Below are 137,078 nucleotides of genomic sequence, written 5' to 3'. Positions count from 1 at the left end.
ACAGCAGCTGGCCAGGCCTTATAGTAAGACAAGTCCAATTTTTTCTTCTCCCTTCAGCTAAACTGAATGTTCTGGAAGCACTGGCAAAGCTTTTCAGCTGCCACCTAAGGCTTCACAGAAGTTAGAGGCCCTTTCAGCATCACATTGTGTTCCTGACGCAGTTAGGCACTTGTTTTACTTACTTCCTTTAAATAAATGTAATCCCATCCCATCTCGGGTTGGAGTCTCACTTTATCCTCCTTTTCTCTATCCCCTGCCTGCCTCACCTTGCCGTCACCATCAATTTTCACTCTTCTACTGCCTCTCTACATTCTTAGGAGGACAGCGACTCACGCTGCGCAGTAACACGTGCCGGGCACTGCTGTTATGTGCGCTCATTTGGGGAGGGAGGCATTTGAGGCACGCTCTCACTATATAGCTCAGCCTTCCCAGGTGCTGGCATTAAAGTAGTGGGCCACCACGCTTGCCTTGTAAGTGTACTTATGCCACTAAATCCAATGCCTGTGTTGCCCCAGTTTTCACATAAACTCACTGCAAGAGGCAATCTTCATTCCAAAGCCCTCGCTTCCCCAGTAGCTGCCACTCATTTCCGCCACAGCATCTTGCCTTGCTCCGAAATTGACTCCAGTTTCCTGGGACCCTGACACAACTTATTTCTAATCTCACCAGCTGAGTCTGTTCCCGGAATTCTCTTTTCTCAAAACTTCTTACGAGTCCCTTTCCCTAGTCAACCACCATCATGATTCTCTACAGTCACTCGTCTTTCCTGCCGATTTCCTCTCTAGATCCCTACCTCGCACCAGGAGTGCCTTCTGGTTCCCGCCGCCGGCGCGTCCGTTGGAGGTCGTGAACGGGAGCGCGCCTGCGCACTGGGACCCTTACCCTAACTGCAGCCGCGAGCCCTAAGTGGTTGCTGGTGCGAGGGTTCTCGAGCTCAGACCCACGCACACTCAGCCAGGGTTCCCGAGAATGGTAGCCGAGGGGGGAAAGTGGGGGAAAGGAGGAGATAGAGGTAACAGAGCACGGCTGGGATGAGCCAAGACTGTACCCCAGTTCCGCGGACACTTCCTATTGTTAGTAGGAATCAGGAAGTGTCCTAGGTGCTAAAGCTTCCCCCCCGAAACTTCCGCCGAGGAACACTTCCTGTCTCTCCTCCGAGCAGTATTTCTACACGGACACGCTTCCGGCGCCAGGTTCCGGGTGGGCCCGACTCTTGATGTTTGGTTTTTTGTTGGTTTTGAGACTGGGTCTAACGATGCAGCCCAGGCTGGCCTCGAACTCGCAGCAATCCCCCTGTCTCCACCTCTGGGGCGCTGGAATTAGAGGCCGCGCGAGCTATCACGCTGGACTGCGGGCGCAACTCTGGCTCCGCCCACGCAGGTCGGCGCGGCGCTCGGACGGGGCTTAAGCCACTCTTCCGTCCAAAGCTGCAAAAACCCGCTCCGGTGCTTATGCAGCAAGCACGGTAGTAACTAAAGCACTGACTACAGTACTTTCGCGACACTTTTCACGGGGCTCCATAAGATTCTTCCCAATGCAGGCGTGGCGGGGGGGGGTCCTCACTAAGTTCACTCCTCGCAGTTCTAAGAGAAAACGTGGACTACAAACGGATGCCGGCACCACAACCAAACCCGAGTGCCCGGTCCGTATCTTCCCACCTCCTAGCTCTTGGAGACACTTCCGGCGCCTTGGCGGCTGTGCACCGTCAATCGACCCGGCGGCCCATCCCCTTAGCGCCCAGGGACCCTTCGCGAGATACTTCTCTGCTACTGTAGGCGCGGGGTCGCTTCCGCAAGTTTCCCCTTCCTCCTGGGCAAGGAAGGCGCCCCTTCCACTTCCGCTGTCGGGGCCGCCGGCCCCGCCCCTAACCTCCCTCCCGTTGGGGTCCTAGCGCCGGCCCCACTCCGAGTGTCCCGGGCTCTGCCGGTGCTGGGCGCCGCCGCCGGAGCTGCGGGGCCCGCGGGAGTCGAACCAGGTAGGACACGTCTGCGGGAGGTCGCCAGGGCTTCCGGCAGCGGGCACCGGCGCGGTCGGAGCTGCCTCCCGTTTTCCCCGCTGATGCCGAGCGGGCCGAGTGGACCAGGCGCGAGCATCGCGGGCGGGGCGGGCGGTGAGCGGCCTCGGGCGGGCTGCGGGCCCAGCGGGTCCTAGAACCCGCCCGGTGCCCGCCGGTCAGCGCTCTGGCTGCCTGGGCTCAGCGGACGCGACGGCCGGGCTTTGCTCCGCGCGGGCCCGGGGGTCCTAGAGCCCGCCACGCTCCGGGCTTTTGTCTGTGTGGCCCGGGCCTGCGAGCCGAGTCCTCCGCGGCTGCGCGTCCCCCCTCCCAGGCCGAGGCAGGGCCGCCCCTCCCGCGGTCCTAAAGAACGCCATCTTGCAGGCCTTTGTCCTGCTCGGGATCCTCTTGTCCATTCATTTGTTCATTCCTTCCTTCTTCATTCATTCTGTCTTGCTACGCTCGCCGAAGCCACGTTATCCTAGGGTTTAGTCCCAAATGAGTCAGCATACAGCCCCGCTCTGCGGGGGCTGCCTGTCTGGCGAGGACACCCGCACAAACACGGTTGCAGAGAGCGAGGAGCGCTGGGTTTCTGCAGCTCTTGTCCCTCCTCAGAGCGTCTGGTAGGCCCTACTGCCCTGCAAACCCCCATTTGCTTCAGGGGCCCCATTCGACTGAAGAAATTGAGGCCCAGAAAGCTATGCATCCGTCATCTTCACTGCTCGTTAAATATTCTCGAGGGCACGGAGTACTGGGGAATGGAGTATTGGAAGCATGCAAGAATCTTCCCGTGGGAGAAGGAAGGGCAAAGGGGATTGCTTATGGACGTGGTAAAGTTTGTGGATTCTGGATGGAGCTTAGGTTGCTGACCAGAGGGGACACCGCCGCAGAAACCGGTCAGAAAAAAATGGGATCATTTTTGAGCTAATTGGTTGTTTAGGCCTAGGATATAATTAAACAGTCACCCCAACACAGTTCCATCAACTCACCAAAAGGCTCCAAGTCTGTTAGGCTTATTTGTTGTCTTGGAGAGACGGGGGATGTAGGTGCCTGTTTTATTGTTTTATTTTTTTAACCACACCTGCGGCCGGAGTGGTTAAAAAGAACCACTTTGGGGGGACTGAGTCTGTATTGAGAGACAGCAGAAATGTCATTCCCCTCATAGGTGAGTAGTGACAGTGTGTTCCATCACAGCAGTGAACAATTGGGAGTGCTGGGGTGATACTTGGACCGTATGACATTGTAAAGATGGGGGACCTCGGTTAATAAGTAGTTGGTAACTGAATCTCACCAACTCCTATGATGGAAGAGGCAGAGGCTGTATGTAGACCTGGATTTGAATTCCACCTGAAGTTTGCTTTCAGCCACCAAACAGTTTTGGACATAAAGAGTACATAGAACAAGTTCACTGGACCCTAGTGCTGGAGGCAGAAAATTAGCAACCACATAATAAAACGTGTTAGTGCTAATAAAGCAGTAGTCAGGGCAGATGGCAGAGATTTGAATATCTGGCCACCTGGCTTCAAATACCAGCGCCATCAATGACTAATTAGCATTCTGTGTTGTCTCTTACTTTAAGAACTTGTTTAGTTAATTTCTTATTGATCTTGTGTGTGCATATATGTGGTTTTTTGCAGCACATGTGTGGAGGTCAGAGGACAACTTATCGGAGTCTGTTCTTTCTTTCCACCATGTGGGTCCTGAGGATACACCTGGGTGGTCAGGCTTGGTGAAACGTCTTTTTACCTACCCAGCCGTCTTGCCAGCCCCAAGGACACTAATCTTACAGGACTAAAGCTCTACCCTGATGGCTTTATTTAACCTTAATTACTTCTAAAAAGACCTTGTTTCCAAACACAGAATTTTAGAAGAACGCAAATGGTCAGCCTATAACAGACTTCTAGGAATTGGGAGATGAGCTTGAGTAGTTGGGCCGGTGTGTATAAAATGCTGATGATACCTAGTCCATGACAGTAAGCCTGCAAACAGTATTTGATCCAGACAGCACCATAAAGATTTCTTTTGAAAGAAGTTAAATAGCAGTTAGCCAGGATAAAGATATCATTATTTAAAAGAAGTCTTTGAAAGCCGGGCGGTGGTGGCGCACGCCTTTAATCCCAGCACTCGGGAGGCAGAGCCAGGTGGATCTCTGTGAGTTCGAGGCCAGCCTGGGCTACCAAGTGAGCTCCAGGAAAGGCGCAAAGCTACGCAGAGAAACCCTGTCTCGAAAAAAACCAAAAAAAAAAAAAAAAAAAAAAAAAAGAAGTCTTTGAGGTGTGGTGGCATACACCCTTAAATCCCAGCACTCAGGAGATAGGCAGGCAGATCTCTGTGAGCTCCAGGCCAGCCTGGACTATATATTGGAACCGTGTCTCAGTGGTACAGCGGTAGAGTGCTTACCAAGAATGCATGGAACCCTAAGTTCAATTCTAAGCACTGCCAAAAAGAAAGGAAGGTAGGTCATCAAAGCCAGAGTACATGATCCACATCTGTAATCCCAACACCAAGGAGGCTAGGGTAAAAAGAATCAGGACCAGCCTGGGCTACATAGTAAGACCCTGAACCCCCCCCCCCCCCCCAAGAAAAGATAGTCAAGCAAACCTTTATTTTTTTTATGTGTATGAATGTTATGCTTACATGTATGTGTGTGCACCAAGTGTATGCCTGATGCCTATAGCTGGAGTTACACGTGATTATGAGCTACCATGTGTGTGATGGGAAACAAACCTGGGTCCTTTGGAAGAACAGTAATTGTTCTTAATGCTGTACCATTTCTCCAGTCTCCAGGGAAGCCTGCTTAGGTGGAAAGAGATGACCAAGCTTGAGACCTGACTTCAGCCTCCTAGACCTGTATGGTAAAAGAGTCTTGACCCCTGCAAGTTGTCCTCTGGCCACCACACATACACCCATGTGAGTGTACATACATAGAGTAAATACAATTTTTAAAGAAAAAGAGAAGAAAGAACGCCCTAACAAAGGAAGTGTCTGGGAGCTAAGACCCAATGGTAACCCAAGAGATAATACACGAAGATGCTCAGGAGGCTGAGAAAGAGTGGTTCTGACCCAGAGAACTGCTAGTGGAGACACTCTGAGGTGGGAAGACAGACAGGAGGCGTGGGCGGGGGGGGGGGGGGGGGGGCGCCTAGTGCTGGAAGCCAGGAGTGAGATGGATTAGGGATTTGCTGGTCTTTGTCCTGGGAAGTGTCAGGATTTTGCTAAAGAATTTCAAGTGGATAAAGAGTGATTGAAAGAGTCTAACTCGAGGGTGTGAGGATTTGAGTTTTGACTCTGGGCATCTTAATGAGCTATGTGCACTTTTTGCCTTGTGAGGATTTAAAATGGAGTTGTAAAAGCACATTTTAAAACAGTTGTAGTAAAAATGTTTCCCCCCTAGAAGCATTTGAAGACCTAGGAAACCTGTGTATCTATCTACCTATCTATATATCTGTCTGTCTATCTGTCTTTCTCTTATTTGTTTGTGATACTGAGGATGGAACCCAATGCCTCACATGTGTCGGGCAAGTACTTTTCCTGGCTCACGTATCTGGTCCTTAAGGATGCACAGAGTTTGTTTAAAGTACAGACTGCAGTGCTGGAGAAATGGCTTGGTGGTTAAAACACTAGCTGTACAAGCCTGACAACGTGAGTTCAGCCCCCCAAAACCCATGCAAAAAGCTGGATTTTGTGGCACACATCTGTAATCTAGCACTGCTATAGGGAGATGGAATGCAGACAGGAGAATGGTCAGGAAGCTAGTCTGGAGTACACAGTCTAGTAACAAAAACAATATGAAAGATATACTCCCCATCCCTCCACACTCCCACCCCGTCAACAAAGTGGAAGACAGGAACTGACTCCTAGTTCTCCTCTGTGCACGCGCGCACACGCGCGCACACACACACACACACACACACACACACACACACACACACACACGGAGCTGAGCGTGGTGACACACACCTTTACTTCCAGCACTCAGGAGGCTAAGGCAGGTAGATCTCTGAATTCAAGGACAGTCACAGCTACAGAGAAACCCTGTCTTGAAGAAAAAAGAAAAAGATTCTGAATGCATGTACGTTTGTATGTACAGACAGAGGACAGGAAAATGTCAGATCCACTGGGACCTGGAGTGGTAGGCTTTGTGAGCTGTCTAAAATTGGTGTTGGGAACCGAATTCATATCCTCTAGAGCTTTAGTTCTCGGCCTTCCCGATGCTGTGACCCTTTAGTACAGTTCCTCATGCTGTGGTGACCTCCAGTCATTGCTACTTCATAGCTGGAATTGTTATGAATTGTAATGTGAATATCTGTGTTTTCCAATGGGCCTAGGCGACCACTGTTATTCCACCCCAAAAGAGGTGAGGCCCATGGGCCAAGAACCACTACTCTAGGTCAGTGAGCTCTCTTAATCACTTAGCAATCTCTCCGGCCTGTGACCTTTTTTTTTTTTTTTAAATTTCAAAGAATAAAAGTACAGATTGTAGTGGCTTACATGAACTTCCTTATATGATGATTCTTTTTGTTTGCTTTTTTCCCCCCTATTTTTTGAAAGGGTTTCTCTGTGTAGGCCCGGCTGTCCTGGAACTCACTCTGTAAACCAGGTTGGCCTCGAACTCAGAGATCCGCCTGCCTCTGCCCCCTAAGTGCTGGGATTAAAGCCTGAGCCACCACTGCCTGGATTTTGTTTGCCTTTTTAAAAGGATTTGTGTGTGTGTGTGTGTGTGTGTGCGCGCATGCGTGTGCACTCTAGTTTTCAGACATGTCTGCAGATGTTCAAGGAGGCCAGAAGAGGGTATCAGATCCCTCGGAGCTTAAATTATGGGTGGTTGTGAGCTGCACAATGCAGTACTAGGAACTGGACTCGGGTCCTGGAAGAGCAGCAAGGCTCTTAAACACAGAGCCATCTCTCCAGCCCATTGTCTTTGTTAAGACAGGATCTTACTATATAGCTTAGGCTGGCCTTGAACTAATGATCCTCCTGTCTCAGCCTCCCACGTATTAGGAGGTGTGCTTCCTAGATGAGGATTTTGATGCAGGGGTTTGTCAGAGCTCACTTGGAAAAGCATCGCTCTGGAAATGGTGGCTGCCATGCAGCCGAACCTGCCTGGCTCTCCATTCTTCATGGAGCTGGGTGCCTGCTGGGACCCATTAGGACATTTCCCTACCACTTCCCCTCCTAAGTGCCTTCGGAGGGATCTGCCCCTCCAGCAGAGCGAGACTGAAGCACAGACCTGGCAAGGGCCAGGCTGGGGCCGGAGCTCAAGAGTAGCGAGTCTGGCCGGGTGTTGGTGGCGCACGCCTTTAATCCCAGCACTCGGGAGGCAGAGCCAGGCGGATCTCTGTGAGTTCGAGGCCAGCCTGGGCTACCAAGTGAGCTCCAGGAAAGGCGCAAAGCTACACAGAGAAACCCTGTCTCGAAAAACCCAAAAAAAAAAAAAAAAAAAAAAAGAGTAGCGAGTCTGAGTGAGAAGACAGTGCTGGCTCCTGGCCCTGGTCTCGGCCAGTGTTAGCAAGACGAAGGAAGGTGTGGGTGCATCATGAGCTCAAGACGAAGGAAGGTGTGGGTGCATCATGAGCTCAAGCTCCTGGACAGACACCGGGCCAGGCCCAGACACTAGGTCTGCTCCCAGCCGTCTGAGCTAGGGCTCCAGCACTTCAAACAGAGTCACGTCTCAGCAGTGTTAAGGCTTGAACTGTTTGACTTGACAAGTCTCTTTTACTCTTAGAACTCAACTCACTCGCATCTCTACAGTGGGGTCAGTGATTCCTGTTTCAGCAGTGTGAGAACTATGACAGGTGCTACACCCAGCTGACTGGCTCTGAGGAGACTCCATAACTGAGGGAAGCCATCTGGTTCCTTTCAGTTCTCTTCAGTCCCATGAGTTAGTACCATTCTTACCTCCATTTTTCAGGTGAGAAAACAGATTCTAAGATGCACAGTAAATTATACAGACAATCCTATCAGCTTGCACATGGTGGCTGATTTGAAGCTAGGTCTTCTGTCTTCAGAATGTACTTAGTGACTCTGAAGCGCTGTTTCTCTGGATCTTGCTTTCTTATGGTGTTGATATAAGGATGAGTTGATCTATGCAAAAAGGTTAGGATGCTGTGTACTTAGTAGATGGGAGCGGTCTTTTTTTTTTTTAAAGCAGTTTTAGGGATCAAGACCAGCAAAGCCTCATGTGTCCTCACCCTGTTTTTTGTTTTTTCCCCTCTAGGAGAAATTTATGAGGCTAAGGATGTGACTCAGTGGTTAGAGCACTTGTCCTGCCTGCACCAAGCCCTAGGTTCAAGTCTCAAACCCCCCCCCCCAAAAAAAAATGCTTACTGGTATGGGGCTGACCCTAAGGAGCTTCTCACTTTGGACTCCCTCAGTCAGCCACATAAACTGCTTCTGTGTACTGTTTCTGGAATAGGCCCTGAACCCATCTCCCCCTCCACAGGCTTAGTTCAGCTCTGCCCTCCTTCTCCACCCCAGCTCCTGCCTGGGATGTACAGATGAGGACACAGGTCTATAAACATCCTAATAAATGATCCACAAGTCTGGACATGGAACCCTGGCCCGCCACCCTCTGGGGGGGCACACCTGACTTCTGCCCACTCACCCCTCCCCAGCACAACACCTAATCTCCCCTAAGAGGATCTGCCCTAATCCTTTTCCCTTCACCCCTTGGGGAGGATGAGCGGGCGGTAAGACCAGTGCAGCTGTTAATCCTATTTTTTCCCAACTATGATCCTAGGAGCAGCTGTGTGGATGTTGTCTGGGCTCTTGGCCAGACAGTAGGGACTCAGCAAGAGCTAGTATCCCAGGAGGCCTCGCTAGCTCAGACAATCAGTTGTGACTGAGAAAGGCTGACTGCCAGCGGTAGGTCAGGCCGCCTTGAGAGGGAGTGAGCTCCCCGTTTCCAGAGTTTTGGAGCAGAGACTAAAAGGGATTCCAGCTCAGAAAATGGACCAAAATTCCTGTTTGGGGTGGAGTCCCTCATAGCCAGGCATGGTCAGAATTCTTGGAACGCTTGCTTCTCCAAGAGCTGACCAAGCAGGGGGAGGGCAACGCACACATCAGAGACCCATTACCTCCAACATTGCCAGCCCAGCCTGTCTAAACATCGACTCCTCTCTCTGGACCCAAGTCTGCCTTCCCTGCGTTGCTTGGAGACCTTCAGGCCTTGGTTGAAACTGAGAAAGAAAGACTGTGAGAATAACGGAACCTAGGCATTCTGGGAATGCCGGGGGTCAGAAAACAGGTTATGGGGCAGGATATAGCTGGTTCTCCTGTGATTCTGGCCTCTTACTTAATGGTTTCTACCCCTAATAAGCAGATCACAGGGGAGACTTGAACACAATATCAAACCTGGGGACCGTTAGCATAAAGGATATAGAGGTCCTGTGGTCTGGGCTGAGGAGCCCCAGGTTTGGAAGTCTTGGTATGATTCAGTTGCCTTTGAGACTGGAGAGATGGTTCAGTGGTTAGGAGCACTTGATGTTCTTGCAGACCATTTAGGTTTGATTCCTAGCACACACAGGGTAGCTCACAGACATCTGTAACTCCAGTTCCAGGGATGGAACAGCCTTCCTGGGCACCAGGCATGGGCATGGTGCCAGTAAACTCTCATACATGTAAAGTAAAAGTAATTTTTTTCTTTTTCTTTTCTTTTTTTTTTTTTTTTTTTCTGGTTTTTTTTCGAGACAGGGTTTCTCTGTGTAGCTTTGCACCTTTCCTGGAACTCACTCTGTAGCCCAGGCTGGCCTCGAACTCACAGAGACCCACCTGGCTCTGCCTCCCGAGTGCTGGGATTAAAGGCGTGCGCCACCACTGCCTGGCCGTAATTTTTTTTCTTAAAGATAGTATTGCCTCCGATCTTGAGAGAGCTTTAGTGAAGAGGGAAGCTTTGAAGAATACAGAGGGATGGCTTTGATCTAATTTTGCTTCTCTTGCAGAGGAGGCCCACCCACCAAGGCCATGGAAGAGGAGGCTACTGAGGCCAAGTCCCCAGGCCCCTGCTACAAGCGCTCTGGACGCCGTTTCAAGTGCCTCTTGTGTACCAAGACGTTTCCAAATGCTCCCAGGGCGGCGCGCCATGCTGCTACACATGCGCCTTCCGACTGCCCCGAGGAGGTGAATGAGGTCCAGCCAAAGGCGGACGCAGAGCCCAAGGCCGAGGAGGCCAGTGGAGACAAGGTGTCTGGCTCAGCAGCCAAGCCCAGGCCCTATGCCTGCCCACTGTGCCCCAAGGCCTACAAGACGGCCCCTGAGCTCCGCAGCCATGGGCGCAGTCACACTGGCGAGAAGCCCTTCCCGTGCCCCGAGTGCGGCCGCCGTTTCATGCAGCCAGTGTGCCTGCGAGTGCACCTGGCCTCGCATGCTGGGGAGCTGCCCTTCCGATGTACGCACTGCCCCAAGGCTTATGGTACGCTCTCCAAACTCAAGATCCACCAGCGGGGGCACACCGGCGAGCGGCCCTACGCCTGCTCCGACTGCGGCAAGAGCTTCGCTGACCCCTCGGTGTTCCGTAAGCATCGGCGCACCCATGCCGGCCTGCGGCCCTACAGCTGCGAGCGCTGCGGCAAGGCCTATGCTGAGCTCAAGGACTTGCGAAACCACGAGCGGTGAGACCCCTGGACCCGGCTGGGAAACCTAAGTGGGCACTGGCGTCTTGATAGAATATGCCAACAGGAAAGGGGGCAGCTGGATGCTTACCTAAAGATGGGAGCATCGGGTTGGGTAGGCCAGGCTCGCTGACAGAGCGAAGTACCTGGAGATGGAGCCCTGGGAGCGGGCGGGCGGGGAGGCGGGCGGGGTCTTATTGGCCTAGATTCCAGGACAGTTGGAAAGGGGATGGTGTTCGGAATCTGTCACTCACAGGGGGAGGGGCATATGTGGGTAGGTCCCAGGGAAGATGGCTCTTTAGTTTTTTTTTTTTTTTAGTTTGGTTTGGTTTTGGTTTTCAATACAGGATTCTTTAGTTGCCTTGGCTGTTCAGGAACTCGCTCTGTAGACCAGGCTAGCCTCAAACTCGCAGAGATCTGCCCGCCTCTGTCTCCCTAGTGCTGGGATTGAAGGCGTGGGCCACCACCGCCCGGAGGGATTTCCTGCTCTAGGTCCAGCCCTGTGGCTCTTAGGGAGTTGCAGCCCACGCAGGCTCTGGGGCCGCCCCACGGGAGTTGGTTGCCGTCTAACCAGGCCCTGCGTTACTCCACAGGTCCCACACGGGTGAGCGCCCCTTCCTCTGCTCTGAGTGTGGCAAGAGCTTCTCCCGATCCTCTTCCCTCACGTGCCACCAGCGCATCCACGCGGCCCAGAAACCCTATCGCTGTCCGGCTTGTGGTAAAGGCTTCACGCAGCTCAGCTCCTACCAAAGCCATGAGCGCACGCACTCGGGCGAGAAGCCCTTCCTGTGCCCTCGCTGTGGCCGCATGTTCTCTGATCCCTCGAGCTTCCGCCGCCACCAGCGGGCACACGAGGGCGTGAAGCCTTACCGCTGCGAGAAGTGCGGCAAGGACTTCCGGCAGCCGGCCGACCTGGCCATGCACCGGCGGGTGCACACGGGCGACCGGCCCTTCAAGTGCCTGCAGTGCGACAAGACTTTCGTGGCTTCCTGGGACCTTAAGCGGCATGCGTTGGTGCACTCAGGACAGCGGCCGTTCCGCTGCGAGGAGTGTGGGCGAGCCTTTGCCGAGCGAGCCAGCCTCACCAAGCACAGCCGCATGCACTCCGGCGAGCGCCCTTTCCACTGCAACGCCTGTGGGAAGTCCTTCGTGGTGTTATCCAGCCTCAGGAAGCACGAGCGTACCCACAGAAGCAATGAGACTGCAGGAGCTGCCCCCCAGCAGGAGCTGGTACTAGGGCTGGCGCTGCCCGTGGGCGTCGTGGGTGAGGGCTCGGCTGCCCCCGTGGCCGGTGCAGGGCTAGGGGACCCTCCAGCGGGGCTGCTAGGGTTACCCTCGGAGTCCGGTGGTGTAGTGGCCACACAGTGGCAAGTGGTGGGCATGACTGTAGAGCATGTGGAGTGCCAAGATGCTGGCGTTGGGGAAGCTCCTGGTGCCCTGGGAGATGCAGGAGGGGAGGTGGGGGGAGAGGAGGCCGATGAGAAGCCCCCCCAGTTTGTGTGCCGGGAGTGTAAAGAAACTTTCTCCACACTGACCTTGCTGCGCAGGCACGAGCGCTCGCACCCGGAGCTCCGGCCCTTCCCCTGCACGCAGTGTGGGAAGAGCTTCTCCGACAGGGCCGGGCTCCGTAAGCACAGCCGCACCCACAGTTCTGTACGCCCCTACTCGTGTCCCCAGTGCCCTAAAGCTTTCCTGAGTGCCAGCGACCTGCGCAAACATGAACGCACTCACCCCGTGCCCATTGGCACCCCCATACCCCTGGAGCCTCTCGTGGCTTTGCTAGGAATGCCAGAGGAAGGGTCAGCCTGAAGCTCATGGCTCTCTCCACCACACTCCCAGGTGCCCATTTCCAGTCCACTAAGAGCTGGGGACAGTAGGCTGGCAGCCCTTGTGAGCGACACTCATTAAAGCGTTGGCTTTGACATCAAGCCGTCTTCTGGACTCTGGTTGAGCTAAACTTGAGCGGTGATCCTGGATTAACACAAATCATGAGGGTCTTGGTGGTGGTTTGTTTTGTAGCAGGATCTCAGAGCTTAGCCTGATCCAGAGCTCACTATATAGCCCAGACTCACTTTGACCTCAATCAGTCCCCCTGTCTCAGCCTCTCAAGTACTAGGATCACGGGTGTTTACCACCGCAAGTTGCTCCTAGAAGGGTCTTGAAATTCATTGTTTGCCAAAGTCTATTTTGGGTTTCTTGTGAGAGAACTTTCAGTGGCTGAGTCAGGACAGAAGGTATCTGTGCCTCTGAGAACTCTTGGTGATTAAAAGGTGTATTGAAGCATTAGTCCTGCAGTGAACACACCTGGGTAGCTTTGTTTAGCCCACACTCATGATCGTGAAACCTTCACTGAGAATTCTATCTTTTTATGGAAAGTAAGCTGGGCTTAAACAATGGTCTTTTCTCCGGGCTGGAGAAATGGCTCCATTTTTAAAGGCTACGGCTTACAATAAAAAATACCCAGCTTGTCTCTCCAACTACCTTTAAAAAAATTTCCCCCCTCAGGTGTGAGATAACTAAAAAAAGATTATCGCCGGGCGGTGGTGGCGCACGCCTTTAATCCCAGCACTCGGGAGGCAGAGGCAGGCGGATCTTTGTGAGTTCGAGGCCAGCCTGGGCTACCAAGTGAGTTCCAGGAAAGGCGCAAAGCTACACAGAGAAACCCTGTCTCGAAAAACCAAAAAAAAAAAAAAAAAAAAAAGATTATCTTTTCTGTTTATCACAGTAACAAATTAGGAGACTTGCTTGGAGGAAAAGAGATCCCTCTTCGCATTAAAACCCATGAACTACAAAGGAATTAACCTCACTTAAAAAGTGCTGCCTGGGCAGTGGTACACATCTTTACTCACAGCACTCAGGAGGCAGAAGCAGGCAGGCCTCCGAGGCCAGCCTGGTCTGCAGAGTGTTTTTCAGGACAGGACTACATGGAGAGACCCTGTCTCAAAAAAAAGCTAAGACAAGCTAAGACTATATGAAAAAAAAAAATATATGACCTGAGCAGGGGGACATATTATGTACCTGGATGGACAGGGTTGTTATTAAAAGATGTGGATAGGCTCCGCCATTCAGAGGCAAGGGCAAGGGGATCTCTGTGAGTTCAAGGCAGGCTTGGTCTCCCTCAGGAGTTCCAGGCAGCCAGGGCCACACAGTGACACACACACAGAAAGTTGACAACAGGAATTTTTATCTTGGAGGTGGAGCACTTACCTGCTCGGTGAGGCCCTAGGTTCTGTCTGCACCATTAGGAGGAGAAAGTTGACTTTCCCTGTTGAATCTTTAAATTCATTGCCTGTGCAGTTTGGCTAGCATTAAATTGACAGTGCAGCCCGAGCTGCCCTCAGACTGGCACTTCGCGGTGGCTCCCCGAGCGTGTGCCATCACCCCGTCTGCCTTCGTGTGTGGGAGAGACAGCAGAGCGGCTTCCCCTCGCCCGGTCTTTGCTGCCATTTCTGTGACTCTGCTGCCCGCTGGTTGTCAGCGCAGTGAAACCAACTCGGGGGCAGATTATTTTGTCGTTTCCCCAGTTACGGAATTTGTATCTAAGCCGGGGCTGGTCACTGTGCACAGTCTGTAACCGGCCTGTGTAGTTCACAGCAATCTCCCAGCGCTGTGATCATCAGGGTTTTCAATATGACTGTCATAACTAGAACATGGAAGATGGCTTTGGCACATGGCTTGCTACTGGCCTGATAGTTGCCTGTATTTGGCATTACTGACGGTTTTGAAAGCATCCAGCAGCACATTAGTTATGCCGTTATCGTGTATAGAAAGAGCCTGAAGGATTTTTTTTTTTTTTTTTTTTTTGAGACAGGGTTTCTCTGTGTAGTTTTGGTTCTTGTCCTGGATCTCGCTCTGTAGACCAGGCTGGCCTCAAACTCACAGAGATCCACCTGGCTCTGCCTCCTGAGTGCTAGGATTAAAGGCGTGCACCACCACCACCGCCCAGCCACAAAGGATTTTTAAATCAATCTGAAAATCCAAAGCTCATATGGAACATGAGTACTTGCTCTACCACTGAGCTACACCTCCAGCCCATGATACTTAAAAAAAAGAGAGAGAGAGGTATGATGTGTTTGATACTAAAAACCAAAGCATTAGAATAAAAAATACATGATTGGTACAAAATTAAAAGTCAACCAGAAGAGTAAGAGAGAATCCAGAGACAGCCCTGAGTGCATCTGTGAACTTACTAGTATTTATCTGAAGTTTTGCAGGACTGATGATTGAACCAGAGCCGCCAGCAGGCAGGGCAAACACCATCACTGGGCAGCCATCTCCAGCCCTTGATTGTTGGTATTTTGAGACAGACTCACTAAGTTAACCAGACTTCAGCCTGCTGAGCAACTGCGACAGACTTGTACCACCAAGCCCGACACATTTCACTTATCATTCATTCCTTTATTGTAGTTGTTTTGCTTTGCTTTTTTGAGACAGTCTTGCTGTATAGCCCAGACTGGCCCTTGATCTTAGGATGTTTTCATTCAGCATCTAAAGTGCTGGGGTTGCTACCAATTTTGGTGAATTTTTTTTTTTAAATGACAAATGTGATTGTTCCCATTACTAGGGGAAGATAGACTAGTATATAGCATTCCTTGACAGAAGTCTAGATGAGGCCATAAATTTTATCTTCATCAGTACATGGGCATACATGCATGCATAAACACACACAGGGAAGGTACCCAGAAAATGAGTTATCCAGGGGTAGCCCATATGCCTATAAACCTAGCTCTTGGAAGGTAGAAGCAGAAGATCAAGATTTAAAGGCCAGCCTTGGCTACATGGCAGATTTGAAAGGGTTCTAAAGTGAAATGAGACTGTTTCAAAAACAAAACGATAACAAAACAAACAAAACCGCCTGTTACACAGAGAAACCCTGTCTAAAAAAAAAGAAGGGAAAAAAGAAAAAGAACAAGGTGAGGATAAGACTTGCAGACAGAATTGTGGAGTGTGGCAGGGCGGAAGCCATTAGTATGCTCCCCTTTAGGGTCAAGTTACATAAGTCTTCACATTTTCACAGAAAACTTCTTTTTAAAAAATTTACATTTAGCTGGGCAGTGGTGGCACTCGACTTTAATCCCAGCACTCAGGAGGCAGAGGCAGGCGGATCTCTGTGAGTTTGAGGCCAGCCTGGTCTACAGAGGGAGTTCCAGGACATCCAGGGCTACACAGAGAAACCCTGTCACCAAAAGAAAAAAGAAAAAAATTGCATTTATACTTGTTTTGTGTGTGTGCATATGTATGTGTGTGGCTACATGTGTGCCATGGTGCATGTATGCAGTCAGGACAGCTGGGGGGTCAGTTCTCTTCTTTCTCCATTTGGGGCCTAGGGATGGGACTCAGGTTGTCAGCATTGACAGCAAGCGCCCTGGCCTGCCCAGCAGGCTGCTGAAGAAGATTCTTAGGCCATGTGTTATAGCCACTAGGGCCTCCACTTCCATCGGTAGCTGTAGCAAAGCCAAAGGCCAAAGTGAGCTAAAACTCCCTAAGCTCTATTTTCTTCTCCTCCTTTTCTGAGAAAGAGTCTTACTATAGGAAATCTTTTTTTTTTTAAGACAGTGTCTCCCTGTGTTAGCCCAGACGAACTTTGAACTTGAGGTGATTCTCCTGCCTCAGCCTCCTGAGTGCTGAGATTACAACCATGCACCACCGCACTGGCATTCTGTGCTCTTGTAAGAGTTGAGGACCACCACGTTGGCGATGTGGGAAGAAACCAGGATACAGTTCATGTGTTCGTCATCGGGGACATTGCAGCAAGCAGGTGTAGTTCAGGAATGTTAACCAGGGAGTGAGCCCCAGGAGAAACAGCAGCATCTCAGTGGCAGAGAGAGAGAGGCATGCCCAGGTTCTCAGTATTTATAGGGAAATCTTTTGGGTTTGTGAGATGGTTCAGCCAGTAAAACGTATTTGCCACCAAGCTTGACAACCCAAGTTCAATAGTCACGACCTGCATGATGGAAGAGAGAACTGATCTTAGACGTTCTGACCTCTAACAAGCGATGTGGTACACACACACACACACACACACACACACACACACACACACACACCCCTAAACTTCTAAAATGGAGGGGGTTCTATAGAGTTGAGAGTGTCTGTAGTTCAGTGGTAGAGCATTTGCTTAGCTCTTAATGAGGACTTTGGTATCATAAAAATAAGTTAGGTGGCTGTGAGGGGAGGGGGCGGGGGGTCATGGGTCTTTAATGCCAGTACTTGGGAGGCAGAAGTAGCTGGACAGTGAGGTGGCTCATAGAGTAAAGGCACTTGCCACCAAGGCTGAAGACCTGAGCTCAGTCACTGGAACCTACATTGTCAAAGCAGAGAATTCACTACCGAAAGTCACCCTCTTGACCTTCCATGTGCCCTGGCACAAATGCACAGGCACACACATGAACGCATACACACATGAACACACACAAAACAGCCATAAAGTTTATAGTTTATTACAAACTTTCTGTTTTTAATTTTTATTTTTGATTGTATGTTTGGATGCGGGTTATATGCATGTCAGAGCAGGTGTTCACAGAGGATCCCCTGGAGCTGGAATTATAAGCAGTTGTGAGCCACTTGATATGGCAGCAAGTTCTTAAGAGGGGAGCCATTTTTCCCGCCACCACAAATGTGTTTTCACAAGCTTTGTGTGCTGTTATAGCTAGAAACCCTCAGACTTAAGATACCTGGCCCATTTTGAGTTAATTTCTGTAACTCAGGTGATTCAACTTCATTCTTTTGCCTATGAATTCTCAGTTGTTTCAGAAGCATCTGTTGAAAAGCCCATTCTTTGTCTACTGAATTGTCTTGGCCTTCTTTAAAAAAAAATTAAAAAAACAACAACAATAAACTAACTGTAAATATGAGGGGTTTTGTTTGGTTTTTAGCTGGGGATCAAACCTAAGGCCTGGCATGTGCTGGGCAAATGCTCCACATCTTCAGCTCCATGTCTGCCATTATGCCAGAACCACACTATTTTGACTATTGTAGGGTTGTTTTTTTTTTTTAAGAGATTTCTTTATTTCTAAGTATTTTGACTGCATGGATGTCTGTGCACCAGGAGAAGGTGTTGGATATCCTAGAACGGGCGATGTGGATGGTTGTGAATGTGGGTGCTGGGAACTGAACCCTAGATCTCTGCAATAGCCATAAGTGCTCTTAACTGTTCTCCAGCCCCCTGATTAGTACAGTTTTGGAGGAATTTCAAATCAGGGCTTACAAGACTTCCAACTTGTTTACTTTATTATTATTATTATTATTATTATTATTATTATTCTCCCAACTTGTTTTATTTCAAGATTTTTTTTTCTGGTCTTACATTTCCATTTTAATTATTTTACTTTGTGGTTTTTGAGATTGGGGTTGAGAGCTGCATGTTGACCCCAAATTCACTATGTAGCCCCTGCTGGCTTTAACCCTTCCTTCTCCTCATGCCTCAGCCTCCTGAGCGCTGCAATTACAGATGTGTGTCATCACCCTCAACTCCATTTGGATTTTGGGATCAGATTGTCAGATTTTCCTGCCAAGAAATTTAAAAAGCTAGTTTAGGTTTTGGTAGTTGTATTGAATCAGTTGATCCATTTGTGGCATATTAACTATATTAAATTTTCTGACCTGTGAGCATGAGATTTAAATTTAATTAGATATTTACTTTAATTTCTAAAGTTTTTGTTTGTTTAGTGGAGTTGGTTTTCTGATACAGGGTCTCTCTGTAGCCCTGGCTGTCCTGAAACTCACTCTGTAGACCAGGCTGGCCTTAAACCCAGAGATCCGCCTGCCTCTACCTCCCAAGTGCTGGGATTAAAGGTGTGTGCCACTACCACCTGGCCTTAAAGATTTATTTTATTATGTGCACAGGTATTTGGCTGGGATGTATACTTGTGCACCATGTGCATGCAATGCCTGAAAAGGTGTCGGATTCCCTGAACTGGAGTTACAGACAGGTGTGAGTTGTTATGCTGTTGTGTTACCCAGGAAACAAGTTCAGGTCCCATGGAAGAGCAGCCAGTGTGTTCTTACCCTCTGGGCCACCTCTCCAGTCCCACCTTAGATCTTTAATTTCTTCCAACAGTATTTTTTCACTTTATCTCTAAATCTTACACCTCTGTTATTAAACTTATATCAAATTATTCTTTTTGTTGCTATTACAAATGAATTGTTTTCCCTTTATTACATTTAGTTTCGTTTTGAGACTGGGTCTCCTATAGTCTCGCCTGGCCACAGACTCACTGTGTAGCCATGGCTAACCTTGGACCTCCTTATCCTTCTGCTTCTCAGGTGCTAGAACTATAGGCCAGCCACTGCAGCAGGCGTAAGTGGGTCGTTTTATCTCTTCACTTTTGGATTATTCCTTGTTAGTGATACAGTGTTTTGATATAAAGAGGAAGTTTCCCCTTTTACTCCTATTGTGCTGGGCTTTTTTTTTTTTAAAGAGGTTTCATGGGGTCTAGGTTGGCTTAGAATTCAGTACACAACCAAGAATGACCTTGAACTTCTGATCCTCCTGCCTCCACTTCCTGAGTGTTGGAATTACTGATTTAATTGGTGCTTGGGATCAAACACAGGCCTTTGGGCTAACAAGCACTCTACCAACTAAGTTACATCTCACGTCTCTAATATGTTAAGATTTTTTTATATGAAAGCAAGTTTTATTTTATCAAATGTATTTTCTGTGTATATTGAGATTATTCTATGGCTTTTGTTCTTTATTAATAATCTGTATTATTTGACTTCTGGATAGTAAACCAAGCTTGTATTCCTGGGATAAATCCCACTTGGTCATGTCATATAATCCTTTTTCACATGATGTTGGATTAGAATGGCTTTGCAAATATTTTATTGGAGACTTCTGTGTCTATATTCCTTAAGGTTTTTTTGTTTGTTTGTTGTGTTGTTTTTTTTAAGGTTTATTGATTTTAGTTCAAGGCCAGCCTGATCTACAAAATAAGTTCCAGGATAGCCAGGGCTATAATAGAGAAACCCTCAACAACAACAAAAAAGCCAGGCAGTGGTGGTTCACGCCTTTAATCCCAGCACTTGGGAGGTAGAGGCAGGCAGATCTCTGCAAGTTCAAGGCCAGCCTGGTCTACAGAGTGAGTTCCAGGACAGTCTGGACTGTTACACAGAGAAACTCTGTCTCAAAAAACAAACAAACAAAGACTTATTCATTTTATGTTCAAATGTTTGGCCTGTCTCTGTGTGTGTGTGTGTGTGTGTGTGTGTGTGTGTGTGTGTGTGTGTGTGTGTGTGTGTACCAGGTGTGAGCTTGGTGCCTGCAGAGGTCAGAAGAGGGCACTGCATACCCAGGAACTGGAGTTACAGATGTTTGTGAGCCACCATGTGGGCGCTGGGAAATGAGCCCAGGTTCTCTACAAGAGCAATAAATGCTGTTAACTGCTGAACCATCTCTCTAGCCCAAGATTGTTTTCCCCTTGAGACAGGATCCCGTGTGTCCCAGGCAGGCCTCAAACTAGCTAAGCAGCCAAGGATGACTGATCTTCCTCTTTGTACTTCCTGAGTGCTATGCTTAGAGCTGTGCCTTACTATAGCCACTTTATGTGGTGCTGAATCAAACCCAGAGCTTTGTGCTGGCTACACAAGTCCTCCACCCGCTGAGCTACACTTCCAGCCCCTTCCTAAGAACATTGACCTGCCATTTCCCTGGATGTCTTTGCCCAGTTTTATTTTCAGAGTAATGTCTATAAATCTTTTTTTTTTGTTTGTTTGTTTTTGTTTTTAATTTTTGATACAGGGTCTGTCTACATAGCCCCAGCTGTCCTGGAACTCACTGTATAGACCAGGCTGGCCTCAAATGCCTCTGCTCCTGAGGGCTGTGATCGAAGGCATGGGCCATCACACCTACAGTAATATCTAGAAGTCTTGATCTCTGTCCCGCACTAGTCCTCCAATTTCTCTTAACTCCCAGTTTCCTGCCAGGTCTTGTATAGCTGGTGAATGCAGATTCATAGGCTCTGGCGCTAAGACAAAAACTGGCTTCAGCTTTCCATCTGTGGACTGTGGTCATCATCCCCTCTGAAAAAACAGGCTCACTGTGGGCTCAGTTCCCAGGAAAGTAAGGGGTGGTGGGAGAGGGAAGAAAGGGAAAGAGGGAGGAAAGGGAAAGAGGAAGGAAGTATAGTGTAAATTCTAATTAGTCTTAATAATAAAAACTTGGAGTGAGATATCCGGATGAAAGTTGAAAGATCAGAAAAGCAGAGCAGCCAGCCACTAGAGAGACTTTTACCTCTAGGAATCCCCAGACTGAAAGGGTGGAGCTCCTGTTTCCACCCTGCCTTATCACTTCCTTTCTCCGCCCAGCCATATCACTTCCTGTTTCCTCCTCCCAAATGTTGGGTTTAAAAGCATGAGATCCCAAGTGCTGAGATTAAAGGTGTATTCCACCACTGCCTGGCATCTAGTGACTAGCTCTGCACTCTGATCTCCAGGCAAGCTTTATTCGTCACAGCACAAACAAAATGTCACCTCATTTCCCCTTTTTTGTCTAAAATAAAAGAGAATGTTATAACTAATATGAGAAAAATGATATACTATAAGTACAATAACTATATACAATATATACAGGCAATAAATAGATCAACAATGTCTAGTCCATTAACAGTTGACAAATTCAGAGAAAATACTCCATATCTATCCTATATTGGTGAATCTAAAATGTTGTACCTAATTCACTTTCTATTCTAACTTGCATTACCAAAATTATCTTTTAATGTCTCTCAACCTTATACACTTTATACCTCTTTAGTGAATTTCTTTTCTGAATCTGATAACAAAGAAAACTATAACTACAAAATCTTCAACTCTGTCAGAGACCCAAGAAGGAAATAATATTACCTGAGTAAGCAGGAAGTGCAAGCAAGTGACTTCCAAAAAATATGAGAAATGACAGAAACAGCTGGCTGCCTGGACACCTTTCCTCTGTAATGTTGGGGCATCCATCTTTGACCTACAGGTCTAGCATATCTGACAGATTTATGTGTGAAGCAGGATTCTCTGAAGGGCTGTCCTACCTTGTCTTGGCTAGGTGTGGCAGGCCTTTCTTTTGTGTCCTGCTGGTTCCATTTGGACAGCATTCTGTCAGCAGTAGAGACAAGGACATTTTCTTGCCCAGTGGCTAACTTTTGCTATGAAGAAAGTAAATTCCATATGGCATTTCTTTAATGCCCATCATCTTCTCCAAAGTAGGTTGTTGCTGCCAAGAGCAGACATGTCTCATTGCCATAAAAAAAAGAACCTATGTTATTAAAACATCTTACATATTATATTCTATAGATTTCTGAAGTGTTTGAAGACCACCTGTCTACCTAAAATATATCTGTTTGACCTTGAAAACATACCTAACATGACTAAATGTTTAATTGCAATAGGTGATTAACTAGTAACCTGCATTTCTTTATTATCCTAAACAGTTTGTAATAATAACTTTCAAGGACTAGCAATTTGCACTACATTGTTATAGGTACAATACCTTGAACAAAATTAGCAATATATGTACAGCATGTTCTAACAAAAATAATCTCAACTTTGTATCAATATACAAAGATCCATAACAATGTAAAATATTTAAAACAAGTAGTTGCTTTTTAAAAGTAGATTCAATATCTACCCTTTTTTCCTACCGTATCTATATCCCCCTTTTTTCTTTTCAGAGTAGATTCAATATTCTATCCTTTATCCTATCATTTCTATATCCCCCTGAATCTAATCTCCTTTGTTCAGCATTTTCCCCTGACCATTACCAATAACAACTTGTAACCAATCCCCCTAAACAATGACAAATATCCATAACCCATTGAATGACCAAAAGCCACCCACCCCACTTCTTGGGAATGTGGGCATCATGTTTTTAAGTTTACTTCCTGCTGTCTGGGGGTGATGACATCTTTAGGGGATCCTGAAAAGAAAAGTTTGGGTTAATTGTCAAGTCCTGGGAGAGGTAGCTGTAACATTTGTTGTCCAGTCTCTGGAAAGTGAAGGGCTTGTCTCAAGTCCTGGCTAGAGTAGTCTGTGAGGTGGATCATCTCAGCTAGCTACCTCAAAATTGTCCTGAGTAGTTTGTAGTCCAAAGCTGATCTTCAGGTGGTTATCATAATCCTGGTGGAATCATCGTTGTGGGGCCCCATCCTCATTTTGGAGACTTCAAAGGTTAGGTGTGGTTATGGTTCACTGCAGAAAACTTAAACATTTTAAATGTCATATTCAGCAGATCTCAAAGAAGTAAAAGGATCAATATTTGTTATGTACATCCAGAGTACAAAAACTTAATTCCTAATTTCCTGATAGAGACTCAAACCTGAAATCATGTACAAGAAGCTAGATGAAGCCTTTTTCTAGAATTAGTTAGTACTCTATATGACCATTAATATGATGACAGAAAGTTAAATATGCATATTAACTTTATAAATTTTGATATAATATTTATACCTTAAGAAAAGCTTTAGCTGGGCTGTGATGGCTCACACCTTTAATCCCAGCACTCAGGAGGCAGAGCCAGATGGATCTCTGTGAGTTTGAGGCCAGCCTGGGCTACAGAGCAAGTTCTAGGACAGGCACCAAAACTACATGGAGAAACCCTGTCTCAAAAAAATAAAAATAAAAACAAAACAAAAACAGAAAAGTAAAGCTTTAAAGAGTCAAAATAAAACCAAAGGATCATGATATTAGAAGCAATAAAATAGTCCCTAAATTTTTGTTTTTCTTCTGTCCCATATCAGGTGGCTCTTCTGTCATGCTACAGAGATTCTGAATTTTACTTTAACAAACATGCTTGGGTTTAGAGAAGGAGAGAGCCACACTCCAACTCCAAAGCCAACTTTACTGTTCAATTGAACTGGGACTACAAAAAGACCATTTGTGTTATGTGTCTGTAGAGAACAGCAGAAACAAACATTTGGGAGGATTTATGAAATTTTATCCTGTTGGATATGTGTTATATCAGTAGGCCAATTTATTCTTTTTCTTGAGACATTTTTTTCTGGGTGATTTGTCCTTTTCTTCAGATGTCTCATTTGTCTAGTGGTCTTCAGATTCCTTAGCTAGATGCCTTCATTCTCCTGGAAAACCAAAACCAAAACCCTTCCCCAACCATAATTTTGGGGAGGTTCCTTTATAGCAAGTTATATCTGATCAAATGAAAAGCATTTGTTAGTATTATAAGTTAGTTTCAATTGGATGGTCATGCTGGTTGATGAACTGTCTATCACCTCTTCTAATTAAAGGTTCAAATCGAACCTTTATCAATTTTGATGGTATCCACAGCTTTTCTTCTCCTGAGGAAACAAAAGGGAGCGAGGGGGAAGGAAAGGAGGGGGGAGGAAAGGCCAGTGTGTGCACACTGTGACCTCAGCATTGGAAGATGGAGGCAGGAGTCTCAGGGCCAGCCCAGAAAGAAGATGGCTTCCTCAGGGGAGGGGAGTTCTTCAGACTTGGGCTAAGGCTGAAGCAGAGCGCAGCGACATTCTGGACCCAGCTGTGGAGACCAGTCGGTTCTGGACTGCTGACAGCGCATTTGCAGCAGAAGCCTCTGTCCTGGGTCAGCCTTCTTTGTGGTCTCTCTGCTGTCTCATCTCCCACCTGTCCCATCAAGCCGACTCCAGCCACAACAGCATTATCAGGTGCATGTGCGTATGTGTGCACATGTATGTGGAAGCCAGGAGTCAACAGGAGGGCCTTTCCTCAATTGCTTCTCTGTCTTACTAGTTTATTGTCTTTTTTTTTTTTTAAAGATTTATTTATTTATTATGTATACAGCGTTCTGTTTGCATATACACCTGCAGCTCAGAAGAGGGCACCAGATCTCATTATGGATGGTCGTGAGCCACCATGTGGTTGCTGGGAATTGAACTCAGGACCTCTGGAAGAACAGCCAGTGCTCTTAACCTCTGAGCCATCTCTCCAGCCCTTGTTTTGTTTTTTTGGAGACAGGGTCTCACTACATAGCCCTGGCTGGCCGGGAGCTCACTATGTAGACCAGGATAGCCCCAAACTCACAGAGATCTGCCTGCTTCTGCCTCCCACGTGCTGGGATTAAAGGTGTGTACCCCCATCCTCAGCAGAACCTTATTTTTGAAGACATGCTCTTACTGAGCATGGGGCTCATGAATTTGGCCAGACTGGCTGCCAGCAATCCCTAGAGATGCCCCCGGCCTTCCCAGGCTGCTGTGCCCGGCTCTCACACGGGTGCTAGCTATTCAAGTTCAGGTTTGCTTCTGCAGCAAACACTCCCAACAGAACCATCTTCCTAGCCCATATTGGGGTTTGTTTTTGTTTTTTGAGACAGGGTCCTGCTACATCGTAACCCAGGCTGATTTCAAACTTGAGATTCTTCTGCTCCAGCCTGCTGAGTGCTAGGATTACAGCCCTGAGTGACCAACCCCAGGTGCTGACTCTTCATTCTGCCTTAGTCTTCCGTTGCTAGATGGAGAGATTTCCCTGTTATTTGTGTGATTACACTGGGCTCATGCGCATAACCCAATTTTAACCTTCATCTTAATTAGTGACTCTGGTTACCCCTGCAGTCCCTTTTGCCAGCCGTATGTGATGACAGACACCTGTAGTCATCCCAGCTCCTTAGCAGGTAGAGGCAGGGGACCGCAAGTCAAGCACCAGCCTGGGATACCCAGTGAGACCTAGTCATTGGCCAGTCACTGGGTGTGTAGCTCAGCGGTGGAGTGTCATTTCCTGGCATTTACAAGGTCCTGAGTTCAATCCCCCAAACTGAAACAAAACAAACCAAACCCAAAAGCACCTTTCGCCACGTTAAGGAATATATTCATAGATATCGGGCATGGAATATTCAGGGGGCTGGTATTTTCCTAGCACATCTCTCCTTCTGGCCTTCAGAGATCTATGTCTGTCTCACATGCAAAAAGACATTTCCCCAAATTCTAACCCTGTCAAACTCCAAAAAAGTCTCATATTCTGAAGTCTCAAATTTTATCAATCATCAAAATCAGATAGATGCAGGTTCCAGTGTGGGTATAGTCTGCTCTACAACACAATTGCTCAGCTGTGGACCCGTGAGACTAAAGAGGGGCTGAGATGTGGCTCATGTGGCTGAGCAGTACAGTGCTTACCCGGCATGTGAGACGACCTCGGTTATTCCCAGCACTGCTTCCCGCCTAATGGGGAGCTGCAGCTGCAGACACCTGGGCAGACGGAAGGGGAAAGGGAGCCACCCACCTGAAGCAATGTACAAATCCACTTGGAAGACGGCAGAGATGACTCAGAATTTAAGAGTACCACTGCTCTGGCAGAGGATCTGGGTTTGGTTCCCAGAACCTGTATCAGAGAGTTCACAACTGCCGGTAACTCCAGACCCAGAGGATCCAGTGCCTCTGGCATCCTTGGGTTCAATACACATATACATAAATTAAAATGAACAAACATTTAAAACATTTTTAAAATCTACCTAGTGTGGTGGCACTCGACTTTAATCTCAGCATGTGGGAGGCAGAGACAAACAGATCTCTCTGAGTTCAAGGCCAGCCTGGTCTATATAGTGAGTTCCAGGTCAGCTGGGGCTACAAAGAAAGACCCTGTCTCCAAACACAAATAAACCAACAAAACTCCACCTTGAGAAATCCTCTTAGGTTTTCAGACTAGAAATGAGCCTTCGTGGCTTTGTTCTGCCCTCTGGGTGTCAGTACCAACCTGGGTATTAGTCATCTTTCTTAAAATGGCTCCTGTGAGAACCTACGAGAACAGCTATCTCCAGCATCCTGCCAATTTTACTGTATTGTGTTGTTTACTTTTTTTTAAAGACAGGGTATAACTATGTAGCCCTGGCTAACCTGGAACTTGCAATGTAGACCAGAAAGATCAGCCTGCCCCTGCCTCCCACGTCTTGATGTGTGGCCCAGGCTGGAATCAAACACCCCATCTTTTTTGCCTTGGCCTCCCTCTCCTCCACAAGGTAAGAGCTTTCTGCCATTCTCTTTTTCATAACACCTATCTTAACAATTTATTCACCTGACGTCTCCACTAACAGACACTGTGTATAAAGCAGAGACTTCACCTTTATTTCTTTCTCTTTCCCAGGCACCTAAAACAATGTCTGGAACATAAATCTTGCTCAATAAATATTTTGTGAATAAATTGAGTTAAACGTAAAATAGGAAGTATGGCGCGCGCGCGCGCGCGCGCGCGCGCGCACACACACACACACACACACACACACACACTCATATGTTCATACCCTAATCACTGGAATCTGCTAACGTTAATTTATATGGTGGAAGTCTTGGAAGCTGTGAAAATTTATAGACTCAGCTGAGAGAGTCTGCTCTACAGTTATCATCTGTGGACCCGTGCAACCGAAGAGGGCTGGTGATGGAGCTTGATTGTCTGGGTGGGTTCTATGCAATCACAAAGGCATTTATTTTTGTTTGCTTTTTGAGATGGGATTTCCCTGTGTAGCCCTGGCTGTCCTGGAACTTGCTCTGTAGGCTGGCCTCAGAGATTCGCTGCCTCTGCCTCCCGAGTGCTGGGGTTAAAGGTGAGCGCCACCACACCAGGCCCTACAAAGGTATTTCTAAGAGAGACAAAGAAGTCACTGCTCGAAAGTGGCAGTGACAGACCGATGTGCTTGCAAGTGGAAGATGGTCCAGCAGCCGAGGGATACAAGCGACAGTAGGACCTGAGAAGGGAACAGAGCCACCAGCAGAAGGCAGAGCTGCACCCCCGCCTTGCTGAGTGACACTGGCTTCGGACTTCTCACCTCCAGAACTGTAAAACAGTAAATGTGGGCTGTAAGCCTCCAAGTGATAATTTGATGAGTAATAGAAAGCGCATGCTTGCAATCCCGGCACCAAGGGGGCTGAGCTAAGAGAACTGGCATAAGTTTGAGATCAACCTGGGCTACACGTTCCATGCGACAGCAGTGACACCTAGAATTCTTTATGAAAATGTTCCCTCTCTAGTTGTGACTCTAGGCAGCCTAAGTCTACCAAGTCTTGGGAGAACTGATTCATCTGTTAATCTCTTTTTTCCCCCCTTTTTTTTCTTTTTCTTTCTTTTTTTGAGATAGAGTTTCTTTGTGTAGCTTTGGGGCCTGTCCTGGAGCTCACTTTAAAGCCTAGGCTGGACTTGAACTCACAGAGACCCGCCTGGCTCTGCCTTCCGAGTGCTGGGATTAAAGGTGAGCGCCACGACCACCACCGCCACACACACACACACACACACACACACACACACACACACACACACACCCCACTGGCCTGTTAATCTTTCTTTTTTCCATATCACCTTGATGAACTGAACAGCTTTGTTGAGAATCACTATGAAGGCTTTTTACAAAAGGCATGAACTGGCTGGGTGGTGGTGCCGCCCGCCTTTGATCCCAGCACTCAGAAGGCAGAGGCCAGGATCTCTGAGTTTGAGGCCAGCTTGTTCTACAGAGAGAGTTCCAGAACAGCCAGGGCTACACAGGGAAACCCTGTTTTGAAAAACAAACAAACAAACAAATACAAAACAACAAACAAAAGGTATGAATTATACACTCGATATGGCTTTGTCACAAGGATGAATTTTAGTAGTTGATGTGTTATGGTATGTGTTTATGTGTATGCATGTTCATATATGTGTGAATGAATATAGAGGTCAGAGGACAACCACCTTCCACCTTGTTTGAGACAAGGTCTCTTGTTTACCAGGCTAGCTGGCTCTGAGGCTCTTGCGGCCTCTCCTGTCTCCAGCTCCCATCTCACCAGAGCTCTGCTGGGATGGCCTATGTGCATATACACTTGATGTGAGTTCTGAGGATTTGATCTCCAGTCTTCAGGCTTACATGGCAAGTGATCTGGGCCCAGGCTGGCCTCAAACTGAGGATGACCTTCAGATGACCTCCAGGGCTGCATAGCCAGACCTCACTACCTTTCTCTTTCCTTTTTTGTTTATTGATAGACAGGCTTGAAGCTGAGCCCTGGCTAGCCCGCTGGGACTTGTTATGTAACCCACACTGGCCTGAAACTCATAGTGATCCTCCTGTCTTAGCCTTCTGAGTTCTGGGATTACAGGCACACACCACCATACCTGACTGTTAATGAAGGCTCCGTGGATAAAGGTACTTGTCTAAGTCTGAAGACCTAATGTTTAACAGGACCCCACGCTGTGGAAGGAGAGGACTGTATGTAGTCTTTTGAGCTGTGCTTTGACCTCCACACGTGTATGCACACACAAAAAATAATAATAAAAATTTAAAGACAGACATCCAGCCGCATACATGTGGAAGTCCAGATCTCAGTTGGTGTCTAGATCTGTTTGCTTTGAAGACAGCATAAGAAATCGGACAAAGGCAGCCAACAGGCCAGAAGTGAGGTGGAGATGGAGGCCTCTGGGACAAAGATGTAAAACGGGGAAGCCTAGAGTCCCCAGAGACAAATACATGTGGTGCTCAGGCAAGATCCCCCGGCTTCCCCATCCAGCAGTCATCCGGTTAGCATCTGCTGCCGGAACAGCGAGGGCTCTTCCCTGTGGAGTCCCGATCACTCCCCTGCCATTCCTCCCCAAGCCCAAGACCTCTGTGGAGATTTACCTTGTCCCTTACACTCGGCGACTCTCCTACTTCTGGGTGTGTCGGGGGACTCATGTGATGCCCCGCACATATAAGCTTCCTAAAATGACCACTCTGTGCTGAGGGGAGAGGCCGCTCCCGGGACACCGGACAACCCTGGTGCTCCCCAGGGAAACCCAGGCTGCCTAACCATTGCTTCCCAGTTGAGATCAAAGCACATCCCATATACAGAGAGCAAGAAGCCTGCAGCCTAAGGCCAACACTCCAGCTGCTGGCTGGCCGCTGTCCAGTGACCACCGGCAGGGGTCCACTTGGCCAACCCCAGTTTCTATCCCTCCCCAGATAGTCAGGAAGTGTACTAGTCTGTCTCTTCTAGCCCTTTCAGGACTCAGCGGGGCCTGAGCTGTGGTGTCTCGTGGGACTGAAAGCAGGATGGGCTGGGGTGGCTAGAAAGTCAAGAACCACTGAATCTAACCAAGCCTGAGTCAGGGAGCGGCTTACCCCTGAACCATGTGTCTTCACAAAAAGCTACATTCTTCTCTGGAAATTAGGCACCTGGAGGGCAAGCTCTTGAAAATTCAGAATCAGGGGCCAGCGAGATGGTTCAGCAGGTAAGAGCACTTGCCACACAAATCTGACCACCTGAGTTTGACCCTGGAACCTACAATGGAGGAAGAGAACCTATCCCTCCAAGTTTAACCTCTGACCTCTGCATGCATGCCTGTGGACAGGACTTGTCTATGCAGTCTTGGAGCTTGTTATGTAGACCAGGCTGGGCCCGGATCATACAGATCCACTCATCTCTGCCTCCTGAATGCTGGGATTAAAGATGGCCTACCATACCAGGCTACACATTCATTTCTTTTTTTTCCCCTGAGACAGAGTCCTTCTAAGTAGCTCTGAATAGCTTGGAATGTGCTATGTAGACCAGGCTGGCCTTGAAACAGAATCAGGGTCTTCAACTCATGTGCCTTATGAAAAATAAAACAAAACAAAACAAACAAACAAACAAACAAACAAAAAAACAGGCTCCAGGATCCTCTGCCTACTTCCACTGGATAATCCCCATAAACCAGGCAGCTGCTGTGGGGTTATGGGTCTCAAACACTCCTCTTATAAAAGGCAGTGCCCATCTCTGGTCACAGAACCTGGCCTGCTGGTTCCTCTGCCTGGCAACTTTTTTTTTTTTTTTTTTTTTTGAGACAGGGTTTCTCTGTGTAGCTTTGCGCCTTTCCTGGATCTCGCTCTGTAGACCAGGCTGGCTTCGAACTCACAAAGATTTGCCTGCCTCTGCCTCCCAAGTGCTGGGATTAAAGGTGTGCGCCGCCGCCCGGCTGCCTGGCAACTTCTTACGCTGCCCGTCTCTATGATGTTGAACATTCCACATAAATGTCCCCACTGAGAACTACTCTTCCTGTCCGGTCATGAGTTTCTCAAGATGTCTTTTCCTCCTGGCCTCAGGCATGGTACCTCTCACACATACACCTCCCCCATGTCCCGGCATTGGACGAGGCAGCTGATTGTTTCAGGGATATGTATCCCAGCTGTGAGTGCTGGCTCCCCCTGGCTCACCTCACCCACCCTGTGGGCAGAGCCAGCTGTGGTCGCTTCTACAGAAGTCTGGTTTGTGCCGGGCGGTGGTGGCGCACGCCTTTAATCCCAGCACTCAGGAGGCAGAGGCAGGTGGATCTCTGTAAGTTCCAGGCAAACCTGGTCTACAGAGTGAGTTCCAGGAAAGGTGCAAAGCTACACAGAGAAACTCTGTCTCGAAACCACCCCCCGCCAAAAAAAACCCCAGAAGTCTGGTCTGAGCCTGTCTAGACTGGGTCCAGTACCAGCAATGGCCAGAGAGAAGGGAGAACGGATACTTGGAGGCCTGGGCCAGTCTTTCCAGGAACACACAGGCACAGGTGGTGTCAAGCTTTTTGTTTTGTTTTTGTTTTTTTAATTTTTTACAAAACCATGTGTCCCAGACAAACAGGACATTGCAAACTCTCTCCCGGCATTGTGGTGTGAAGGGGAGGACTCCGTGACCGAGCAGCTGCCAACCCCAGAAGAACCATATGCCCCTCTGCACAAGGGCCAGTGTGAGGGTGGGGTCAGCTGGAGGCCTGCCCTGCTCCACAAATGCTGCCTCTCCGGCTCTCCCAGTGCCTGCAAGGGGAGGAGACAGAAAAGGTTCTGACAGGAGGCAGGAAGCCTGGTGCCAGGGACGGGGCATGCCCACCACATCTCACCAAGAACATGTGGCGCTATCCAATGGTTATGGTGATGCCAATGATGACAGCCAGGATGAGGACAGTGACAGAGACACAGATGGCAATCATGACTTTTTTCTGTGGGAGAGGAAGGGTCATGGAGAGTCCCTCTGGAGAGCCCAAGGCTGGGGCAGGAGACGAGGCCTACCTTCCTCGCCTTCTTCTGGTTCTCTAGGGCTATCTTGACATGCTCCTGCCCACGTTCCACATAGTCTGCTGAGCTCAGGATGTTCTTCTCAATACGGTTGATCATCTCCCCCTGCTCAGAGAAAGGGACAGACATGGAGGCAGGGAATAGTTACTGAAATAATCGACATTCTCTGTTGTTGTTGTTTTGTTTTTTGAGACAGAGTTTCTCTGTATAGCTCTGCCTGTCCTGGAACTCGATCTGTAGACCAGGCTGGCCTCGAACTCACAGAGATACATCTGCCTCTGCCTCCCGAGTACTAGGATTAAAGGTGTGAGCCACCATCGCCTGGCTAGTCAAGACACTCTTGGCAGAAAAAACCTGCGCTAACAAAGGTAAGGCAGGACAAGAGCTGACCAGTGTTCAGGTGAGCATGGTCTCCAGGCCCCACCACCGCCATGCTGTCCCTTCTCCCTGCTCCTTTGTCCCACACACCCTCCATTTGCAGTGGAGGCCCAAGGCCAATGCTTCACACGGCTGGCACCTTCTTCATAGATAGTGAACTTTCGTCTGCATTTACCCATTCTTCTAGGCCTGTCTCCACCCCTCTCCCTGCCTCCTCCTGGCACTACCAGCTTTGGTTCTGGAATTCCCACTGGATGAAAGCCCTTTCCCATGACGACCAGCTGCAGCAGAGAACAGCTGCAGTGCTGTGGAGTGCAGCTCAGGAGGTCAGGACAAGGCTGGAAGCTCACCTTGACCCCTATCGCCAGACCTAAGAGTGCCGTTCCAACCTCCGAGAGACTAAGAGGCTGGCCCTCTAGGGACAGCTTTCCACAGCTCTAACAGCATGGGGGGGGGGCGTGGGCTTCTGTCACAGGAAGTCATGATCAAGGCCATGCCTAGGTGATGTGCAGGCTGGAGGCACAGGTGGGATGCTATGTGACCATCAAGGTGGGTGGTGGGTAGAATTTAGCTAAGCATGAAGTAAGGGCCACCTGGGGGCATGACTGAGCTTGGAAGAGCATAAAAGCCCAGGTGAGTGTTTTAAGGGTGGAGCTGAACCCCAGGTCACAGCTAGGGCTTCAGGTTGCACAAGGCTTCCTTGGGCACCCACCTGCATCTCCACCTCGGTTGCTAGAAAAGTGAAGATCTCGTGGAGTTCACGGATACTGCGCTCTAGCTGCTGGATCTCACTGTGTCGTGCCGAGATCTCATTCAGGGCCTGGCGTGTCACCTGCGTGTCCTTCAGTATCTGGAGGGCAGACAGGAATTGGAGAAGGTGTCACAGGGAGACCAGCGGCTGGTCCCAAGTTTCTGATGAGCTTCTGCAACAGCCCTCTAACCTATGACCCCAGCATTCTAATTCACTCCCCATCTGGGCCCTGGTCTGCCCGCCATACAAAGAATCCAGGACTCAAAGATGGAAGGCCACAGAGGGATGCTGGCCGGGGCCACTTACGTTGGATACAAACACTTCGCTCTGCCCGCTGTCTAGCATCTGCTCCAGCTCCTCGTCAGACACCATTCCGGCATTGGCTGTAACAGGAAAGGCAAGTTCAGAGCTGATCTGCACTCCCAAGCCCGGAGGGCGGGCCGGGTACCCCAACTCACTGATCTTCAGCTGCCTCCGAATGCGCTCCACGTTCTTCTCTCGGTATTCCGACTGCATGGAGTTGCACTTGTTGATGAGCTCGACAAATTGCTGGGACAGGACTCCGTGCTAAGAACAGAAAGTCCAGCGAGGCATCAGCAGGAACCCCATGAGGCTCTAACCACCTTGGGACCTCAGCAGACTCCCTCACTCCTTGGCACGAAAACCAAAGGCCTTACCAGGGCCCCCATGACGCCCATGACTCTGCCTCCTCCCACCCACTCCTCACTATCTCCTTCTCTCTCCTTCCTCCCCAGCGGTTTCTTCAACAAAACATGCTCACATCAGCCTTTGCACACGGCTCCTTCTGCCTGCCTAAAATGCCCATCCCAAGCACCTTTAAGTCTTCGATCATTTACTTTTAAATTTTTTATCATTATTTATGTGGATGGGCATTCTGCCTGCATGTTCATCAGTGCCCACGTGCCTGGTGCCTGTGGAAGCCAGAAGGCGTCAGACCCCTGAAACTGGAGTAAGAGAAGGCGGTGAACCGCCACCACCACGCGGATGCTGAGACTTGAACCAGGTCCTCTGGAAGGACAGCTGGTTCTTTTAACTGCTGAGCCAACTCTCTGGCCCCATCTTACTTATTTTTGTTGGTTAGGTGGTTGTGAGGCATGGTCTCACATAGCTCAGGCTGGTCTTAAGCTCATTAAGGGTGACCTTGAACTCCTTGACCATCTGTCTTCCAAGTCCAGTGATCACAGGTGTGCACCATGTCTGGCTTCACCTCTTTTTGAGTTTTGATCTTATTTATTGGTTATTATTACTATTATTTGGCTTGAGACAGGGCCCCATGTGGCCCAGGCTGGCCTGCTATCATCCCAGGGTGCACCAACAGGGAGCTGCATTACGTGGGGGTGGAAATCTAACCTAGGGCCCTGGGCATGCTCGGCAAACAGTCTAATAACTGTTTGACCCCCAGCCCTCACTTGTTTTTTTGATTTATTTGGGGGTGGGACGGGACTAGGGAGCCGGCTGAGCCCGTGGAAATGCCAGTTGTGCGAGCGTGACAGCCCACACTTACGACCCCAGGACCCATGTGAAAAGCCAGTTGTGGTGGTGTGCCACTGTGATCCCAGCGTGTCTAAAGTGAGATGGGAGGCGGAGGCAAGAGACGCCCAGTGCATCGGCACACGCAGCCAGACCCCAGCTCGGCAAGGGGAAAAGGCGAGAGTCCATTCCTTTGACCTCAACACGAGTACCGTGGTGTGCATGTGTGAATGCACACGCACACAAATACACCCTTTTTGTATACTGGTGACTGAAACCAGGGCCTCATGCAGGCCACGCACAAACTGCCACTCAGTTCTGCTCTTCCCCCTCATTTAAATTATACTCCTTCGCTTCCAGTACTTTCTCCCTTTTTATGCTGTTTTGTCCCCTAACACTTGTTAGATTATAAAATAATTTAAGCCTGGCAGAGTGGCCTACACCTTTAATTCCAGCACTGGGTAGGCAGAATCGAGGAGACCCCCAAGTCTGAGGGCAGCCTTACCAGCATAGTGAGTTCCAGGCCAGTGAGATCTATTTAGTGAGACCCTGACTCGAATAAATAAAAGTTAAAAGACTTACTTGGTGACTGTCTTGCCCCCCTAGAATGTAAACATCTCAAGGGTAGAACTTTTAGTTTAAAGGTCTGGCACACAGGCACTTGGTGCTGAAGACTTGCTGAACGCCAGCGCTGCTGTTTAGATGGCAGATACACTCATGCGCCTCAGTGGCACCATGCTACCTACGACCAGGAGCAACAGGACCCTCTACCAATAACCACCACGGGTGCCCTCTTGTAAGGAAGGTGCCTCACCCCCTTGTTCTTCTCCTGATTCCTCACACAAGTGTACTCTCCTGAACTCCGGCTCCTGCACCCTTTCAAGATGCTCAGACCTCCTTACCTACTCCAATCCTGACCTCCACAAATCCCAACCACTTTTCACTGTGCACCCAGAGGGGCCCAGTCAAATCACATCAAATCTCCTAAGAAACTGCCTGATGTGACTCCCACTTCACCGCTGCCCCGGAATTCCTCTTTTTCCTTTTAAAAATGTTTTTTAAAAATATGTATTTTAGTGCATTTATCTGTGAGTAGAGATGGTGTTCGAGGAGGTCGGAGGCCTGCCCCTAGAGCAGGCGTTACACATGGTTGTGAGTCACCTGATGTGGGTGGTGGGATCAGCTGAACTCAGTTCCTCTTCGGAAGTGGTACATGCTGAGCCATCTCTCCAGTCCCTGGATTATATGTTAATATATTTCTCTAGTGTGTGTGCATGGGGGAGGACATGTGTACCACGGCAAATACATAGAAGTCAGAGGAAAACTTGCAGGAGTCAGTTCTCTTTCGACCACATAGATCTGGGACTGAATCGGGTTGTAAGGCTCAGAAGCTGACATTGTTACCCACTGACCCACCTGCCAGCCCCTCTTCTCTTGAATTCTTGAAGGCCAAGGATGTCCTTGCTTGCCATTTTTTCTTTTTATTTATTTGTTTTCTTGGTTTTTCAAGACAGGGTTTCTCTGTGCAACAGCTCTGGCTGTTCTGGAACTGACTTTGTAGACCAGGCTGGCCTAAAATTCACAGAGATCCACCTGCCTCTGCCACCACATCTGGCTCTTTTTATTATTATTATTATTTTTTTTTAATTTATGTGCATTGGTGTTTTGCCTACATGTATGTCTGTGTGAGGGTGTCAGACCCTCTGGAACTTGAATTACAGACAGTTGTGAGCTGTCATGTGGGTGCTGGGAATTGAACCTGGGTCCTCTGGAAGAGCAGCCAGTGCTCTTAACTGCTGAGCCACCTCTCCAGACCCACTCGCCATTTCTTACTTCTGTCTCTTCTTCCAAGTCTTACATGAGGAATATCTTTGTTCCCTATTCAGTTCAAATTCCCCATTTCCGTTTTGGGAACCCATGGCTCTCACAGCCAGGCCTAAGTCATGCCTGCCACAGCAAATCGCTTTGAGTGGAGGAGGCTCGGTGCTATGACAGATTGAGCATTTCGAGACTGGATCCTCGATCTACACCCAATTCTTTCTCTGTTAAGCATAAGCTTCTTCCCATGGAAAATCCTCAGGACAGAGATCCCAGAATCAAGGTCTCTAAGGGCTGCACAGTCACCATTTAGTAACCTAAGAAACACTTGATAAAGTGGCCTAGCTCTAGCAAAACAAAACCCACCTGGGTTTTTTTCATTCTTGTGTTGACTGAGTTATAATTCTCATCAGCTTCTTCCTTCTGGGGCTCTATGGCTGTGGGAGAAATACAAGGGTTGATGGAAAAGGGGGTCTGCCTTGAGACTTGTAAAAATCAGAAGGCCAGCTTATCTCTGTATGGGCTAGCCTGATCTACATATTGAGTCTCAAAAAAGATAATACAAAGTTTAAAATATATAATAAAAAATTTTAAATGAATTAAAAAATTGTTTGGGGACCAGAACACAGGGCCACATCTACATTCCAGCTCTGTAAGGAGGTTCTTATCGTCACAGAATTTTTATTACAACGTGACTTATGAGCAGGGATGTATTTTAGCAGTAACACATAAGGATGAAGGAGGAAGAGGGAGGAGGAGGGAAAAAAGGAACCAGGAGGAGAAAGAAAGAAGAAGGGGGTGAGATCAGCCAGCTGGGCACAGTTGGGGCAGGCCTTTAATTTAATCTGAGCTCTCAAGAGGCAGAGACAGATGGATCTCTGGGAATTCGAGGGCAGCCTGGTCTACATGGGAGGAAGAAGTGGGGGAGGAGGAGGCTAATTCTGAACTTCTAAGATAAGGTTTTCTTTGTATTATATCAGTGGGTTCCCACAAGTGTGAATAAGCCGCCTAAGAAACTCATCTGTCTGCTCAAAAAACACACACTGGGCTGTAAGAACAGTAAGTAGTTTTGAATTTAAATTTAAAGTAATAATAAAGGAATCTGAGAGGCCAGCATGTGCTATGAAAAGTACCGTGGCTTGGATGCCACAGGGCAGAGATCCTAGACCCAGGCATGCTGTGTGACCTGGATTGTGTAGGTAACAACTCCCCCGGTGTACCGACAAGGCTGAATCACCGGGGATGATCTGGCCGGGGCCCTTGAAGTTCATTCACCTTTGAGCTGTGCCCGGACCTCTCTCCCCAGCTGTTTGATCTCCTCGCGCAGGTTCTGCAGGCCCTGCTTCATGCCTAAACGAGAGAAGGCCAACACTTCCAAACCACAGCCTCTACCACAAACCAAAACCAAACCCACCCTGGCCATCACCTATATAAAACTACATCCCCCATAATCCACCGGGCTGGCGTGCATGAGCCCGGATTTCGCTTACTCTCCTCGGGAAGGGGCGTGGCCAGAATGGTGACCTGCTGTTTCTCCAACTCCCGGACTTTACTCTCCAGTCTGGCCATAGTTTGCCGAATTGTCTGGACCTACGGAGGATCGTCAGGGGAACTGAAGACATCAGTGGTACTCTGGTCATCCCCACTCCTCGGTCCTCCGGACCTTACCTTCTGGAAGAACTCATCATCCGGGCTGCCCAGCCGGGCGGTACCGGGGTGCACCACCAGCGCGACTCGAACCTCATCTTCCTCGTCCGAGCTGTTCTCCCCCTGCCAGGGCCGGAGTCATTGGCACCACCGGCTCGCTGCGGTTGTCGCCCCGCAGGAACCACGGGCTTCCGGGATTTTCCTTCCTGGCCATCAGCCACCCATCCCGGACCCCAAACCAGGCGTCCTCAATCCACGCGCGCCTGCCCGGCCCCGGCTTCTCCTTCCAGCGCGCCCTCCCGACCCCAGTTTCTCACCTGCCGCAGCTCACGGGTCCTGTCGCGCATGGCGGCCGGAGCGCCCCGTCCCTGGACCTGAGCCCCAAGGGCCTCAAGGTTCTAAGTTTGGAAGCCCTGCACCTCTCTCACACTTGACACCCCCTTCCTCACCCTGCGCGCCCCAGCACCCCCACGAGCCTCCAAAGGCCCCGCCCCTCTCACCACCCACAGTCGCCGGGAAGAACCCGACCATAGGAGCCCCCCAAAGTTCTACAGGTTGGAATTCCCTTCTCTTTCCCCCATCCTGCTCCCGCAGCGGCAGCCCCGCCCCTCGGTGGATGGTCCCGAGCATGCGCACGAGGTCCTGTCTCTTCCTCGCTGGAGGGAGAGGCGGAGGTCGGAAGCAGTTGCAGCCGAACGGAAGCGAGGCCGCCTGGATCGGGAGCCCGTCCTCCGCCCCCCCCCCCCTTTACCGGAACATCGCATATTGGAACTGAAATCTAGTTGCCCCAAGGATTTGGAATGCGTCATTTGCACGCAATCTGAGAGCCTCGTATCTCACATCACCCCATGGCGCCCCCTCATCACGTGACAGACCAGACCCAGCTCCGCGGGCTGCACGCCCGACATCCAGTCACGTGTTCCGGCGCTGTCAGCGATGTCTCGGGCTTCAGTCTCGCGACGTCCCCGATACCCCTGTGTCTGAGCGGCGCCCCTGCAGCTTCTAGGAGGTGGGGAGGGGTACACGTCCCACTCTCAGCCACCTACTGAGGACACCCTTGTAGAACTCACTTTTTTGTTTTAATTTTGGGTCGTAGGGCGTGGGCAAACTCAAGGCTTACATCTGGGGGGGCTGTCAGGATCATGAGACCTTGGGAGTCAGAAAATAATGAGATCCGCGTCTACAGCGTCAGAAGATTGCAGGGATTTGTAGGCAGAGAATCTGGGGGTGGGAAGTGACCTCAGCCAAGGTGGCGCTCCCCCCCCCAACACCCTGCGTCCTCCTGGCACAGCCTCTGACAGGTGGGCGGCCTACGCCCTGCATGAGCGCCGCAGTCCCGCTGAGCTCGCCACCTTCAGAGCAGCAAGATGATTTCAGAGCAGCTCAGACCGAGAAAAATGTATCACCTCCGCAGCCCTGCCTTACGACTGAAGACCGAGGATGACTTGCTTTTCTGTAACGGAATCCCCAGCACCAGATTCAGTGCTTGGCACATAAGAGGCCCTCACAGAAGACTTGAGCCCTTCGTGTATCTGGAAGTAAAGCCCGTGGCGTCCTGATCTTTAGGCTTCTCTCACTGTACCATTTTCCCAGTTTAGTCTCTCTGGACATACGTTCGCTTGCCGTATTTATTTGGGCACATACTATGGAACAGGCAGTGTTTTAGGGGCTGGTAACACATCAGGGACCAACAGACCAGAACCCCATGCACTTGCGGGGCTTCCATTGTATAGAAGCGCCCCAATGTCCTCCAGCAGGTGCAGCCCAGCTAGAAATGGATATTAGATTTCCTGAGAGGAGGTTCAGCAAAGGAAGCAACAGTGTTTCCCCCCCAGTGTGTTCCGGTCCAGAAGCCTGGATTTCTGAGCCTGCGTTGCTGGAGACTTTTGGAGAGTGGTGTTTTGTATCTGGACCTTGGTCTCCCACCTCTGTACTGTACGTGACTGCACAGGAATGGGGAGACCATCAGGACTGGAAACTGCTAAGTGCTGTGCTGTGTGACTCCCTGTGTGGATCCAGTGCTTTGATCCTTTTCCCTTTAGAAGGCAGCTTGCCTGGAGTTGGGAATGAGGGAGTGAGGATAATCTGGGCTGACCACACCACAGACGGAACACAGTGTTGGTGGGTTTCTCAGGAAGCCCAGCTCTGCCTGGTGTGGTCCCCTGGAGATAATGTGAAGGAAACTGCCTCCTGTGGGGTATGACTTTCAAGGTCTCATGAAGCTGACAGCCCTCAAATGTGAAGTCTTCAGTCTGCCTATGTCCCTAGGAACCCCCAACCCCCTCAAAAAAAAAACCCAAAAAACAAAAAATGAATTCTGCAAGGTTATCCTTGCATATTAGCTGCTGCCTCTCTAACTGCTGCTTGCCTCCGACTCATTCCCTCCCTCTGGTTCTCTGGTTAGTATTACAAAGCGTGGAGGCGGGGGATGACTCTTGGATACCTGTCCCCTAGCCCTGTATGTGATCTTGAATGTTTCATTGTTTTCCTCAGAGATTCAATTTCCCCTTTTCACATCTTGGTCCGACAGTTTCTTCCTTGCTAAGGGTAAGAACTGGGTGGCATCAGGAAAGGTTAAGTTAGAAAAGGTGTGGTGGAGTCTTGCAGACTGCTAAGGCTTCTCTTTTCTGGGCATTGCGGCAGCGAGTTTGTGAGTTCCATCTCTCTCTGGGCCTTTCAGCCATGTCTGCCCGTTCCCCAGTCTCTTGGCCTCCAGCTGCAGTGTGGAGTTTTTGGTAAAGCATCTCAGGGTTATAATATACACTCTGATTTCATTTGTGGTCTCTGGGTGCCATCACAGGTATTAAGATGATAACTTAAGGTCCCAGGAGGCTAGGACCTCATTATTTTCTGACTGCCAGGGTGTCGTGATGCTGACAGCCCCCAAGTGGAGCAAAGAGGCAATTGGGTGGAGCTCCCGCGCCTCCCCCCCCCCCCCCCCCCCCCCGCTGCATGCTGTGTTCCTTCTAGGCCCTTCACAGCCTTGAATCGTGGGTTTATGTAGCCGGTGTTGGGTGTGTAGGTATTAGTGGGGTACACATTCCTTCCGTTCTGTCTGAAGCCCAAGCTCTGCATGGTCCTGAGACTTCGCAACCTGTCCTGGCCTCGCTGCTTACAGGTCTGATCCTCCCAACCCCAGAGAGCCAGATGACCTGGGCTGGGGTCCCTGCTCATTCAGCTCTATGAGGCAGGCCATTTAACATTTCTGCTCTAGTTCCCATCTGAAAACAAACAAACAAACAATCAGAGAGAACAATAGCATTAAACTCCTAGTAACTGATAAGGATTAAATAAGAAGCAAGACTAGAATGGTGCCTGCTCTGGGCTGCCATTGTGTGTTTGCTGTTGCTAGATGATGATGATGGAGACCGTTCTCTGAGGACTTCAGTAGCCCAGTGTCTCTGCCAGAGATTCCACTCTGCCACTCATCCAGATCCTCCTTCCTTGCCATCTCCTGAGCCCCACTGTGCACCAGGTGCTCGGGTAGCAGTCCTGCCAATGCTGTACTCTTCTGCTCTCTCCACCTGCACCTCTCAGGCCCTGTGTTACCACTAGAATATAAACTCTATGAAGACAGGAATTTTCACCAACCTTATTCACTGCTGGGTCCCCAGTACCCCAATGGTGCCTGGCACATACTATCTGGTCATGAATGAATGAAAGTCTTCCTTTTGCATTTAATATTTGCATAACACATTTAATATTTGCACAAGGCACCAATATAAACATTTTATCATTTTAATTCATTGAGCTGGGCACGGTAACACATGCCCCATAACCCCAGCACTTGAGAGGTAGAAACAGGAGGATGAGGAGTTTAAGGCCAGCCTCAGTTACTTAACAACTTTGAGGCTAATGGAGGTTACATGAAACCAAGTCTGAAGAAACAAAACAAGGGCTATGTATGGTAGCTCAGCTGTTAGAGCCCATGAAACAAGCATGAAGCCCTGGGTTTCACCCCTAGCACGGCATAAACCAGGACAGTGGTACCCACTTGTAATCCCAGCACTCAGGAGGGGGAGTCAGGTGAATCAGAGGTTCAAGATCATCCTAAGCTACATAATGAGTTTGATGTCTGCCGGGGCTGCAAGAAAATCTAGGAAAAAGAAAAGCATTGGAAGGCACATGGCAATTTTATGAGATAGGGGTGCTGTCTTTCTTTGCCAGAACAGGAAACTAGAATTGATGTACCCAAGTGTACGGCCCTTGTTAGGATTCGAAGACAGAAGGGCTCTAAGGTCTGTCCTATGCGGGTTGGTTTTGTTGTTGGAGTCTCTTGCTGGGTACCTGTACAGCAGACTTGGCTAGAGGGGGGTGTGGGAAATGGACCGTTAGGCAGGACTTTCTCCCGTCCTCCTTCAGGTGGGTCTTGAGGTAGGGTCTTATGTATGCAGGCCTGGAGCTCACTGCAGAGGAGCATGATTAGAGTAGTGTGCTGGGGTTACAGAAATGTGCCGCCGGGCCCGGGGTTACGCATTGCTAGGGACTGGACCCAGGACTTCGTGCATGCGAGGCAAGCACTCTGCCTAGTCCCAGGGTCTGTGCTTATAACTAAGATCACCAGCTAGGGACTGGGACTCAGTGTTAAAGTACTTGCCCCACATGCACAAGGTCCTGAGTTCAAGTCCCAGCAGTGCCAGCAGTTAGAACGGAAGAGGAAGGACTGTTCCACCGTCCCCAGGGACGCCACCTGGTCCTGCCCTACCGCGTGCTGGTCGGAACTGAGGCAGGCCTTAGTCTACTGCCCTCTCTCTGCCCGCGTTGTCCCCAGGAGCCAAGGATAGCCTCATCTCACTCATGGCCTCTGTTCTCCCTGCAGGCAGGGCTCAGGCTGTGGCTTTCACAAGCCCTTGGGCCACAGAGACGAGACACCAGTGATTCACTCCTCAGGAGTGTCCCCCCAACCCCAGGACAGGGGTTCTCTGTGTAGATTCGAAACCTGTCCTGGAACTCACTCTGTAGACCAGGCTAGCTTTGAACTCACAGAGATCCACCTGCCTCTGCCTCCCCAGTGCTGGGATTAAAGGTGTGTGCCACCACCACCTGTCAGGAGCTTGTAAAGAGTTATCACTTAGCCACCCTCTGGAGTTCCACCTGAGACCTCCCATTCCTCAAACTACCCTCACTCTGTGGCTTGACCTGAAGTACATGTCGAGGCCTCCTAGTCCAAAGCACTAGCAGGAATGTCTCCTGAGTGAGCTCCAGGAATCAATAGGCCTCCTAGGGGTCTCGGCCTCGCTGTCCCTTCCTGAACATGGACCCGAACAGCAAACACTGGCTGCTCTGATAACCTCCTCAACTCAGTCCTCTTCATCACATGCATGCCGTTCTTATGGTGACACTGTGTCATCAGGCCACTGTTTAGTCCTTGGACTTTAGTCTGAAAATGATAGAGGGGACTACAGGTATGCAGTTTAGGGGTAGACCCCTTGTGCATACACAGGAAGTGCTGGATTTTACCCGACACTGAAAAAACAAACAAGCCACCATACTGACAGGTTGTGTAACTTGTTAGAATAAGGTCAGTTAAAATGTTACAAGAAAAGTAACCCTGAGGCCAGGCCGTGGCGGCAGAGGCAGTGCACACCTTTAATCCCAGCACTTGGGAGGCAGAGGCAGGCGGACCTCAGGGAGTTTGAGGGCAGCCTGGTGTATAAAGTGAGTTTCAGAACAGCGAGAGCCATATGGAGAGAGAGCCTGTCTGAAAAACAAGACAAGACAAAAGGAGAGAAAGAAAAACAACCACTGTAGGTAAGGGTGGGTTTGTGTGCTTGGAAGCTGAGCACCAAAGAGGCCGAAGAAAAATGGTCAATGCAAGCTTGAGGCCAGCCTGTGTTATAGACCAAGAGTCTGGAGGAAGAGGAGAAACCCCTTCGTAGCTGTGTCAAAAATAAACCACTGGCATAACAGAAACCAGCAAAGGCAAAAGACAAGTCAGGGTTGGGGACTTAGCTCAGTGGTAGAGCGCTTGCCTAGCAAGTGCAAGGCCCTGGGTTCAGTCCTCAGCTCCGACCAAAAAAAAAAAGACAAGCTGGAGAGTGTTATTTGTATTCTCACCATACGCAAGTGGCTATCACTCTACTACTTAAAGAGCTCCCACACACTGATAAAAAGCCCAGTTTAATTTTTACTTTATTATTTATTTATTTGGTTTTTTTCCAAGACTGGGCTGGCCTAAAATACACAGAGATCCGCCTGCCTCTGCCTCCTAAGTACTGGGATTAAAGATCTGTGCCACTACACCCAGCTCAGTTTAATTTTTAAAAATAGACAGAGAACAGGACAATTCCTCAAAACACATCTTTTTTTTCCTAGAAATCCATTTATTATATTTTGAATTTGTTGCCATTCTACTGGGGTTTGGCGCACAAAATACATACATCTGTGTAAGCAACATCCATATCAACATGCAGAATATTCCAGAAGTCCCCACAGTGGAAGAGAAACTCCCAGTCCAACTTCTAATGCCTTAGCTCTCTGTCCACTTTCAGAGGGGATGGCAGGAGAATTCTGCAATCCCTGTTTGTGTGGGCAGACTTCCTTTGAGCTACATTTCATCTCTTAGATGCATCCATGCTGTCTGTGCTTGAAAACATGTAAGTCTTAAACACACATGTACATGTCCAATATCTCACTAATAATAAAAAAAATAAAATCATGCTGGAAACAGTGGCGTAGGCCTGTAATCCTAACACTCTGGAGGCTGAGACAGGAGAATGGTGAGTTTCAGTCCAGCCTAGAGACCCTACCTATATAAACTAAACACTGGGAATGTAGTCCAGTGGGAGGTGCTTGTCTAGTATGCACAAGGCCCTGAAGTCAATGTTACAGCACCAAAAATTTAAACAATGTTGAAACACCATTATAAGTTAGACGAGGTAAGTAACTTAGATGGGCAAACAAGTTCTTCACCGTCATGTTAGGAAGGCAAAAGATACTTAATCACAACGATAAATGAATACCTACTCTTTACATATTATTTATTTATTATTCTATTCATTCATTCATTTGTTTGTTTGTTTGTTTGTTTTTTGAGACAGAGTTTCTCTGTGATAGCCCTGGCTGTCCTGGAACTCACTCAGGCTGGTCTCGAACTCACAGAGGCCTGCCTCTGCCTCCCAAGTGTTGGGACTAAAGGAGTGCACCATAAACGACCAGATTTATTACATTTTATGTGTATGGGTGTTTTGCCTACATACATACATATATAAATTGTGTGTGTGCACGTTTAGTCCACGTGTGCCAATTTTGTCATGAGTGTTCCTCAGCTAGACAAGCACCTGCCAGAGGCTCTGTCACAGGAGGACCAGGGCTTCAACATAGAAATGGATGCAGGGAGGTATAAACATTAACATGATGCCATGATCAGATTTCCATGGGGCACAGATCCCATGGTGGCCACCACAGCTGGCTGTGCCAGAGCATAACAAGTAAAACACTACAGAGAAGTGCCATTCACATTCCGAGTGTCATGTGTTTGAATATTCTTACAATCGCCTGGCACACCAGGGGGAATCGAGTGCTGTGAAAAGATCTCTGGCTTTGGGGGCTGAGAGAGAAGTTAGGAATCAGAGAGACACACTGAGCCTCCGCCTGAAGGATGGAGCTCGTCAGACATGGTCCCAGATAGAAGGGCAGGAGGCTTCGGGGTCGTGCCCAGGTCTCTCATTCTGCCTGTATGTCAAGTAAGTTTGCTAGCGTAAGAGAAAGACTTTAAAACAGTCATGACTGTAAGTCATAGCAGTAAACTATGATGGAAATGTAGGGAATACTGTTTATAGAAATAAGAGCAAACCTTTCAGGGCTAGGAAAAGGAGTAGTTGATATTTGCCTAATGTACAAAAGCCGAGGTTCAATCCTAGGTTTTTGTTTTGTTTTGCTTGTTTGTTTGTTTTGTTTTGTTCTTCAAAACAGGGTTTCTCTGTGTAACAGTCCTGGCTATTCTGGAACTCACTCTGTAGACCAGACTGGCCTTGAACTCACAGAGATCCGCCTGGCTCTGCCTCCCGAGTGCTGGGATTAAAGGTGTGCACTACTATGCTCGGCAAATTATTATTTTCAATGTAATATTTCCTTTTAATATTTCATGTGTAGTGTGTTTTGCCTGCATGCATGTCTGTACCAGGTACATATCTGGTGCCCATGGAGACCAGAAAAGAATGTTAGATCCGCTGGATCTGGAGTTTCAGCCAACTATGAGCCACTCTGTGGGTTCTGGGAACTGAACTCATGTCCTCTGAAAGAGCAGCCAGTGTTCTTAATTGCTGAGTCATCTTTTCAGTCCCTTCTCCCCCAGAAAGAATTATTTTAAGAGCCCTTGCTGCTATTCCAGAGAACAGAGAGTTGGCACAAGCCTTTAGCCCAACACTCAGGAGGTAAAGGCGGATCTCTTTGAGTTTGAGACCAGCCTGAACTACATGGTGGGGTCAGCAGGGAGGTGATCTTGCTAGTAGTCAGCTAGCCTTGAACTCTTGAACTCTTGGGCACAAGAGAACCTCCTTCTCAGCCCCTCACGTAGCTGGGACTGCAGGTGTATGCTGCCGAGAATGACTATAAATTGTTTGATTTGCGACAAGGTCTAACCATGTAACCCAGGTTACCTCTTAATTTATGGCAATCCTCCTGCCTCAGTGTCTTCCATGTTGAGATTACAGACATAAACTACCACGCTTGGCTAAGTATTTCAATTTAATGAAAGACTATAAAGAAGTCCTAAATTAGAATTGCAGCATTGGCTCAGAAGTTAGCAGAGTGTATTACTCTTGCAAAGACCAGAGTCCAGTTCCCAACACCAACACTGAGTGGCTCACAACCACCTGTAGCTCGAGACTCCGTGGGCACTGCACTCACACGCACATACATATCCACATGCAAACACAGATTGTCTTACTTGGGGTTTCTATTGCCGCAATGAAACACCATGACCAAATGCAAGTTGGGGGGGAAAGGGTTTCTTTGGCTTACACTTCCATATCACTGTTCATCACTGAAGGAAGTCAGGACAGGAACTCAAACAGGGCCGGAACCTGGAAGTAGGAGCTGATGCAGAGGCCATGGAGGGGTGCTGCTTATTGACTTGCTCTCCATGGTTTACTCAGCCTGCTTTCTTATAGAACCCGGGACCACTAGTGCAGGGATGGCCCCACCCACCATGGGCCTGCTGGGTCTCCCCCATCAATCATTAATTAAGAAAATGCCTTACAGCCGGAGCTTATGGAGGCATTTTCTCAGCTGAGTTTCCTTCCTTTCAGATAACTCTAGTTTGGGTGTCAAGCTGACAGAAGACGAGCCAGCACCCAGATATACACGTAATTAAGAACAAAATAACTTTAAAAAGAAGTCCTAAATTAATGGTCTCTGCACCACGTAAGTGGACAGGGAAAGTGGATGTTGGAAGTTATCAGTTCTCCAGAACACATCTAGAAAAGCAGGGCCGCAATTTAGTCTTTGCCGTGTAACTGGGCTTTGCGGCACAGGCATGCTGAAGGGGCTCCTTTGGGAGCAGAGACCGGGTGACTAAGGGGATGTTTGGCTTTATCTGGATGGAATGTCAGCTCCTGCTGGAGCAAGCTGCCTCAGCCCTTGTACTTTCATTTCCTAATCTATAAATGGAGATAATAGAAGTAACCTCAGACAGTCATTGGAAGAGTAAATATGCCGACAACATATTTAAAACAGAGCTTGGGGGCTGGAGAGATGGTTCATTGGTTAGAAGCACTAGCTGCTCTTCCAGAAGACCCAGGATCAGTTCCCAGCAACCACATGGCAGTTCATAACTGTCTATAATTCCAGTTCCAGGGAACCCGACAAAAGACTAATGCACATAAAATAAAAATAAGTAAATTAAAAAAAAACACAATTAAAAAAAACAACAAACAAACAAACAAAGCTCAGTACCTGATAAGCACTATGTAAGAATGATATAATGATATGTCACCAGCATCATTACTATTTTAATTAGTAAATATTCTTTATTAATGTTTAAGTTGGCATCACCATCACTATTATTAATAATATTATAATCACATTCAGGTTCATAACAGTTTGATGAGGCAATAAACGTGATGAGGAGAGGGACATAAAACCAAATTCCAAGGTCTGATGGGATAAACCTGGAAACAGACTGAAATGACGGAGGAACAGGAAGGGGACACACCAGAGTCCCAGGCTCTTTCATGGCTGCTTGAACTGAGATCCCTTGTTGCAAGTGACTTTCATGATCATTTTCTCAATGAGTCCTGTCTCCAGGCCCAAACGAGAAGGTATCAGAGTTGTTTTAGAGTCTTAGACACTGGGGTTCAGAAAAGGCAGGCACTCATTCCCCAGGGCAGACCTGATGTCCGCTTCACTCACTGCTGAAGCATAACGAACACGGAGCAGAGATTCCTTAGACACCAGCAGATGGATGCTCTGACCCCATGGCTGGTCACATGTGCCCAGACAGGCAAGCTGTGGCAGGTGCTGTGCTGGATGGGACAGAGATTGAACCAGAAAGTTCACAGGTGGATCAGCTGTGCATATGTACTCCACCTGAACTACTGAGGCTTCTTAAGAACACAATCTCAGCCAGGTGGTGGTGGCACATGCCTTTAATGCCAGCACTGGGGAGACAGAGGCAAGTGGATCCCTGTGAGTTCGAGGCCAGCGTGGTCCACAAAGAGAGTTCCAGGACAGCCAAGGCTACACAGAGAAACCCTGTCTTGAAACCCACCCCCACAGAAAAAAAAAGAAAAGAGAGAGAAGAGAATCTCTAGAAAGTAACCAAATCTCACAGTCTGTTTGTCTCCAAGATGGGTTTCTCTGTGTGGCCTTGACTGTCCTTGGAACTCTGTAGACCAGGCTAGCGCCAAACTCAGAGTGCTGGAATTAAAGGCATGCTCCACCACACCCAACCTACATCTCTATAGTCTTACATCACTCAAGGTTAGAGGGCTCTTTGTTTGTTTTGGTTTTTTGTAACATAACCTGGCTAACCCAATATCCAACAATTCTCAAACTCAATTGCAAAGAAGTCCTCAGAGGTAACTGCTAAGAACTCAGGTTCCTTAGTCCCAGGCCACATCTGTGGAATCAGAAGTTCTAGAAAAGAGACTAGACAATCTAATAGGCTTTCCCTCGAACTCCATAGGAGTTAAGAAAAACTGGAGAAGCTAAGCTGTGAAGGCTATGATAGAGAAGGGACCACCAGGAGGCAGGAGCTTGATGAAAGGCATGTGGGAATGAATGGCTTGAGACAGGAGTCAGCGTGTTTAAGAAACGGCACCATGTGAGCACCGGGGGTCAGGGACATTTCTGAGCAGGGGCTGTCTGGTACGGTCACCCAGGTAGAGAGACTGCAAAAGAAACTGATGCATGATGCAGACTCACCTCATAGTTATTCGGTAGATTTCAAGTGATCCTGGATGTGTTGAATGGAAGTCATAAAGATCTAGCGAGACGATACAGCGTTTGCCTCGCCTATTCAGGGGCATGGATCAATCTTGAGCACCACAAGCAAATGACACAAAAAGCAACAGAAGGTCAAGGAACAATCCACGCATGGGGCAGACACCTCTAAGGGATTCACTGTTGTACGTATGAGTGTGTGTGTACCATAGGACGAGTGGAGGACAGAGGACCACCTGCAATAGTGGACTCTCTCCCTCCACCATGGGTTCCAGGGAGATCTGAGATGGCAGCGACTGTCTCTACCTGGGCCCCCTTGCTGGCTCTGGCACACACCTTTAAATACAGCAACTTGGGAGGCTACAGCAGAAGGATAGAAAGTTCAGAGTCAGCCTCAGCAAATTAGCAGTTCTCTATCTCCAAATAAAAAAATTAAAAGGAGGGGTTGGAGAGATGCTCAGCAGGTAAGAGCACTGGCTGCTCTTGCAGAGGACCCAGGTTCAGTTTCCAGCACCCACATGGTGGCTACAACCATCTGTATGTAACTCCAGTTGCAAGGGATCTGATGCTGTCTGCTGACCTCCGTGGGCACCAGCCACACACATGGTGCACACACATACATGTGACTGAAACATATGTAAAATAGATACTATTTTAAAAATTTAAAAAGAGGGACTAGAGAGACAGTTTAGCAGTTAGGAGAGCATGCTACACTTGCAGAGGCTCTGAGTTTGGTTCCCAGCACCCACGTCGGGCAGCTTACAACTGCCTGTAACTGCAGGATCCAATTCCTCTGGTCTCTATAGGCAACTGCATTCACGTGCATGAACAGACAGATACACACGCATATACACACATATTAAAAATAATAATAGCGCCTTTAATCCCAGCACTCGGGAGGCGGAGGCAGAGGCAGGCGGATCTATGTGAGTTCGAGGCCAGCCTGGGCTACAGAGTGAGTTCTAGGAAAGGTGCAAAGCTACACAGAGAAACCCTGTCTGGAAAAACCTAAATAAATAAATAAATAAATAAATAAATAAATAAATAAATCTTGGCCAGGTATGATGGCGCATGCTTTTGGACAAGTAGATATTTGTAAGATTGAGGCTAGTCTACATAACAAGTTCCAGGCCAGTCAAGGCTACATAATGAGAGCCCGACTCAAATAATAAATAATAAATAATAATAATAATAATAATAATCTTTTAAAATAAGGACTTCAGGGCTGGAGAGATGGCTTACCGGTTAAGAGCACTGGCTGTTCTTCCAGAGGTCCTGAGTTCAAGTCCTAGCAACCACATGGTGGCTCTCAACCATCTGTAATGAAATCTGGTACCCTCTTCTAGTATACAGACAGACAGTATATATAATAAATAAATCTTTAAAAAAAATAAGGACTTCAAATGTAGCCCAATGCTGAAGTACTTGTTCATCACACCCAAGGTTCCAGGTTAAATAAATAAATTCCTGGATAATGACAGAAGTTACTCCTGTCCTCATATCCCGTGTGTGTGCCAGTGTCCATTCACTCATTCATCGCCTTAACAAACACTGTGTACTCACTATGTTCAAGGATCCACAAAACCACGGGGAAATTAGCAATGAACACAATAGACAAAATGTACCAACTTCGTTGGGCTTATTTTCTTTGTCTTTCTGCCTGGGCAAAGATGTGAGTCAGCATGCCTCTTATTCAGACTTCCGGTGAGCATCTACTCTGTACTTGGCCTGTGTCAGTTCCTGGGAAAATGGAGACAGCAGTTGGGCCTGTGCTATGCTGGTGGCCGGCTGGAATCTGGCCTCACAGGATGTGGTGGTTTGAACAGGAGTGGCCCCCACAGCCGCATTTGTTGAATACCTGGTCCATAGGGAGTGGCACTATTTGGAGGTGTGGCCTTGTTAGAGTAGGTGTGACCTTGTTGGAGGAAGTGTGTCACTGGTGGGGCCGTCTGCTGCCTGTTGATCAAGATATAGAACTCTCAGCTCCTTCTCCAGCACCACGTCTGCCTGCCTGCATGCTATCATGTTTCCCGCCATGATGCTAATGAACTAAACCTCTGAACTGTAAGCCAGCCTCAGTTAAGCATTTTCCTTTATAAGAATTGCTATGGTCGGGCTGGAGTGATGGCTCAGTGGCTAAGAGCACCAACTGCTCTACCAGAGGATCCGGGTTCAATTCCCAGCACCCACATGGCAGCTAACAACTGTCTGTAACTCTAAGATCTGACACCCTCACACAGACATACATACATACACCAATGCACATAAAATAAAGATAAATAAATTGTTTTTAAAAAAAGAATTGCTATGGTCATGGTGTCTCTTCACAGCAACAAAACCCTAGTTAAGACATAGGATGAGCTGGGCGGTGGTGGCGCATGCCTTTAATCCCAGGACTCAGAAGGCAGAGGCAGGAGGATCTCTGTGAATTCTAGGTTAGCCTGGTCTACAAAGTGAGTTCCAGAACAGGCTCCAAAGCTACACAGAGGGAAAAAAAACAAAAACCAAAAAACAAAACAAAACAAACAAACAAAAAAGACATAGGATGAAAGTGTGACTGTCAGAAAAAGGACTCAGTACCATGGCACACACAACAAGAGACTCAAGGATGTGTGGAGGCTATGATTTCTTGGCAGGAAGGGAGGTGATGGGAAAAGGAGGTGATGTTGAGGTAACCAAATGGTTTGTTTTAGAGACTTATTTTTATTTTTTATCTATGCATGTATGTACATGTACCACATGTGTACTTGGTGTCTAAGGAGGCCAGAAGAGGGCATCAACCCGTCTGGGACTAGAGTCACAGATGGTTGTGAGTGCCACATGCATGCTGGGCACTGAAACTGGGTCCTCAGCAAGAGCAGCAAGTGCTTTTAACTGTTGATCCATCTTTCCAGCTCTTAAAGATTTGTATTTAAGGGTGAGTGTTTTGCCTGTGTGTGTGTGTAAATGCCCACCTGGGTGCAGTGCCCATGGAGGCCAGAAGAGGGCATCGTATCCACTGGGACAGGAGATACAGGCAGCTGTCAGTGGGGGTGCTGAAGCGTGGAGCTCTGAAGCTTGTCCTGTGTAGGAACACCCAGCGCTCTGAACTGCTAAACTGTCTTGACAGCCCATTTGTCCTTTTGAATCAAAGTCCCACTATATAACCAGGCTGGCTTTCAACCTGGCATCTTCCTGTCTCTGCTTCCTGAGTGCTAGTGTGGGAGGCGGTGGTACAATCATCAGCACACCCAGACAGCTTGGAGACAATCATCCCAGAACCCAGGGAGGAAGAGGCATATAAAGAAAGGGCCTTCAAGAGGGAGGGTCGTCGAGGAAGCGTCCCTGGTGGTCCAGGTGGGAGGAAGGTACTTCGAGCCCAGGCTGAGCTGAGGTAGTGAGGATGGGAGGAAGTTGAGGATGTGGCCAACCAGGGCTGAGTGTAGAGCATGTGACAAGCCAGCTCCCATCTCCAGCATTCGGAGGGAGGGAGAAGCTGCCAAGGAGGGCTCTACCTGTAACACCGGACACACTGCTTAATCCTTTGGAGCCCGGGTTTGCTGACCTGTACACTTGGGAGAGCAGGCGTGGTTAGGAGGTTGATGAGTTGCCATGTAGCACGTGGGACATGATGGATACCCATGGCAGCAGCGCTGTGGTGGGGAGTCAGGGACGGAGTCTGCCTCCGTTGAGTAGCTGGGTGGACAGAGATGCCACCTTTGATGGAAACGGGAAGAAGCACGTCTCGCAGCCAAGGCTGACCCTGTGGGGTCCCCTCACCACAGTGCTGCCCTGCTCTCCACAGGTGAGCCTGCCATCTCCGACTCCATGGCTCTGTGCTTCTGGCCTCAGGCTACAGAAGGGCCTTCCTCTGAGAAGGATCTAGTTCTCAGGTACAGGTGGATGCTACAGACATGAAGGTACTGAAAGGTGTGGGAGAGCAAGATGAGAACCTGGACTCGGCACATGATGTGTCCCTGGGTTCAGATACCCAGCATCCACATAAAAGCTGTGCACAGCAGCACACATCTGTACCCCGGGGCCACAGAAACACCGAGGCTCCAGGGACTCTTGGTCAATCATTATAGCTAAAATGGTAAGCTGCGGGACCAGTGCATGATCTTGTCTCAAAAGCGAAAAGTAAGGCGGAGAGTCAGGAGCCACCCACCACTGACCTCTGACCTGCATGTGTGCACATGTACAGGTGAGCACACCTGCATACACATGTGTAGATGAAGTCAAAGGATTCAAAAGGAAGATGAGACCCTAGGCTAGCACCCAGGAACCTTGACCAAGGGTCACAGGACAGAGGAGGAGCCTGGAAGGAGGTGGGAGACAGACCCGGGAGGTTGAGGTGATGGGACAGGAGGCAGGCAAGGACACAAGGAGGGGAGAGTTTTCACAGGAAGGCCACTGGGTTTAGGAGGTGTTGAAGGTCATGGATGTTAGGTCCGGCTAGGACACAGACAAATGGTGTCTCAGGGTAGTTACTGGGTATTTGGCAAAAACAAGGTCAAAGCCCACCCCACTGGGAGTCCAAAGCCCACACCGCAGAGCAAAGGAAGAATTGATGTGTTCTTAAGTGATGAGATGGAGAGAGGAAGAGAGAAGGGTGGACCTTCTGAGGCACCAGATTCAAGATTTCAAGACTCAGCAGAGATCTTCCTTCCTTCTCCACCCCCGCCCCCCACCACCTGGTGTTGGGGGGTGGAACCCAGGGCCTTGGCGGCATGCTAGGCAAGCACATACCACCGAGAGATTCATCCTAGGCCAGGATAAGGGCCATTTTTATCAGAGCTACCTAAAATGCCAGCCCAGAAGGTTTCAGCAGGTAGTGACCACCCTGTTCTTGTGGGTGGGCAAGCTGAAACCCACCAGCGCCAGGGCACTCCCAGGTAGGGTGACGAAGGATGTACAGAACAAGCCCCATGTCCTTCTCAGTAAGCAACAGCCACACTCAGGGTCAGGTTTGTTATTTCTAGTCCAAAGAGCCTCCTGCAGAGTCGAAGGGACAGGATAAAAGTGGTCCTGTGTAGGCTCACAGAGACACCCGTGCATACACTCTCCCGGTACCTCCCAGGTTATTCCCTTAATTCACTGCCTTAGACCTCCTTTCTGCTGGTCCACCCCAACCGCCGTTCACCCAGCATCCCTGTCCCTGCCTCTGCATCTCTCCCTGCTTCTTGGGCTCTGCCCCCGCCCCCCACACTTCTGGGCCTCCCCTGTGCCCCTCCCGTGGGTGCCCCTCCCTGGACTACAACCCCCAGGCGCCCCCAGCCCGGGGCGCTGCGCATGCCCCCTGCTCCCCGCCCCCTCCTGTTCCCCCTCCCTCCCTTCCTCCTCACCTCCCTCCGCCCCCCTCCCCCGCGCCTCGGCTCCCGCATCCCTCCATCCAACCCTGTGCCGCAGCCGCATCGCCACCGCAGCCCAGGCAGAGCCCAGGCCCCTGTCTCTGCCTGGCCTCAGCTCCCCGCCCCCCCCCGCCCCCCGCCGCCGCGCACCTTACCCCCACATCCCTCGGAGGTCCAGTCCGGTGCCCCCAGACCCCGGCCTCCAGCACAGAGGCAGGAGGCAGAGAGAAGCAGCGGAGGCGGGAGGACGAAGAAGGGGAGGAGGAGCCCGTCGCAGGATGAAGGATCGGACTCAGGAGCTGCGGAGTGTGAGCCAGGGGGTGGGAGAGGTGGGGAGGCGGGACCCTGTATTTGGGGAGCGCGTGGGGATGGAGTGGGGGAGATTCTGGGACATGGGGGGCAAATGATAAGACTAGAGGTTGGAAGCCGGGAACCCTAACATCTCCGGGCACCTGATATCTCCAGTGAACCTGCAATTGGAGGACAGTGGCTGGATGGAGTTGAAGGCCATTAAGACACAAGGGGGCAGGAGAGGTCTCAGGGGCCTGGGCAGCCCGTATGCCCAGGGGGGGCCCTGGGATCTAACCTGGGGATGGGAGAGAGTGAATGTCAAGAGAGGAATGGGGGGCACCATCATCCCTGGAGCAGGTTTGTCAAATCGGACGGATGGAGGTGGTTACTGGTCAGGCCGGGCCCGGTAGGACCCAGATTTGGGATGCTATGGAGGACACAGGTTGGGACTAGATGCTAGCACCTAGCAGTGAATGAAGTGTGTGTGTGTGTGTGTGTGTGTGTGTGTGTGTGTGTGTGTGTGTGTGTGCACGCAAGCGCACTGGTGTGTTGCTCCGTGGGGAGAGGGCACTGCTTACAGGGGGGAGTGTGGGGGAGAACTGAGTTCCCCTGGGCCAGAGCCTCAGCTGAGGTGACCCCAAGGGTGGGAGAGGAGAGGAAGATCCACCCACCAGGTCACCGAACTGGGTTGTATGACATAGACCACACAGTGCTTGGGGGAACTGGGGCATGAGAGCAGCCAGGGGCAGGCTGCTGGCGGCCGGGGCCCAGGCTCCAGGAGGCTGGCCCGCAGGGCTGGGGGAGGACGGGTCAGGAGGCTGCAGGGGAGGCTGTTCTTTGGAGGGACCGCCATGGCCTGATGAGACTGTTTCGGGGCAGGGAGGGCGCTGAGACCGTTCGGAGAATGACACGGGTCCAAGGAGGTTGAGGGAGCAGTCTGCCGTGTGGTGGTGGCCACGGGGCCCTCGGTCCCGATAGAGTGGGTTATGCCGGAATTCCGAGAGGCTGTTATTCCATCTGACAGATGAGGAGACTGAGGTGCAGGAGCGGGAAGGGACTGCCCCAAGGTCATCACGCCAGTGTCTGTGTCGGGCAGGTCAAATGGCTCAGGGGCCTCCAGGCTGCCCGGCTGACCTGGGGCTGCACCTTTGAAACACAGGCTGAGAGCAGAGACAAAGAGCTGTGTTGTTCGAAAGGCTGGACTTGGAGTTGGGGACCCCGGGTCACAGGAGCTACAGGGGAGGGACACAGAAGCAAGGGACTGCCTGTGGAGGCAGGTGGAAGTGTGGGGGCAGATAGGAAGGATTATTTACTGCGTGAGGAGAAGGATAGTAGCAATGGCAACTCAACCCTGCGTGCTCTATGGGAAATCACCTCTGGTTACTGACAGTCCTGTGAGGCCGGTGTTAGCATGATCTCATCTCACAGGAAAGGCCACAGAGGAACTTGGCCAAAGTTACATAGCTCGAAAAAGGCAGGATTCAAACCCAGACCAGCAGCCCCGGCATCCCAGCTCCCCTCCAGGTGCCGTTGGCAGAGCGGGGTTGTCATGGCAATCCCATTAAATCCCAACCAACTTCCCGGTAAGGTAGACAGTCTGCCTTGTCTAATATTTGGGAAAACGAAAGCCCAGAGGGTTTAAAGGGCTTCCCCAGGCCCCACAGCTAAGCAAGGGAGAAAACAGAATTCGAACTCAGATCCCCAGCAGCCAAGAACATTCCATGATTCCCAAACCTAGAGAAATGTGATAAAGTGGGGGTGGAACTGTGGTAGAATCTCAGGGAGAGGGAGACAAGAGTGAGGAGTACTCCTGTGAGTCAGGGCTCCCTGCCCGGAGGTGAGGAAACCTGTGGCCAGAGCTGTTGGGAGCTGGGGGGTGGGGGTGGGGCTGGGGGGGGAGCCAGGTGGCTGGGGCAGGAGGCAAATGATGTGGAGGGCTGAGGCTGAGGGGGCTGGGTGAACACTGAGGGCTTTGCTGTTAGTCACAGCTTAGGGAGGTTTGGGTGGGTGCGGGCGGGGTGGGGTAGGTAGGAGCTCCAGATGTCTGGAGTGTGAGAGTCTGTGCCAGAGTTGAAAGCCAAGCCGTGGGGAAGCAGGAGAGACTCAGCAGGCCGGAGGACATGGTGAAGGGGCCTCAGGAATGCGAGCTGCCCGGCCTGGTTGCCTTGCCAGGGCTCTGTAGTCTTCCCGAGGAGTTTTCAGATATGTTTATCCTCCAGAGGTTGAGGGCCCAGACACAGGAGTCAGGTTGTCTGTCTGGGCTTATGTCCTAACTCAGTTACTTCATGGGTGACCTTGGGCAAATTACTTAACCTGGCGTGTGTGTGTGTGTGTGTGTGTGTGTGTGTGTGTGTGTGTGTGTCTGTGCATCTGTGTGTGTATGTGTCTGTATATGTATCTGTGTATATGTCTCTCTCTGTGTGTGTATATGTGTCTATGTGTGTATCTGGGTGTCTATGTGTGTGTGTGCACATCTGTGTCTAAGTGTATGTGTCTGTGTGTCTGTGTGCATCGGCGTCTATGTATATGTGTCCGTGTATATCTGTGTGTGTGACTGTGTGTGTGTATATCTGTGTGTGTGTGTGCATCTCTATCTGTATGAATGTCTGTGTGTGTATCTGTGTGTATGACTCTGTGTGTGGGTGTATCTGTGTGTGTGCATCTCTGTATGTATGTATGTATGTATCTGTGTGTGTGTGTATATGTCTCTGTGTGTGTATGTCTCTGTGTGTGGTGCTGGCATGAACTGAGGGTTTTGAATACACCAGGCGGGTACTCTGTTACAGAGTTACATTCCAGCCTCAGTTTCCTCACGTGTAATTTGAGTGTAATGGTACTAGCTGGTTGCACAGGATTACTTGGAGAATTCAAAGTTGGTTCATACAGGGTGCCTGAGACAGGGTGCTGTGTGGTTGCTAGCTAGTCCCCGGTGACTTCTGACTCTCTCTGGAGCATCACGGAAGCCCACTTGGATGACACCTAATTGATTTTGGAATTACTCAAGGGCTACAGGAAAAAAGACAGACTTGCCAGAGGTGCCACAGCTGGCAGAGCTGGTGTTGAACCAGGGCTTTCTGTCTCAGGTTGCCCAGACTTTTGGTTGGGAGCTAGGCGCTATTGGGCTGGACTTGGAACCTCGCCGTGGGGACGCCTCAGTTGAGTAGGTGTCTCGGGTCCAAGAAGAAAGGCAACCAAGACACAGAGCGAGCGATCAGAGGGTTGAGGGAGGGAAACAGGACATGTGCCAGTTGGGGTGGGAGGTCGGGGAGGAAGGGGGGAGGGGAGGCCAGGAAGCCTGCAGGATGGCCTCCTGGCTGGCAGGAGCAGGCAGAGACTAGAGTGAGCAAGCGGATCATCCCCTCCAGGGCACTGGGCTTTTCTCTGCCTTGAGTTCTTTGTTTCTTCTGCCCAAGGATATTGTTCCCGTTGCCTAACTTCCCCCACATTGCAGCGTGATCGGACTCCACTCAAAAGTCACCTCCTCAGAAAGACCCTCCCTGGCCACCTGAATAAAGTGCCAACATGCTGCATGTTTCTAACACGCGCGCGCGCGCGCGCGCGCACACACACACACACACACACACACACGCACGCACGCACCGTTTATCTCCCTCTGCGACTCTCAGGCTCAGGCACTCTCTTACCCATGTTTCACTGTTTAACCCCCCCCCACACACACACAGCTTCAGCTCCCGGAGCCAAGCCCTTCCTACCCAGGCTTGGTCACCCCTAGTGCCAATCATACATATTTGTCAGATGAATGAGTGACTTGGGGAGGCGGGAAGAAGATCAGGAAGGGAGCAGGTGGTCTGTGTGGACTAACAGAGGGCAAGGAGTGAGGAGCCAGGCTGGACCATGGGAGATGGGGAGGGGAGACCCAAGCTAAGGAGGCAGATGGGCAGAACCGTCAGGGGTCAGGAGCCTGGTGGGCAGTGTATGGTAGTGTGTGTGAGAATGTGTGTATCTGACACCCTCAGGTCAGTCTCCAACATCACATCCATGCGAACACACGCACCAGAACCCTCTTGTTGCTGATGTGGACAACTTGGCTTTAAGGAGCCAGATGGAAGCTAGGGGGTTGAACTGAATGCCCCACACAGCCAGGGAAGCTTCTGAGATGACAGGAGCTCTTATTAACCCCCCGATCCTCCCAGGTGGTCAGCAGTTGGTGGACAGTGACGGACAGTGCCCTGCCACCCACCCACACCTCATTGGCTGACCACCCTCGGGCAGGTTATGTAATCTGTCTGTGCCTCAGTTTCTTTACCTGTCAGATAGGAATAAGGACATCTACTTCGTGGAGTGGCTGAGATTAAATGTGAGGAACCGCATGCTGGTCATGGGCTCACACCTGGGATCCCAACACTTGAGAGGATGAAGCAGGAGGGTCGCTGCAAGTTGAAGGCTACTCTGGGCCACATAGTGAGACCCTGGAAAGAAGTGGGTGAAGGGACAGAGAAATAGAGGGGAAGAGAGAGAGCACCATAGCTCTCTCTGTGGCCAGGTAGGACTAGCGGGATGGATGGGAAAAGCCTTGAGACTTGGCGGGTCCCCGTTTCAAGCTTCACCTCTGGCCTCGTCTGCTGCGAAGTCTCAGGCAAGAGAGCATCCTGTCTGAGCTGTCTCCTCATCTGCCACACGGGAGGCACAGAGGCTCCCAGTTCACCCTCACCAGACACTCCCTGCATGCGGCATTAGGCCTTTCCCTGCCTTTCCCTGCTTCCTGCGGCCGCTGTGGGAGGAGACTGCCATTTGAAGGTATGAGGCCGGGGAGGCAGAAGCCCGCGCGCCAGTTCAGCAGGAGATTCATTGGCCTCTCTCTGCCTGAAGTTTTCCCACTTATGAAAGGGGTGTGTGATAATATCTGTCTCAGGAGGCTCTTGTAAGAATTAAATGAATAAGTCTGGTGGCCATGCGGTTTATAATCCCAGCACTCAGGAAGTAGAGGCAGGAGGATTCCAAGTTAAAGGCTACCCTGAGTATAGTAAGACTCTCTCAGAAAACCAAGAGCTGGCATGGTCACTCAGTAACAGAGTGTTGCCTAGCTTGCATGAGGCCCTGGGGTTCCATCCCCACCCAACCCTCTACACACACACACACACACACACACACACACACACGAGAGAGAGAGAGAGAGAGAGAGAGAGACAGAGACAGAGACAGAGACAAGAGAGATCTATAATGAATTAAATGGATGAGCATGTGCAGAATATACAGACAAGCACCCAGAACTTTGGAAAACTGTTTCAATGTTTGTCTCAGTGGTCATTACAGAGTTTGTTTATATGTTTGTGTGTTTTAGACAGTCTTACTGTGTAGTCCTGTCTGGCTTGGAACTGACTGTAGACCAGCCTGGCCTCGAACCCACAGAGATTCACCTCGCTCTGCCTCTACTGTCATTAAAGTATGAGCATGCTAGGTATATGTCTGTTCTCTAGGATCTCATTCTGTAGCTCAGGCTGAGCTGGAACTCAGTTGCTTCAAACTCATGGCAGTCCTCCTGCCTCGGCTTTCCATGCTGGGATTATAAGTATTTACCGCCATACCTGGCTCCTCACAGAGTTACTTATTTATTCACCATGTATGAGGGTTTTGTCTGCATCTTCACTGCAGGCATGCCTGGTGCCCCCAGAGGCCAGAAAAGGATGTCTGGACACCCTGGGGTTGGTGCTCCAGAGGGTTGTGAGCTGCCGAGTGGGTACTGGGATGGAGGCCGGATCCCGTGGAGGGGCAGCCTGTGCTCCTCACCACTAGGCCATCTCTCCAGAGCCTGTTTTTTTTTTTTTTAAGATTTACTTGTTTATTATGTATACAATGTTCTGTCTGCATATATTCCTACGCCCCAGAAGAGGGCACCCAGATCTCATTATAGATGGTTGTGAGCCACCATGTGGGTGCTGGGAATTGAACTCAGGACCTCTGGAAGAGCAGCCAGTGCTCCTAACCTCTGAGCCATCTCTCCAGCCCCAGACCCTGTTTTTATTTTGTTTTTAAAATTTTAAAATAGATTTTATTTTATTTTTGTTGTTGTTTTTGAGACAGGGTTGCTCTGTGTGGCTTTGGAACCTTTCCTGGAACTCACTCTGTAGCCCAGGCTGGCCTCGAACTCACAGAGATCCACCTGCCTCTGCCTCCCAAGTACTAAGGTGTGCATCGCCACACCTGGCTCTAAAAAAGATTTTATTTTTAACTCTGTGTGTGTGTGTGTGTGTGTGTGTGTGTGTGGTGTGCAGGAGCCTGCAGAGACCAGAAGAGGGCATCAGATCCCCTGGAGTGGAGTTACATACAGGTGGTTGTGAGCTACCCAACATGGGTGCTAAGGACCGAACTTGTGTCCTCCGCAAGATCAATACACACTTTTTTTTTTTTGGTTTTTCGAGACAGGGTTTCTCTGTGTAGCTTTGCGCCTTTCCTGGAACTCACTTGGTAGACCAGGCTGGCCTCGAACTCACAGAGGTCCACCTGCCTCTGCCTCTGCCTCCCGAGTGCTGGGACCGCCCGGCTCAAGACACACTTTTAACAGCTGAGCCATGGCTCCAGCCCCTCCTTACAGAGTTTTGAAGAAGATCAGAAGAGATAAGGAGAATCATGTAAGATGCCTTCGGGAGGCACTGGCAGACGGCACTGTGGCTGGGCTGTCCGGTCGAAGAGGCTTGAGCTGGCCTGGGAGGGGAAAGAACCCATGGCAAAGAGTGCTTAGGGCGCCAATTGCAACCAGAGCCTTGTGGGAAGCAGACCTAGGCCCTGGTCCTACTCTGCCTTGGGCAGATCACTGTCCTTTGCCCACCCTGGCTCTGCGATCCTTCATCTGTGAAATGGGAACAGCATTAGCTTTTCCCACTAGGCTGTGGTGGTGAGGATCAAAAGAGTTTATGAATGTGAACGTGTTTGTACACACTGAGGAATTTTAGCTCTCTTTATGTTAGCCAAACCAAATCGTACTTATGCCCTTCTACCTTTTTTCCCTTCTCAAGGGCAAGCAAATAGGTAGCTTGGATACTCTAAGGAAAGAGGCTTTGAAAACAGCAGGAGAAAGTGAAATCAGACTTTAGGAAGAACTTCCTCAAGTTGGCATGGGAAGGGAAAGAGCCAGAGAAGAGGGAAGTTCCTAGGTACCTAGACCAGCAAAGGTTCTCCGGACCTGCATGAAGCTGGTCCAGGGTGGGCGGGAGAAGGATGGGAGGGTCTGCAGGAAGCCGTGGCCCTGGAGACTGAGAACCTGGAAGGCACCGTGAGAAACGAGTGCATCCTAAAGATGAGCCCTACTCCTCAGGCTTGCAGGGCCAGCATCTGCCGGGGGCAGTCCTGGGGCAGGTTGAGGCTGGAGAAGCCGGGAGTCCTAGCAGGGTCTTTGAGACTGTCAAGTTTGGTTTGAGCAAGACCTGGGCAGAATCAGGTGACTTTCTGGCCTGCAGCAGGAGGTCTCCTCTGGCGTGTGCCCGTCCCAAAGCTGCCTGGGCTCCACGGATCCCAAGTGATCTCGGCGTCTTGGTTGTAACTTCGGCCCATCTGGCTGTGTGCAGGTTCAGCCTGCACAGATACTTCTGAGCCAAGTGTGGTTCCTTAGCCTGTCGTCTGTGCTCTGCTAGAGACCGGGCAGCTCTCGGCTTCAGGTCCCAGTGGCTCCACTTCCAGGCAGCTGCTGTTTGGCTTCTGTCTGGATCTCATGCAGGCTCTCTTGGCTACCTTCTGTCTGAACTCTGGCTCAACCTGCCTGGGATTCAGGCTGACCCCTTTAACTTTCCACTGGGGCTGATTAGAGCTCCAGACTTAATGTCTGGCGGTGGCTGTGTTCAACTTTGCCCCGAGAGTTCTGCCCCGAGCAGAGATGAGTGGGGATCCCAGGGGAGCCCTTCTGTGCCCAAGTGAGTGAAAATGCAGTCCTGGGGCTGTTGAGGTTGCCTTGAGTCAGCAGCACCCTCCTCCATGTCCTGGGGACGTGGCTGCAGGTCTGTGTGTCTGTGTGTCGGCAATGCAGCTCTCTCTGCCTGGGTCTGTGTGCAGTGAATGTCAACACGGCAGTGTGGCTCCATGTGGGTGTCGGGGGCCTATTTCTGTGTGCCTGGGTGTCAGCGCTTCTGTCTGTGTCACTGGTCTGCCTGGAGATGGCAGTGTGGGTGGGTAAATCCCTTTGTGTCTCTGAGCCCCGAGGGTGGAGGGCTGAGCAGCTGCGGGTTGCAACTGGGAAATCCGAGTCAGAGAGAGTTGGTGGGTGTAGGGTTGGAAGGGACTGGAAGAAAGTGAGTGAAGAGCGTGGGGGGTGGGGGTGGGGTGGGGGAAGAAGGGTCTCCAATAGCAGAGAGCAATGGGAGGAGGAGGAGGAAGGTGTGGGAGGAAGCAGGTCAGAGTGTGCGGCCGACATGGCTCGGCCGGCCCTTATTGGGCCTGGCTGTGCTTGCTCAACTTGGCATCAGCCACGGGCAGCTTGGCAGTGGCGTGACCTTCTGTAAGGGAATGAATGGTCAGGTCGGGGCAGGGAAAAGGGAGACCCGGGCAGGCACTGCCAGGGGGTGGCAGGAAGGTTCGCAGCCTGGGAAACCGTTCTGGACTCCTCCTTGGAGACCAGAGACAACCATCGCAAGGATGGCACTTAGTTGGTTGTTGAAATATTGAAGTTTGTCCATCTCCAACAGTCAGTAGCAACAGGTTTCTTTCCGGGGAGACTCTGCATGCACGAGGCTGTTCCTACCTCAGAGGGGGCCTTTAGCTGACTCCCTTTAAGGTACCTGGGCATCTAAGGCATTGTTCTTCAAGACACCCAGCCCTGGCTCTGATGTTTGTGTCCTTGCCGTCCCTCCGGACTAGGACCCTTCCCCAGTGTCTGAGCCTAGAACTGCGACCATCCATGTTTGTGGGGCAGGTGGAGGACCAGGGAGCAGGAGAGTCAACCTCGAGGACAGGATAGGGATTGCTCACGGACCTGGCCTTGTTTTGTTCCCCAGGCAAAAGACAGTGATGATGAAGAGGAGGTGGTCCATGTGGATCGGGACCACTTTATGGATGAGTTCTTTGAACAGGTAAAGCCTCCAATAGCCCTGGCCCAGAATGCCCCTTCCCAACAACTTCCTTTGCCCTGTGCACCCCCTCTTTCCTGCACACTCCCTGGCCTTCTGGGTTTGGCCCATTTCGTGGAGCACTGGCTAGTTGTCCTGATTCCCTCACCTGGCCCACCACCCGGGGTGAGGGGTCACTGATGTCCTGTCCCAGGTGGAAGAGATCCGAGGCTGCATCGAGAAACTGTCCGAGGATGTGGAACAGGTGAAGAAACAGCACAGTGCCATCCTGGCTGCCCCCAACCCGGATGAGAGTGAGTACCGCTTCAGGGGGGGGGGGCTTGGGTTGGGGCCCCCTCCAGCTCCTCACCTCCCTCTCTGCCCTCCCCCCCAGAGACTAAACAGGAGCTGGAGGACCTCACGGCAGACATCAAAAAGACGGCAAACAAGGTCCGGTCCAAGTTGAAAGGTGAGGAATGCAATTCTGCAGCTGCCGGGAAAGATCTGTGCCCTGCGCTGGACCAAGCAGGCCTCTGGGAGCGGTGCTCACAGGCTTCTGGGCCCAGATTCCTGGTCAGTGAGAAATGCACAAGCCCACTTTTGCCCACATTCTTTGGAGACTCGGGACAGGGAAGTGAGCTGGGTCGGGTTTCCGCCTGAACTGCACCTGAGAGCTATCAGAGAAATACAGACTTCCAGTCAGTCACGGTGGTGACGACCTAGAATCCCGGCACTCAGGACGCCGCACAGGAAAGGGGACATTCCTGGTAAATGTGGGCTAGATAGCAAGACCCTGTTTCAAAAAATCCAGGAAGGAAGGGAGGAGGAAATGAAAGAAACATACTCCTCCGAGAGCTTTAAATCTTGTTCAGTCCTCATTTGTCCTGAACAGGCTCTGAACACGACACTGAGCACCCAGTAGGGTGGCTCAGCAAATGCTTCTGTATCCTCGGCTCAGGACAGATTGGACTGTGTGGCTGACATCAGGGGCTGGCAGGCTTGCAGGCGGGCCTTGCCAAATGCTCATGGATTCACTCTAATTTAAGGACTTGGGTGCTGGTAATAATCACCTTCCCTCACAGCCCTGTGGGCTGGGAACCTCCTTGTCTGCTGGTGCCAGGGGAGTCGCAGTATTAAGGAGCGGCCACTTGCGTGCCATGGTAATTCAGCAGCATCGGACAGTTCCCGAGGCTCTGCAGCATGGAGGCCGTTGCTAGGCTTTAGACAGCCTGTCCCCCAAACCTCTGACCTTACCTGGGGGGATGAGGGAACAAGCTTCATGTCCTTTTGGACTCAAGAGGAAGCCATGCGTGAGCCTTTGATGCTGACCTGTAAGGACAAGGTCTTTGTACTCAGGGAGTGCGCTCTGGGGTCATGGTCACACAATCTACATGAGGAGTCCAGCCTCCAGTGTTGACTCACTGTGGACAGTTCCTGTCCTCGGTTTGTTCATCACTATAGTAGGGGAAACTGAAGCAATTAGAAAAAATTTTTTTCTTTATAAAAAATTTTTTTCTTCTATTTTTGACAGCAAAATATTTTTTTTTCCAGATGAAGTCTTAACAAGAATCTCAAATATAAAACATCAAAGCTGCCAGACATGGTGGCCCACACCTTTTGGCTCAGCACTAGGGAGGCAGAGGCAGGTAGATCTCTACGAGTTTGAGGCCAGCCTGGTCTACATAGCCAGAGTTATAAGGTGACATTTTCAAAACAAACACCATAAAAGTCGGGTTGCAGGAGGCATAATGGTGTGCCCCTATAATTTTAGCACTTGGTAGGCTGAGATGAGCCGGAGGGTCACAGGTCCAGGACTCAGTGGTTTCTTCAGACCCATTGTGTCCTGATCTAGAACACTTTCTAGAAGACCATGAGGAAAATCTTGTGGTCAGGGGTTCAGGAATAGGTCCAGACAGAAGACAGGAAAAGTGAAGGTCATTAAGAAACTGACCAGGAAACAAACAAACAAACAAAACATCTTTCCCATCTTTTTCCAATTGGTGGCATCAGGGTGACCTTGACGAGTAGTCTCAGGAACTTGAACCCCAGTTTCTAGGGTGAAATATCAACCCATACCACTGAGTTCCCGGAGTTGTAAAAGACCCCTCTGTCCAGCCCTGGCCCTAGCCCCAGGTCTCATGATGCGGCCCAGAAGGCCCAGCAGGTCCAGCAGGTCCCTGGATCCCTAATCGCGTGTGTCTGGTGTCTTCTGTGAACTGGTGCAGCCAGGGATAGCGCTCAGACTCTGTGCCCACCTTTGCTTGCAGGAAGCCTGGAGGGGCCGCCTAGCTGCCTTCCTCCCCCACTACCGTCAGAGAGGTGGCACTCTGAGGACTGGCCCCGAGGCCCCAAGTCTAAGCAGCCTCGGTGATTCATCCCTGCTGCATTTTCTGATCTCACTTGAAGAAGCTGTCACTGCTAGTTCTTAGAAATCTGAGTGACAGAGTCAGGAATACATGGTCCAAAAGCAGTATCATCCTTTAGAAGTGGGAACTCAGCCAGGCATGGTGGCGAACGCCTTTAATCCCAGCACTCGGGAGGCAGAGCCAGGCGGGTCTCTGTGAGTTCGAGGCCAGCCTGGGCTACAGAGCGAGATCCAGGCAGCCAGAGCTGTACAGAGAAACCCTGTCTCGAAAAACCAAAAAATAAAATTAAAAAGAAGTGGGAACTCCCAGAACAAGCAGGGCAGCTAAGTTTTCTGTTAGAACACCCATCTGTGAGCTATAGAATTCTCATGGAAAGAATGGCCGCTGAAAAGTCAGAAGGTAGCGGGGTTCGGTTGGTGGGTTTTGCTTCTTGTTCAGAGATGAGAGGAACTGGAGGCTGCTTTGGGGGCGGGGTGTCCCCTCTAGTGGACTGGCTATATTCATTCCCTCCTGGGCTTGGGCTCTTCCCAAGGCAAAATCTTTCCATCAGAACACACTTGTCTGGTGACCTTTTGGCTCCGTCTCCCGCCCTACCTGCCTTAGGAAACCCCCTCAGATCCCTGCCCGAGTACTTGGCAGCCTGCGAAACTAGACCTCACCACAGTCCCTTTCGTGGTGCATGGTGTCTCTTCCCCCAAGCCTGGAACCCACCTCTTCCCACCCCCAGATCCCGGTCCCCCGCCACGTCCCCTGGTCTCCAGCCTGTCACTGTGCCTTCTTTTTCCGCAGCGATTGAGCAGAGCATTGAGCAGGAAGAAGGGCTGAATCGTTCCTCCGCAGACTTGCGCATCCGCAAGACCCAGGTAGGCTCAGGGTGCGGAGGACCAGCCCCGGCAGGAGTGGTCTCTGTCGGGGGCTTTGGGCGGGGTTGTGGCAGAGCGCAGAGCTCCGCCGCGGTACCTGTTTGTTGCCTGCGGGCTAAGGATGGGGGATCCGGTTTTGAATTCGTGGGAAGCTGGTGCTGCAGCCTTCTCAGCCTTGTGGCCCTGACCCCCTGCTGTGCCTTTTCCCAATTCTCTAGCACTCCACACTCTCGCGGAAGTTCGTGGAGGTAATGACCGAGTATAATGCAACCCAGTCCAAGTACCGGGACCGCTGCAAGGACCGCATCCAGCGGCAGCTGGAGATCAGTGCGTGTGCCCCTCCCCTTCCCAAACTCCCAGCACTGGACAGGCCCCCTCCAGGGGCTTCCTCCCTGGAGCCAGCACCTGGCCTGAGCCCGGTGGAAGGGTGGGTCCTGGGTTCCTGCTCCCTTCATCCCACCACCCCAGGCCCGCTTCCTGAGCAGGAAGTCCTGTCTCTCCACAGCTGGCAGGACTACCACCAACGAAGAGCTGGAAGACATGTTGGAAAGCGGGAAGCTGGCCATCTTCACTGACGATGTGAGCCCCTGGGTCGGGTCAGGTTCTGTCGGGAAAACGTTTGCCTCTCCACCACGTCCACCCTGGAATCCCAGACAATGGACAACTTGGAACAAGAGCTGGGAGATTCCATGGGTGCAGGGCAGGAAGGCACCTCCTTAAAAACGGTCAATAGTGCTGTGCCAGGCATTTCTACACTTGCAGGGTTTTCTGTTTGTTTTTTGAGACGGGATCATGCTGTGTGGCCCAGGCTTGTTTCAAACTCCCAATCCTCCAGCCTCAGCTGGAATTACATGGGCGAACCACTATGTCTGGCTTCATTTCATCTTCCCCATGATCTCAGAAGTAGCCCATTTCACAGATGAGGGAAATTGAGCCAGAAGTGAAATACTTTGGGAAGAACTTGACTCCACAGTCTAATTTCTGAGTCAGAGCTCTGCAGTGTGATGACTGACGGCATACTTCTGTCCCCAGACCCACAGGAATCTACAGCCTACTCCCCTCCTGAAGCATGCATTCTCTGTGATTCATGTTTGAAGGCTTTTCTTTTGGTTTGGCTTACGTTTTCCACACGACCCTGTTCTGTTTATATGTGAGTGGATGGGATTTCCCCAAACCCAGGTTCTCTTTCTCCTGTGGACCTGTGCTTTGGCCTGCCCAGTCCTGTTTCCATTTCTGCCTCTGTGGCCAGATGACTTTGGGAAATGGGTGTAGACCAGGTATAAAGTATTCACCGTAACTGTCTGGCAGTTTGCAGTCAAGTGGTATTTGAACAGTTGGGTTTTGTTGCGTTAATCCTGGGCGGACAGGTTGTGGGCCAGTTAGACAGTCCTCCTCCTCCTCCCCCGATACAGTTCTCTTTCTGTGTGAGACTGGAGAGGTGCCTGGTGGGTGACTCCAAGAGGTCTTACTTTAGAGGGCAAGAGTTGACCTCTGGCCAGGCATAGTGGCACATGGGAGGCAGCGCTTGGCAGTCAGAAACAGGAGGATCTCTGTGAGTTCAAGGCCAGTCTGGTCTTCATAGCTTGCAAGACAGCCAGGACTATATGGAGAGAGACCTGCCTCAAAAAAAGAAAAAAAAAAGTTGACCTCTGCCCCCTGGCATTCCACTGTGTCATGGAAACCACCTTTATAGAACTCACTCAGTTTACAACAGCCTTTTGAGATAGGCACTATTATGATTCATACCTCTCTTCCTTTCTTTTCTTCCTTTCTTCTTTTCTCTTTCTTATTTCTTTCCTTCCTTCCTTCCTTTCTTTCCTTTCTTTTTTTTTCCAGACAGGGTTTCTCTGTGTTACAGTCCTGGCTGTCCTGGAACTCTCTGTAGACCAGGCTGGCCTCGAACTCACAGAGATCCGCCTGCCCCTGCCTCCCAAGTGCTGGGATCAAAGGTGTGCGCCACCACACCCAGCTTATGATCCATATTTTCTAGGTGGTGCTAACAAGGTCCAGGAGAGGATAAATAATTTGCCCAGGAATTTGAACCCAGCCCCTTAACTGTGAGGTTGAAACCGTGACCTGGGCAAATGGTGGTCACAGCCCTCTCTTCCTCCTGCCCCCCAGATCAAGATGGACTCACAGATGACAAAGCAGGCACTAAATGAGATTGAGACAAGGCACAACGAGATCATCAAACTGGAGACCAGCATCCGAGAGCTGCACGACATGTTTGTGGACATGGCCATGCTGGTGGAGAGCCAGGTACAGGCTGCACCAGTCCGGGACACCCCCCACCCCCCGCCCCCACCCCCAGCCCCGAGGTTGCCTTTTCCAACCCGACCCTCCCTCTCCCCTCTTCACATTCCCTCTGTCTGCAGGGCGAGATGATTGACCGCATCGAATACAACGTGGAACATTCCGTGGACTATGTGGAACGAGCCGTGTCCGACACCAAGAAAGCTGTGAAATATCAGAGCAAGGCGAGGAGGGTAAGCCAGTGGAGGGCCTGCTGGCGGGGTAGATCAGTGGGTGGGGTGTGGCAGTTATGAAATGGGTGAGAGGCCTTATCTCTGGCTCTGACCTCTTCCTGTTTCTCTTTCTCTCCCCTCTCTTTCCTCATGTCCCACATCCCAACTCTTCCTTCATCTGTCTGTCTGTCTGTCTGTCTCTCTCTCTCTCCCTCTCTCCCTCTTCCCGCACTCATCTTTCCACCTGCAGAAGAAAATCATGATCATCATTTGCTGTGTGGTGCTGGGGGTGGTCTTGGCGTCGTCCATTGGGGGGACACTGGGCTTGTAGGCCCCCCCTACCCTCCTCTTCCCTTGGTCCCTCCCCACACATCGGGAGCAATACCCCCCACCACCCTGTCACTCTCCCCTGCTCCAAGCTCACTCCCAAAACAGACCCAGGCAGTTCCAGCTCCTCTCGCCCTCCTGCCGACCCTGGAGTCCCTGGCTCTCACCTTGCCATGGGTCCCCACCTCCACCTTGCCGCACATAGATAGCAGCAGGCGTGATCACACATGCACACCAACATGCATGCCGCGGGCACATGCTCAAGACGTGTGGACACCCCAGCGTGTGTGTGTACTTGTGTAGATGTATGTAGATCCCTTGACCCCCTTCTTGCTGCCACCTCTGTCCTGTGTGTGGTCTGACCTTTCCTCTCTATCCGGTTGCTGTGCAGACTGCGGCAGAGCATAACACAGCAGCCCACCACGCCCTGAACTGTCTTCTGTGAATAGACATATGTGTAGTACAAAGGGGTGTGTGTGTGTCTGTGTGTGTGTGTGTGTGTGTGCTTACGCGCGCTCGAGTGCGTGCATAGATCTGTGGCCATATAATGTGTGTACATGGAGTTTTGTAAGTGTGAAAACCCAATGCAAAAGCAATTCCTCTACTGACCTTCTCTCCTGTCTGCTCCCTTTGGAGTGGGAGGTGTGTGTGTGGATAATCCACATCCTCAAAGGATCCAGGGAGGCCCAGAGACCATGGCACACGTCTCATGGAATGGAGAACAAACTCACAGAATCTCCTGGCTCTGTTACTGCCAGGGGTTGTATCATGTCCTGGGGACTCACTGCCCCTGCCTGTGTGTGTGTGTGTGTGTGTGTGTGTGTGTGTGTGCGCCTTGGAGTTCAGGGGAGGCAAGTGGAAGCCTGTGTGTAAATGATAAACAACTTGGTTTAGTTTGTATGAATGTGTATTTTCCCTAACAGATGATGTAAAGGGCTTGCCCACAAGACTCCCTCCCTCCCTCCCTCCCTCCCTCCCTCCCTCCCTCCCTCCCTCCCTCCCTCTCCCCCCCCCCCCCCCCCCGTGTGTGTGTGTGTGTGTGTGTGTGTGTGTGTGTGTGTGTGTGTGTGTGTGTAGTGTTGGTAGTTTTCTGTTCAGACAGAGCCATTTGGGCTGTGAATCAGACACTAGTTTTGGGTGGGTATAGATACCTGTTTCTAAGCTACCTGGAATACCTGTGTGTGCCCACACGTGCATCCTTAGGGACTTTCTGCCTGTTTCTGCTTCTTCTTCTTCTCACATGCACACACTGTCTTTAAGGACATGCTCCCCAGGTCTGTTTCCTCACACTTAGTTGCCCACTCCCTCTCCTCAGAACAGCAGCCACACACACTGCTCCATCAGGAGTGTGCAAGTGATACTTCTCCCCTCACACCTTTCTGGTTCTGCCTGATAGCAGTACTGAGCCTTGGACAACTAGCACATCCCAGTGTGTTCACAAATGCCGAGGCCGAGGAAGTTCCAGAAAGGTGGCCACACACAGGTGCTGGGGCCTCACACATGGACAGCATGGTGCCCATCCTGGGCCACACCCATTTGCACATAAACTGCCCCTGGGAGGAGTGTGGCGGGCCTAAGGAGGGAAGATGTCAAGGGCTGCTCCAGGCAGGCGGGAAACCGTGGCATTTCCCCTTCCTGCCTCTCAAACTCGCCCCAGAAGCTATTGTCTGTCCTCACTGCCGTAGCTGATGCTCTGGACTCTTCCTCAAGAGACTTGGGCAGCTCGGGCAACTGGATCTCACACATATCTGAGTGGCTACTTAGGGCCATCCTTGAATCTGTCCCTTGGACACAGGTACTGCTGAAACATCAGCTGTGGCCACTACCACAGCTGGCTGACAGGGAGGGCAAGGCGAAGCGACTGTTCTCTGGTGGTGAGGAATGGAGGAACCCCTTCTGTTGTGTGGACGTTCTGTGGGTTCTCTGGGAGCAGGCAGGTGGTACATGGGACAAGGATAGTGCTAGAAGTCCTGTGAACATTACGTGGCACACAGAGGTGCGTGTGCCCTGCCCTGGAGCAGGGTAGCCATGTGAAGTGTGTGTGTACACAAGTGCACAGGCCTGGGAGACCCGGGAAAGGAAGAGACCCTGCAGATATGCCTTCCCGGATGAAATCTTCTCCACAAGCCCTGACAGCTCCGCCCACCTGACGTGTGTGTGTGTGTGTGTGTGTGTGTGTGTGTGTGTGTGTGTGTGTGTGTCCACATGTATGTAACCCCCAGGTTAGCTGTGCTGAGGAGGGAGCCTGCCTCTCCATTTCCAGAATACTCTTTGGTAGGACAGGAGTCCGCCCAGAGCCTCCTGCCCCCATCCTTGGCTTCTTTGGAGACGTCAGAGGAGGCCCCAGCATCCTCCCCTTTTCCTTCAGACCAGCCAGGACTCCTTTTAACCCAGGTGTTTCTAGAGCCTCCCTGACACCCCCGTCGTGGTGTTCACAAGGACAGGACTGTGGCTGGCATGCTGCTTCTGCCTCTTTGACTGGCACTGGGCCTCAAGTGGATCAGCAGCCCCTGAGAGTCTGCTGTAACCCAGCTTTCTACAAGACCCACACATCCCACGATGGACGTGCTTACTGACCGCTGTCCATGTGCGTCCTGGATGACTGTCTGGGGGCTGGGGTCTCTTGCATGTTCTCAGATAAGTGTGCGCCGCCTGCCCTCCACACACCTACAGCCGACACGCCCGAGTGTGCCCCTTGGTGGTCCAAGGCCCACGCCAGGACTCAGTGCTTCCACCGTCCCTTCCTCGCCTCTCACAAAGCACACCGTGTGTCCGTCTCATGTGCCCATGGGTCATCACGCTCTTGTCATGCCTTGGGCGTGTACACATGATGTGTTCTATGCACTCACCCTGCCCTACCCACCTCACGGAGAACGAGATGGTTGGTCCCCTCGCCCCTCCCCCGCCTCTCCCGATGCCCCGCTGTGCAGCTGTGTGCGTTGGTGTGTTTCTGTGTTGCTGGCGTGTCATGTGATGTAGTCATGTTTGCTGACATGAGCCCTTGCCCCCTCCTCTTTTTCTCCATTGGTTTCTAGAACTCTCTCCCTCCCCTCCCCTGAGGGGACAGGACTCCTGGGGCCTGGCCACCCTCCTGTCAGCCTTCAGTCTTATTTCTCTCTATTGGTGACCAAGTTGCAAATGGATAAAATACAGGAAACTCTGACCCCTGCCCCAGACCTGCATGTCCTGTCCTCAGAGTCCCCGAACCCCATCCTGGGCCAGGTTGGGCCTGCTGGGACGGGAGAAATAGTAACTAATCCGACAGCGGGCTTGCCGTGTGCTCACTTCCTTCCGTCCCCACGCGGGGCGGGCGCCGTGATGAGGGGACACATGGGGCGGGGGTGGGGCAACAGGTAGACACAGACTTGGAAAGGCTTTTTAATCCAGGCTTGGCCAGACACAGCACGGGTGGCCTCCTTGGCAGAAGGCTAACAATATCACAGGAGCTGAATTTGGGTGGAGAGGCAAGACATGGAGAATCATTGATTTCTTCAGTTTTCTCTAAAGCAAATTACAAGGTAAATGTCTAAAAGAAATACACTGAGGAAAATGATGGACCCATAACCTCTTAAGGAGAGCCAGATGTGGCAGAAGGCAGGTCTGAAGACACCCGGAGAAAGCAGACCAGCAGGTCTCTGGGATCTTGGCCCCTTCCAGCTTGAGAAACCGGAAGTGGGAAGGGGTAGTGGACCATTAGGATTCAGTTTCGCCAACCAGCTGGCAGGCCTCAGTTGGGACCAAAGACAGGTCCTCGAACTTGGAGGCTGGGAGACCACCCTGGCTCAAGATCCGTATAGTTAAAATGTGGCAGGGTCCATATCATCTGTCCAGTCAGGCACCACAGCCCCCAGCTTCAGAAAGCAGCCGCGCTTCTCTCCATCCAGTTCTGAAGGCTCAGGATCTTGAGTATGGACCACAGCGGCCTCCAGGCCCTGGCCACATCACCTGGCCGAAGCCTCCAAGGCCTGCACCCAGTGAATGGTGCGAGCCTTGCTCTCTTCCCATGAGAAGAGAGGCTTGTAGCCGAAATGGCGCTGGGCCTTGTTGGTGCTGACGGTGAAGGTGGTGTTGGCCATGGCCAGAGTATAGGGGTTCAGCAGGGGTGTGTACAGCACCAGTGGGCGGAGCAGCCACTGCAGGAGGGCGTTGAGGGTAGCCAGAAGCACCAGCAGCCAGTAGGGCAGAAGTGGGTGGGTGCCTATCAGCCGAAGTCCACAGGGGCCCAGAAACTCCATGTTGAAGTCCTCGTAGCTCTTATAGGGTGACTTATCGTAGCAGAAGTAGACCTGGCCACCCATGAGCGCCGCCCGCTGCTCCAGTTCTCGGGCCACCAGCACGTGCATCCAAGCCACGTTGCCTGCCAGTAGGGAGGGAGGGAGATGGGCCTCTGAGGGCCCTTGGTCCAGCCCCCTATTGGGCATCCTCACTACTGGCTGGCCAGGGTTGCCTCCCCCCAGCCCCTGTAGCCCCCAGCCCTCCAGGCCGTCCTGTAGAGACGCCGCCCTTCTCTTTCTCTGGAGAACCGTCACTCACACCGCTTCAGAGCTCAGCAACACCCAGGACACAGGTTTCCATCAACCCTCCCAACTGGCATGGGTCTGTTCTCTTTTGCAACCCATGCAGGAAGTGCCCACATGGCCACTGTCTGCCTGAGCCGGCAGGGCCGGGGGGACACTCGTGGCTCGGCCACCTTCAAAGCCAGCCAGTTCTCTTGCCCTGCCCTCGGCCTCCCTTTGCCTTGCTCTGTCCTTACCAACATAGACCCGACCATGCTCCACAGAAGCCGGGATGGCCCGAAACAGCCGACCCCCAAAGCGCAGGCCCTGGTTGTAGAAGTCTCTCATGACCTGGTGACCTTCACCGTAGATGCCCGTGGGTCGGAGGGCACATGTCACCAGGGGTAACCCTCCACTGACCTGGTGGCAAAGGGAGACTGCTGGAGCACAGGCCTCAGCCCTGGCCACCACGGGGTGGCGAGGAAGCCTAGGGTTCAGGCTCTGCCTCTGCCTTCCCCCCAAGCCCCATCCTGGCAGCATACCTTCCTCCCATTGGCCTCCAGGACCAGTCGCTCAGCGAGGGCTTTGCTACAAGGGTAGGGGTGCCTGTGGACCGCCTCGTATGGGGTGTCTTCATCGCCCCTGGAGGGGGAGAAGAAAGACTCAATGCTGGAGGGAAATGGACTCGGGAGCCAAGTGGGGCCAAGCTTACCTGTAGAAGGGGTGGCCCTTGACATTAGGTCCCACAACCTCCATGCTGCTTGTGTAGACCAGGAACTGAGTTCCAGTCCGCATACAAGCCTCAATCACATTCTGTGTGCCTGTGAAGGAAGGGGCAGACGCAAGCTGTGTCTTCCTGTCTCAGCATCTCTCTGCTCTACCCAGCGTCCAAGGAGAACCACCATAGGTCAGGAAAGGGTAGGGCAGCCTTGACCGGATGCTAAGGTCAGGCCACACACTAAGGACGGACCGGTGTCCCGCGGAAGAACAGGTAGGTAGCACCTCACCCAGCACGTTCACTTTGTGGATGGTCTCTGGACTGGCTTTCCCAAACACATCCACCAGCCCAGCCGTGTGGATGACCACATGAGATCCAGCCACGGCAGCTGCCACCTCGTGGGCCTGAGTCACATCCCCCTGGATGGCGGTCACCTGCACAGGCCCTGGGGAAGAGGCCCGAGGCGGTGTCAGGGCTGCGGCCTCAGCCAGCTGCTGAGTTCAGCCTGCGCGCCCCCAGGGGCCCACGTGTTCCCAGTGACTCACCCACCCCATCTGTGGGAGCTGGAGAACAGCCCCAGGAATCATCTTTTCCACAAGTGGCGGTACCCCAGTTTGGGGAGGGATGGGGCACCGCACCCTCCCACGCTACCACCCACCCACTGCAGCGGCAGTCACCTGTTTTCAGCTCCTCCAGCCAGGAACTCAGGTGCAGGTCAAAGACACGCAGCTCCCGGAGCCTGGGCTCCCGCTCCAACAGCATCCGAACGATGTGCTCCCCCAGGAAGCCGCAGCCACCTGTGACCAGGTACACCAGTGTCGGCACCTGTGCGGACCCTGCCATGCCCAGCTGTGGGGAGAGAAGTTAGCTCTAGAGTGGCCCGATACCACCTGCTCCAACTCGGTGTTATTCCTAGAGGGGATCTAGCAGGTGGGGCAGTGACAGGGTGGAGGTGGCCGGGTAGCAGCTGTTGGTGGCAGTTGTGTGCTTTTAGCAACCAGGCTGCCTGCCCTCTTGACCCTGACTGCTGAGTCACTAGGACTGGATGTGGAAAAGGGTTAGGGATTGAGACGGTTGGAAAAACTGACAGGGGGGCGGATACTAAAGGACGGGGAAAGGCAGAGTTGGATAGAAAAGGTGTAGATAGGGACGTGGTAAGGGCTGGCACTGTAAGAGAAGGGCCACCTGGGGCTCAGTATCCTCTCTGCCTACCTGTAGCTAGTTCCAGGGAGTCCGAACTGGCCACTGGGAGGGCTTGTGTCCTGGGCTGATGGGCCAGCTAGCTGCACACAGGCTTCCTTCCTTCCGCTTGCTCCTCCCTCCTGGCCCATTCCAGGAAGGAGACCAGCCTAGCCTCCACCCCTAGGGGCGGGCAAGGGGGTTTGGAGGGAATTCTCTTGCCAGAGTGCCCCCTGGTGGCCAGTCCACTCCAGCGGAGGACAGAACCTGCCCACTGGTGATGACGTGTCTGGGGATGATAGGGTCATCACTGCTCCATGACCTTGGCTCTTCCCTCCTGCTGGGTTTCCCAGTAGGCTGGAGGCCGGGCACCAGCTGTGGGTCTGGGGTCTGGGGAGAGGAGGGAAGCCTGGCCTTGGTACGGCTCTGGCTAGCATCCGTGGGGAGATTATCGGCATGGTTGTTGCAGTCCGTTAGGTGGTTGGTCCATGGCAGTGTCTGCAGGCCTGTCCCCCCAAACTTCAGGCCACCCATTTCCCCCCTCTTGCTTCAGCCACTGTGTCAAGTCACACCCCCGCCCGCTCTTCCCAAAGATACTGACCAAGCGTTTTTGTACAATAAAGTTTAATCACAATTATAAAAATGTGGCGTTGGGTTTTCACTATTAACATTATGTACAATCCAGCCCAACAAGAAGGGCCTGCCCCCCACCATCCTGGCCCAGGAGCCAGAGCCCTGGGACACCAGGGTGGGAGGGTGACCCACAGGGTCTGGCAGGAACAGATGAGGCAGGGTTCCAGGCACAGAGTTCCCAGGACTAGGGGCCAAAGGCCCCCCCAGGGGGAGAACATGGCCACTGCCCCAGAGACCCCTAAACTGGGGAGGGTGCACAGAGGGCAGAAGGGGAAGTCCCCACTAACATGAAGCAGAGGGCTCTTCAGCCCCCAAGAAGAGCATCTATACAGGCTGGTACCCCAGGTTTCCACAGGAAACAGCTGCTGGCAGCTACCAAACATTTACAGCTTCTTCTCCGCAAAGAAAAAAAAAATTAAGAGGGTGGTTGGGCATGGGGTACAGGGGAGTCAGAAGTTACCTCAAAGGACTGAGGCTCCCTTGCTGGGCTCAGGGCCCCTATCCCACATACGGAGATGGGGCATGTGGGCCGTGCTGAGCCCACTAAGGCTGGGGGTGCTGGGAGCGTAGGGCACCAGAGGGGAATAAATAGGGTGAGGGCACCAGTCCTGCCCCACCTCAGTTGAGGGAGCCGCGGCAGCTCTCAGTGCCGCACAGACACGGGATCTTGTTGTCCTCCAGTGGGAACTTGTAATCGTAGGTGATCTCCTCATCCACGCCAATGGGCTGCTTGGAGTAGATCACAATCTTCTTCTGAGACTCGATGGTGATCACCTTAGCGTAGCAGTTGGGCTGCAGGAGGGGCAGTGTAAGCCGCAGCCCCACCTCACCCCTGCCCAGCCCAGCCCTGGCCCAGCCCTAAGCGCACCGTGCAGCAGTGGTTGATGAACCTGGCCAGGTTGCCACACTTGGTAGCATCGATGATGGTATCGTGATCCACCCGGAAAAGGTAGCTGCTGCCAATGCCCTCCTGAACGTAGCGCTTCTCCCGCATGTCGGCCACCATCTGGGAAGATGAGATGCACACGTCATGGACATCAGCCGCTGTATGGGCTAGACCTGCTCCCAGCAGCCCCTCTGGCCAAGCCAACAGCTCTCGGGGCCATGCTGATTGGATATGCATCTGGGTCTACCTGCTCCCACCCATTCTGACCCAGAGTCAGCCACAGGACTGGGGAAACTAGCACCGAAACTAGTTCTCCCGAGAACCTGTGACCACAGTGGAGCCCAGTATGCTGTGGGCCTGGGACAGCTTCTGAAACCACAGTGGCCATGCCTCCAATTGAGTCCGTTCCTAGGACTACCCTTCCCAGACACCTACTAGGCAGCTGGTGAGAGCAGATGGCAGATGGTCTGTGCCAGGACAAGGGCCTTTCAGCAAGGGGCAGCTATTCCCAGGAAATAGGCAATGCGTTTGCCACTCTCACTGGGGGACCTCACCCCTTTGCAGAGTTCTAACCACCAACTCTGTAGTGAGGACTCCTCCCAGGCTTCAATCTCCAGCCAAGTCCACCTCAGTGGGACAGTGAGATGTCATTCCTACAACCCTAGGACCCTGAGCCTCACATCTGCACTGGGAAAAATCTTGACCACATTTCTGTTCCTTCTGCTGCTCCCAACCACTTTCCTAGAAGCTCATGGAGAGGCCTGGAGAAAGACCTCAACGCTTTGTTTCCACCCTCTACAGCCAACTACCTGGTCCTGTCAACCATTCTGGACCCACAGACTAGACTCCTGTCACCCCGTTGTCAGTGTCTCATCCATACCTTGGCTTTGATCTCCATTAAACCCCACTGAGGCCAGCCCACACAAGCTCTTCTCTACACAGCCAGAGGGCTCTTACTAGTTTCTCAAGTCCTTGCCTGCACAGCTTCCAGGACATTCCCCATCCACAGGCCACACTTGACTGACAGGGTTCCAGCTCTGAGGAGTTGGCTCCACTTGCATTCCCAGACTCACATCCCTGCCACTGGCCCTGAACAGATGCAGAGGCCTCGTCCTCCTCAGAGGACCAGCTTCTGGGCTGTGCGCACACTGTCCCCCAAACTGGAGCATATATATGCAGCTGCCAGGAGTTCATTACCCTTTAGCTTGCGGGTCTCTGGAAGGTTCTGGGTCCCCACAACACCTTCAACCAGGCTGGACCACTAACGTCTAGTTTACTGGGTAAGTCTCAAAGCTGGGCAGTGGCAGTAATGAGCGAAGCTTTGTACAAGAGATCAGATGGTGGCGTGAAATCCCATGCAGTCCGGTCAGCAACGGCTGGTGCTGGCGTGGAGCCTTACCTGGCGGATGTTCTGGCCAACATACTCTATCACCATCTCATCAGCTGCGATGGGTTCCATGGCAAACAGACCCCACTCATGGATTCGGCTCCGGCCAAATCGGAGTTTCTTCTTCCGGAACTAGGGGACAGAAGGTAGCTTCAGCTGTTGGATGCTCCCACAAACTTGGACCTTCCCGCCCCTTCAGCCCCCCCCCAGGATCCCGGCAGGGGCAATCTCCTTGCTGTGGTTTGTTTCACGGGGTCTCCTCCCTCCTCCAGTTCCCCCTCCTGACCTTGAGCTGGTTTAGCTTTAGCAGATCACTATCCATGATGGCTGAGGTGCCAATGGCGCTCAGTAACCGCCGCTGCTCTGACCGTCGCTCAGAAAGCACCCGGTTAGTCCCCTGTGAGCAAGACAAGGAGGTGGTGAGTACTTGAAGGACAGGAAGGAGGCAGCAAGCTAGGGCTGGGGTAGGGCTCTACCTGAGTGTCCACGCCTTCCAGCTGTCGGGCTGAGACAGGGCACACATCTAGGTACTTGTCCTTCTCTTTCTTGCTAATGGGGTAGTAACCTTCGCTGCGTGCTGAGCCTGTCTGATGCTCCCGGGGCCCGTCTTGGGGCCGTCGCTTGCGCTTTGGAGTGCTTAGGTTGGTGAGTGCAGGGTGTTAAGGAAGAGAACAGGTTCCCTACTGGCCAGTCCCTTGGGGCCCATACCTCCTGTCCACCCAGACCCAGCCTACAGGGTAGCAGGTCCGATGGTGAGAATACTCAGGAGACAGACTGGAGAAGGTGAGTCTAGACCTTGCCTGTTCTGCCAGAAGAGACACAGGGCCGAGGGAAAAGACAGCTGGCAGCTAGAGAACAAAGCTAACCGAGGAGGCACAGTGAGTTAGACAGACAGAAGACCAGCGCAGTCCTAGGAGTGCCCTGAGGATGCCATTTGTGGCCACATGACCCCGGGGAAAACTGTCCTCATCCCAGCCCTATGTCCCGCTCTAGGGTGCAAGCAGGCTCTGCGGTTCAGGATATTGGTGTGATGGACCCAGTGGGTGTCATTAAGCCAGTCAGCCCCGCTGGTCTGCTGCAGCAGTCGCTCATACGTCAGCCGCAAGTAGCTCATGTCTTCCAAGTCCAGGCCTGAGTTCCAAATGTCATACAGGATGGTCATCTGCTCAAATTCACTCCTGGGCTCAAAGGAGGGAGGCGGTGGTGGTGGGGGTGGGAGTGGTGGCCGTCTTCGTCGAGTGTGGGAGCGGAGGCTGCGTCTCCGGACAGCCCCTTCCTCGTCACTGCTGCTGCTGCTGCTGCTGCTTTCTGAAGACTCGGACTCCTCTTCCTCCTCCTCCTCCTCCTCCCCTTCCTGCTCTGGATGCTGCTGCTGCTGCTGCAGCTGGTGCTTTGGCTCTTCTGCCTCAGCCACCACCACCTCAGGGGCCTCCAAGACTTCATCCGCTGGGGAACTGAAGAGAGCGGCAGGGGCAGGAGCCGGCTCTAGGGGCCGAGGCGCTGGTGTGGCAGGCGGGGGCTTGATGGCCAGGGCATAGTTGTGTTCCAAGAGGATGTGGCTGAGTAGAGGGCTTGGACGCTCAGCCTCGTCTGAGGTCTCTGTGGCCTCTGAGTCGTCACCAGTGGGGAGGGTAGCCAACCCACGTCGGGCTGGGGTCAGGGCTAGGTCAGCCAGCACTGCCAGGTCCACTTCTGTCCCTGACTCAGTGGCCTCCTCTTCTTCAGTAGAGCGGACACGACCTCCAGACCGATTCCGACCTCCTCGGGCCACCTCCTCAGGCCAACTCTTAACCAGAGATGCATGGTCCAGGGGCAGGTTACGAATGGTCCGCTCCACAACCCGAGGGACTTTTCGAGAGACTGGGCCAGGAGACTTGGCCTGCAGGGGGGCAGCTGGGGGCGGCTCTGGGGCTGGTGCCTCCTCTGTGGCAGAGAAGGAGACAGTTTTCCGGCGTTTCTTGGGTGGGGGTAAGAGGGGGATAGGAGAAGAGGGGCGCTCATCCAGGCGGGGGGCAGGGTCTGGAGGTCCAGCTGGTGGCTCTGGAGGAGGCTGTGGTATATTAGGTGGTTCCTCAGCAGTACCTGGGGATGGAAGCACATGGGCAAAGGCCAACCTCATCAGACAAAACTGTCAGGGCTGTAGACCTGGGCTCAGCTATACTGGAATGAGGCAGCCTTATTTCATTTCTACCCCATTCTGCCTCAGCTTCCATCTAGTCCACTCCTGCTGATCTATACACATACCTGCTTACTCTGCCTTTCTCCTGCCCATATCATTCTCAGAACTGTGTGCTCCCTGAGCAGGATAGGGCTCTGTACCTGTTCATTATTCCAGCTGACAAGCATATACTGAGTCTGGTCATGTCAGGTATGGAGAAAACTCAGAGCAGACAGATAAGAGCAGGAAGCCTCCATTCAAATGGGATAACCAACCAAACCAAATGTCTAGCCAAACTAGGAAACTGGGGAGGGCAAGACTCCCATGAAATACTGGGCTTCTAGACTTTTAGACTAAAGAGAACACATTCCATGACTAGATAGTTGTGGGCTCAGAGCTTTTACATCTGGCTCTACCATTTTCAGAACTAAGCGGAAGCAGTACCACGTCTGGCTGGGCAGGCAGTGATCAGCTGCACACACTGCCTTAAACTGAGTGTTCCTCACTTGGGAGCACTGAGTAAGGTCCTAAATGTGCTGTGTTCTTAGGCGTGGATATCATGTAGGTCTCAGACACTGGCAAAGTCCACAACTTAAGCATCCAACTCAGCTTCTTCACACAGATCTGTGTGTGCTCCCTCACATCCCCAGGCTTTCATTTAGGACACAATTTTTGGGTTACCTGTTCAGTCAGTACAACTACATTTTTTCTGGGAATTGCTCTAGTATGTCCTCAAATTCTTAAAAACAAGGCCCTAGAAGTCGGTTCCCCAGCTTTCTCCCTCAGAGCCATCACTGACACCACAAAGACTGTCACCTGATCCAAGCTGGCCCAATCAGAAACTTTCCTAAGAAGTTCTAAGATAGGTTGGTTGGCCCGTTGCTAGCCTGGTGGTTTGGTGGGTATTAACACTGCACGGGAATGAAGAAATAGAGGAAACCTATTTCCTGGGCAAAGCAAAAATAAACCAAACTAGAGGAGAAAAGAAAGGCAAGACCAAGGTTTGAACTCCCACCTTTTTAAAGCTCTGTTTTGCCTGATGTACAAAATTTATCACTCTTTGACTTTGACCTGTCCACACTCTCTCACTCCATGCTCTCCAGGGTGGACAACTGAGTTCACATCAATGCTCTCATTGCTCTTGGGCAGACTGTTCTTCCCAAGCCTCAGCTCTATAATCTAATTGCCAATGTTTTTAACTCAAAGTACAGAGGCCATAACTCAAATACAAGTCATCAGTGTCTGTAATCCTAGGTCACTTTACTGAACATCTTTTCGTGGCATGTAGTATCACCAAGTTATTTATCCTGTCTTCATCCCTATTTCCACTTACTGTCTCTGAGCCTCAAGTGTAGTTCCTCAAATGCCCACCCTGTTTTGTGAGATATGGTCCTTCACTAGGACAGTCCCAGGATCTGTCTCTGCTTCTCCAAACCTGGGGTCATAAGTGCAAGCCACCACACCTTTATGTGGGTGCTCAGATCAAACCCAAAGGTTCTCAGGCTTATGTGACAAGCACTTTACCTCCTGGGCTCTATCCCCATCCCTGACTGTATTTTACCTGTATCCCCTCAACACTATCCTTCTATCTCCTTCCCCCTTTCCCAAATCTCTCTTTTTGAAATGCAGATGAGGGGCCCAGAAAATGGAAGGAAAACAAAGCCTTCTAAGTGGCCTTTTGCTGCCAAGAGATTCAGAAGAGGCTGTGAGTGTATGAGGTGTCAGAAGAGGTCATCAGAGGTCATCATCCTATGGATGCTGAAATCTTTTAAAATTTCATTTTAGAGGGACCCCTAAGTCCCAGCTTCCCATCCTCCATCCTTCGCTATCTTTCTAGCCTCTGAACAGTCTCCCTGTGACACTCTGGCTCCTCTGCAACTCCTCTCTGCAAGGCATCCTTTCAAATACTATTACCTAGTGACATGCTTCCTATGGCAAAGATAAACTTCTTTACATGGGCTCTGCATTTTGCATGGGCTGGTCCTCACCCACTTCTATAGTTCTGGCCACCCTCCACCCTAAATTTTCAACCTATCATAGGGTAACCTTTCTTCCAAGTCTTCCAACTTGCATTCTGTGCCTTATGCAGAGCTTATATATCTGCTAATTACTCCTCATTGTGTGTTTTGCCCAGACTTTAGCCCAACTGTGCTTCAGCAGGAGGATGTTTGCAGACCCATAGATGCCTTCAGGAGTTATGAGTTCCTTGCATTTTTCCTTCATAGTACTTATCGGTTTGAAATCATAGTTATTTTTAATGCATTTACTGCTTAACTGGCCTGTATCTTCCTGTAGACTGAAAGCTTTAAGAGGATGAGAACAGTTCCTGTCGGCAGACGCCCCATCACAGCTGCATACAGCTACTGGTGTAGTAGTGCTCCATAAGCTTCTCCTGTTATGAATGAACAGTCCCTACAGTAGGACCATCATATGCACGGCTACAGACTGACAAGGACCATACACATACAAAGGAAAGCAAAGGCAGAACGCAGTTATGAGTTAATGTTGCTAGGTTCCCACTTACCTGCCTCCACACATACATAACACCTCACGTACCGAGTGTAGGTAGACACCATCCTCTAAGACACTGACCACCATACATCTTAGTCATGTCACCTACCTGTAGGCCGTGTGGGAGATGTCTCCTTTTCAGGGAGAGGCATGACAGGGGAGCCTACAACTCTGTCTGTCTCAGGCTTCTCATCAGGTGCTGGAAGGGGTTCTGGGACTTCTCTGGAGGTTGGTGACACTGGGGGAATGACTGCTGACTGCTCCTCTTCTTCAGAGGAGGACTCTGATGAGGAAGATGAGGAGGAGGAGGAGGAAGAGGAAGAGGAGGAAGAAGAGGAGGAAGAGGAAGAGGAGCTGCTACTCTCAGAGTCCGACGTGCTACCATTCTCTCCATCTGAGTCAGCATACAGAGAACACTGGGAGGATGAGTCGCTGTCCTCATCCTCACCTGGAAATCCAAAAAAGACAATCAGTGGTCAAGCTGTGGGATCATTCCCTAAGTACTCTGGATGTGAGGCTCTAGGCCAGGTGCTACGAGTCCAAGAAGTCAAGAGGTTAAATAAGCAAATACCTGCTCACAGTGACAGACATTAGCATAAGGGACTGAAGAACACAGGAAAAAAAGCCCTGGGTTCTGCCTAAAAGAACAAGTCTGGGAAGGCCTCCCTAAGAAGATGCTAACATCAAGGAGGAGGAGGAGACATCCCACCACAATGAAATGGAGATGGAGCAGGAGCGTCAGTAACAACAGCAACAAAACAGAGAGACCTGGAGACTGGCAAGCAGTCAGCTTGGACCACCAGAGTGGGTTTGCAGAAGCTGGACAAAAAGAATTCTGGAATAAACAGCACATGCTTTGAAAGCAGAAAGAACACTGAGTGTGGCGAGAGGTCTGAAGGGGGTGGGGCACAAACATGTGGCATAAAAGCCAAAGGAGGGACAATTCAGGGGAGAGTGTATCAGCAAGGAGTGGGGAAGGTATGACTGACTAGTGCAGTCACAGAAATGTTGAGTGTCACAATGAGATCCTACACTGTATCCTAAAGAGATTCATTAAAATAAAGCCAGTCAACGGGGCGGCGGTGGCACATGTCTTTAATCCTAGCACTTGGGAGGCAGAGCCAGGTGGATCTCTGGGAGTTTGAAGCCAGACTGATCTACATAGAGAGATCCAGGACAGCCAGGGAGGGACAATCTACACAGAGAAACCCTGTCTTGAAATTAAAAATAAAAAGCCAAATAAATTAATGGGAGGTGAGTTGTGGGGGAGGCTAGGGGTGGGAAGAGGGAGGACTGGGGAATCTGTGGTTGATTATGTAAAATGAATAGAAAATCTCTCAATTAAAAAAAAAAAAAACAGGGCTGTTACCTGCAGGATATAGGACCCTGCACCACATCTGCCTGCACGCTGCCATGTTCCCGGCTATGATGATAATGGACTGAACCTCTGAAACTGTAAGCCAGCAACCCCAATTAAATGTTTTCTTTATAAGAAAAAAAAAAAAAAAAAAAACAGGGCTGGAGAGATGGCTCATGGGTTAGAAGCACTGGCTATTCTTCCAGAGGACCCAGGTTCAATTCCCAGCACCCACATGGTGGCTCACAACTGTCTGTAACTCCAGTTTCAGGAGATCTGACACCTTCACACCAACACACACAAAATAAAGTTAAGCCAGATGGTGGTGCACACCTTTAATCCCAGCACTCAGGAGGTAGAGGCAGGTGGATCTCTGTGAGTTTGAGGCCAGCCTGGTCTACAGAGTGAGTTCCAGGAAAGGCACCAAAACTACACGGAGAAATCCTGTCTCAAAACAAAACAAAAACAAAAACACAAAATAAAGTTAAATAAATCTAAAAAGTGAGTAAATAAACAAATACATAAATGAGCCAGTCATTGGCAGTAGGTACATTAATCTAGAGGTAGAGGCAGGATGATCCAAGTTTAAGTTCATGTTTATCTACGTGGCAAATCAGAAGCCTGCCGGGGCTATGTGAAACTCTTCCTCAGCAAAACAAAGGGTCAGCAAAATGGCTTCAGCAGGCACCTGTTGCCAAACTGATGACCTGAGTCTGAACACTGAAACTGACACGATGGAAGGAGAGAGCTGATGCACATACACACTCATATCATGGCATAGCCCTTACATATACCATACTTATGGAAGATCAGTACTGGATGAAAGGGTACTAAAATCCTGAAGACGTATGATGGAAAATGCCTGTAATCCCAGCACTTGAAAGACTAAGTAAGGCAGTGAGGCCAGGAGAGAGGGAGAGAGAAAGAGGGAGAGAGAGAGAGAGAACAGAAGCATCTCTGAATTCCATAATGGAGTCAATTAGAAGGTGGCAATGGTGGTGGGGACCTGGAACACGAAGACAAAGTGCAGACGAGCACATGAGCAGGGCCGGACTGACTATACAAATGGCCTATAGTGTCCCTCTGGCCGAAACAGGGAGTTAGGCAAAGACTGCCGAGAAGAGAGGACATTTCCTAAAATGATGGCATGTTGTAATTCTAGCACTCCCCTTAGGTAGAGGCAGAACCAGGAAAGGATTACAAAAGGCTAAAGATCCTGTCCCTAAGAACTTAAAGGAGAAAAGCAGAGAAGACAATTCAAGCTGCAAGTCACAGGGACAGCTGATGGAAGGGCCAAGGACCTACAGGAGGAAGCTGCCTTCCTTCTGAGCAGGGAGCCCAGCCCTCTGCTTCTTTTCTTCACTGAGACCTCAGATCATCATTGCTACCAACCCTGGACGCTGCTGGAACAGGATTTCAGAGAATTCCTGATCGCAGTGCAGACAACAGGCCCAGCACATTATCAGACATAATTACCCTATTTCATCATTCTTAAAAGTGATGCAGTGATTGGACCTGTCACCTGTCAAGTCTGTTCCCTCCAACAAGCTCTTTTCCCCCCCTTTGGTTTTCAAGATAGGGTTTTTTTTTGTGTACTGCTCTGGCTGTCCTGAACTCACTCTGTCGACCAAACTGGCCTCAAATTCACAAAGGTCCTCCTGCCTCTGTCTCCTGAGTGCTGAGACCAACAAGCTCTTAAAAGCAGGAACCACATCTGTCTGGATCAAGGCTTTGTCTGAAATTTGAAACAATAAGTACACATAGGAGGTTTTTGGGTTGTTGCTGTTTTTTTTTTTTTTTCCAAGACAGGGTTTCTCTGTAGCTTTGGAGCCTGGCCTGGAACTCACAGAGATCTGCCTGCCACTGCCTCCCGAGTGCTGGGATTAAAGGTGTGTGCCACTACTGCCCGGCGGTTGCTTTTTTTTTTTTTTTTAATGCACGTTTCTTAAAAACAAAAACAAAAAGGTCTGTGGAGTTGGACCCTCTGGAACCGAAGTCACATGGGTGCTGAGACCCACACCGGGGTCCTCTGTAAGAGCACTAAGTGCTACCAACCACTGTGCTGCCTCTGTCACCCCTCAACCCACTCCTAAGGAATGGAGGTCACTAAACCATGTACGAGCCATGAAGACGTGTGGGTGGACGGAAGAGTGTCTGGTAACGGCAGAGGCAGGAACAGAAAGGAAGCCTGATGGCTAGGCCTCACAGGAAGAGCAGTGCTCTAAGATAAGGAGGTCTAGACTGGTACCATCAAGGTGTAAGAGGATAGTGCATACCCTTTACCTCTAGGACCTGAGAAAAGAAACAGACTTTGCTGGACTGTCCACAGGGAACGTATTTCAGAAGAGGGAGTACTCTGAATTAATGGGGTTAATGTTCCAAAGGGTCCCAGGATTCCAAAAAATGCCATTAAACAACTGTCTTTGCAAAGGGCAAGACTGACCAGAAGTCCAGCAGGAAAGATCTATGAATTCAGGAAAAGACAAACCAGATAGTATAATCCCTTCTTCCTCAGACCTGAACTCTGTTCACCTGTCTGAACTTACCATCTGATGCCTCTGTCTCCTTCTTGGTGGCATCCACAGCTTCCTCCCGCTCTTCATCTTCCTCATCTTCTTCATCATCATCCTCATCCTTAAAGAAAAGGACAAACTGAGACTAACAGGAAAAAGACAAGTCTTCACTCACGAAGCCCTGCTGGCTGTCTGGATTCCAGCTCAGTGAGAAGCTGGCTGTGCAAACAGGTGTTCAGGAAAGGCTTCTGGCAGACACTGGGTGCCAGCATCTTACCTTCTCTGAGGAAGACTCCTGGGATGCCTCTTCCCCTTCACTGTCCAGAGCAAAGGATTTCCGGTGCTTGCCTTGGGTCTTCCCTCGTTCTTCATCTCGCTTCGAAGGCTTGGTCCCTGGACGTCCTGGCTCCCCAGCTTCCTTCTCTCGCTCAGGATCTGCAAGAGGAAGTCAGAGCAGTTGTAACTGATCAGTAATTACTGCTCTCCTATCCCAGACGCAAGGAACTTCACACACACTATTGCCCACTTTACTGACAGGCTGAACTTACAGACAGAAAAAGTTGAAACTCAGCACAGAGACCAACATCCTAACATGTTATACAACTTAAACTACATCCCGCACGTTTTCTTTCATCATTTTGTACGCTGGGTGAAAGAGGATGCCAACTTGTTTTATCAGGCCCAAGAAAAGAATACAAGGCAGAGAGTTCTCCAGGGAAGCAAATCAGACTCAATAAAGAAGCCTCAAGTCACACAGCTACCAACAGCCCAAACTTAGAGAGACTAGGACGGCTCTACCACAAAAGCATTAGATGGTGAACTCCAGATGTGAAATTTCTTCTTTGTAAGTGGAAAAACCAAAACACAGAACCGTTTAAATCAGCACAGCAGAGATAAGAACCATAACTAAAACCGTAACTCAGGGACAAGCCTATCTGATGCCTTCTGGAATTCCTTTCATTCACCTGAAATCTGGACCAAGGTCTCCATTTGGTGCCTCCCCCAGATACCCTGACCCCGCCATCTCTCCTCTTGCTTGCTATCATACTCTAAGTAGACCACCCCTCCTCCTCTGCCCCATCTCTTACTTACCATCTTCATCTTCCTCGGCTGGAGTAGAAGGCCTGGGTCTCTTTTCCTCACTGGCCTCTGAAATTTCTGATGGCTCTTTCCTCTTTACCTGGCAGATGCAGAAAAACAGGGCCCACTTAGAATCCAATCAGGGAGGAGAATGAGGAGGAGGGAGGGAAAATTAAAAACAACCCCTCAACTACCATCACCCACAGCCTCACCCAACTCCCAACCACCATTTCCCCAAGAAAGGGATGCCCACCCGCTTTCCCGACCACCACAATCCTGGATACCTTAAATGAAGGCAACCGCAGGGCCCCTCGTAGCCCTGACCCAAAGGCAAAGGCCTCAATGCCTGTGATACCGCCACTCTTGGCCCAGTCTACGAGGGACAGCATGCCTGGCTCTTTGAGCTTCATCTTTTCTTTATCCTCTTCCTTGGCTTGCTGCTTGGCTGCATTCTGGAATGGCTGCAGATAGTAGGGAGACTGAGCTGCAGAACCCAGAGCACAGGTATTCCCGCCTGCCCAAGAACCAACAATGCGCCTCAGGAACACAGACATCCATCAACTGACACTATTTCTGGTCAATTAAAGCAGATTCTCAAGTCTGATCATTTAGGGCATCCACCCTTAGGAAACAGTTACTAATTTTTACCATGTGACAAATGGTAGAACTGAAGACAAGCCCAGAAACACTCAAGAGTTCTGTCCACTGCAGGCAGCACATGAACCAGGACAGAGCTCGTCTGACCCAGGCCTGTGCTCACCTTTTGCTGGGTCTGACCCCCCTGCCCATAATGCCCACATCCACTTCATTTTCTCTTACCCCTACCCTGACCTGGGCAACCTGGGAAACGTCAAGGCCTACCTCCTTCAGCAAACACCCGTGTCCACTGTCCCCAGACCTCCTCACCTTGGCCTTTTCTTCCTTGCTCTCCCACCACTGGTCAAAGGCTCCAAAGGCCACATTCTCCACCATCTTGCGGTTGAGGTCTCGCTGCATAATGCTCTTCATCTCTTGGACAAGGGTGGCCAGCACACGACCCACAGTGCCTGCTGACGGCAGGGCCTTGCTTTCTGCCACCTCTGCTTCTTCCCTGTGCGGCAGCCGGGCCTCTTCTCCCGAGACTGAAGAAGGCAGGGGCTCGGCTGCCATGGGCAAAGGCAGGTGGTAGGCTTCCCGGGAGTATGCCCCTCGACCTTCTTGCCCTTGTGTGTACAGCGCGTAGGGCAAGCCGTAGGCCGCCTCTTGTGGGGGTGGGAAAGGGAGGAAGGCCTCGCCAAAGGCCCCACCAGGAGGACCAGCTGAGGCAGCAGTCAACCCCTTGCCCTGCCGCAGCTGGTGGAGCCGAGTTAACATCTGGGTCTGCATCTGGAAGGACATGGGCATCCCTCCCCACTGTGCCCCAAGTCGATCCATAAGTTCCAGGGAGTTCACAAAGTCATAGATGTGGGGTGGTGGTGGTGGAGGAGGCGGAGGGTACTCAGGGGGGGGTGGTCCATCTGGGTGGGGTGGGAGGAGGTAGGCAGGTTGATGGGGAGGATAACCCAAGGGAAGGGAAGAAAGGTAGGGAGGAGGAGGGGGAGGTGGTGGTGGCGGTGGCGGCGGCGGTGGCTGCTGGGGGGGCGTTGGGGCTGGAGGAGGTGAACCGCCCCTGTCATCATCAGAGATCTCCATATCTTCTCCGGAAGAACACGGAGAAGCCTGTAGGGTACGGAGCAGAGTCACAGACAGCTCTAATAGGAGCTTTGCCCTCAAACCTGTTCTCTTGTCTGAGCGCCTTCCCTCTCCCCGAAGACATACACTTCCTCCCCAGATGCTACGGCTGGCTCCAGGCTCACCTGATTCTGTCCATTGGCCTTTGGTGACTCCCGGGCAGCCCCCGGCTCTCCACTCCCTGTAGGTGCTACATCTTCAAAATTAGCTGGGGCAGGAGGGGGTGTGCAGGGCCCATGAGCTGCCCCAGAAGGCACCTCACCCCCTGCATCTCTAGCCCCAGGGCCTGCACTGTTGTTCTCTTCTTCTTCCTCTGTATCAGAGGCCAGGAAAGAAAACTTGGAGCGCTGTTCCTTCAGCAGCATTTCAATGCGGGAATCCAAGCTGCTGTGCTGGGCAAAGGGGACACTCTCATTGGTGGTCTCTGGGGCTGGGGAGCCAGAACGGGCAGGTGAAGGTGGGCGTGGGGAAGTCCGGGCTTCTTCTCTCTCAGGGCTGGGTGCCCCACCACCACCACCACTACCACCACCACTACCACCACCACCACCTCCACCACCAGGTTCTGGAGGCTCTGGAGGTGGGGCCTCTGAGGCAGGGGGCCGGTAGTCTTGGTCAGTGGATCGGTTGGGCTCAGGGGCCAAATAGGAGGTATAGGAAGGTGGGAAGCGCTCAGCCGTATTTTCAGCAAATGGGGCCCCAGGAGGGTCCTCTCTAGTTGCCCGGCGAGGTGGGTAGGAACTGTGACGCTGGTAGCGATTCCAGCTTTCATAATATGCTGGGTAGCTAGAGTCAGAACCACGAAACTGAGAAGATGAGGAAGAAGCTGAGGAGGAGGAGGATGACGACGAAGAGGATGAAGATGTGGAAGAGGCGGCTGCAGTGGCTGCAGCAGTTGCTGAGGTGGCAGCAGAAGTGGTTGCAGGGGCTGAAGATGCAGAGAAATGGCGGCGAGAAAAGGCATCTTGATAGCTGTTCTCTGACCGCCGGGGTTTGAAGGAGGAGGAAGTGCTGCTGAGGAACAAGTCGGGAGTTAGCCAGGCTCCTCCCTCCGTGACCAAGCGGACTGCTTCCGGTGTCATGTCAGAGCCCCTCCTGGATGCAGATTTGATCCCAGCATCCACATGGTGGCTCAACCTGTTCCAGGTGATGCACTGCACAGGCACTAAGAACACTGTGTGCACAGACATACATACAGGCAAAACCCTGGGACACATGAAAACCTTTAAGATGAGCTGGAGGGGTGCTGCTCACAGGTTAAGAGCACAGACTGCTCTTGCAGAAGATCCAGGTTCAATTCTCAACACCCCCATGATGGTGGATAACCATCTATAACTTCAGTTCCAATATACCTGTCTCCCTCTAGCCTGCTTGGGTACTGCGTGCATGTGATATACATATACACATCTAAATACACACAGACCAAAATTCTTCAACATCTGCTTCTATGTTGCTGATCAGGGACCACATTAGTATCCCTGAACAGCAATTTGTCAGTTGAAATTAGAGAGTAAAACAAATCGTTTCCAATTCCTTCTCACAGAGACTTGGGGCTCGCTCTTCACAGCTGCAGCCCCCAGAATCAAACGGCCCAGGCCAAGATGGGTGTTGTCCATACCTGCTGGAGTAGGCAGAGTCCTGAGAGTAGGGGGTGCTACCCCGAGGTGTGTAGGGGGTTCCTTGGGAGGACTGAGGGGTGAACTGGCCAAAGGAAGACGGGGTATCTTGGGAGCAGGGAGTGCCATTGCCAGGGGTGCCCCCCACAGCAGTGCCTGCTGGGTAGGCAGCTGTGTCCGAGGAAGATCGACGGCGGGCTTCAGTCTGGAGAAAAAGTGAGGCAAGGAGAGAGGAAAAGAAGATGAGAAATAATTTAAAACTGTGTCCTACCCCAACCCCAGAGCCCTGTTCTTTTGTTTCTGAGAGCACCTAGGCGTCATTCCTTAGCTCTTCCTATCCTTAACAGTCAAGTTTAGGACCTTCCCAGATGGCTCCTGCTCCTGGTGACCAAGTAATGAGTCCATGTGCCTAACACCACGGCAGCCACAGGCTTCTCACCGTCTCAGTGGCTGCTCCAGAGCTCTGGAACTTCTCACTCAGGGCCTTGCCTCCAGTGGGCACAGTCTGAGGTGTGTAGGAGCCATTGACAATCAATTCATAGTACTTCATTCGTTGTTGTCCTAGACAGAGAGAAATGGGAATTAATGGTCAGAAGGAAAAACAACCTCCCCAATTGGTAGTCGTTTCTTCCTCAGGCTCAAGTCTCCTACAGTTCCTTGAGTTGTATGTTTTAGAACATCAGTCTCATACTTAACTCAATCCTTGGAAACATCAACCTCATTTCTACCCGCTTGTTGTTTTAACTAGATCTATCCTTTCTTTTTATTTTTTTGAGACAAGGTCTCATATAGCCAAGCTGGTCAAACTTGCTGTATAGAAAACTATGACCTTCAATTCTTGACACTGTTGTCTCTACTTTTCGGGTTCAGGGTTACAGGTATGTAGCGCCATGTACTGCTCTTCTGCAGATTTATGAAACAAAGGGTGGCTCATCTCTACTCTGAACTATCAAACAAACAAACAAACAAACAAACAAACAAAACCATTTATGTGGGTAGGCAACAGTGCTTGGCTTTTCATGAGAGAGGCCTTGGGTTCAATCCAACCACCCTATTTTGTATACTCAGTTTACACACATACCTCAACTAGAGTGTTTTGTAAACTTTGAGTACTCTGCACAAAATAGAGACGGTCTATCTGCTGCTAAGCCCCTTACCCCTTAGGTTATAAACTAAGACTGCAAAACTGCAGCTGCACGAGTCCGTCTAACCCACGGGCATTTTCTTTGCCTTGCACAACGACCTCAAAGCTCTTCTTAGACGGGGCTAGGTGGTGAGTGGTGTGCTGGGTAAAGTGCCTGCCACCCAGCCTGACAAACTAATGTGGATCCCTGGGACCCACGTGGTGGAAGGAGAAAATAAATTCCCACTTGTTGCCCTCTGACCCTCACAAGGCCATACATGCACAATGGACATGCAAACACACAACAAATAAATATAGGAAAATTTCAGAAGGATCCTGGGTGGCAGTGTACGCCTTTAATCCCAGCACTGGAGAGGCAGAGGCAGGCGGATCTCTGTGAGTTCAAGGCCAACCTGGACTACACAAAGAAATCCTAAACCCTGTCTTGAAAACTGGAAAAATAATTTTTTTTTTTCAGAAGGGTGTAATCCTTAAAAACAAACAGGCGGCAGTATAGTGGTACACACCTATAATCTTCATACTTGGGAGACTGAGGCAAGGCCAAGGATCCCTCCAGCTCACTATGAACTAGCTACACAGTGAATACAAGTTAACCAGAGACAGACAGCAAGACTGACTCAAAAACATAAACAGGGAACTGGAGTGTAGCTAAGTTGCAAGGGTATCTTCCTAGTATGTACAAAACTCTGGATTTCATCCCCAGCATCACATAAACAAAGCATGGTGGCACAAGTCTATGATCCAAGATGAAGGAGGATTGAAGCCAAGGTCATCCTGGGCTACAAATGAAGTTCAAGTCCAGGCTTGGCAACATGAGATCCTGTCTCAAAACACAAGAACAAGGGCTAGGAGAGACTCAGTGGTTAAGAGCACTGCATGCTCTTGCAAAAGACCTGGGTTTGGTTCCTACTACACACATCATGGCTCATAACTATCCTTGACTCCAATTCCAGAGGATCCAACATCCTCTTCTGGCATCTGTGGGTGAGCACGCTCTCTTAAATGCCGCGCGCGCGCGCGTGCGCGCGCGCGCGCACACACACACACACACAAGCAAAAATAAATCTTTAGAAGCAAAACAAAACAAAACAAAACACACCAAAAATAAAACCCATGAGGTAAAGTTTAGGATTCAAAGGCAGCTATAGAGTGAGACCTATAAAACAAACAAAAAAGTCAATTAAACTATTAAAGGCTCTTTAATCTTAGCACTCAGGCAGCAGAGGCAGGCAGATCTCTGTGAGTCCAAGGCCAGCCAAAGCTCTATGAGAGTCTATTTCAAAAACAAAAACAAAACCCAAACCTAAAAACCATGAGATCGCATATACAAGTGCAAGTCAAAGTTGAGAACGCGAGTCTTGACTCCCACTTGCAAACACCAATGAGCAGCTGCTTCCCTTAGAAGGCACTGTAACCTCGTTTGCCGGGAGTCTCATTTCTCCCCTGGAATTCCTTGAAAGCAGTGGAAACCAGCTCCATTTTTACTCTGTCTCTGTGTGTGATGGACTTGTGGCTGTCCAAGTGCACATACGTGGAGGCCACAGAGGACACTGGGTATCTCCTGTTATTGCACTCTATCTCGCTCCTTCAAAACGGAAGCTTGCCATTTCTTAGGCTGGCTGATCAGGGAGTTTCTGGGATCTGCTTGTCTCTACACATCAACACTGAAGTTACAGGCACACATAACTATACCAGGATTTTATGAGTGATGGAGATTCAAATTCACGTCTTTATACATACATAGTAAGTATTCTTACCCACTGAGTTATCTCCCAGTTCTTTTGGTTTTTTGAGACAGGATCTCATTATGTAGCCCCAGTTGGCCTGGAATCATCTGTGCAGACAGGCTAGCCTCAAACAGTCCTCCCATCTCTGTCTCCCAAAACTAGGGTTATAGACACACGCTACCATGAAGCTCTGCTTTATTTATTTTTATCCTCATAGATTTGGTTTTATTGGGAGGCCATGAGCATGCTAGCCATGTTCTCTACTACTGACCCAAAACTCCAGTTCCTCAACTACCTAAAATTTCAATCTTAGTGTATGTGCTACTGAAGCAAGCACAAAACATCTATAATTCCACAACAACCAAAAAAGAAAAACCCTCACTGAGCCAAAGAGATGACTCAGCAGTTAAGTGCACTGGCTGTTCTTCCAGGGGACTGGGGTTCAGTTCTCAGCACCCATGTGGTGGCTCACAACCATCAAAACTCTAGTTCCACGGGAATCTGATGCCTTCTTCTGACTTCCATGGGCAGCAGGCATACATGCTGTACACAGATATATATGCAGGCAAAACAGTCATATACATAAAAATAAATTAAAATCTCAGTACTTTGGAGAACCCAGTATTAGATTTACTACAGTTCAAATCTTACCCTAAGTACAATTTCTTAGAAGCAAAAGAGTGTGATTGACAATGGGGTACTCTCATTATCATGTAATCAATAACATTTAAAACAAAACAAAACAAAAACCCTGGCATGTACCTTAATGTTTCTCTAAAACTTGAAACATTTTAAGTTGAGAAACACACTGGCCTCAAGAATTTGGGCAAAGAATCTTTTCCCCAATTACTGGCTGAGCCCGACAGGTGTTTGCCGATTATTTGCAGGCCTTATCCCTGCTACAGACCAACCCTACGCACAGGCAGGGAACCCTCACCTTTGATATCAAGCTGAGCATGGATGATATTGCCCATGACAGAGGTAAGGTGAAGGTTTTTGACCGTCTCCTTGGCACCCCGAGTACTGGTGAAGAGCACACGGGCCAGGCCCAGGTGCTTGCGAGTGCGTGGATGAAGAAGGATCTCCACTTCTTCCACCTCACCATATTTCCGGCACATATCCTTCAGGAAGGTTTCCCGCACATTGTCATTGAGCCTTGCAAAAGTTACTTCCTTTAGTGGGATCTGTCCAATATAGAATTCATCCAGCTGTGGAAAGACAAGAGTTAGTCTGGGGTTTCCATAATGAGCATAGTTCCCTCACCATCTGGGAAACTTCAGGGATCAAGACATCAAGACAGGTCTGAAAGACTGATGTGACAGGCAAGTGAAGTGAGGAACACAAGCCCTACATTAGTACTGACCTCTCTCCCTCTGAATTCCTCTTACCTCAAAACGAAAAATCGGGACACACACACACACACACACACACACACACACACACACACACACACAAAATGTAAGAATCAACACATACAAGAGAAAGTAGAAGAAAGAAATAATCTATTAGTTCAAGTATACTGACTACCATAGATTAGATACTAGAAACACAAAGGTAGGAAAACAATTTCCCATTCAGAAAAGAGACAAGAGAGTGCTGAGTGTAGTGTGCACTCCTATAATACTAGCACCTAGGCTGATGCACAAGAATCATCAGCTCTATCAGTTCAAGGCCAGCCTAGGTTACCTAGCAAGACAATGCCTCAAAAAGAAAGAATGGAAAAAAAAAAAAAAGATGAGACATATATATAATCTAAACATGACATAGTGGTAGCAGAGATGTAGTAGACAAGGTGTCTGGGAGCCAAGAAAAGGATCCTTCATACAGAGAAAAACTGGGAAAAGAGTCACAAAGATGCTACCGTTCTTACTGGGCTTTGTATATAACTCAAAGTTTACCAAAACAACAGATTTCCAAGACATGGAATTATCCATCTTGATGATATCCATTGAAGAGGGTCTGGTTTAGATATAACAGGGGTATGGTATCAAGGAAGTGATAAAGCCTGTCCAGATCAATAACCACACATGCCAATGCCTCAAAATAGACTTAGCTTAGCATGCCAGCAAGATGGCTCAGTAGATATAGGCACTTGTTACCAAGTCTGACAACCTTGAATTTGATCCTTGGATCCCATGGTGAAAACCAATTTCCACAAATTGTGCTCTAATTTCTACACAATGGCATGAAAGCTTGTGTGTGAACACACACGTGAAAAAAAAAAAATGAACAGACTTGTCCTGCAGTGGTGGCCAATGCCTTTGATCCTAGCACTCAGGAAGCAGAGGCAGGCAGATCTCTTGAGTTGAAGGCTAGCCTAGTCTACAGTGTGAGCTCCAGGACAGCCAAAGCTACACAGAGAAATCCTGTCTTGAAAAACGAGAGGGGAAAAAATAGAAAAGAAAAAAACACACTTGGAAAATAAAAGCAAAATAACAAGAGAAGCAGAAGACAAAAGACAGCAAGACAGAGTCTAAACCTGAGGAAGGGGGAGTCACAGGCACCTTGTGAAGTGAGTGTGAGCCTCTGCATGAAGAAAACGGCAGCGGTTGAAAGAGAAAGACTGGATGGAAAAGAAAGAACTGCCAGGAGACTGCTAAGTTTCTAGCCTGGGCACCTGAGTATCTATCTGCTGTTGCTATTCAGTGGTAGAGAAAAATGAAAAGGATTGCGAGAATAAGGACAGTGTGTTTAAGTCTCTAGTTCTGGGTGGATGCTAGCTGAAGTACGTATGGGAAGTAAACATTCAGGCAATAGAACTTAAGTGAGATTGCTCAGGGAAAGGGAAAGAGGGGTGAAGGCACCCCATAGAGTAAGAATAAGTGAAAACAAACAAACAAACAAAAAAATGGAAGGAAATGAAGAATCACCAATTCTGTAAGCTCAGTCCGAAGCTTGCACATCCCACTAAAGCGGGACGTGGAGCCGCTCTTACAAACCAGTTGGAGGAGCACATGCCCAATGACAGTGGGGACCAGAGGACTCCAAGTGGGCCGTGGCCTTCGTACCCTTCACTGCTGAGTAACTAGGACAGCCACCACCATGCTGTTTCTTCCCACACCACCCACACTCATCCCTCAGACATCCACACCCTTGTCACCCGCGATACACTAGACACCTCGGCCTCACAGGTCAACAGCAATGAGATCTGGTTGTCAGCGTTCCACTGAACAGCCACTTTTGGTGTGCTATGTGGAGACCAGGGTGCTAGGATCCTTGACATTCTCCAAGAACCCACATGCGGGAGATCAGCGACACTTACTTTAAACTTAGGAACTGGGAGGGAAAAGTCTCTGTTTTTGGACCTGACATGGCAGCGGGGGTCTTGGAGGTCTTCCACTGGCGTATACTTCGAGTCCTAGTAAAGAACACAGAAGGAGGTGAAATCAGGATGAAAGCTGACCAGGCTATTGACTCCATGAAGCCCATGCAGACACAGACACACAGACACACACAGACACCACACACACAGACAGACACACACACAGACACATGCACACAGACACACACAGACACATGCACACAGACACACACAGACACCACATGCACACACACACACACACTGAAGAGCTGACAGAACTTGCTCGTTCTCAAAAAACCCAAGCTGCAAGCCCAGGTCTGGGCGCTGACAGCGGGGAGCGCCGGGCACTCACGCTGACGCTGAAGTGGACCCCGTCGTAGCGGTACACCTTCTGCGACGGCCTGCGCAAGGCAGGGTCCAGAGCAGGGTCCACGATGAGCTTGTAGTTCCGCCACTGGAAGCTCGCGGCTTTCTGCCCGTCTCCCCCACCTTCCTGGTCCATCCTTGCTCATTTACCCTGCCAGGAGAAGAGCGCTAGGCCATGGGGGTCCCCTCTCCCCGGCTAGCCCGGGGGGCCAGGTCGCCTCCCCCTCCAGCAGCCCCGGCTCCACACCTCGGCCGGACCCGGGGCTCCCCGGGGGTCCCTGTCACCCTCCATCCCTCTCTCCGCCCCCAACTCCACCCTCGGGGCCCAGGCCCACCTCGCGCGCCCCCCTTTCCTCCCCTTCCCGCTCTCCCCAGCGCGCCCCCTCCCCCGCCCCCTGGCAGGCCCCGCCCCCTCCCGCCCCCTCACCGGCCAGCGGCCCGGGCCGGGCCCCGCTGCTCCTCCCGCTCCCGCTCCCGCACGGCCGCTCGCGTCCCCGCGCCCCGATGCCCCGATGCCCCGGCCCCGGAGGGGGGCACCTTCTTCGGGGCGTTGGAAACACCGCGAGACCGAGCCTGAGACCCGGCCTCGGCCCCTGGAGCCGGGCGCGGGGTGTGGGGAGGGGGGGCCCCGCGGGTAACGCGCGCCCGCTGCCCTCTCCTCCCGCCCGGGCGCGTTCGGGGCTCCCCCCCCCCCGCCCCGACACACACTCTCTCCCCGTCTCCGCGCACGCGCGCCGGGGCCCTACTCACCCGCTCGTGGCGAGCGGCTCCCCCTCCCCCCACCGCGCGCAGCACCTCAGCGGCGTGAGGCGGCGGCGGCGGCGGCGGCGGCGGCGGCGGCGGCAGCAGCGGCAGCGGCAGCGCGAGACCCGGCCCCGCAGCGGTGGCGGCGGCGGCGGCCCCCCCACCACCTCCTCCTCCTCCTCCTCCCCGGCGCGCGCACCAAACACCACCGCCACCTGCACGAGGCCCAGCGGGCGCGGCGTCCGCATCCGCACTTTCGCTGCGAGGGCGGCCGAGGCGTCCCCGGGGCCGAGCGTAGCGGCCTGGCCCCGGCCGGCGCCCCGTCAGGCTCGGGAGTTGCAGCCCAGGGAGCCTGAAGAGGGGCCGCATCCCCCGGAGAGCGGACTGCGCCACCCTGATCCGGCGGCCCGGGCTTTGGGGTTCGTGACGAATCGGCGGCGGCGAAAGCTGCGGCGAGCCCCCGAGGGGAGGGGGGGCGGAGCCAGGGGGAGGCGGCCAGCCGGAGCTCGGGAGATGTGAGTGGCGCGTCGAGCGACGCAGATTCGCGAGGCGGGCGGGGCAGACAAGTGGACAGGATGCGCGCTCCTTGGCTCCTCTTCCCTGCCCCTTCCTTGCGCAGCTCACACGCCTGGGAGGCTGCGGTGCAGATTCGCCACCGTTCCGGGCTGTGGCCGTCACCTCCTCTCACCTGCGGTGGAGTCGAGGAAACGACGCCCGCTCAGCCGAGCCCTGTTGGCAGTGTCGGCCGCTCCTCCCGGGTCTCTGCGTCTGGCACGGCTCAAGTAGCCGCGCGCTCCCGACTTAGGGCGAGATGGCTCCAGGGGGAAAGTCTTCCCAGAGTGTCTTGAGACATTTCGGGCAAGGGAAGGCGCCCAAATAATCTTTTTAAGGAGTCGGGTAGCGAATCTGCGGATCCGGTTGTGGGCGGGGCTGGCGCGCCGCGCAGAGGGGCGTGGCCAGGCGTGCGGAGCCCGGCGTAACGGGCCGCTCGCTTCCCGTAGGAGCCGCCGAACCCTGGGCGGGACGGGAGGTGGAAAAATACAAGCAGCGGCGGTGACTCAGGCCCTTCGCCGGCCCGCGCACCGAACGCGGTGGTCGCTTTCTCGCCGCTCTTCTCCTCGGGCCCCTGCTGTTGTCTTTCGGGCAGAATAACGTCGAGCTTGCTGCGCCCCGGAAGATGGCCTCGAACTCCTGATCTTTCTGCCCCTCTCTCCCGAGGGCTGGGATTGCAGGTGTGCGCCACCCCAACCGGAGTATCGGGTGCTGGGGAGCCAACCTAGGGCTTCGTGCATGCTAGGCCAGCACCCTAGTCACATCTCCTTTGGGCCTGTCTTAAAATGTCCATTTGACCAACGGGGAGCCGGAGCTATGTCGAACAGGCCCACGGGAGGTGTAACTAGATTTTAAGCTGTCTCGGGGTTCACCGGGTAAGTTTAAGAGAGGCCTAAAGACCCCTCAGTGGGTCCTATGAAAGGAAAGGTCTGCTGGTAACCCAGTTATCCGTAGGCATTTCCTAGGCTAGGGCTTCACTCGGGAGCCGCTGCTGAGATTGCCCCAAGGTTGAACACCCTTCTCATCCGGTGAACACGGGTGTTCCCACCAGGTCTACTCGCTGAGCTGAGGATGCGCTAAGGGGCCCCTCTACCAGTCCCTCAGTATATTGACCTCCCTCCAAGAACGGATGGCCATTGGTCACCAAAGACTTGCCACAACCCTCACAACAGTGTAGGAAAAACTATTGGAGCTTGGTTTTACATTTTAGTTGACCAGATAATAAAATGAAGACTGTCCAAGTCTTCACAAGATTGACAGGAATTGTGCTCTAAAATTATGAGGCTGAGAAAAAAAAATCTACATGAAGACACAGGAGATGATGTTCCTGTTTTGTCCCAGTTGAAGGGTACCAAGTCTTTTGTTTCTTTCAGAAATCCCTATATAAGGGTAATCAAGGCACACACTGTGTAGCTGTGGGCAAGATCATCAGCCTTCCTGGCCTCAGCTGCCTCTCCGAAATGGAAAAGATAGGCTTGTTTATTGAGATGGCTGCCAGGACTAAATGAGAGAGAGAACTTACAACTAGTCCCATAGCACAAAGTGATCACCCAAGAAAGAAATTTACATGAAACCCTGAGTCCAGGAACAAGAGTTCAGAAGCCTTGGTCTCTGAATAACTGACCACATTCAGAAGTTCAGCCCTCGTCGGCACCTGATGGACTCATACCCCACACCAGGTACATTACCTCCACCTGACCCTTAGGAACAATTCACCTTACCCAAGGCTTCCCCTCACCCCATTCACAGCCACAGGAACATTTGTGAGACACAATTTATTAACAAAACAAGGTGCATCAAAAATTCAGTGTCTGGAGAGCTCTGCATTCTAGGGGCGGAATTTTCTCCTTTACAAACTCATCCAACCCTTGTCAAGGAGTCAGGCAAGCAGCGCAATCCCTCGGTTCTCAGAGATGCCTCCTCCCCAGCTCTAGTCAAAGATGAGCCAGAGGAGCTGAGGTCAGTGGGACAGGCACGAGCCACCAAGTGGGGAGTGGTTCATCCTAGGACCAAACACCCGGATCCTCCACAACAGTCAAACCAGGGATGGGGAACCCACCAAACCGTGACAGGTGAAATCTCGCCCAGGATGCCAACTGTAAAGTAGATCGTACATAAGCAAGGGCTGACTGCCTTGGAGGACGGTTGTGCAGGCATGTCGCCTCTCTGCAGGGGAGTAAGCAGCTGCTCGGCACCACTCAAGACCCCACGAGGGCCTCCTCAGACTGAGACCCTCCAGCCAATCAGCGGAGCTTACAAACCCCACTGGGACATAACAGGGAAGAGCCCTGGGAGTGTGGGACTCTGAGCAGGAATTCGGCCTCTACCTGAGAGTACTTTATAGGAGGTGGCTCCTGTCTGGGGCAAGGAATGAGGTCTGGAGATCCCTGGGGTCTCTTGCAGACACAGGGAGTCAATGTTGGCAAGAGTGGAAAGCCAGGCTCACACAGCCTGCAGCTCCCCCTGCAGGCGACTGAGTTCCTCCAGCTCCTGCTTGTGGCGGTCTGTCTTGTGGGCCACCAAGGATCGGTAGAAATGTAGGGCAAAGGCCATAAACACAAGTCCCACAGGTACCATGATTGCTGTGGAGGCCATAGCTGCCTGCCAGCCTGGCCCATGGGCAGCACCACACACTTGCCGGGGTGGGCAGGCTTTGGAAGGCTGCTGTGATGTGCCTACAGAAGCAGAGGACGGTGTGAGGTTGGAAGCTAAACTAAGGGAGACGGTCACCGGTGGCACCTGGGACACAGGTACCACAGGAGCTGGTTTGGCCATGGGTGCCCCAATGGGCACAAACTTGACCCAACCGACCAGAACAACTTCGGCTAGGAAGAGAAAGGTGCCCAGGGCAGTGGAGAAGCCCCAGGCCAGCTCCACGTAGCGATGGAGTCGTTGGTGTGGTGACTGGTGGACAGAGTTGAGATTGTGGATGTTGCTCACGGCTTCGATGTGGGGCAGCAGACATGTGGAGACCATGAGTGCAAAGAGATGCACAGCCACGAGCACAGTGGTGCAGGCGCTGAAGGCCACCAGCAGGCCGGGTGGGTACTCATGATCATTCTCCAGCTGCACCTCCACCATGGCCACCTGTGGGCACAAGACGGCGGACACTGAGTCCCTGCAGCATCTTCACAGGGCTCTGTCCTGCCTCTGAAGCACCATCATTGCTACATCCCTAGCGCTCAGAACAGTGCCTAGAAGATGATGCTCAGCTCCCCTGCCCACCCCACCCGCTTTGCTTGGGTAGGGTCTTACTGGTTCGGGTTTTTTGTTTGTTGTCTTTCAAGACGGGGTTTTTGCTGTGTAGCCTTGGCTGTTCTGGAATTCGCTCTGTAGACCACACTGGCCTCAAACTCAGAGATCTGCCTGTGTTTGCCTTCCAAGTGCTGGGATTAAAGACATGTACCACCACCACCCAACTGTGTCTTACTCTTATAATTTAGGTTAGTCTGGGATTTGCTAGGCAGCCCAGGTTGGGCTGAAACTTGTGATCCTCCTGTCTCAGCTTTCCCAAGTGCTGGGATAAGCCACCATGCCTTTCGGTTACTGAGTCTTAAAAGGCTTTCCTGTGTCCTGGACCTTGATTTCTCCACTTTGCTATCAAAGGGACTTGCTAACATTTTTCTGAATTTTTACCTGGTTATAACATACAGGTTAAAAAAGCACAGGCTTGGGCTAGAGAGATGGCTTACTGGTTAAGAACACTGGTTGTTCCTTTAGAGGACCTGGGTTCAAATCCCAGCATTGACATGGCAGCGCACAACTGTCTGGAGCTTCATGACACCAGGCATGCACATGGTGAATGTAGGCAAAACCACCATACACATGAAATAAATAAATCTTTAAAACCAACAAAGCACAGACTCAGGGGCTGGGGATGTAGTTCAGCGGCAGGACCTTGCCTGCATTCACAAGACTCTAGGTTCAATCCCCAACTCCAACCCCCCTGCCCAAAAGCAGACTCAGGCTGGAGTGGTGACACACACTTATTATCATGTGGGAAGCTGAAACAGGAGGACCTCGCGTTTGAGAGCAGCTTAAGCTACATAAGGGAAACTTCATCTCAAAAGAACCAAAAGTGACTTTAATGCCACAACTAGGGAGTACCAGGGTTACATAGTGAACGTTATTATATTATATTATATATCATATATCATATCATATCATATCACATCATATCAGCTGGCAGCGGTGGCACAGGCCTTTAATCCCAGCACTTGGGAAGCACAGTCAGGAGGACTTCTGTGAGTTTGAGGCCAGCCTGGTCTATGTTCCAGGACAGCCCAGGCTACACAGAGAAACACTGTCTCAAGAGCAAAGGAAAACCCTCTGGGCTTCGTGGGTCCATTCTTAGCTCTACAATCTGTAACTTCCCCCCAAGAGTCCATTAGTCCAGACTTGCCTCAACTTCACTATCCTCCTTCAATGTCCTGAGTAGGTTACAGTTATGTGCTGCTACCTTGGCCAGCTGTATAATCTGAGCAAGTGCCTCCCTCAATTTCCTACCTGAAAAAAAAATGGGGATCATAGGCTTGTTGAGAACGTTAAACACACATTAACTGCTATGAATAGAGCCAGGCAGACTAATCACTATTAGAGATAATGCTAACCTCCACAAGACACTTAAAAAGAAAAAAATAGTAGTCGCCAATTCTTAACATTATTTAAGAAGCTTCGTATGTTTCCAAATCAGCCTAAAACCTTGGCAATCCAGTCACACCAAGTCCACATTCAAATATGGCAACTAGCCAAACTGAATCATAGCTGTTCATTTTTGACAGGTCAGGGAGTCTCTTGACTGTGTGACTCCACCCAGCCAGCCTGGACTCTGCAAACATCTGAGTTGATGTACAAATTTGGGCTCTAAAGGCTGCTGAACCTAACATCCTGCCACTAGCTTGCTGTTCCTCAACAACTCAAGACCTTGTCGTCTTGTCTGAAAAACTGACCATCTAGTCACACCTACTCCATGAGCACTGACTGTACCTGGTCCAGTGCTGAATGTTTGTTGAAACAGAACTTCATGGAGCCCAGGCTAGCCTAGGACCTCTCTATAGCCAAGGACAACCTTGGCTTTTTTACTTCTTTCTACCTTAAGTCCTGGCAATATAGGTATGCTCTGCCGTTTCTGGTTTATGCTGGAGACTGAACCTAGGGTTTCCTGAATGGTAGGTAAACACTCTCCCAACTAGGGTTCTATCCACAGCCTTTGAATGTAATTTATGTTATTCTATCTCAGGCCACCTGGGATTTTTGTTCTGGGGGGGGTGGGTGTTCGAGACAGGGTTTCTCTATGAAACAGCCCTGGCTGTCCTGGAACTCACTTTGTGGACCAGGCTGGCCTCGAACCCACAGAAATCCACCTGGCTCTGCCTCCTGAGTGCTGGGATTAAAGGCGTGCGCCACCACCGCCCGGGAAAGCCACCAGGATTTAAGAGGACTTCTCCTCACTTCTGTTTCTCAAGGACCCTGGAGATCGCACTGGGGCCAGAAGGGGAGGTGCAGGGAGGCAGTGGTGGTGAGGAAATACAGTATTTTGGGAAATTGGGCCATGGCAGATAGTAGATAGGTGTTTTCACAAACAGGGATCTGGGCCAGCCTTAGTTCTGGTTTCTCCCAGGATCTGACCCAGCCTTCTCTCGCTAGGACTTGGGTAAGTCCCTGCTCCCAGAACCTACACACCCAGCCTGGTGACCCTCAGGGAAGGCCCTCACTCTGACGCTGTCATCCCAGTGATGGGCAAGTTCTGCAGCTTGAACTGTTCTTTAGAAGCAGGCTGGGCCACAGGGCTGGGCTCCCTCAAGGGGGGTTACTGTGCCCTTCTCTTTTTGGTGATGATGGATTCCTGGCGTCAAATGTCATCCTCATCAGGAATAGTGGGGTGCCCTGGGGAATCTGGGCCCCTCATAATCACCATAGACCAAGACCAACCTTCAGGGTTGGATTTTTCATTCAGTTACTGAGGCTGCGGAACAGAGGGGGATAATAAGCCCGGTAACTTCTGACCTCACCTTAGCGCCCTCCAATGCCTACTTCCTCAAGGGTACGTTCTGAAGAATGCCCTCCCTCCAGGCCTGTGTTCTCCTCCCATCTCCAACCCTGGGGAGAAATCCTAACCTAGCAGAGGCTCACTCCACACCCTTCCCCTGCTGAGTTCTCTCCTCAAAACATCAGTTTCCACCCAGGTCACTCAGCACACCACTCTGAAGCTCCTCTGCTAAGTGGAGCTTGTCTTCACACGCCTAGTTCTAGGGGTCTCCATAACACTCCCAGCTCCCCTGGACAGAAGCTTGGCAAACCACCAAGACAGCACCTTCTGCGATCTCACAACTTCCTACTGACGGCAGCGGGGGTGGAGATCGGCTCGGGGTCGCACAGCTGGCCCGAGCAGGGAGGAACCAGGACACATCTGAGGACTGCACTCTGGAATCTTCTTCAGTCCCACTTCCTGAGGCCACTCTGGGACCGTTAGCTGATCATCATCCTCCCACACAGGCGGTTTATCAGACTCACTTATCAGCTCTCTCCCTCATCAGCTTCCTTCCCCGGCAGCTTCCTCGCGGGCGCCTTACTTTTCGGGTCAATTCTAGCCTTCTTTGTGCCTTCGGAGAGGCGGGGGCATCTCCCCGAGGGCTGGTCTTGCAGTTGGGGGGCCTCCACCCCCTATCCCCCTTCCCCTGACCCGGCTGATAGCGGCTCTCACTTTGCCTTTGCACTCGCGAGGACTTGGTAACGGAGCCCCTTCGGTGAGAACAGACTTCTCCCCTCCGGGATCGATCCTCTTCCAGTCTGTTTACATCCTTGGGGCCGTGTCTCCTACAGCCCTGTCCCCGACATAAGGGGCTTCTCCGGTCGCCTGAGAGCTCCTTCCTCCCGGTACCCCGAAGAAACCCCTGTGCTCCGTCCTGCCCTCCCTCGGACCCCATCTCCTTCCCTCGCCTCCTCGCCCCGGAGCCCACCGCGTGCTTCGCCCACCCGGTGCGCCCTTCCCGCCCCTCACCATGGCGAAGCCCGACAGCAGGGCAGACGTGCGGCTGGAGGCTTTGAGCTTGGCCCGGCTGAGGTAGAGGCGGCGCCAGCTGAGCGCCCGCAGGGAGTGCTGGCTGGCCCCCATGAGGTCCAGGTAGCCGCGGTGCACGAACTCCCGGTACGTGGCGGAGCCCGCGGGGCTGTCCACCTCCGGGTTCAACGGGGCCTGTTCGCCCGCGTCCCCCTCGCCGCCCTTCATCCTGAGAGCGGCCGCACCCCCAGCGCCGACGGTCACCGAGGGGCCGGGGCGCCCGGGGACCCCGGGAGGGGCTGGCCCCGGCGCGGGCGGGACCCCATCTCCGGCGGCGGGCGGCGCGGCGGCCCCGGCGGGAGGAGGAGAACGGGGCGTCTATAAGGCCCAGGGGCCGAAACAGGAACTGGGGCAGGGGCGGAGCCCCGAGGCCACATGATTGGGTGGAGCTGAGACCGAACCCCAGCAGTCTGGCCCGTGGGCAGAGATCCCTGGGGAACCCCACGACCCGGGCCACCAAAAATATCCCGGGGCCTCCGCGGGGAACGCCCACAGCTCCCGTCTCGGAGTCGGCCGGCTCCAGACGACCCGAAGCACACCTCCACTGCCCGGGTGTCCGGAACTCCACACCCCGGACCGGCGATCTCGGGGAAAGCGACCCCGTTCTCCCCAAAGTCGCCAGGGAGCCCCTCCGCAACCCTCACCCGCCATGCAGACAGACACACAAGCCAGCGGCCCCGGCTAGAAGATTCTGAGTTTTATAGCAAACCGTATTGTACAGACTTGGGGGTTCAGGGGCTCCAGCCCGGCTGGGTACCCCGCTTGCCCCTCGCCGGGGTGCCTCCTCCCATCCCTCAAGCTGCCCCCCATCATCAAGCCTCTCTCCAACCCCAGCCCCCCTCCCTCCTGCCTTTGGTCCGCCCAGCCCCCGCCCCCAACCCGCGCACCTTCCTGTTACCTGAGGTATGTGGATAGATCCCCTCCCCCCACCCCCACGTGGAACCCCGGTGCCCCCGGCCTAAGCCGAGTGGGACCGGGACCCGACCCCTCCTCCCTCCGGCTCGTGAGACCCCCACCCCCCGCGCTGGAAGAAGGGTAGGGGTGGAGCGGGGAGGCGCCGAGAGTCCGTTACTAAGTTCCCACAGCAACTAAGAGGGACCGCTTCCAGTCTCAGCACTGTTTTCCAGAGGTGTCCATTGGCTGCGGTTTCCACGGCAACCAGGAGTGGCAGTTCCCTGGGCAAATGGGACACAAGTTTCCATGACGATGAGAGAATGGGAAGAGGCAAGCTGGAGAGAAGTCCCATCTTGCCCATCTTCAAGCTGACGTCCCCCACCCCGACGCTCGCTGGGGCCGGAGGGGCGGAGCTGTTCAAGACAGGAAAGCAGGAAAGCTGGGGGTGGGCGGTCCGGACCCGGCACCCACCGGCCCAGTGTCGGTCAGCCCGTCCCCCACGTCACACTCCCCAGGTCCGAGGTTCCCCCGGTTCAAGTAACACTTCAGTACAGATGAATGTTCAAGTATTGTGTGGATAGAGAGCCAGGCAGGGGTCTGGGCTACCCCTCACCACTGCCCTGGGCCACGAGATCAACAGGCCGACCCGTGGCCCCACTCCTTGCAATAGCTGCCATTTTCAGTGACGTTCAAGGAGCGAGGGTGCGGGAAAGAACTGAAATCCGGACGGGTGGGGACACAGGAGGGGTAACCCCACAGAGGGTGCTGTCCCCAGTGTGCCCCCCTCCCAGCCCCCAGTCCTGGCGTTCCCTGGCTTCTGGAGCCCCCTATCTGGTAGGATACCTGGATCCCCAATTGCTCCTCTGGTTTCCCTTTTTGGCCCCCCATCCCACCCAACTGGTCTCTGTTCCCTGAACCCTTGTTGGTCTGCTTTCTGCCCCCCCCCCCACTCCTCACCTCCCCGGCCCCTGGCTCCCAGCATCCCTCCTCCTTCCCCGCCCCCCACCATCCCTTTGGCTCAGCGCCTCCCCGGTACCTCCTGACCCACTCCCCCAAGGAGACGGACGATGAAGCAGGTGGAAGGGCGAGATGGGGAGCAAAGACCCCCCGAGATATCAGTGCGGGTGGGAGAGAGGGGAAGAGGCTGGCTCAAGTGCCTGGGCAGGAATCCCAAGTCATTAAACTTAGAGGAGTGCCAAGTCACGAAGGAAAACAACCAGGCCTCCCGACGGGGCGTGAAATGAAGGCGAGGTCCAGGTGCTCTCGGCGGCGAGTCCTGGGGGAAGGGAGCACGGGCGCCCAACTAGCTGTCCTTGAGAAGGAGTTTCTCTTCGGGGCAGCGGAAGGGGCCAGGGGGCCCAGCAGCTGCCAACCGGGCACAAGCTTCGGGTGAGAGCTGGCGGCAAGAGCGCAGGTCCAGGCGGCGAAGACGTGGGCAGCGGCGGAACAGTGGAAGGCAGTGGTCCGTGAGGCGGTGGCATCCTGGGGAGGAGGCAGTACCAGCTGAGACTAGATAGTGTGGAGGAGGCAGTGGGCACAGGCAGGGAACCCACATCGCCAGGCAAGCCAGGCCGACAGGGGACCACACTTACCAGCAAGGTTGAGGTGCACCAGTGTCTCTCGGAGAGGGGAAGTGGGAGCCGTGAGGAGGTGAACACTTGGGTCCCCGACATGGGCGCAGTGACTCAAGTCCAGGGCACTGAGCTGGGGAGCATGGCGCAGTAGGAGCCTCAGGGAGGCATCAGTGAGCTCCAGGCCTGCCAGGCGGAGTTCGGCCACCCCCTGCAGACGACCGCGGCTCTCTGTTTGCCCTGGGCAGACAAAGTAGAATTCAGCCCTCGAGGCCCCTCCTACCCTGGACCCTACCCCAGAGCCCGGCCACCGCCCTCATGCTGGTCATTATCTGCCCACACCTGCTGCTCCACATGACCTGCTCTTCCAGACACCCACAGCACCCAGCCTCGTCTCCTCTGCTGCTCCTATCCCCTCAGGGAGGCTCCCAGGAGAGCTCCAGGTCTTCATTCCTCTCCTAACTCCCACCCTCCCCCAGTATCTGACACACTGTATAAGTTTTTCCTTAGGGATCTTTTTCTCCCTACATAAAAATGTCAGTTCCAAGAAAGCAGGAACTGTTGGGGCGCTCTGTCCCTAGTAGGATGCTCAGTACTTTCACCCATGATCCCTAAACAGTGCTCCTCCACTCTCCCTCCCCTGACTATGAGGTCTCTGCTCTGGCTCCACAGTCTCCCTTGAACTCCTCTCGTTCCTTCTCCACCAAGAACCAGGTCTGACCGCAGACACCCTCCCACACCCATGCTATGGAACTCTGGCTGGCTGTAAATCCCTGCGGACCTAGCTGGCCTCAAATCAGCAGCAATTCTCCCGCCTCGACCTCCTGAATGCTCCTGTGCCTGATCTACTTTCTGGCATCAAGGAACCATTCTCAAACCCAAAAGGGCTAGTATCTCTCCTCTACTTGAAATCCTCTGGAGGTATGTGCTGGTTGTTTTTCTCATTTTTGTCAACGTGATACAAGCCAGACTCTTTCGAAGAGAGACTGTAAGAATGTCCTCCATCAGACTGGCATGCAGGCAAGTCTGTGGGGGCAGGTTCTTACTAATGATTGACAGAGGAGGGCCCAGCTGACTGTGGGCAATACCACCTGGGCAAGCAGACCTGGGTGGTGTAAAATTCAAGCTGAGCAAGCCATGGAGAACAAGCCAGTCTGCAGTGTACGTTGGTGGTCTCTGCTTCAGTTCCCACCCTGACTTCATAATGAACTACAAGCTGTAAGAAGAAATTAATCCTTTCCTCCCCAAGTTCCTTTGGTCGTGATGTTTAACACAGCAACAGAAAACTAAGAGCAGGGTAACTTCCTGATGAAACACTGATTCCTATCTTTGTTTCAGCTTTGACCCTAACTCCGTCCCCACACACTGGGGCTACAGTTCACAAATGGCTCTGTCCACAGCCCTGATGAGGTAGATGACCTATGCTCACCAGCTGCTGGCCACTGCAGGAGTCCAGAGACCTCCTTCTCCATCTCTCCAGGGGAAAGGGTTCAGTGTCCTCCCACCCCCACACCACTGGCTTAATCCCTGATAGTGGACTGCTGGCCCCACCCCAGAACTGCAGGCCCAAGATCTCAGGCTTACTTTTCTTCCAAATTCTCTTGTGGTAACATTGCTGGGTCTGAAACTACACTCTAAGAAGTCAAGCCCTAGCCAGGCAATGGTGGCACACGCCTTTAATCCCAGGACATGGAAGGCAGAGGCAGGTGGATCTCTGTGAATTTGGTTCCAGGAAGCCAGGGATAGCTACACAGAGAAACTCTGCCTCAAAAAGAAAAAAGAAAAAAAAAAAAAGAGAGAGAGAGAGAGAGAGAAGCCAAGCCTTGGGGCTACAGAAATGGCTCAGTGGTTAGGCACACATACAATGCTTCCAGAGGACCTAGCACCCCTATCAGCTCTGAAAGCATCTGCACTCATGTGCACATATCCACACACAGCATATACATATAATTTTAAACAATGAAAATAAAAAAAAAAAAAATTGGGGTTGGGGATTTAGCTCAGTGATAGAGCACTTGCCTAGCAAGCCAAGGCCCTGGGTTCGGTCCTCAGCTCTGAAAAAAAAAAATGTAAAGAGGGAAGCCAAGCCTCTACTTTGATCACCTCTGTTCACAGATGAGAACACGGAGTCACCTGTCTGAGAGCACATGCTTATGAAGTAACAGTCAGTGCCCTTCGGCCTGGAGACTGCATCAGACTTAGCACAATGCGATCATCCACCAGGCACCAGCCTGGCCCTGAGAAAAACATCACCAGATGTCACAGACAGACAAGTTTCCAGACATGGTCTGTGGCATCTGCACAGTACTGAAAAAACGTGGAGGTGTGTGTGGCAGTGGTAGGGGTCTAAGTGCTGAACCTAGAGCCTTGTGCATGCCAGGTGAACACTCTCCACTCAGCTGTGTCCTCATTTACTTTCTGGGGCCGAGTCTCTCTAAGTTGCCTAGGCTTGCCCTGAATTCCTGATACTCCTGCCTCAAATTCCTGAGTAGCTCAAGTCACAGGAATGGACTACCAGGCTTCAGTTAGACTTACTCTTTACTTAAAATTTATTTTTGAGATAGAATCTTAATATCGAGCTCAGGCTGGCCTCAAATGCACAGTCCCCCCCTGCTTCTGCCTCAGAAGTGCTGGGACTCCAAGTGGTGTGGACCACCACACCCAGCCTGGCTTCAAACTTGTGAGTGAATGACTAACAATACAAAAAGGGAATCTGGTTGTTGTTTTAGATTTTCAAGACAGGGTTTCTCTGTGTAGCCCTGGCTGTCCTGGAACTCACTCTGTAGCCCAGGCTGGCCTCTGCTTCCCAGTTGCTGGGATTAAAGGTATGCACCACACTGCTCAGCTAAATGTTTTACATGTATAGATATTTTGCTTGCATGTAAGGCTCTATGTGTGCAGCACCAGAGGAGGTCAGAAAAGGGTCCTGGATCCCCTGGGACTTGAGTTACAGATGGCTGTAAGCGATCATGGGGGTGCTAGGATCCAAAGGTCCTGGGGAAGAGCAGACACTGAGCCCTCTCTCCAGCCCTTAAAATGACATTTCAATATAGACATCTGTATCAGAGGTTTTTCTTGAACCAACACTTCTTTACTCTGACAATGAACAGTAGCAACAGGGCTGCTGGTGTCACCCCTAAGGCTGGCCCCCAAACATCGCTTCTGTGACTACCGCTGTGGGCATTCGGCTGTCAAGCCCCAGGTTCACCCCTAAGGCTGGCCCCCAAACATCGCTTCTGTGACTACCGCTGTGGGCATTCGGCTGCCAAGCCCCAGGTTCACCCCTAAGGCTGGCACCCAAACATCGCTTCTGTGACTACCGCTGTGGGCATTCGGCTGTCAAGCCCCAGGTTCACCCCTTCACATAGCTCACAGCCTAGAGAAGCAGCACATTTACAGAGTGGCCGGCCACAGCCCAAGTCTACCAGAGGAAAGGTCACTTCGAACTTGTGGGGAAAAGGGCAGGGGACATTAGCGTATGTCACAGAAGTGAGAAAGCTGAGCGTATTAGATAAACTAAGAGCGGACACAGCTCTGAAATGGAAGAAAATGAATCATCAGAAAAAGAAGGAGGACAAAGACGAAGAGTTGGGCTTCCACTGAGGGCCCAGCCTGCCCTGCCCGAGCCAGTCACACTTGGTGAGAGCCAAGAGAAAAGGGCTTGTGCACAGAAACCTCTTCCCCGTGAATGCATGGCTTCAGAGAGGTGCCAGGAAAAAATACAAGTGTGGTGTCTTTCCTCCAGTGAATTAGAAAGGACAGGGGTTAATCAGGTGAGGATGGTCCAGCATAAGAGGTGAAGAGGATGGGAAAGGAAGAGGCCCCAGAATTGGAGAGAACTTGGCAAGAAGGCTGAAGTAGCTAAAATACAGGAGCGCAGCAGGAGGCCGGCCGAGGCGGCCGTCAGCCACCACAGTGAAAGACAGTGGTTTAATTCAAGGAGAGTGGTCCGCATCTATAGACTCAGTGCTCACAGGCAGAGCATCACAGGTTCCAGGCTGGTCTAGTCTACAGAACAAAACCTGTCTCAACCTGGGGGGTGGTGGTGCACGCATTTGATCCCAGGCGGATCTCTGTGAGTCGGAGGCCAACCTAGTCTACAGAGTGTGTTCCAGGACAGGCTCCAAAGCTACACAGAGAAACCCTGTCTCGAAAAAACAAAAAACAAAACCTGTTTCAAAAACAAAAACTAAGAAATGGTCAAATGTGGTGGCTCACGCTAATTCCCGCACATGGGAGACAGAGGCAAGCTGATCTCCTGAGTTTGAGGCCAGCCTGGTCTATATAATGAGACCCTGTGGAAAACCACAACAACTGATGTGGGTGTCTTCCTGCACACTGTGAATATATGTTGTTCCTATTGGTTAATAATAAGCTGCTTTGGCCTAATTTGCTAAGGCAGCTTATAGGCGGGCAGGAAATCCAAGCAGAGATAGAGGAAAGAGATAGGCGGGAAGAAGAGACACCAACCTGCTGCCCAAGGAGCAACAAGATGCCAGCAGACCAGAAACGCCATGGCCACGTGACAACACATAGATTAAAATGAAAGAGCTTGCTAGCGAGAAGCCTGAGCTATAGGCCATACAGTTGGTTTGTAATTAATAGAAGCCTCTGTGTGTTTACTTGGGACCGAGCAGCTGTGGGGCACAGGAAAACTTCCCACTACAAACAACAAAAACCAACCCCATGAGCTCAGTGGTAGAGGGCTGGCCTAACATGTATAGGGACTGAGTTCCCTAGGCATGGAGACAAAAAACGTAGTCTTTCTTCACAGTACTAGAGACCATGAGAGTTAGAACACGGGGTGATACAAACAGATGTGCCCTTTCGGGTGGCTCTCCTGGCTCTGGTGTGAAGACACTTGGGGCCGAAGAGGATGTCTGAACACCATTACTCCTCCCCAGGCCTTCCCTTCCCTTCCTAGGGAACACTGTCCTTTCAAGACTTAGTTCCAAGCACACAGTAGGAAAGTGAGGGAATGAAAAATGGCCACACAGGTCTTCCTGTCCCAGTTCCTAGTTCCTTCCATCCCTACTTTAATGCCTGGCGCTTCAGAAGAGCCTTCAGAGCCTACACCCAACTTCACCCGCCCGTCCTTCCCAGATGACCCCCGGTGTCAAACCTGGTTTAGTGTCGGGTGGAGGCAGCAGCAGCTCACGAAGCTGGGAGTCTTTGACATCTTCAATCCAGCGGAGGTCCAAGAGCCGCAGTGCGGGCAGTGGGGCTGAGCCCAGGGCGGAGACGGAGAGCCAGGAGCACCCGGAAAGCACCAGCTCCTGCAGGCCTAGAAGTGCGCGCGCGGTCAGGAAGCAGATGCTGGAACGTCATCTGGCACCCACCCCTCTGTCCCCGCCCTCTCCTGACGCACCACCGGCCCTACCTTGCAGTCGGTTCAGAAGCCACATGAGCTGCTTTTTGGAAACACCTGTCCAGCTGAGGTCCAGAGCACGAGGTTGGCGGCGGACAACCCCACTAAGCATAGGTGGGGTCAGTGACTTCCTCCTGCTCAGGTCCATCCTAGGCCACAGACGCTTGTCGTAGCACCTGCCAGCCACAGGGGGGAGACAGAGTCCTCAGAGCCAACTCTCAAGGAACCCACGATCTCAACACTCACCCCAGCTCTCTCCTGTCCCAAAGATGGCAAGATTATTCTGTCCTCCAGCCAAAAGGACTGGACTTAGGACCTCACCCCACTGCTAAAGGGAAGCAAGACCCTGTGCAAGTCTGTTCCTCTCCCTGAGTCAGAAGACTTCAGTTATAAACGGAAGATAATGATTCAGGCCACTTGCAGGGCTACTGTCGGATCAAATGAAATAATTACAGTTCATGGACCTTACAACTTATAAAGCACTTTGCCAGGTAGCTACACAACACCATACACACCATTTGATGTAATTAATGCCAAAGAGATCTGAGCAGCCCCCAGACTCTACCTCTGGGCTTCTTGATCTCTCTCCCTGAGTTAGGATAGGGCACACAGGCACTTTTCAGGGTTACTCTGCCATGTGGCTACTCAACTCTGGATTTACAGCCCCGATATTTCCTGTCTGTCTGATTATGGAGTTTCCTCCACTAGGATGTAAGTTCCTAAGTTCCACGGGGACAGATTTGGCCTTCTTCACCTGTGGATCCCCAGCACCCAACACACTAAAGGCGGGTGCAAAGTGTAGGTTAGTAACTGCACACTTGTTGACTGAATAAATGAATCAAGCCAGGCTTCCACTACGCGCACTCCCTCAACCATCCATTCATAAGTGTTTATGGAAGACTGGCGGAGGGGGTGGGGTGGGGTGGGGGTCCCCGGCTCCAGAGAACAAATGCGAACACACAGACTGTGAAGCCAAACAAGTCTGACTCCAGCATTCCAAGCTGCAACTGGCCCGACAAGCAGTGAGTGGAGGCTCCCAGACAGTCGATCAATTAGCCTCCCCAGCTCTCCTGAAAAGAAGCTGTTGACATCTTGGGGTACGCTAAAGGTTTTCTACTTCAGTAACTTTCAAAGGCAAGCCAGGAAATTCCCACTGAACTAGATGGACAAGCTGGGGATGAGACCTGGGAAGCCATAGGTTGAAGGAGGTATTACTGTCTTTTCTCTGTCTTGCTATCTATTTCTCTGTATAACATGGGTTTATCTTTTTTGGTTTGTTTGGGAAAGGACCTCACACTGTAGCCCAGGCTAGTTTGAAACTCACTCTGTAGGCCAAGCTGGTTTGGAACTCACTATTTAGGCTACTCTAGAACTTGAGGTGGGCCGGGCATGACCGTGCATGCCTTTAATCCCAGCACTCAGGAGGCACAGGCAGGTGAATCTCTGTGAATTCAAAGTCCAGCCTGGTCCACAGAGCCAGTTCCAGGACAGCCAGGACTACACAGAAAAACCCTGTCTCAGGAAGGAAAAAAAAAAGACCTTGAGATATTCTTCCTGCTTCAACTAGGACTGCAGGTGTGTGCCACCACATCTGGCCTGAGTTTGCCTTTAAATCATTGTCTAGCTGCACTGACAGCCAGCGCTGTCTGGGAGTGTGGCATAGGCCTGCAATTCTAGCACGTGAGAGGTTCAAGGCTGGCCTCAGCCACCTGACAGCCTCTATCTTAAAGAAACAAAACACAAAAAAATGAGCAGCAGATAACAGAGGTTCCCAGAAATGTGTAACTTAAAACAAACAAGGGCTACAGATGCTTGGTCAGTAAAATGCTGACCATGCAAGCCTGACGACCCCTGCCCGAGCTCTATCCCCAGAACCCACGTGAAGGTGGAGAGAGCACTGATCCAGTTATCTTCTTAAACCACACCTCCTCCCAAATAAGAAAAGTTTAAAGGCCGGTCCACACTGCACAGTGGGACGCTGTGGCCGAAAGCCAGTGAGGTGGCTCAGCAGGAGCGGGTGCCCGCGCCAGGCCTGGTGACAGTTTGTGTCCCAGGCTGACACCCCACCCCACCCCACCCCCAGGCCCTCGACGGACAGGCACTCAATGAAAACTGTTACACTCCAGTCAGGAGTTGCCATGGCTGTAGTCTACCTAAAAACTATAGCCAGGTAAGCAGGTGATATGGATCAGAAAGAGGTTAAAGGCTGGGTGGTGGTGGTGCACACCTTTAATCCCAGCACTCGGGAGGCAGAGGCAGGCGGATCTCTGTGAGTTCGAGGCCAGCCTGGTCTACAAAACCACACAGAGAAATGCTGTCTCAAAAAAACCAAAAGAAAGAAAGAAAAGGAAAAAGGAAAAAAGCAAAGAGGTTAAAGATGCAGTGGCTCCCAACAGACGTCCTTGTGAAAACCAACAGACTTGGTTTTGACTGACTGTCACTTACAGACTAACTCAAAGCACATGCTGGCAGCCTTAGTTCCTCAGGAGGCTGAGGCAGGAGCATCACTGGGCTAAGGAGTTTGAGGTCACATTGGGCAGTGGAGCCAGAGCCTGACTCAAAACACCAACAAACTAGGTGTGGAAGTGTACCCGCGCAATCCCAGCACATGGGAGGCCAAGAAGAGGAACGTCACAAGTTTAAGACCCTGCTGAGAGAGAGAGAGAAAGAGAGAGAGAGAGAGAGAGAGAGAGAGAGAGAGAGAGAGAGAAACACCAACAAACAAAAACCAAACAACAAAAACGAAACAGAAACCTTGCCAACACCCCACAGCTGGAAGGCGTTCCAGCAAAGGCTACGGATGCTATGCAAGTCAGCTTCAAGGGGGACCAAGTCCACCAAGTCCTCTTCCCTTCTCTCTGCGTTCCAGTCTCTCCTCTCCACCCCCCCTTCCACTCATCCCATAAACACCTCTCCAATTCTTTTTTTTTTTTTTTTTTTTTTTGGTTTTTCAAGACAGGGTTTCTCTGTGTAGTTTTGTGCCTTTCCTGGAGCTCACTTGGTAGCCCAGGCTGGCCTCGAACTCACAGAGATCCGCCTGCCTCTGCCTCCCGAGTGCTGGGATTAAAGGCATGCGCCACCACCGCCCGGCCCCACCTCTCCAGTTCTAAGAAGAAAAAACACAGAGCCAGATCCATCTGTCTGGTCAGCTTCTTTCTCCCTTGCTACTCTGACCTGCTACATCCAAAGCCTTCTCTGGCCAGCCTTGAGTCCTAGCTCCTCTCCTTGAAGGCCTCCTGGATTGACCACACTTGGAAAGAAAATCCTAATTTGAAGGTACTCACGGGTCCCCAACTGTGGTTCTGTATCATATTCCACAAAAGCCGGGTCAGAATACCTATCCGCCTGCCTATATAGGCATGCAATGCTATCTAGTGCCAACATAATCTGGCACATTCTTCATTGCCAGGAAGGTCAACTCTCCCAGGCCCTTCAAGGCTCAACCTTCACACTCAGGAAGTCTCTCTGATCATTTCTTGGCTGGAGCCAACTCATCCCATGACAGTCAGTCCCGGGAAGGCGGGATTAAACCTCAGTGTGACGGCCAACAGCTGTGGAGGACCTACTGATAGGAGTACCCAGCTTCCTCTGGGCATGAGGAACAAAGAAACCACTGGGGAAGACCAAGATGCTGAGGACATGGCTCCGCAACCCAGAGACTGGGAGAAGGGAACGTCCTGTAAAGATAATGGGAAGGGGGAGGTGGACGAGGGCCATCTGTCTACACCCAGGAGCAGTACACCATGGCAGCTCTGGAAAACTCAGGTGGCAAGAATGAGGACAAGTCACCGTAACAGGATGGTGCTGATGATCACAGGACCAATGGCATGTGTTTAGTTACCAGGTACTGAGTGCTGCTCTTTGCACTAAGCATTTAAGTCCACACCATCCCTGGGAGATGCTTATCACCTGCTTTGTTCAGCTAAGAAAAATAAAGCCCAGAGAGGTTAAAAAGTGTCTCAAGAGCCAGAGAGAGAGCAGAGCTTAGCAGTAAAGAGCACTTACTGCTCTTGCAAGGGGACCCGGGTTTGGTTCCGGGAGGCCACATGACAGCTCACAACTGCCTGAAGCTCTGGTTCCAGGGGACCCAACACGCTCATGCATGCCTGTGGTGCACATAAACTCACACAAGCACACGCACATACATAAATTAAAAACAAAAACAAAACCCTGTTCAAGGACCCATAGGTATTAAGTGGATGGAGCCTGAATCCTGAACCCCACGAGGTTCCCAAGGAAGCCAGGCCGCATACTGTCACAGGCACAGAGGCAGAAGGGAGGTGCACAAGCTGAGGAGCGCTAACCCTAGTTCTTCCACCTCCACACTTGGGGAGACCTCTCTGGGCCTCTATTTCCCAAGCCATAAAATGGGGTGAGAGTTCTGACTTCAAAGACTTGTTACAGCAACAAAGGGGCGGCGGCACGGGAGGGTTCCCTGGGGTGCAGCCACGTCCACTGGGGTGCAGCCACGTCCACTGGGGTGCAGCCTGGCTGAGGGGATGGGGAGCCATGATGTCTTTCAAGCTGGGGAGGTGCCACGGAGAAAAGTGGCACTTGAAAGACAAGGCACACAAGAGTTCTTTCCTTTTTCTGCCCCCACATCAAGACAGATTTCTCTGTGAAACTGTCCTGGCTGTCTGGAACTCACTCTGTAGACGAGGCTGGCTTCGAACTCATAGAGCTCCACCTGCCTCTGCCTCCCGAGAGCTGGGATTAAAGGCGTGCGCCACCGCTGCTCAGCTGAGGATTCTCGAATAGGCTGCCTATTTGAGTCCAGCTTAGCCCATATCCTCCTGTCTTCCACTGCAGTTCCAAATCTCATCTTGCAGAAGCCCCTGGGGACAGAGCTGGGCCAGCACTAAGTGCTCTCTGCAAGCTCTGCATCACTGCGGACACAGGCCACAGCTAGTTCTTCCTTCAGAGCCTTCTGGGATCCTAAACTACACTGTCCTCCAGGTTCCCACCAACCAGCCTTGACCGCGTGCCAGTCCTGCCCCCTTCCTTCTCTGCCCACGTCCTTGAAAACTGCGATGTCTACCTAGTACATCAACACCTCCTCCACAACCCCCTGCCCGCCCTTTGCCTCCCAGTTCTAAATAATCAAAGCCACCAGACAGGAAAGCCTGCAACTGCCTGCTCTCCCACTTCCAACGCTCTCCAGCTACACCCTCTTCTACTTCTTTCCACATCCCATTCTTCATTTATGCTCATTCACTCACTGTGGCCTTCACAGCTAGTGAATGCTGGATGCCTTCTCAGACACCAGGGGTGCAGCAGATCCCCGGCCCCAGCCCCTGAACTGGAGTGGATGTCTGACTCTAGCTTTGGCTCTCCCTCTCTCTAAGCACAGCCAAGAACAGCAAGGTTGTGTGTGTGTGTGGCTGGAGACAGAACCCAGATCCTCCACATATTAGCAAGCACTGCACCCCCAGCCCTTCTGATAGCAAAGCCAACTGTCACCTTTGGTCACTGCTCTCCTGTGACCTCCCATCAGATCACCACTGCTCATCATTCCTTCCTTCCTTCCTTCCTCAGACTCTCTTTTTGTAGGACCCACCTTCATCTCCCAAATTCTTGGGTTGCTTTCTCTAGCTCATACTCATATTCCATCTCTGCTCTCTACCACAACAGTTCTCAACCCGTGGGTCGAGACCCCTTTGGGGAGCGGAAGGACCCTTTCACAGGGGTTGCCCAAGACCATCAGAAAACACAGATATTTACAGTACAATTCCTAACAGTAGCAAAACTACACTTATGAAGTAGCAACAAAAATAATTGTATGGTTGGGGTCACCGCAACGTGAAGATATAGTCAAGGGTCACAGCATCAGAAGGTTGAGAACCACTGCTTTATCAAATCTGCTACCTACAGGATTAAAACTTTCAAGTCAGCATCAGACCTTACTTTCTCAGGAGTGGTATCTGACTGGTTCACAAGCTTTTCAGACCAAAGAGATCAAATCTGAGTTCTCTCTGCACTGAAACTATCTGTTCCTCCTCTGTGATCCCAAGCTTCAAGAACATCACTATCTCCCGGGTCACATTTAGCTGACATTCACAAGACAATCTTCACAGCCAATGAGTCAGCAAGTCCAAGCCATTTTCTGCAGTACAAAGGCTTGAACCTAGGACCATGATAAGCAACTGCTCTAGCATTAAGTCACATTCCCAACCCCTTCCTCTGCAAGAGCAGTTCACGCTCTTAACTGATGAGCCATCTCTCCAGCTGCTCCCCCTCCCCCTTGTTTTTTGGAAACAGGGTCTCTAACCAGACCAGAGCTTGCTGATCAGGTTAGGCTGGCTGGCCAGCAAGCCCAGGAATTCTGTCTCCTGCTGGCCTTTTACATGGGTTCTGGAGATGGAACTTTGGTCTTCACAACAAATACCTTACTGACTGAACTATCTCCTCAGCCCCCACCCTTTCCTTCCTTCCTTTCTTTTTGTTAATGTAGGCTGTCCTGGAACTCGCTCTGTAGACCAGGCTAGCCTCAACTTGCAGAGACCCACCTGCCTCTGCCTCCCAAGACTCAACTCTCCCGGTCTTTTCATCTTGAGAAGTGTCTAATAAACTGCCAAGGCGAGCCTGGAAGTTGCCATCTTTCTGCCTCACTCTTCCACGTGGTGGAATTACAGAGTTGCACCCCGAAGCCCAGGTACCGTTCCCCGAGTCAGGCATGTTGGTGCAGGCCTGAGGCAGGGGCGTTCTGAACGCCAGCGAGCCCTGGTCTCCTCTCCCCTCCCCAAAGTCTCACTCTGTAGCCCTCCCTACTGCCCTGCTTCAGGGTCCAGATGCAGCAGAGCTTCCAGACATGTCCCCCACCGTGATCCCCACAGGCCTCTGCAGTCCTGTGGTTCTCCTCACCTGAAGGCACCATTTACTGAGGCTCAGTACCCTCAGGCTCTTTGCTGAGTGCTCTGCAGGAACTGCCTCATTAAATCCCACAAGGTAAATAGGACTTGGCTTCTGTATCTGAGGTTCCGCATCTAAGGAGTCAACCGCCCACGGGTGGAAACATTCAAAACAAAAATTGCTTATGTACTGAAGGAGACAAGTTTTGTTATTCCCTGAACAATACAGTATAGTAACTTTCTATATTCTTCCCATTGTATTAGATATTATAAGTCATGTAGAGATTGAGCAGATTATATACAAACACTGTCTTGTTTGGATTTTGGTATCCTGAAGTGCAAGGGCATCTTAGAGCTAATCCTTCTTAGGACCTGGGCTCCAACTACATTAATATACATCCCAGAGTCCAAGTGAGAAGAGAGGCCATCACCTCTGGCTAAAGCAGGGCCCGAGCTGGGAAACATTATACACTCACTGGCCTCTCCGCTTTTGTCCACTTCTAGCTACAGGTCTCTTCATGGATCCCATGTGTCAAGCATAGAGCTAGCCTAAAAGGCTTGGACAGACATCTCCCCAGTGACGACATCCCAGGCGGTGTGGTCACCCTCAGCAATTTCTGTGACTGCATCTATGCTTCAGTCTACGAAATCTTCCAGAGCACTCTTCTTTTTTGTTGTTGTTGGCGGGGGGGGGGGGGGGGGGGGGGAGACGGACTGAGACATGGTTTCTCTGTGTAACAGCCTTGGCTGTCCTGGAACTCACTCTGTAGCCCAGGCTGGCCTCGAACTCACAGAGATCCGCCTGCCTCTGCCTCCTGAGTGCTGGGACTAAAGGTGTGTGCTGCTGTCACTAGCTATCCTGGTTTTCTATGAAGAAATGAAGAAAATGAGACCAGACCTGGTGGTGCAGACCTGTAATTCTAGCTACTTGGAGTGAAAGGATCACAGGACTAGCCTATGCAGTTTCGAGAGCCTGTCTCAAAAACAAGAAGAAGATGGCCCGGGGTATACTTCAGTGGTGGTGAATTGGTCTATGCACCAGTCCCTGGGCTCAATTCCTGGTACTGGGAAAGAAGGAAGGAGGGAGGGTAAAAAAGAAAGAAGTAAGTAAGGCAGGCACGAGGAAGTTAAAAAACTAGCCGAAGGGCATGAGCTCACTGGAGCAAACAGTCTACCAGAGCCATTAGCCTCCGGCTCCCGCATACCAGCCTCCCTGGCTCTACGGAAGCCCCAAGGCAAAGGACTAGCTCTCCAGATCCTGTCCCAAAGGAAGAGGGCGGGAGTCTCATGGAGCCCCTAACTTAGGCAGCCAGCTTCAAGTGTGCCTCAGCCCTCCAGGTGCTGCTGCTTTACAAAGATAACCACCCCTCCTTTTTTTAATTCAAAGTATCATTAATGTAGCCAAGACTGGCCTCCAACTCAGGCTCCTCCTGCCTCAGGCTCCTCCTGCCTCAGCCTCCTGAGGGCAGGAGATGCAACATTGTTGAAGCCCTGACAGCAATCTGAGTCCTGGGAAAAAGCTTGTATTTACTCAGTAAAACATTTCTTGAACATCAATCTATACAGCCTTTGTACTATGCTGGGGATATGAAGATAAAAATCGATACACACTATGTGTCCCCAACCCCAGAAACTGATGGGAACAGGAAAATAAAAAGAATGAAAGCTTGTCCACATGCCAAAGGCCTCTTTGTGCCCCATTAGGGGAACAGCACGCTGTGGGAGCAGGCGGGAGGAGGAAGCTTGTTGGGAGAGGATCAGAGCGGAGGACAGGCTTCGGAGGATGACCCTGGGGAGGGGGAGGGGGCCAGGGTCGGCTGCTTTAGAGGGCAAGGGCTACCTTAGTAGAGCTGGGCCCAGACCAGACTGTTCTCAGAAGATGGCCCTCAAAACACGAGCGCCGTGGACACCACTTGACACTCTGCTTGGCACATACTAACCACACACATACAAACTAAAAGGAACTAGTTGGAGCCACGGGGTCCAGATTCAAACTCCTGATTCTACTATCTCTTCTGCAGAGCCACTGGGAGGGTTAAGTGAGCTTGGGGTAACCATGAAAGGATCACACACAACAGACCCACCAAGAAAGGCCAAGATTCCCAGAGAAACAGAGACCTATTATAGGTCACCCACCAAGCAAGAACTAACTCAGGCCTGTGTGGCCACTCACCAGCGGCTCCAAGTCCGGCAGACTCGCATGCAGACACACAGCTCTCGGGGTCCGAGGTGCTGGAAGACACGAAGCCAGGCAGCCCGAGGCAGGGGGTGGTCGGATCCAGCAGCCAAAGGCAGAGTGTCAGGCTCGGGGCTTCGAGGGGGGGGCCGTACCACGTGCCGCTCCAACTGTGGAGGCCGTGGTGGGGGGGCAGGACCCAGAGGCCAGCTGAGCAGTGGTCCCCCACTGCCAGGGCGTATAGCCCGCCGCCCCCCACGGTTCTCCTTCTCGCCAGAGCTGCCACGGGCTGGCCGCCGCCCATTGCGGGCCTCCCCAGGAGCTTCGTCCTCGCTAAGCGAAGTGCCAGATGAGTCTGAGTCAGAGTCTGAGTCCGAGGAGGAAGAGGAGGTATCAGGCACCCGCTCCAGCAGCTGGCACATACGCTTAAAACGCTCCAATTTCTCCCTCTGTGGTGATGGGGACGGCACTGCTGGTCCCTCAGCAGAGGCCATAGGTGGCTTTGGTTTCTGCAGAGAGACAGGTGAGGCTGTACAAGGGCCTAGAATGACTCTCCCAACCACTCACCCAGAAGGGGTCACCAGAGGATGAAGAGCCCAGCAGCCACAGTCCCGAGGAGTTCCTAATTCCAACCACAGTCCATCTCTGGACTTCAGTTTCCTTATCTACAGTGTGGATTCAAAGTCCAGACAGCTGGTGGGTCCCAGAGACCTTGTGTGGAGCGCTGCCTTGCCTTTTCAATTCTGGGACGTGGAAAGTCTTGTTTCACCATCTACAGCATGGAACAGCTGGACTAGACAAGTCCCCAATGTGGGGACAGCAATAATTTGTCTGTCTTGGTGTGGAGTAGCCTTGCTCTGACTCAGGTCCCCACAGTGACCTAATATAGAGACAACTTAGGCTACTCCTTTTAGATACTGGGGGAGGCTCAAAAAGACTCAGGGACTTGTCCAAGGTTACAGACTGGTGGAGGATTTGGGCGTCAGGCAGAGCCGTGTGTCTAGATTGCCAATGCAGAGGCATATCAGAATTCTAGCTTTGCCATGGGATCTTGGGCCTATCTTTTAACTTCTCTGGGTCCTATTACTTTTATGTGGATTTATCTAGTGTTGTGGGATGGAAGAAGAGGTAAGGTAAGTGGATGTTTCCATCTCACAAATTAGAAAACCCATTTGTCAGCCCAGAGCAGCTAACAAACCTGCCAGGACCACATAAACAATCGGTGATCTGGCAGAAACTGCACTTTAGTTCTTTACACTTAGGCTTAGAAAAATGGCCAGACGACAGCCCAGTGGCTGCTGGGAGTCAGGGGTTCCTACAACCAGGACCCGTCTATTATCCCACCCAGCTCTTTCCAGGAGTCCTCAGGGGCCATGTGGGGTTAGGGCAAGACAGTGAGAAGGAAGGGGCAGATCTTAGTCTCCACAGAGGGTGGGTGGGGTAAGGAAGGATGGAGGGGGAGGTCCCCGGCACACCTCCCAGCTCTCGGGAGGGAGCCCAGGGTGGCAGGATGAGAAGGCCTGGCTCGGATTCAGAACCCTGGGGGGCAGAAGGCCGGGGCTGCCCGGGTCCGCTCCTCGGAGGAGGCAGGCGTCTCCACCCACCTTCTTCAAGTGCCTCTCTCGGCCTCCTTTCACCTATCAGGGCAAAAAGGAGATATGGGGAAGAAGAGAGACTCCATTAGAGGCCCTTACTGACTACCAAACTAAGGTCCAAGTCCTCTTCTTGGACCACAAGTCCCAGAAGCCCCCATCCCAGGAAGACCGCTCAGCAAGCTAACCTTGTAATCAGTGTGTTGGCTTACTGAGCATGCTCCTCAGAGCCTTTCTTCCCCCTCAGGCTCTGCTGAGCCCTTCCCTCCGCCTCTGTAGTAGTCTGAGCATGCTCTGTAGCTCCTCCCTAATTCTCCAGGTCTCTCAGATTCCTGGCCTGTACCAGTTACCTCACACTTGTATTTCTTCTTCAGTGAGCATGCTCCATCCACAGCCCCGCTACAACTCCCAAACACCTCTCGGGGAACCCACACAGCCCCCGTTTCCCCAGGTCACGCAGGACCTGGCTCCAGAACCAACGCACCCACCAGCTAAGACTACAGCTCCCAGAATCCCATGGGCTAGAGCAGCCTCACCCTTCCACTCACCTTTTTCCTTGGGGTGGGGGGCTCATTCCCCGCCTCCCTCTCCTTCCGTTTGGGGGGCCCAGGCACATCGTCAGGGGGAGGGCCAGCAGGTAAGGGTCCCTTTCTTCTGGGCAGGGGTGGTGGCGGTGGTGGTTCCTCTGTCAGCTTCCATCCACCCCCTAGGTTAGCGCCTTCCTCACCATTGTCAGCCCTACGGCGCCCTGCACCCTCACCTGCATCCTGGAAAGTGTAAGCTGGGGATGAGGCCCCAGCTAGCTCCCGGCCCCAGCCCTGCCCCTGTCCCGGCCCGGCCTTACCTTGCTTGTCCGCCCTTCCTGGGTACATCGGGGGCATTCCCAGCAGTTGGGAATCTCAGAATTGATAACACCCTCAGCCTTTCCCATCTGCGGGCAAGAAACCAGAGAGTGAATAGAAGAAGGTGCCAGTGTATGCCCAGAATATACTGGCCTACTTTCTGGCTCCCTGATAGTCTAGCCCACCCCAGGCTGCAGGGTCCCCAGAGTTATCACCTTCAGGCAGCCAGGGTGGACGATCTCGTTGCAAATTGTACATTCCATGAGGCTCAAGCCAAATTTCTCTTCCTCTCCCTCCACTGTATCCTCCTTCCCTGCCTCCCCACACAAGAGGCATACAGCTGTGTGTGGGAGCACGGGCTGTTGGGAAAGAGGAGACATCAGAGACCCCAAAACCAAGCTACAGAGTAGACTTTCTTCAGCGTGAGCTGTAGAATGAGGTAGGTTCAGATCCCACAGGCCAAATCCTGAATTTGGTCCTTTTGCCAGGATGCTCTCAGCAACTGATTTTCTGCATCTTTAAAATGGGGCGAGGGGTCTGTCCTTTGCAGGACCATTGTCAAGAACAAGACAAAGAACGTGGGGTTGGAGACACAGCTACGGTCATTAATGGACTGTCAGCACAGGGTCCAAGGCCAGTGTGCTCCCGAAATTATAACTGGCTTCCAGTGGAATGCTCAGAATGGGTAAAGAAGACAGAGGAGGAGCAGCTGGGGGAATCCTAAGGTTGTTCAGTGGGCAGTCCAAAGAGTGAGTGCCTCTGAGGCCCAGTCAGGGAACTGAAGACCAGCTAGGGAAAGACCCTGGGAATATGTAGTCACAGCTACTTCATCTTGGGGGAAAGGCAGCAGTCTCCAGACAACGTGACTTGAGGGAGGACAATGGTCACACTGAATCGTATCTGGGATGCTGAAGGCCACGGATCTAGATCAAGGAGCAGGATCAGAAAGTAAGGCAAGGGGTTGGGGACAGAGGAAGAAAAGGCCATGAGGGTGAAAGTGCAAGCAGGAAAGAGTGGCTGGAGGACCAGGAGGAGGAGGAGGAGGCAGTGACCTGTGTGCAGGAGAACGCCGCTTCCTTGTGGCTACTGGGGAATGGCCACTCTGGTGTCCAGGGCTGCTCAAAGGATGAGGGAGGCGTGGAAGAAACCGTTTCCAGATAACTACTGTGTGCGGGCCTCTCAATGGGGCATTCATAGCACACTCCTGTCTAATCTGTGAGACTCGGCAAAGGAAACATTTTACCGAGAAGGTTCCTGAAGTTCAGTGATTTGCTCAAGGTTACAAGAAGGGGGTCCGGGGCCTCAAGTTCAAGATACCCACAGGTGTGTGAAGAGGCCAAAGGCAAGAGCTATTCTCCATTGGTGGGATGGGCTCCCCTTACACACACACTCGGGCCGGGGCACATAGCTGATGCTGAGCTTCCTACAGACCTGCGGGAGATTCTTCTGTGGGTGTGCCCCCCGCCCCCATTTTGTGACAGAGACAAAACCAGACATTTAAACAAATCAGTGAAGGAAGTGAATGAACAAACAGCACCTCTAAGGGACATTCAGGGAGGCAGCCACCTGACACCCAGAGAGTGAGTGCTCAGGCCAGTACCACTAACATTAATGGTGCTGAGGATTCCAAGGTACCCGCATGGGGGACAAGACTCGCCACGTGCACCGGACATTCCGGGAGGCAGCCATTAGACACCCGGAGAGTGAGTGCTCAGGCCAGTACTACTAATGTAATGGTGCTCTGTGGAAGGACGCCTGGGGTTCCAAGGTACCGCCATGGCGGGGCAAGACTCCCCGCCGAGCCCCGGACATTCCGGAAGGCAGCCATTAGACACCCAGAGAGCGCTCAGGCCAGTACTACTAATGTAATGGTGCTGAAGGTACCGCCATGGCGGGGCAAGACTCACTGGTGCACCGGACATTCCAGGAGGCAGCCATTAGACACCCAGCGAGTGCTCAGGCCAGTACTACTAATGTAATGGTGCTCTGTGGAAGTACGCTTGGGGTTCCAAGGTACCGCCATGGGGGGCGGTGGGGGGGGGAAGACTCACCTCGTGCACCGGACATTCAGGAAAGCGGCCACTAGACACCCAGAGAGTGCTCAGGCCAGTTCTTCTAAGGGTGCTCTGGGGAAACATGCCTGGGGTTCCAAGGGACCCGGCACGGGGGTGCAAGACTCACCGCAGTGCACTGCCGGAGCAGGCACGACTGCTTCATGCGCCCGGGCCCCCCAAACTTCTTCATGTCTCGGCAGAAGTGGCAGTCCCCGCACTCAGTTCGCACACAGGCCCGGCAGCGGCGGCAGCGGGTTCGGCGTCGGCGCGCTCCGGCCCCCGGCCCCCGGCTGCTCGACGACATTGGGGGCGTCAGCAACGCCGAGGGCTGTAGGCAGATGGAGGTAAGGTCAGAGAGGCCTGCGGAACGCTGGCCTCCGAGAATCCTGGCCGCAAGCTCTCGGCACCTCTGGTGGGGCAGAGCTATTTCTACCCTGGAGCCCAGAAGGTCAGCCCTCCAGTGTCCTGCGTAGAGCGCCACTCCCTCTCCAGACCTCCCTCCCCATCTAACATTCCCTCCTGCTGATTATTCCCAACCCAGGAAGGAGGGACACCCACCGGAGCCCCTCCCCTAACATCCCAAGCCACGCTTCCTGGAAAGGGCTTCAAGTCTGCAGCCTTACCTCAGGGAGCTCCCAACTCATACCTGTTACCCCAACATCCCATGCTCACAGATTGGCCTCAGACTGCAGGGTGCAAACACTTTCCTTTCTCCCTCTCTCCCTTCTTTCTCCTGGGTACTAGTCATTCAAACCTTTCAAATCCGGATACTCTAACGAGACCCATACCCCATTTCTAATGACCCACTGTGCTCTCCATTTCCCAGGGCTGACACCCCTGAGATGCCTAAGTGCCCCTTCTCAGCCCATACAGAAGTCGTCTGCTCCAGGATATCCAATAGGATCCCTCAGGCAGCCTGGGTCATCTCCCGGGTTCCCCGGGATTCTTCTACAAGCCAGCCTAACATCTCAACAAAATTCAAGGTGGGCTCGGCTTTAGATCTCCCCCCCACTACCCCACATCTTACCAGGCTGCTTTTCATCCCTAATGGTCTGGAATCCCTGGGGCTCTCCTGCCCATGGAAACCAGATCCTCTCAAATCCCACATGGACTCTGCAAGCCTGGAGGGGTCTCTCTCCCCAGCCGGCCTTAGACCCTGCTTCCCCCTGGCTTCTCCCTTTCCAAGGACTTCCAGACCATCCACAGGGTATGGGGCCCTCCAGCACTCCGGGGGAGGGGCCTAGAGGGCGGCGACTGGAGGCGGGGGACGGAGGGGGAGGTCTGCAAGGGGCAGCAGGGTCGGGGGAGGCAGGCCGGTTCCCTAGGGTTGGGAGGTTATAGGAAAGAAGGTTGGAGAAGAGTTCGGAGCGGAGGGAGGGCGAGGCTGGGGGCGGGGAAGGCAGGGAGAGGCCGGGCTGAGGATTGAATGGGAGTGGGAGCTGCCCAGGTCTGGGGGCGAGGAGGAGCCGCACGAACCCACCTCACACGTGTCCCGGGAGCCATCTCTCCCTTCTCGGCAGCTCCCGGCGGGTCGGCGGCCATCGGCGGCGGGGGGGCCGGGCGGCGCGGGGCGCGGAACGCTCAGAACGCCGGGGTCCACGGCCCCCCGAGGGCGCTCGGCCCCTCCCTCCGGCGGAGGCCGGGACGGCAGCGAGTGGAGCTGGGGAGCGCCGGGGGCGAGGCCCTCCCACGGGCTGCGGCGCGGCCCTTCCAGGGGGAGGTCCTGCTCTGGGGGGCTCAGTCCCTCAGCCCCCCCAGGCCAACGGGGGCTCCTCGGGCGCAGGGTGCTCAGCTGCTGCCCGGGCCCCACTCAGTCCCGGGTACGAGTCTCCGCTCCCCACCCCCACCTCTCCCCGAAGCCCCCGACCCTTAACTGGCCCCTTCCCAGCTCCAACTGCCCAGGGGTCCAGGGACAGACCCGGGGGCCCCCCACCGTTTCCGGGGTTCAAACCCCGCCCACCGCCGGTTCCCGGGGAGGGGGGGGTCACTGCAACCTGCCCCCCTCCCCTGGGTCCGCCCCTGGACTGCGGCCCCCTGACCTACGGAGACAGGGCGCGCGGAGGGGGGTGAAGGAAGCTGCTCCGGCCCCGCCCCCCCCAGCTTGCGCGCGCCCCCGCCCTCCCCCCCCCTTCAAACGCGCGACCCTCAAGATATGGGGATTTAAATAAAATTTGAATAAATCCTCTCCTAAAATGGGAGGGTGCAAGGAAAGGATGGGGCAGAGGCAGGAAGGGGGGTGGGGGCAGTTGGGGTGTCTCAGCACCCCTGGACCCCTAGCCTCGCGCTGCTTCGGCCCCGGGCCCTGGTCGCCGCTCTCATCCCTCCTCAGCTCCTTCCTCCTTCCTCCTCTCCTCCCTCTCCCCTCCCTCCTTCCCACCTCCTCCTCCTTTTTACTCCCTCCTTCTCCCAGAGGAACCCCGCCCCCTTCTCCCTCCTTCCTCCACCACCTCCACTTTCCAGGACGGGCGCGTGCAAAGCACGACGGGAGATGTAGTCCTGCAAACGCTGGCGCTACCGTGGGAAAAGTGGGAGGCCGGGGCCAGCCGGGACTACAAATAAGATGGCGGAAAGCATGCCACGCTGGGAGCCGAGCATGGCGGGAATTAGAGTCCAGTTGACCCGAGATTCCCCGTAGCAGGACATAGAGAAGGAGCGGGAACGATGACTACAAACAAGATGGCCTTTTCCCCCGACCCGACCTCCTTTCCAGGCACTCACACGCCCTCTGGTCCACAACCCTCCGCGTGTGTGGTACCTGACGGGAGTCGCAGTCCATCTGCTGCCTTCCCGCTGCCATTTCTACTCGTCAGGAACAATGGAAAGGTGAAAAGGAACGAGGACTACAAACAAGATGGCGAACGAGGGGCGTGCACCTACTAAGTCGATCTTATGCAGTGGGATGGGAATGGTAGTTTTCTAGCTTCCCTGTGTTCCTTAAGAATGCCAGAACCAGGAGCATAAAGAGACTACCGTAAAGATGGCAGGCTGCCTAACCTTTCCCGGTCGCTTCATTCTACCACTTGGAGCGCCTCGCCCGCCTGAACTACCAAAATCCCGCACTCAGTGGTGCAAAGCCGGCCGGGAACTGTAGTCTTCCCCGATCCCCTCTTTTATCTTCTGTCGAGACAATGGAAGTGAGAGGGGCGGGGACTACCGCAAAGATGGCGGGTCAAAGAGCAGGCGATGCCATGGGATTTGTAGTCCAAGGGCTAAGACTGTTCTCTGAGGATAAGTAGGAAAGGACTGCTGCAGAGATGGCAACCGAGTCGCCTGCCCTGGGTGCCAGTACCTGCTGGGGTATGTAGTGTCTTCTTTAGCTGTACAGAGAAAGGATGCTAAGTGTTGAAATAGGTATCACCGCGAACACGCCAAATTGCAAGCGAACGGAAACGGAAAGTCTATTTCCTCCTGGCCTTCGTTTCTAAAGGGCTTGCAGGGAAATGTAGTCTCAGGCTTTCATTCTCCAGTGGAGAACGGATGTCACCTGTGGGAATCACTGCGGGTGAGAGAGAAACATCGGGGTGATCAGGGAGTATAGGATGTCCGCTTTCTCGGAGAGTGACGACTTCATGTTTTAAAAGAAAGCAACCATAACCAATATCGTCGCGACCAGGGAGGCGTGGTCACGCTCTTGTCCCTTGGAAAGCCTGAGCACATAACACACGATGCTCCTTCCCCAAACCTTAGCAAATCGATACCGTACACATCAGGCAGACCAAAGGAAGAAGACTTTGAAATATACAAAATCTCCTTCCTGCCTTAGGAAGTCATCAAACCTCAGTTTCTTACCCGAAAAGGGGGTGATAATACTCACCTCCAAGCAGTTAGCGTTAAGTGTTCAAGAAAGTAACCAGTTCTGGTACGAGCATGTGACGGCAGTTATTTTTTCGAGGTCCCTTCCAGCCCCATCATTTTGGAAGCCCAGGAATCCATCATGCCGGACAGTGAGTTTCTGTGAGAAGAAAACTGACAAGTAGATGACCCCCATCTTACCTCCCACCCCTCTTCCAACCATCTCTACCCAGCACGGTTCCCAGGGGGCGCCATCTCTCCTTTTAACAGAGGACGAGCACACTGACCAAATTTCCTCAACCCGAACTTGTAGCATGTGTGTGCTGTGAAGGCTCACGCCTTGTCTTTTCAGCCTTGGAGGGCTCCTCTGGACTCTCAGCTGCCAATGGCCTGCTTTATGCCATTTTGATCTTCCTCCTGAGCCCTGGAAAACCCGCGCTGACTTCTACCCGAGGCAGTCCCACTGATTCCTTGTCTCCTCTCAGTCTCCAGCCTGCTGGAGACTCGGTGGGTGTGGCCTTTCTGCCTGGGAAGTTAACTCAGACCAAAACTGTGTGAAGTCACAGTTTGCTAGGACTGCTAGCCTTAAGGTAAATAGAGGCTCCTTGCAGCTCACACATCAGTCATGTTTCCCAGGGATGTGTCTGTCCATTTTAAATCCACTCTGCTTTTAAGTCAGCTGGCAAGGACGGCTTTCTGGCCTTTTTCCAGCGCTGTCCACACACGGACCCAAGTTGCACTTTTTCACCCATCCCACATCTCCACCCAGCTTTACTACAGCTACATCTCAGTCCTACCTCAAATACTACCAAATGCTTTCAGCTTCTCATTTGATCCTCCCAAGATTCCTGTAAGAGTTGAGCCTGGTGGCTCACGCCTTTAATCCCAGAACTTGGGAGGCAGAGGCAGGCAGATTTCTGAGTTTGAGTCCAACCTAGTCTACAGAGTAAGTTCCAGGACAGCCAGGACTACACAGAGAAACCCTGTCTGGAAAAAAAAAAAAAGAAAAAGAACCCTATAAGAAGTCTTATGAGCTGGGCAGTAGTGCTGAACGCCTTTAATCCCAGCACTTGGGATCTCTGTGAGTTGAGGCCAGCCTGGGCTACAGAGTGAGTTCCAGGAAAGGCACAAAGCTACACTGAGAAACCCTGTTTCAAAAAAACAAAAACCAAAAAACTCTTATGGGTGTGGTAGTGCAAACCTGTTATCCCGGTATTTGGGAGACTGAACTAGGAGGACTCCAGGTTTAAGCCAACCCATGCTACATAGGAAGACATTGTCTCAAAAACAAATGAACAGTGTGGGGAGGGGGGCTCCAACCTGTAATTCCAGCACTTGGGGAGTAGAAGCAGGAGGATCAGAAGTTCAAGGCCATCCTAAGCAGCATAAGACTGTCTTAAAACAAACAAAACCAGCAAGGACTAAACAGAGAAAACTCTGTCTTAAAAAAAAAAAAAAAAAAAAACTTAAGTTAGAATCCCTTTTTTTTTTTCCTTGGTTTTTCAAGACAGGGTTTCTCTGTAGCTTTGGAACTCGCTCTATAGACTAGGCTGGCCTCAAACTCACAGAGATCCATCTGCTTCTGCCTCCAGAGAGCTGAGATTTAAGGCATGTGCCACCACCTGACTTAGAATCCCACTTTATAGGTAGAAGAAGCTGGGGTCCTCAATGTTAGAAATAAGCTCAGAATCACAAAGAAAGGCAAACCTTGATGTTGGTTGTTTTTACTCTTTACGCTTTGAGGGGGCCCACCATCCAGCTCCCAAATAAACCATACAGAGACTTATTATTACTTATAAATGCCAGGCCTTAGCTTGGCTTGTTTCTTGCCAGCTTTCCTTGAATTATCCCATCTACCTTTTGCTTCTGGGCTTTTTCCTTTGCTTACTTCTGTAATCTTGCCTTTACTCCTACACCTTGGCTAGCTATGTGGCTGGCCCCTTTTTTCCTCACTTCTTGATCTCTCTTGCTTCCTCTATCCCTCTTTTTCTTCTCCTATTTATTCAGTCTCTCTGCCTGGCAGCCCCACCTGTCCCCCTCTCCTGCCTAGCTATTGGCCTTGAAGCTCTTTATTAAACCAATCAAGTGTTTTAGACAAAGTAACACAGCTTCACAGAATTAAACAAATGCAACATGCCGGGCGGTGGTGGTGCACACCTTTAATCCCAGCAATCGGGAGGCAGAGGCAGGCAGATCTCTGAGTTGAAGGCCAGCCTGGTCTATAGAACAATGTGAGTTCGAGGCCAGCCTGGTCCACAGAGTGAGATCCAGGACAGGCACCAAAACTACACAGAGAAACCATGTCTTGAAAAACAAACAAACAAAAGAAAACAACACATCTTTGCATCATGAAACAAATGTTCCACAGCATAAACAAATGTAACACATCTGAAAATAATATTCTACAACAGCGCAGGCTTTTAATTCTAGCACTCAGGAGGCAAAGGCAGGCAGATCTCTGAGTTGAAGGCCAGCCTGGTCTATAGAACAATTTCCAGGACAGCCCGGGCTACACAGAGAAGCCCGGGCTACACAGAGAAACCCTGTCTCCAAGAAGAAGAAAAAAAAAAAGGACTTGAATGAGTGAACCCACAAAGAAATGTTTTAGTTTTTGTTCTAGTGCATATGGTGACTATGTCTTTCCCCGTTGGCTGGGGTCTGACCTCACAGTCTTATTTAACCTTACTCAGTCTGAAAAGAATTGGTGCACAGGAAACGGAGGGGGGGAGGGGAAGGCGTCACTGCTCCAAGCACAGGTCACTGCTCCAGGCCACCGAATTCCTAGACTAGAGTGGCGGCCTTTATGTAAAAAAGGTTTTACAGGGTAGGGAGAAAAAAAAGCAACTTGCATAAAAGTCTTACGTGGAGCCGGGCGGTGGTGGCACACACCTTTAATCCCAGCACTAGGGAGGCAGAGGCAGGCAGGTCTGGCCTGGTCCACAGAGCAAGTTCCAGGACAAGAACCCAAACTACACAGAGAAACCCTGTCTCAAAAAAAAAAAAAAAAAAAAAAAAAAAAAAGTCTTACATGGAGGGAGAAATTAAAAATATTTTAAGTCAGGCAGTGGCGGCACACAACTTTAATGCCAGCACTCGGGAGGCAGAGGCAGGCAGATCTCTGTGAGTTCGAGGCCAGCCTGGTCTTTCCAGCACCCACATGAGGCAGTTCATAACTGTCTGTAAATCCAACTCCAGTGGATCTGACACTTCTGGCCTGAGGGCACCTATATGGACGTGCACACAGCAACACAGAGATGCAGAAGGAAAGAGAGAGAGATCTCAAATCCTGGAATTCAGGTTTCAAAAACAAAGAGCACTCCACCCCCTCATTTACCACAGTCTTTACACGTAAGCACTGCAGGCCTCTCGTTAGCTCTGACAGCTAGAATAAGATTACTGAGGAAAAGAACCATCACTCCCCCTCCCCTCTCTCTTCTTTGTGATGGCGTCTCCGTGTGTAGCTTCAGGTGACCTAGAACTTGCCTGTAGACCAGGCTGGCCTCAGAGCCATGGAGATCCTTCTGCTTCTGCCTCCCGAGTGCCGGAACTTGAAGGTGTGTGCCACCACACCCCGCTACCACTCCTGTATAGTCCCTCAGTGCTGAGCAGTGTTTCTGCACCCTAACCGACAGGCAGACAGGAGATTGCAAAGGAAAGCCCAGGAAAAGTCGGGTGTGCCTCAGCCTTAGCCGTGGGAGAGTGCTGGACTACCAGGAGTAAAACCCTGAGTTCCACCCCCACCCCTGGAAAAAAAACAAACAAAACAAAACAAAAAACACTTACCTTTTCACTTCATGAGTGAAAATTTTACCACCAGTAGATACTACTTGTATAGTTAAAACCTGAGTTAAGAGCTGGAGAGATGGCTCAGAGGTTAAGAGCACTGACTAGTCTTTCAGAATTCCTGAGTTCAATCCCCAGCAACCACGTGGTGGCTCACAACCATCTGTAATGAGATCTGGTGCCCTCTTCTGGTATGAAGAGGCGTACATGCCGACAGAACACTGTATATATAATAAATAAATCTTTAAAAAATAAACAAAACAACCCATGAGTTAAGTCAAGGAGGCTGAGGTAGAAGCATCCCCTGAGCTCAAAAATTTAAAACCAGCCTGAGTAACACAGCAAAGACCCCATCTCAAAATAAACAAATAAATAAACAAAATGAAGAAAACAAAACAAAACAAACCGTGATTTAACAGCAGTTTGCCTAGACTGGTCTGGAATCTGTTCTAACGGGCCAGTGATTTGAAGATTTCAATGAGAATGGTGGACTTGTTGAAGACGGTGACTCACTGGGGAAGAGATGTGTCATTGGGAGCAGGCTTGGGGTTTCAAGACTCCCACCATCCCCAGTGTTTGCTCTTAGCCTAGCCTCCTGCTTGTGGATGAGGATGTGAGCTCTCCTGCTGCCCTGCCTTGGCTCAGCTACCATGGACTCTAGCCCTCTGAAACCATAAACTCTCTCCTTTCTAAGTTGCATTGGTCACAGTGTTTTATCACAACAATAGGAAAGTAACTCCCAGGCTGACAAATGAGTGTTCTCTCTGGGCAGCTGATGGGATTGCAAGTGTGTTTCCTCCTATCATGCCCTGTGATGCAGTAAATCTTCTCTCTTCCTCTTTTCTTTGAGAAAGAGTTTCACAATGAAGCCCAGACTGGTTTCAAACTCATGATCCTCCTGCCTCAGCCTCCTGAAGGCTGGTAATACAGGCATGTGGTACCAAGTTTTTTTTCTAGTCCTGGGGATAAAACCCAGAGCTCCTTCACATGTCACATCAAGCTCGCTACCAAGAAGCTATCTCCGGAGCCCTTTTAAAAGTCTTTTTGTCATGCTAGAGATCAAACCCCGGGAGTTCAACAAGCATCCCATCATCAAACTCCATCCCAGCACCTTTCTACTTTCCTGTAAGATATGTTGTAGCGTGAATCTTAAAAGTTCTTATTAATAAAAACAAACCTGGAGCCAGGTACTGGGGTCAATGCTGGAAGATCAGAGAAGCAGAGCAAGCCACAGCTTCCTCACCTCCCCAGTTCCTCAGCTGATCCTGTTTCCTCAGACTGAAAGCTTTTCAGTCCTCATCCAGAATGAATCTCAGCTGAGCTGTTGCTCAGAGGCCTAAAAGCTTAACCAGCTCTAGTTCCTGGTCCTCACGCCTTATATGCCTTT

General features: G+C 51.6%; 8 protein-coding genes and 1 long non-coding RNA gene across 33 annotated transcripts in view; 2 read left to right on the top strand and 7 right to left on the bottom strand.

Annotated features, from left to right (window-relative positions):
- The window catches only part of Znf646 (zinc finger protein 646), an 18,815-nt gene extending 7,997 nt beyond the window's left edge, over positions 1 to 10,818 (bottom strand). Inside the window, exon 1 of one of the 6 annotated variants that reach the window (XM_042284223.2) lies at positions 10,694 to 10,818. The gene's annotated coding sequence lies outside the window, so the exon portion shown is untranslated. Of the gene's footprint in view, positions 1,552 to 1,658; positions 1,816 to 10,693 lie in introns of those variants that run through there. The other 5 variants (XM_042284222.2, XM_042284224.2, XM_076553231.1 and 2 more) reach the window with 5 other exon arrangements.
- Positions 1,841 to 12,530, top strand: Znf668 (zinc finger protein 668). Of its 7 annotated transcripts, XM_042284230.2 has the most exons (5): positions 2,256 to 2,616; positions 4,774 to 4,903; positions 7,719 to 7,904; positions 9,934 to 10,602; positions 11,196 to 12,530. In XM_042284230.2, the coding sequence occupies exons 4-5, from the start codon at positions 9,956 to 9,958 to the stop codon at positions 12,409 to 12,411; spliced, it is 1,863 nt and encodes a 620-aa protein (XP_042140164.1). In that variant the 5' UTR covers positions 2,256 to 2,616; positions 4,774 to 4,903; positions 7,719 to 7,904; positions 9,934 to 9,955; the 3' UTR covers positions 12,412 to 12,530. The 7 variants fall into 7 exon arrangements, with proteins under 7 accessions (XP_006977084.1, XP_042140160.1, XP_076409375.1 ...); XM_042284226.2 differs by lacking the exons at positions 2,256 to 2,616; positions 7,719 to 7,904 and adding an exon at positions 1,865 to 1,975; XM_076553260.1 differs by lacking the exons at positions 2,256 to 2,616; positions 4,774 to 4,903 and adding an exon at positions 1,882 to 1,975.
- Positions 12,531 to 31,035: 18,505 nt separating this feature from the next.
- On the bottom strand, positions 31,036 to 38,214 carry Stx4 (syntaxin 4). Of its 2 annotated transcripts, XM_006977026.4 has the most exons (11): positions 37,934 to 38,214; positions 37,638 to 37,739; positions 37,460 to 37,559; positions 37,245 to 37,319; positions 36,336 to 36,406; positions 33,119 to 33,227; positions 32,967 to 33,043; positions 32,622 to 32,759; positions 31,526 to 31,636; positions 31,357 to 31,455; positions 31,036 to 31,273 (listed from the first exon to the last, which is right to left on the bottom strand). In XM_006977026.4, exons 1-10 carry the CDS (start codon positions 37,961 to 37,963, stop codon positions 31,372 to 31,374), a joined length of 897 nt encoding a protein of 298 aa, XP_006977088.1. In that variant the 5' UTR covers positions 37,964 to 38,214; the 3' UTR covers positions 31,036 to 31,273; positions 31,357 to 31,371. The 2 variants fall into 2 exon arrangements, with proteins under 2 accessions (XP_006977088.1, XP_015851396.1); XM_015995910.3 differs by lacking the exon at positions 31,357 to 31,455 and having other exon boundaries at positions 37,934 to 38,204.
- A 5,718-nt stretch (positions 38,215 to 43,932) lies between these two features.
- Positions 43,933 to 54,573, bottom strand: LOC107401230 (uncharacterized). Its single transcript, XR_006075535.2, has 4 exons — positions 54,487 to 54,573; positions 50,244 to 50,343; positions 48,984 to 49,095; positions 43,933 to 48,082 (listed from the first exon to the last, which is right to left on the bottom strand). It is a non-coding gene; the product is annotated as an uncharacterized LOC107401230 (long non-coding RNA).
- Stx1b (syntaxin 1B) lies at positions 54,376 to 74,783 on the top strand. Of its 3 annotated transcripts, none has more exons than XM_006977027.4 (10): positions 54,376 to 54,639; positions 63,565 to 63,639; positions 63,830 to 63,929; positions 64,010 to 64,084; positions 66,771 to 66,844; positions 67,063 to 67,171; positions 67,350 to 67,423; positions 68,966 to 69,103; positions 69,220 to 69,330; positions 69,560 to 74,783. In XM_006977027.4, exons 1-10 carry the CDS (start codon positions 54,610 to 54,612, stop codon positions 69,638 to 69,640), a joined length of 867 nt encoding a protein of 288 aa, XP_006977089.1. In that variant the 5' UTR covers positions 54,376 to 54,609; the 3' UTR covers positions 69,641 to 74,783. The 3 variants fall into 3 exon arrangements, with proteins under 3 accessions (XP_006977089.1, XP_076409282.1, XP_076409293.1); XM_076553167.1 differs by lacking the exon at positions 54,376 to 54,639 and adding an exon at positions 62,699 to 62,862; XM_076553178.1 differs by lacking the exon at positions 54,376 to 54,639 and adding an exon at positions 63,145 to 63,344.
- On the bottom strand, positions 73,001 to 76,214 carry Hsd3b7 (hydroxy-delta-5-steroid dehydrogenase, 3 beta- and steroid delta-isomerase 7). 2 transcript variants are annotated; one of them, XM_006977030.3, is made up of 7 exons: positions 76,063 to 76,214; positions 75,528 to 75,699; positions 75,140 to 75,295; positions 74,845 to 74,953; positions 74,675 to 74,774; positions 74,390 to 74,552; positions 73,001 to 73,993 (listed from the first exon to the last, which is right to left on the bottom strand). In XM_006977030.3, the coding sequence occupies exons 2-7, from the start codon at positions 75,691 to 75,693 to the stop codon at positions 73,578 to 73,580; spliced, it is 1,110 nt and encodes a 369-aa protein (XP_006977092.1). In that variant the 5' UTR covers positions 75,694 to 75,699; positions 76,063 to 76,214; the 3' UTR covers positions 73,001 to 73,577. The 2 variants fall into 2 exon arrangements, with proteins under 2 accessions (XP_006977092.1, XP_006977093.1); XM_006977031.4 differs by having other exon boundaries at positions 75,528 to 75,647; positions 76,063 to 76,182.
- Positions 76,215 to 76,636: 422 nt separating this feature from the next.
- Setd1a (SET domain containing 1A, histone lysine methyltransferase) lies at positions 76,637 to 100,507 on the bottom strand. 4 transcript variants are annotated; one of them, XM_042284187.2, is made up of 19 exons: positions 99,848 to 100,507; positions 98,402 to 98,566; positions 98,011 to 98,106; positions 95,686 to 95,956; positions 92,317 to 92,438; positions 91,880 to 92,082; positions 90,390 to 91,275; positions 89,461 to 90,252; positions 88,839 to 89,015; positions 88,567 to 88,654; positions 87,752 to 87,909; positions 87,508 to 87,595; positions 83,714 to 84,052; positions 79,959 to 81,017; positions 79,412 to 79,584; positions 79,222 to 79,332; positions 78,948 to 79,067; positions 77,531 to 77,668; positions 76,637 to 77,454 (listed from the first exon to the last, which is right to left on the bottom strand). In XM_042284187.2, exons 2-19 carry the CDS (start codon positions 98,549 to 98,551, stop codon positions 77,281 to 77,283), a joined length of 5,145 nt encoding a protein of 1,714 aa, XP_042140121.1. In that variant the 5' UTR covers positions 98,552 to 98,566; positions 99,848 to 100,507; the 3' UTR covers positions 76,637 to 77,280. The 4 variants fall into 4 exon arrangements, with proteins under 4 accessions (XP_042140121.1, XP_076409206.1, XP_076409202.1 ...); XM_076553091.1 differs by lacking the exon at positions 99,848 to 100,507 and adding an exon at positions 99,166 to 99,301; XM_076553087.1 differs by lacking the exon at positions 99,848 to 100,507 and adding an exon at positions 98,843 to 98,980.
- A 964-nt stretch (positions 100,508 to 101,471) lies between these two features.
- On the bottom strand, positions 101,472 to 107,601 carry Orai3 (ORAI calcium release-activated calcium modulator 3). The gene is made up of 2 exons (XM_006977032.4): positions 106,712 to 107,601; positions 101,472 to 102,798 (listed from the first exon to the last, which is right to left on the bottom strand). Exons 1-2 carry the CDS (start codon positions 106,937 to 106,939, stop codon positions 102,154 to 102,156), a joined length of 873 nt encoding a protein of 290 aa, XP_006977094.1. The 5' UTR covers positions 106,940 to 107,601; the 3' UTR covers positions 101,472 to 102,153.
- A 233-nt stretch (positions 107,602 to 107,834) lies between these two features.
- Fbxl19 (F-box and leucine rich repeat protein 19) lies at positions 107,835 to 135,805 on the bottom strand. 7 transcript variants are annotated; one of them, XM_076553124.1, is made up of 13 exons: positions 135,692 to 135,805; positions 131,931 to 132,068; positions 131,406 to 131,600; positions 128,244 to 128,444; positions 126,278 to 126,421; positions 126,065 to 126,151; positions 125,769 to 125,987; positions 125,104 to 125,265; positions 123,626 to 124,137; positions 114,617 to 114,780; positions 114,359 to 114,520; positions 109,258 to 109,476; positions 107,835 to 109,147 (listed from the first exon to the last, which is right to left on the bottom strand). In XM_076553124.1, the coding sequence occupies exons 4-13, from the start codon at positions 128,418 to 128,420 to the stop codon at positions 108,969 to 108,971; spliced, it is 2,025 nt and encodes a 674-aa protein (XP_076409239.1). In that variant the 5' UTR covers positions 128,421 to 128,444; positions 131,406 to 131,600; positions 131,931 to 132,068; positions 135,692 to 135,805; the 3' UTR covers positions 107,835 to 108,968. The 7 variants fall into 7 exon arrangements, with proteins under 7 accessions (XP_076409239.1, XP_076409248.1, XP_042140139.1 ...); XM_076553133.1 differs by lacking the exon at positions 135,692 to 135,805 and adding an exon at positions 132,706 to 132,864; XM_042284205.2 differs by lacking the exon at positions 135,692 to 135,805 and adding an exon at positions 132,196 to 132,401 and having other exon boundaries at positions 131,406 to 131,612.
- Between the last annotated feature and the right edge of the window lie 1,273 nt (positions 135,806 to 137,078).

Source organism: Peromyscus maniculatus, chromosome 1 (genome assembly GCF_049852395.1).
Source record: "Peromyscus maniculatus bairdii isolate BWxNUB_F1_BW_parent chromosome 1, HU_Pman_BW_mat_3.1, whole genome shotgun sequence".
Lineage (NCBI taxonomy): Eukaryota > Metazoa > Chordata > Mammalia > Rodentia > Cricetidae > Peromyscus > Peromyscus maniculatus.
This window is presented reverse-complemented; position numbering and strand designations above follow the sequence as displayed.

Excerpts from the sequence above, each read along its gene's own strand:
- Setd1a (XM_042284187.2), bottom strand. The coding sequence starts at position 98,551 with ATGGACCAGGAAGGTGGGGGAGACGGGCAGAAAGCCGCGAGCTTCCAG. Across the intron at positions 89,016-89,460 it reads GCAAGGAAGAAAAGGCCAAG|CCATTCCAGAATGCAGCCAA; the intron begins GTGAGGAGGTCT and ends TACTATCTGCAG. Across the intron at positions 84,053-87,507 it reads GGAGACAGAGGCATCAGATG|GTGAGGATGAGGACAGCGAC; the intron begins GTAAGTTCAGAC and ends TTGGATTTCCAG.
- Orai3 (XM_006977032.4), bottom strand. The coding sequence starts at position 106,939 with ATGAAGGGCGGCGAGGGGGACGCGGGCGAACAGGCCCCGTTGAACCCG. Across the intron at positions 102,799-106,711 it reads TGCTGTCGGGCTTCGCCATG|GTGGCCATGGTGGAGGTGCA; the intron begins GTGAGGGGCGGG and ends TTGTGCCCACAG.
- Hsd3b7 (XM_006977030.3), bottom strand. The coding sequence starts at position 75,693 with ATGGCAGGGTCCGCACAGGTGCCGACACTGGTGTACCTGGTCACAGGT. Across the intron at positions 74,954-75,139 it reads CCACAAAGTGAACGTGCTGG|GCACACAGAATGTGATTGAG; the intron begins GTGAGGTGCTAC and ends CTTCCTTCACAG. Across the intron at positions 73,994-74,389 it reads GCATGGTCGGGTCTATGTTG|GCAACGTGGCTTGGATGCAC; the intron begins GTAAGGACAGAG and ends CCCTACTGGCAG.
- Stx1b (XM_076553167.1), top strand. The coding sequence starts at position 62,728 with ATGGCAGTGTGGGTGGGTAAATCCCTTTGTGTCTCTGAGCCCCGAGGG. Across the intron at positions 63,930-64,009 it reads TGCCCCCAACCCGGATGAGA|AGACTAAACAGGAGCTGGAG; the intron begins GTGAGTACCGCT and ends CCTCCCCCCCAG. Across the intron at positions 67,172-67,349 it reads CCAGCGGCAGCTGGAGATCA|CTGGCAGGACTACCACCAAC; the intron begins GTGCGTGTGCCC and ends GTCTCTCCACAG.
- Fbxl19 (XM_076553101.1), bottom strand. The coding sequence starts at position 129,224 with ATGTGGGATTTGAGAGGATCTGGTTTCCATGGGCAGGAGAGCCCCAGG. Across the intron at positions 128,445-129,143 it reads TAGGGATGAAAAGCAGCCTG|CCCTCGGCGTTGCTGACGCC; the intron begins GTAAGATGTGGG and ends ATCTGCCTACAG. Across the intron at positions 114,781-123,625 it reads TGCCGGACTTGGAGCCGCTG|GTGCTACGACAAGCGTCTGT; the intron begins GTGAGTGGCCAC and ends TGTGGCTGGCAG.
- Znf668 (XM_006977022.4), top strand. The coding sequence starts at position 9,956 with ATGGAAGAGGAGGCTACTGAGGCCAAGTCCCCAGGCCCCTGCTACAAG. Across the intron at positions 10,603-11,195 it reads GACTTGCGAAACCACGAGCG|GTCCCACACGGGTGAGCGCC; the intron begins GTGAGACCCCTG and ends GTTACTCCACAG.
- Stx4 (XM_015995910.3), bottom strand. The coding sequence starts at position 37,963 with ATGCGCGACAGGACCCGTGAGCTGCGGCAG. Across the intron at positions 33,228-36,335 it reads CAAGAATGAAAAAAACCCAG|CACGGAGTCCTGTCCCAGCA; the intron begins GTGGGTTTTGTT and ends TTCTGTTCTTAG. Across the intron at positions 31,637-32,621 it reads CAACCGAGGTGGAGATGCAG|GGGGAGATGATCAACCGTAT; the intron begins GTGGGTGCCCAA and ends TTCTCTGAGCAG.